We start from the raw sequence: 144,179 nt of genomic DNA, 5'->3' as shown, positions 1-144,179 counted from the left end.
TGTTTGCAGTCGTTTTATAGACTTATTACATTTCCCGAGTAGTCTGCCAATGGACTTGTGATAGACTCGCAGGCTCTCTTCTAGTCTACCAGTCCGTATCTTCACGCACACCTAACACACACATGCAGAGTCTTGCTGTCCACACCTGGACATTCCTAAGACAAGCTGAGGTGGGGCAAAGTACTGAAATCTACCCTATAGCACTGTCATTTATAGCTACAGCTGATATATGGTTTCAGTCTTTTCACTAGGAATTTTTTTATCGTAAGCTGTCATAACACAATCAAAAATTGTTATGAATAATATACCTTATATATAAGAGTATTCAAATGAACAGGCACGAAAAGTTATAACGACCAAACCGGTTGAAATCTGCATATGGCACTTTTGGATAACGTAGTGTCGTCACCTCCCCCAAAACAATTCAAAGCTGTGCCCTCCGCAAGCAACATTATGTTCACTCCCTTTTTCGATATCAGAGGTCCGACACTCATTGCATTCCTCAGGCACATCTGTAGTGAGGAGATCCCCCAGGATGTAGAATACGTCAGAAAAAGAATAATACATGACGAATATTTACAACTGAAACAAATAAGCTAATATACCTTCCACAGGTACCAAGTGCACTGATCATTACTTTTTTATGAACACTATATGAAAGAATCATTTTACAACACCCATTTACTAAAATCATATTAATTCACCGAGTTTAAAGTTAAAAAAATGTTTTTTTTTATTTATAAGGTAATGAACATATAACAGAACTACTACAATACTTATTTACAATGAACACATTACCGCACTAAAATGGTGCAGAAGTTAGATTGTATGTAAAATCAGTTGGTTCTACTGAGAAATTCATCAATGGAATAGAAGGAGTTGGCCACCAATAAATCCTTTGGCTTCTCTTAAACTGAATTTCATTGATTGTTAGGCTTTTTATGGCTGCTGGCAAGTCATTGAAAATATGTGTTCCTGGATAACGTACACCTTTTTGTACAAGAGTAAGTGACTTTAAATCCTTGTGAAGATTATTATTTCTAGTATTGATTCCATGAACCGAGCTGTTGGTTTGAAAAAGTGATATACTTTAATGACAAATTTCATTGAGGAATAAATACATCAGGAAGCAGTAGCTAATATCCCTAGTTCCCTAAACATGCCTCTGCAGGGTTTTCTTGAGTTCACACCACATATAACTCTTATTGCACGTTTTTATGCCTGGAAAACTTTAGCTTGGATTGGTGAATTACCTCAGAAAATAATTCCATATGACATTATGGAGTGAAAGTAAGCACAGTATGCCAGTTTTTCATTTTTATATCCCCTATGTCTGACAGAAGTCGCACTGTAAATAGAGATTTGCTTAGATGCTTCATCAGTTCTGTGGTGTGCTCCTCCCAGCTGAATTTATTACCAAGCTGTAATCTCAAGAATTTAACACTGTCCACTTCTTCTATCTGCTTGTCATCATATGTTAGGCATATACTCGTGGAACACCCCTTACAAGTTCTGAACTGCATGTGGTGAGTGTATTTTTTCAAAATTTCGTGACAAAGAATAGGCTAGGAACCAGTGATTAATGTCCACAAATATTTTATTAGTCGATCTTTCTAAGATTATGCTTGATTTGCTATTTATAACAATGTTTGTATCATTGGCAAACAAAACAAACTTGGCATCTGGTATTGTTACTGATGGAAAGTCATTGATATACACAAGAAAAATTAAGGGCCCTAAGGTGGAACTTTGTGGGACGCCATATGTAATTAGTTCCGAGTTGGATGATGCCTGATAGCTTAATACATGTCTCTTTTTCAATAACACCTTTTGTTTCCTGCCAGAGATATAAGATTTGAACCATTTTGGAGCATTTCCTGTTACATCATAATACACTAAATTACTTGAAAGGATATTGTGGTTTTCGCAGGTTTGAATCCTGCCTCGGGCATGGATGTGTGTGATGTCCTTAGGTTAGTTAGGTTTAAGTAGTTCTACGTTCTAGGAGACTGATGACCAGAGATGTTAAGTCCCATAGTTCTCAGAGCCATTTGAACCATTTTTTTCATATTGTGGTTTACACAGTCAAACACCTTTGACAGATCACAAAATATACCACTTACCCTCAGTTTTTTGTCTAATGAATTAAGTACACTTTCACTGTGAGTGTAGATAGCCTATCAATATCAGAACCCTTATAAATCCGAACTGTGAGTTTGAAAGTATGTTATTTGTGATAAGATGGTTATAAAGCCGATTGTACATTACTTTTTCTAAAAGTTTTGAGAATGCTGGCAAAAGTGAAACTGAATAGAAAATTGACTCTATGTGTTTATCTCCCTTTTTAAACAGTGGCTTAACTTCAGCATATTTCAACCATTCAGGAAATATTCCACTGATAAACGACTGGTACAAAGACAGCTTTATATGTTACTTAACTCAGAATCATATTCTTTAATTAACTTTGTTGATATTTCATCATACCCACTTTGAAGATTTCATGATGGACATTACTTCTGCTGGATTAGTGAGCGTCAAATTCATATTATGTAATTTACTTGAAATGTCTCATCTGCGGTATCATTAACAGTGATTTGTAATGTGAGGCAATTCTTAGCCTCTACAAGTTCATCAAGAGCAAACAATCAGTGCTCCTCACATGGATGGAGTGATTCTGTTGCTCGGTAATGCACTTCCATACGTCTTCAAGGCCAAGTGAACTGTAATAGCCAATATCTATTTTCTAAATAAAGGCCACCTTTTCTTGCTGCACTGTATTTTATTTCTCCCAGACGCGTTCCGCCATATTTATTTTAAGGCATCTTCAGTGGGATCTAGAATCAGACAGTTTTGTTTTGATATGTCTTATTGTAGACTATAAAACAGTTCACATCTTATTTTTTATGTACACAAGTGGTTTTGGCATCTGCATTTCCTGTCATCTAGTCACATGCTGGTGGTCTCCTATAACTTCATTCACAAAACATAAGCACATTCTTATGTGTCAAACGTTTTTCTTCAAACTTTTAATATTGTTTGCTCTTATTGTTGTAGTGCACTATTAGTCTTCTGTCACAAGTTCTGAATATTTGATCGAAAACTGTGATTTAAGGACATAACTAGTGAGATTTCACTATATTTTTTATCCTGTTTGGTTTGTTTATGTACATGTCGACAACCTAATGAAGTATACACTGAAAACTAACGTCTACTCATTTCTGTTATGTTTATATCTGTGCATGCGTGTGTGTGAGGGAGAGAGAGAGTGGAAAAGAGAGAGAGAGAAAGAGAGAGATAGAGAGAGTATGTCTATGTTTAGAATTGTGTGTGTGTGTGTGTGTGTGTGTGTGTGTGTGTGTGTGTGTGTGTGGAAAAAGAGTGTGTATACATATGGATTAGTATTTTGTGTATGTGTAAGAGAGAGAGAGAGAGTATATGCATGGTTTTCATATGGGGGAGGGGGAGGGTGGTGTTGTTGGTGTTCAGTGTGAGTTGCAGAATATGGAATATGAATGTCATGGCTAACAGAAAGTGGTTGAAAGTTTTAGTTTAAGTGGTTTGTGGAGGGGCTCATGGGCAACTGAATGGAAAGGGGTTGGCTGATATTTTTGTTATTATTATGATAATAATCCTCTGTTGGAGTGTTAATCTAAAATTTTATATATTAGCAGAAAGAATGAGTTGATTGGTATGTGTACTTGATGGTTTGACATGGTTTTATTTTCTGCTTTGCTTTTGTGCAAGTGCCAATTTTCTTGCATGGTTAGGAGTTGTTTTTTATTTTCATTCTAATTATTTTCATGTCTTCTTTTCTTGTGGTTAGTTTGTGATTGTGTTCTGTTAGGTGTTCTGCAAATGTAGAGGGGTTTGTCTCACACTTCCAGGTCCTCATGAGTTCTTAGTAACAGACATTAAGTGATCTGCTTGTTTGTCGTATGTATCTGCTATATATGTGCTTTCTGGCATATGCCTTTGCTTTTTCTTCAGTTGTGGGGTGTATTTTTGGATAGAATTGTCTGTTGTGTATGCTATGTTTATTCCCTGTCTTTTGAAAATGTGATTTTATGTGTAAGATTGTATTTGAATGTCATTATGTAGCATCTTGTGTTTTCTCTTACATTTTCCAGATTATTCTGTGTTGTTGTTTTTATGGTACTGAGTGTTAGTGATCATGATTGGTTCCATTGTGTTGTCTGCATTTTATGTCAAGTTCTTTTTGGTAGTTTTCTTTTCTGAGTGGCACTTAGTTGAGTCTATGGAGTATGGGTTGCGGTGCTGTGTGCTTTTGTGAATATCGGTGATTCGAAAACTGGGAATTATGTTGCTGTGGGTCTATGGCAAATTTGAAACATATGCTTATTGTTTCGTTTTTTGATCATTGTACCCACAAAGTTAATTTGGTTATCCTGTTCTCTTTCAGTTGTGAATTTTATATTTTCATGTAGCTTATTGATGTCAGCATGTAATTTTTCAATTTTGTTTGTGGTTTGTCTATTGAGCAGAGGATATCATCCATATACATGAACTAACTTAATGTGTTGTATTTAGATTTGTGAAAATGATTTGTTCAATGTGGTTTATAAAAATATTTCCTGAGCCTCCCGAAAGTGGAGCCCCCATTGATACTCCATCTTCTGGTAAATAAAATTCATTACTGAATCGTAAGTATTTTGGTTCTGTTATGAGGTTATTAATATATTTCATTAATCTGTTGACCAGGGAGTTGACTATGTCTTTTCAGATCCTTACCTATGATTTGTATTGTTTCTAGTACTGGTATATTGGAATACATGCTTTCTCTATCAATTGAGAGGAGTCTTGCTGCACCTAAGATTTTTATATCTATATTTTTATATTTTTTATTTGTTATATTACTTTTGTAGCGTTTTTAATGGTACAGTCTTCTTGTATTTTGAAATTTTCAGACAGTAATTTTAACATGTATCCTGCAAGCTTGTGTGTATTTTCTGAATTCCATTCTTGACCTCACAGGAAGAGTCGATTTGTGGATCTTTGGTTGGCTTAGAGGACAGGTGCTGTGGGATTAATCTGTGTCAGCATTCTTTTAACTGTGTTATCCAGTATGATGTCTATATTTTTCAATGAGCTTTTTACTTTTGTCTGGAATATGTCTGTTGGGGGTGATTTTAATTTTATAATGTTATTTTGTGGTATGAATTCTTGTGTTTTTTTTTCAATGTACTGTTATTTGTGTATATGTACTATTGTGTTCCCTTGTCTGCTTTTGAAATGACGATATTTTCATTTCAATGTTTTTCCCTAGGTTTTCTGAATGTTACAGATTCTGTGTTTGTGTTGTTGTGTTTTCATGTTGTTTACTATTTATAGATTTTTTCCTTTTTCACAAGTTCTCTACTTAATCCAATGCTAACACTACTGTTTTCTCTCCTAATTCCCCTTGTCAATACACAATCCTCTCCTATAATTAGATTTTCATATTACCTTCAACTATTTCTGCATTTACTTTGCATTTTAATCATTTCTGTAACAGCTGTCTTTCTTTACTGTTACATGTACGAAAACGAACAATATAGCATAAGCAATATAGTGAAATGTACGTCCTTAAATCACATTTTTCGCTCAAATATCTACAATTAGTGACAGAAGACTAATAGTCCACCATAACAATAAGGACAAACAATATGAAAAGCGCGAAGAAAAAAGTTTGGAACATAAAAACGTGCTTTGAGTCACGCAAGTGAATTTATAGTGCGACCTCTATCATGTGACTAGATAAGAGGAAACGCAGATGCCAAACCAAAACCGGGAAGAACAATAAGCAATCACTTATTTCCACAAAAACGAGAGTTGAACTGTTTTATTATCTACATATACTACATATCAAAACAGAACTGTATCATTCTAGATACTACGGAAGATGCCTTAAAGTAAAAAAGGCGAAAAGTGTCTAGGAGAAATAAAATACAGTGCAGGAAGACGAGGTGGTTTTCATTTACAAAACAAATATTTTTCTCCTTGCTGTAGAGGGTGTCCACGTAAGGAAATTTGCAGTGACCAAGTCGATGCATTCGCCATGCAACCCCGACATGCCCCCTGCGATTTGATTAGTTTGGTCCACTAAAAATTATCTCAAAGGGAAACACTACAAATCGGATGACGAACTGAAGATGGAGGGCTAGCACCTGTCGCAATCACGGGAATTCTGGGAACAGGGAATCGTCTGGTGATTACTTTTGAATAATGACTCCAATTCCGCTCACTGCGTTCCTTCGTACCTTTCCTTTCCAACAACCCTCATACCAACGAGATAAGCAGGTATCTACATTAGATCTGCAGCATTTAGTTATATGAACGTTAATAACGGTATGAGTTCCCATTTTCAGTAAATTACAAGTTTTTGGAAATTGTCTTCGTGAAATGAGACAATGATTATAAGCATATTTGTAATACTGCGAATGAACTTCTCTTATTTCTTTCTGCCTTCCTCTTAGGGAGATTTTATTATTAGAAATAACTGGATTTGGATGTGACCACCTCGTTATGAGGAAAGTACTGTACTATATTGTTTCTGTACCTCTGATCATGAATAATGCCCCACGTACAGGAACAGTACTATCCATGATATGGAAAGTAATAAAGCTAAGTGAATGTTCTCCTCGAAAGGGTAGGCTTGTTTATCGAAGACTGACACCGCGACGAAAGGGTTCTAGCTGGGAAAACATATATCTTAATGGGTTATCATATCCTTCGTTGGTTAGGTACCTATGCAAGTGTAACTTGGGTCTCCTTGTTACTCCTAGACCCTTTCAACACGAGAAATATCAGCTATGTTGTTATCTTACAAACACGTGCAGAGAATGTTCGCCCCATCGAAGCTAATGACAGCAAACAAAGGGCGTGGCGCATGCTTAGTGATACGACGCTTCGGTCTCCCGCGTCACAAGCGGCTCCACTTTGGAAGTTGGCGCATATGTGAGTGTCGTGAGGAGCATTCTCTCTGCAGGGATGGAGAAAGACAGCCACAACAGCGAAATGCAAACGCTAGAGGTACATATAAAATTCTTACCGCTCGTGTGAAAAGCGTACTTATCTACAGAATATAAAACAAATCTTTCATTTTATAGGCGCGTTTGCAATTTCTTCAAGAGTGACCACCTAAAGCGGACGCGCATTTGTTGCACTCTACATTACAAATCTTCTTTGCTGGGTATTCTGAAGCTTTGGCACGCTAGTATTTCGTTTGCCGTAATCACGTGCGTCACACAAATTCACTTCCAACACTCGGGTACAAAAGTTTTACGTAAAATTTAAACGTGTTTTTCGTGTTGATTATACCAAAACTAGTGCGGGTATCGTGATATATTCTATAGTAATTGTTCGTCAATTGTAAAATAAACCTGTGCTTTTCAGAAACGTGATATATTGTCTATTACGCCGCAAAATATGTTTACATTTTGCGGCGTGCACTGCAGCTGTAGCGGTTATAAGCTAAGTACTGGCAAACTTATTTGTGCTCTGTAATACAGTTAATAAATTTAATAGATTTCAGCGGTGTTGCGTGCCGTTTGTGGCGAAATAACGACTTAATAAACTTTTGTAATCGTTCGCTCGCTGTTTTTAATAGAGTTTTCAGTGTGCTGAAGTCGTTTAGTAAATTTCGTGCTTTAGTTTTCAACTGACGTTTATTATTCTTTCTAGTGAAATATTTCAGTAAAAATTTTTATTCAGTGTTTTAACTTCGCTTAGTGTTACAGTGGTCGTTTTAATTTTTTGGTTTTAGCTAATAATTTTGTGAAGTTTTGCTGGTATTGGTATCGGCTGTGTTGTAGTAGTATTAATACAAGTAGCTGCTTTCTTAGTAGGCAGAGAATTTCGAGACCATTATTGTTACTTCTTAAACAGTTCTACTGGTGTAACTGAACATTGGTAACATAGACGTATAGTTTTTTTCAGTAACTGTAAAATTTTACCATGAGTGAAAAGTGTGGGCTCTGTCGTAGGTTTGTGAGTAGTGGATTACGGTGTGGGATTTGTTCAAAGTATTTTCATTGGAGGGAATGCAGTGGGGAAGCCAGTGGTCATTTTAGGGAGATCCTCTCCTGGGAATGTAGAATCTGTAGTAGAAACAAGTTAATAGAGGAGCTGGAGCGTAAGATCTGTGCCCTTCAGGTGCAGTTACAATGCGCAAAGGAGGAACTAGATAGGTTGAGGACGGTGAAGGGTGGTGGGGAATGGGAACTGGCAGTTGGCAAGAAGGTAGCTAGGAAGAGGAGGTATTCAGACAGTTTTACTTTGCATATATGCAATAGATGCGACCAACTGTCAGAGTTGAGTGGAGACGAGCCTTGTGTAGCCGTAGATGTAGGTAACTTGCAGCAGTCCTCAGCAGTTAGGAGGCCTAGGTTAGTTGCAAAGTCTAGCAGAAAGAAGGCTCTGCTGCTAGGTAGTTCCCACGGTAGAGGTGTGGGCCAGCAGTTGCAGGAACTGTTGGGGAGTGAGTACCAGGTAACCAGCATTGTGAAGCCTAGTGCAGGGTTGACTCAGGTCACTGAAAGCATGGGGGAGTTATGTAAGAATTTTACGAAAGAGGATCAGGTAGTGATAGTGGGTGGAGCAGGGAACAGTCTCGATAGGTACAGGGAATATGATGTCACTGGGGACTTGGTTTAGATAGCTACTCAAACTGGTGGCACTATTGTGCATTTCGTGCAACTGTTTCAGCGTCGTGATCGGCCTCACCTTAATGCAGCTGTTAGGCGCGTTAATGTGGGGCTGGGGAGGGCACTGATGGCGGAGGGCATGGATCACATCTCAGTGGTGCCAGTTGGGTCTATCAGTAGATGGGGTTTCACTAGGCATGGTCTGCACCTCAATAGGTATGGGAAGGGGAGGCTGACTAAGCTTGTAAGTGAGAGTGTAGTAGGTGGTGGTGGGGGTGGTGGTAGTGGTATCACTCATGGAAAAATTCCTGTAGTAGTTGGTGCTAGAGCTGCACCTTTTTTAGACTGAAGTCAGCTGATAGGTATACCTGCTTAAAGGAAGTGCCTCTAACTAAGGGCTCACCTCTAGAGGATGTAATGTTTCCAAGTAGAGAAGGAATTAGCATATTTCATCAAAATTTAAGAGATATTAGAGATAAAGTTAATGAACTGCTAATAGATGTTAACTCTGAAATTATTGGTATATCAGAGCAGCACTTAAATAATTGGATAATTCAAAGGCTTCCTTTACCAGGCTACAGATTAGCTGGCTGTTTCTCAAGGAGTTCCTTGCAGGGTGGGGGAGTGGCTCTGTACGGAAAAAACAGTATTTCATTTGAGTCCATAGACGTATCACGACACTGCACTGAACAGATATTTGAAAGTTGTGCAGCATTAGTTGAATTTAGTGAAACTAAACTTCTAATTGCTGTTGTTTATAGGTCCCCTAACTCCGACTTCAGAGCATTTTTGCTTAAGCTGGAGAGGGTTCTTGATTCACTTTGTAGGAAGTACCAGAAAGTAGTTATATGTGGTGCCTTCAATATTAATTTTGTACATGATTGTGCAAGAAAAAGGATGTTGGTAGATCTCCTAAATTCATACGATCTGATGCAAATTGTGTTTTTTCCAACTAGGGTGCAGGGGAACAGTAGCACAGTCATAGACAATATTTTTATTCATTCTTCATTACTAGATGGGCATTCTGTTAGTAAAAGGGTGAATGGCCTTTCAGACTATGATGCACAAATTTTAACACTAAAAGGTTTTTTTATTCAAACCAATGTTGTATTTAATTACAAACTACGTAGGAAAGTTAATCCAACAGCAATAGAGAGTTTTTCAAAACTTGTCAAGGAACAAGAATGGCAAAATGCTTATAGTGCCAATAATATAGATGATAAATACAATGCTTTCCATAACACATTTCTCATTCTCTTTGAGAGTTGCTTTCCATTAGAACATTCTAAACGAGGTACTAGCAGTAACGGACAGCCCGGTTGGCTGAGTAGTGGGATAAGGATATCATGAAGAACAAAGCGGGAATTATATCAAAATGTTAGAAGTAGTCACAATAAAGCTACAGTAGCCCATTACAAACTGTATTGTAAGGTGCTTAAAAATGTTATTAGCAAGGCGAAAAGTATATGGTATGCAAATAGAATAGGTAATTCACAGAATAAAATCAAAGCCATATGGTCAGTTGTGAAGGAAGTGTCTGGTCAGCAGCACAAGGTTGATGATATAAAGTCAGTTTGCAGTAATAATATTTCTGTTACTGATAAATCAGATATATGTACAGTATTTAACAATCATTTTCTGAGCAGTGCTGGTGAATTAAATAAAAATTTAGTTTCTACAGTAAATCATATAAATTTCTTAGCAAATGCCTTTCCGAGATTGACGTCTGAAATACTCCTCTGTGATACAGAAAAGAGGGAGATTGAGTCAATAATTAAATTACTGAAGACCAAGGACTCTCATGGTTATGATGGGTGTCTAGTAGAATATTAAAGTACTGTGCTGCACATGATAGCCCTGTATTAAGCCATATTTGTAATTTTTCCTTTAGGAATGGTCAATTTCCTGAGAGATTAAAGTACTCAGTAGTAAAGCCGCTTTATAAAAAGGGAGAAAGGGATAATGTAGATAATTTTAGACCTATTTCTATGCCATCAGTGTTTGCAAAAGTTGTCGAAAGGCTGTGTATATAAGGTTAATTGATCATATTATATCACACGATTTGCTATCATATGTACATTTCGGCTTTAGAAGTCGTTTGACAACTGAAAATGCTATATTCTCTTTTCTCTGTGAGGTACTGGATGGGCTAAACAAAAAGTTTCGAACGCTTGGCGTATTTTTAGATTTACCAAAGGCATTTGACTGTGTTGATCTCACAATATTGCTCCAGAAGTTGGACCATTACAGAATAAGGGGAGTAGCTCACAATTGGTTCACCTGTTACTTTAGCAACAGGCAGCAAAATGTCATTATTAGCAATGTTGATAACGGCTGTGATGTGGGATCTGAGTGGGGTACTGTCAAGTGGGGGGGTGCCCCAGGGATCAGAGTTGGGGCCGCTCCTGTTCCTTATTTATATAAATGATATGCCCTCTAGTATTATGGGTAACTCTAAAATATTTCTGTTTGCTGATGACACTAGCTTGGTAGTAAAGGATGTTGTGTGCAACATTGACTCGGTTTCAAGTAGTGCAGTACATGACCTCAGTTCATGGCTTATAGAAAATAAACTAACGTTAAATCACAGTAAAACTCAGTTTTTACAGTTTCTAGCACACAATTCAACAAAACCTGACGTTTTAATCTCACAGAACGGGCATATGATTAGTGAAACTGAACAGTTCAAATTCCTAGGCGTTCAGACAGATAGTAAGCTGTCATGGAAAGCCCACGTTCAGGATCTTGTTCAAAGACTTAATACTGCCATTTTCACTATTCGAACAGTATCGAAAGTGAGTGATACTTCGACACGTAAATTAGTCTACTTTGCTTATTTTCATTCACTTATGTCATATGGTATTATGTTTTGGGGTAACTCTTCCCATTCTAGAAGGATATTTTTGGCTCAGAAACGGGCGGTTCGGGCAATAAGTGGTGTGAGTTCACGAACCTCTTGTCGACCTCTGTTCACTAGTCTGGGTATTTTGACATTGGCCTCTCAATATGTATATTCCTTATTGTCGTTTCTTGTTACCAATATTAGTTTATTTCCAACAATAAGCAGCTTTCACTCGGTTAATACTCGGCAGAAATCAAACCTCCATTTGGATCGGACTTCCGTAACTCTTGTGCAAATAGGTGTGCAGTATACTGCTGCATCCATTTTCAATAAGCTGCCACCCGAATTCAAAAAATCTTAGCAGTAATCCACGCGCTTTCAAATCGAAACTGAAGAGTTTCCTCATGGGTCATTCCTATTCTGTCGAGGAGTTCCTTGAAAAATTAAGCCGATTCTCATTGTATTGCTGATAGCGTTCGCTTAAAGTTATGGACTGATTTTTTTCAGGTTCATGAACATTTATTTTTATCTGTTATTACTTTTATGTTGTAAGTTCATGTACTGACACGTTCCATGACCTTGGAAATTTGCTCCTCAATTTGGTCCTACGGAACTTGACATACAAATAAAATAAATAAATAAATATTATATCGTCAACAGTAACCTTAACTGTGCTTTTCAGAGACTATTGCCACTGTATCCTCGTTCACAACTGACAGTTCCAAATTCCATCACATATTTACGTGAAAAAGGTAAATCTTTGAGAAGTTTCGGGACGTTTGCAAAGATTTTCGTAAATTACGAATGTCTTGATAACCTGTTTCGTAATAAATTGGTGTTTGTGATTTAGAGTTACTGCAAGTAAGTAGATAAATGACAAATCGTATCACATTAGTTCTCTTTTGTAAAAGAAGCGTATATTGTCTGCAATTATCGTAAAATCCTGCCGAATTTTCTTCGCGACAATAGCCTGAAAAACGTTTCAGAGAAACAATAAATGTTGTATCAGTTTTCCTGTTGTCGTAGTAGATATGTCGTTTTCGACTGTAAATCACTTTAGTTCAAAAAAGGCCACTGGTAAAACTTGTAGCGTATCAGACTCATTAAAAAAGTATCAGCAAGCTCAGTATAAAGTTATTTGTTTACTATTCTGTAAAACACTGCACTAGACATGTTCTTGTTTACTGTTCTGTAAAATATTGCAGTATGCATAATGCTGTCCCTCTATGTTTGCTGTTCTCGGGCAGGGGATGAGTTGGCAGCTGGAAATCGCCCCGACTGCTGTCAAGTGCTTAGAAGCTGCTGTGAATGTGATGTGAGAACTACTAAGGGTTGTGTACCAGAGACACCATATTGTCTCTTCTGCTGGAAATACAGGACACGTCATTTCTCTGCGCTGCGAATTGAGTATATATTCGTAAGCACTTGGCAGGCCTCAAACAATTCGGAGTTTCTCTCCCACTCTTCAGCCAGTTTCATGTTTTAGCCATTGAGATCACCTCGAAGTATACACTTCTCAAAAATTGGTATCTTGACTTACCGTACTATGCTACCCTGAAGAGCCAAAGAACTGGTACACCTGCCTGATATCGTGTAGGGGCCTCGCTAGGATGTAGAAGTGCCGCAACACGACGTCGCATGGACTCGACTCTGAAGTAGTGCTGGAGGAAACTGACACCGTGAATCCTGCAGGACTGTCCACAAATCGGTAACAGTACGAGGAGATGAAGATCTCTTCTAAACAGCGTGTTTCAAGGCATCCCAGATATACTCAATAATATTGATGTTCGGGGAGTTTGGTGGCCAGCGGAAGTTGGTGGAACCACCCTGTAGCAATTCTGGGCGTAGGGTGTCGCATTGTTCTGCTGGAATTGCCCAAGTCCGTCGTAATGCACAATTGACATGGATCGATGCACGTTGCCAGGCAGGACGTTTACGTACGTGTCACCTGTCAAAGTCGTATCTAGACGTATCAGGGATCGCATTTCACTCGAACTGCACACGCCCCACACCATTACAGAGCTTCCACTAGCTTGAACAGTCCCCTGCTGACATACAGGATCCGTGGATTCATGAGGTTGTCTCCATACCCACGTACATCCATCCGCTCGATACAATTTGAAACGAGACTCGTCCGACCAGGCAACATGTTTCCAGTCGTCAACAGTCCAGTATCGGTGATGATGGTCCCAGGTGAGGCATAAAGCTTTGTGTCGTGCAGTCAACATGGGTAAACGAGTGGTCCTTCGGCTCCGAAAGTCTATATCGATGATGTTTCGTTGAATGGTTCGCACACTGACACTTGCTGATAGTGCAGCATTCAAATCTGCAGCAATTTGCGGAAGGGTTGCACTTCTGTCACGCTGAACGATTCCCTTCAGTCGTCGTTGGTCCCGTTCCTGCAGGATCTTTCTCCGGCAGTGCGATGTCGGAGATCTGATGTTTTACCGGATTCCTGGTATGCACGGTACACTCGTGAAATGCTCGTGCGCCAAAATCTCCACTTCATCGTTACTGTGTACCATCGCTCGCGCCGACTATAACAACACGTTCAAACTCACTTAAATCTTGAAAACCCTGCCCATGTAGCAGCAGTAATCGATCTATCAACTGCGCCAGACACTTGTTGTTGGTGTTGCTGACCGCAGCGCCGTACTCCGCCTGTTTACATACCCCTGTATTTGAATATTTGATACAACGAAAGCCGAAAATACCTGGGAGTCACTTTGAACAGAACTTTAACATAGAAAAAACACCTTTCAGACTTGGCCAAGAAGATACAAACACGAGTGAACCTTGTGAGAAAGCTGGCAGGCAGTACATGTGGAGCAACCACATCAGTCCTCCGAGGAGCATCCCTTGCACTGGTATACTCTGCAGCAGAATACTGTGCACCAGTTTGGCTCCGAAGCGCTCACGTAGTGAAAGCAGACGTCCAACTGAACTCACTTATGAGAGTAATTAGTGGTACAGTCCGGCCTACACCTACTTGTGGCTACCAGTACTTTCAAACATCTGTCCACCAGACCTCCGTCCAAAGGCTGCTCTTTACAACCTCTGTCAACAAGTTTCTGAAAACAACTCGATCCCTCTTCATGACGATTTGCTATCACTGCCCAGGAAACGCCTCAAATCTAGAAGACCGGCATATGAAGTGGGAGTCCTAATGCTATCCACAGGATTCGACCAGGACGCAGAGTGGAAACATGAGTGGCGGGCTACGAGAACCCGAAACCGTGAACTTGTAGACAATCCAACAGTTCCAGTTCCACACTTCCACCTACCGAAGGAGGTGTGGGTGCAGTTAAACAGATATGGGACGGGAGAGGGTAGGTGCAAACACAACACGCACAAGTGGGGCTTTTCAAGTGACAGTCTGTGTGACTGTGGTGACACCCAAACAATGAGCCACATTGTGAATGACTGTCCTGTCAGACGCTTCCCTGATGGCACTGAGAAGCTCCATCAAGCATCCCACGAGGCACTCCGCTGGATCGAGTCTATCAACATCCGAGTGTAGTCTGAGCCGTTTTAAAACTTGTGTACTGTATATAATTTCACATGTTCATTTTTATATATATTTCTTTTGCAAAATGTGTATTACTGTAATTGATGCATACGATAATAATAATAATAATTTGAACAGGCATGTCTATACCAGAGTCTTTGGCGCTTCAGTGTATTTGTTTAGGTAAGGAACGTTTTAGGCCAGAGGTCATCCACCTCGCTTAAAGTGGCGGCAGAGAGGCGGCCCTATACTCTATAAAGAGAAAAGAACTTCCGTTCATAAAACAGGTCAGCCACTTCTCATGGAACTCTAAGATGTTTATCTATTGCTGACTTCCTGGCGTACGAGTTTTCGAAGCAAAACAAACTTTCTGTGAAGCCCTCTGAACCCGAAACCTCTGCTTGTAAAAATTACTACTCTCTCCAAGCACTGAAGTTCTTCACGCCATGTCAACTATTTCCTTGAAACTAGGTCTGGACCCACGTAGCGCATAGTGCCAAAGCATTATGTGAAACTGGCAGGAAGTCAGCTGGACACTGCCACCCCTGACAGTACCGGAGTTGTCACCTTACACCTGTTGCAGGTTATGCTGACCTCTGAAATGGGGGCCCGTAGTCCCAAAACGAGCTGTGCGGGCTCCGGAGTCCCGGAAGTGACGTCAAAGTGACGTGTACGTGGCCAACAGCCCATTTTGAGTCAGCTGAGCGTGACACAAATAGCACCTTATTGAGTGATCCTTCGGAAAGCGCAGAAACAGCAGCTAAATATTTCACTCGCAGCAATTTGGTCCAGTTAGGGACGTAAGAAATGCGATAAGTTACATTACACATGGTTTGCACCAGGCCGAAGAGGAGTAAATAAGCACAAGCTTTTATTGCAAAGAAAAAGCACAATAAACTTACGTGAAAGTAAACAAGTGTGAATATGTACTTATTATGCTGACTAAAGTGAAAAAAAATACGAAAGACGTGATCATATCTGTTGTGAACATTCATGTTTTCTACAATAACAAGGCTGACCTATCACTATAACGTCAGAGATTTTTGATGATAAATAAATGTAGTGCACCCAGGATGACACTATCTGGCCACTAACAAACCCTAAGCAGATTTTGCCAAATAATCTATGTGACAGGGCGTATGTCTATTCATTATTTCATTCATTTCATTAATCATATTTTACTGATGTTATCTTTCTGATATGTAAGTTACTTTCATAAAATCCGTGAACTGCTTCGCTTATGTCACTGCACACTACCTCATTTATAGCTGTTACTGTAATGCAGAACAGTGACTAACGTAAATGTCTCTGACTGCAAGTAACCAGAGTGTTAATGTTGTTCTTTCTTAAAGTTACGTTGATCGTCAGTAATTAGTGTTCTGCTTTCAAATTTCCTCCTCAGTTGTAAGAAGAAGCCAGCAAAAAGTGTCAACATACATGTGTTGAATGCTAAGCTCTAACTTCAGTTCAGTGCTCACTGCACTAGCTCCACACTTTTCACGTTTATGTACATTTTCTGACTTTTTAGCGGAGCAAACTGTACCGGTACTAAAAAATGCGCGTTTTGGAGACATCTTTAATGAGGTAGTACGCAAGTGTAAATACGGAAAACACCAAATACGTCATGTTAGCTTCACACAAGAGCGAATACGGTGTGATTGTTGGTTCCAAAAACTGTTACAATAGGAGCAAAAGGAAAAAAAAAATTACATTTATGTCGAAGCGTACCTGCGTCTTTCGGTGCACTAGTTCAATGTCTGTATCCACATGGCCACAGTGAGCACTTCGGGTAACCAACATTGTTATTGACCATACAATGTCCTGAAGCATTTTCCTGCCAATGCCTCATTAATTCACATTTGATTACGAGAATTCGATCGAAGGGTGACTGGTTTGGGCATGAATCATCAGTGCTCCATTCCCTTGAAACGGCGTATTGCAAGTTATAATACAACAGAGCAAAACGCCACGATACTAATGTGAGTGTCACACGTCGGTATGACGTCACTTCCCACAGCAGCTTCCAGAAAGGATGAGGTGTGGGGGGAGCCCCACAGGCTTCAATGTTTGTTGTAGTTCATAACATTGTGTCACTGCTCTAGCACATCCAGTTTGACTCATCATATACGAGACTGAGCTACAGAGAAAGTTAACGCAAAACTTCCTCCAGTAAAGAGAAGCAATTGGTATAGAGGAATACGGCTTACTTTTAGCAATCACTTAGGGGACATTGCACATGAAATTCCTTGAAATTTGGCATTTTCTGTTTTCTACTCCATACTGTATTTTGGACTTTCCTGAACACTTTGGTATATAATACATTAAAATCAGACAATTGTGAGACCTTCAAATAATATTTTGAATGTTAACGTGCGACAGTCAAATTTTGCGGCTACGCATATACTACCACAGTTGAGCAGTCATATCTTGGGAACAATACAGTCTGGAAGGCTGTGAATTACTTTGTTTTATGCCTACTGCTACGACTCAGAAGTTGGCAGCACGAATAAACAAATCAGTCCTTCGCTTCTGATACTCGTTTTCGTTGAAAGCAGAGTGGTTTTCGGCTATTTTTGTAGTAAGCTAACTTCTATTGCTTTTTATACGTAAATAAAATGACTAAGCGTAAAAGTAACTTCAAGAAACGCAAATTTGCGGCTAACAGATAAGTGAGATCTGCATTTTCTTCTGAAGTACTTGAAAAAACGTGTGCTAGCAGTGAAAGAAACCACGATAATGTTTCTGAAGTAATGCACTAGGGGGTGTGGTCACTTCTGAATTTTGTGGCACTCTGCACGAATTTACACATAAACACTCTCTTACTTTGGCAGTAATGGAGGCAATCAAACCTATTTCCAGAGATTTGGCAAATCCTGAGCTACTAAAGAAGTGTTTACATGGGTAGACCCAGAATGTGAATGAGCCCTTCAATAATGAAATGTATTTGTTGGCCTTATGACTCTAAAGTTAGCGGTGTCTGATGCTGTAATAACTTTTAATGGAGGGAACTATGAAAGACTTAAGGTTCTGGAGAAGTTAGGGGTAAGATTTGGACAGAACACAGCTAAAAGACTGCGAGTACTGGATGAAATTCATGTACATGAAGCAGAGTTAGCTCCTCAGCAAATGACAAAAGAAGCAAGAAAGAAAAGGAAGAGGCAAGCACTGGATTGTTGTGACACTGAAGTAGACACAGACTATGCAATTCTATTGCATAAAAGACGTAAAAATGTAAGTCTGTATAAGAATCTGTAACAAAAAAGTTTTCAACCTCAATGTCTTTGGACTACATTTTTTGCAATAAATGACCCATTTTCTAAAAAAAAGTACTGACTGTAGGGATATGAAATTTTCACATCATGCCAAACGTGAGATTCAACACATATGGAACTGGAACAATTAAAATATCCTGAGTTTTTTTGTTTTTATGTTCATTTATTTACAAAATTATGTCAAAAAATTGAGTGTTTGAAAAAAAAGATAACATGCCACACAATACAATTTTAGTAATAATTCTAGTTCAGTGTATATACAAATTACAATAATTATGGGATATTGTAAGTTGGTGTCTTAAAAAGTTTCCATGCTAATGGGTCACAAAATTCGATAATTTAACATTGGCGGCATATGACATACAAAGTCCCCTTAAGTTTTTCATTACATCGTTACCTGTTTTATAAAGCAATGGGAATGAAGCACGGACATTTATGACTATAAATTCGATTATGATTGGTACATGAGATGTCCCAGTAGCCGGCCAAAGTGGTCATGCGGTTCTAGGCGCTACAGTCTGGAACCGAGCGACCGCTACGGTCGCAGGTTCGAATCCTGCCTCGGGCGTGGATGTGTGTGATGTCCTTAGGTTAGCTAGGTTTAAGTAGTTCTAAGTTCTAGGGGACTGATGACCTCAGATGTTAAGTCCCATAGTGGTTAGAGCCATTTGAACCATTTTTTTTCGTCCCAGTAGGGCAATAGTCTGCCAGATATCTTCACTCCTACAGCTGGTGAAAAATTTGTGTAGACATTGTTGTACTGGTTTATAAATTATAGAGTGCAGCAATCAATCATCCATTTTTTTTTATTTTGCAGGTTTTATTTGGCAAATCCATATTTCGGCTAGTGCCTAGCCATTATCAATGCATTATTTTCTTGTCTCGATGCATGTCAGTTCTCTGTTGTTTCCTAATGGAAGGTGACCTGATGATAGTTACACTGGGACTCTTTATAGTGTGACTACAGGCAGAAAAATTTTTTCATAGTGATCTCCCGTTCTCAATGGAACTAGATGGTCGGGATGAGCGGAAAAGGATTATTTGTCAGGGGAACAGCTTAATACTCACAACATTCACTCATTCTGAAAACCACCATATTCATTCACTCCAAATGATGAAGTAAGGGGGCTGAAAACTTCATTTTAGGGAGAACCAGCTTACAAACTTCATTCATCCAATTTATGAAACTTTGCAACGGTTATAATCTAGACATTTCCCACATTTATTCTTAGATACTCTTACAAATGTGCACATCTTGCTGACTCTGACTCGTAATCCCTCTCCCACCAGTGATGGCGGCTTGAGTACTCACATTCACCTTTATTAGAGGAATTATTAACAAGTCACATTCACTCCTTAATTAGACAATTTACTCTCTCTACAAATATTCACGCACATCCCCGCTCCACATGACAGCACAAATAATGAGAACATCTATGGAAACACAGAGCTTTAAAAAATTCAGTTACAAATCAAGAATTGTCAATACACCACTTCGTCATAAGGATTTGGTAATTTAGTCTGAGTGTCATTTGCTCCACGAAACAGATGATAATTACAAAAGAATGAGTCATAGTCAACATCACGATTACACATAAAAAACTAACATAAAAAAGAAGAATTTTAAACATAAAGTTAATTAAGTGGCTTACCAAACTATCTTCATGAAATCAAAGCATTTAGGTATGCGTCTGGCGTGCCCAAAAAGTAATAGTACATATACGTAAATCAAATTAAGAATGGTAAGTAAAAACCTGTGACAACAAACATAAAACATTTTAAAGTTATGTAACATGATTTCCAGTCTCTCTACCAGAAGACCTGGCATTTCATAAAATACACAACAAAAATACACCAAACTTTACAGTCTAATGACATGGCTTATACCAGGATAAAATAACGACCTCTAAAGTCACATCACTGGCGATGTTGCCAAGAATGTCTACCAGACTGGTAGTCATACCAATGTCTACAATCGCAAAGTAAATCGTGTACGTATATTAATTATCAAGATGTAAAAGTATTCACACACATCCCCGCTCCACATGACAGCACAAATAACGAGAACATCTATGGAAACACAGAGCTTTAAAAATTCAGTTACAAATCAAGAATTGTCAATACACCACTTCGTCATACGGATCGGAACGTGGAATGTCAGATCCTTTAATCGCGCAGGTAGGTTAGAAAATTTAAAAAGGGAAATGGATAGGTTGAAATTAGATATAGTGGGAATTAGTGAAGTTCGGTGGCAGGAGGAACAAGACTTCTGGTCAGGTGACTACAGGGTTATAAACACAAAGTCAAATAGGGGTAATGCAGGAGTAGGTTTAATAATGAATAGGAAAATAGGAATGCGGGTAAGCCACTATAAACAGCATAGTGAACCCATTATTGTGGCTAAGATAGATACGAAGCCCACACCTACTACAGTAGTACAAGTTTATATGCGAACTAGCTCTGCAGATGACGAGGAAATTGAAGAAATGTATGATGAAATAAAAGAAATTATTCAGATAGTGAAGGGAGACGAAAATTTAATAGTCATGGGTGACTGGAATTCGAGTGTAGGAAAAGGGAGAGAAGGAAACATAGTAGGTGAATATGGTTTGGGACTAAGAAATGAAAGAGGAAGCCGCCTGGTAGAATTTTGCACAGAGCACAACATAATCATAACTAACACTTGGTTTAAGAATCATGAAAGAAGGTTGTATACATGGAAGAACCCTGGAGATACTAAAAGGTATCAGATAGATTATATAATGGTAAGACAGAGATTTAGGAACCAGGTTTTAAATTGTGAGACATTTCCAGGGGCAGATGTGGGCTCTGACCACAATCTATTGATTATGAACTGTAGATTAAAACTGAAGAAACTGCAAAAAGGTGGGAATTTAAGGAGATGGGACCTGGATAAACTGACTAACCCAGAGGTTGTACAGGGTTTCAGGGAGAGAATAAGAGAACAATTGACAGTAATGGGGGAAAGAAATACAGTAGAAGAAGAATGGGTAGTTTTGAGGGATGAAGTAGCGAAGGCAGCAGAGGATCAAGTAGGTAAAAAGACGAGGGCTAGTAGAAATCCTTGGGTTACAGAAGAAATATTGAATTTAATTGATGAAAGGAGAAAATATAATAATGCAGTAAATGAAGCAGGCAAAAAGGAATACAAACGTCTCAAATACGAGATCGACAGGAAGTGCAAAATGGCTAAGCAGGGATGGCTAGAGGACAAATGTAAGGATGTAGAGGCCTATCTCACTAGGGGTAAGATAGATACTGCCTACAGGAAAATTAAAGAGACCTTTCGAGATAAGAGAACGACTTGTATGAATATCAAGAGCGCAGATGGAAACCCAGTTCTAAGCAAAGAAGAGAAAGCAGAAAGGTGGAAGGAGTATATAGAGGATCTATACAAGGGCGACGTACTTGAGGACAATATTATGGAAATGGAAGAGGATGTAGATGAAGATGAAATGGGAGATATGATACTGCATGAAGAGTTTGACAGAGCACTGTAAGACCTGAGTCGAAACAAGGCCCCCAGAGTAGACAACATTCCATTGGAACTACTGACGGCCTTGGGAGAGCCAGTCCTGACAAAACTCTACCATCTGGTGAGCAAGATGTATGAAACAAGCGAAATACCCTCAGACTTCAAGAAGAATATAATAATTCCAATCCCAAAGAAAGCAGGTGTTGACAGATGTGAAAATTACCGAACTATCAGTTTAATAAGTCACAGCTGCAAAATACTAACACGAATTCTTTACAGACGAATGGAAAAACTAGTAGAAGCCAACCTCGGGGAAGATCAGTTTGGATTCCGTAGAAACACTGGAACACATAAGGCAATACTGACCCTACGACTTAGCTTAGAAGAAAGATTAAGGAAAGGCAAACCTACGTTTCTAGCATTTGTAGACTTTGAGAAAGCTTTTGACAATGTTGACTGGAATACTCTCTTTCAAATTCTGAAGGTGGCAGGGGTAAAATACAGGAAGCGAAAGGCTATTTACAATTTGTACAGAAACCAGATGGCAGTTATAAGAGTCGAGGGACATGAAAGGGAAGCAGTGGTTGGGAAGGGAGTAAGACAGGGTTGTAGCCTCTCCCCGATGTTGTTCAATCTGTATATTGAGCAAGCAGTAAAGGAAACAAAAGAAAAATTCGGAGTAGGTATTAAAATTCATGGAGAAGAAATAAAAACTTTGAGGTTCGCCGATGACATTGTAAGTCTGTCAGAGACAGCAAAGGACTTGGAAGAGCAGTTGAATGGAATGGACAGTGTCTTGAAAGGAGGATATAAGATGAACATCAACAAAAGCAAAACAAGGAAATGGAATGTAGTCTAATTAAGTCGGGTGATGCTGAGGGAATTAGATTCGGAAATGAGACACTTAAAGTAATAAAGGAGATTTGCTATTTGGGGAGCAAAATAACTGATGATGGTCGAAGTAGAGAGGATATAAAATGTAGACTGGCAATGGCAAGGAAAGTGTTTCTGAAGAAGAAAAATTTGTTAACATCGAGTATAGATTTAAGTGTCAGGAAGTCATTTCTGAAAGCATTTGCATGGAGTGTAGCCATGTATGGAAGTGAAACATGGACGATAAATAGTTTGGACAAGAAGAGAATAGAAGCTTTCGAAATGTGGTGCTTCAGAAGAATGCTGAAGATTAGATGGGTAGATCACATAACTAATGAGGAAGTATTGAATAGGATTGGGGAGAAGAGAAGTTTGTGGCACAACTTGACCAGAAGAAGGGATCGGTTGGTAGGACATGTTCTGAGGCATCAAGGGATCACCAATTTAGTATTGGAGGGCAGCGTGGAGGGTAAAAATCGTAGAGGGAGACCAAGAGATGAGTACACTAAGCAGATTCAGAAGGATGTAGGTTGCAGTAGGTACTGGGAGATGAAAAAGCTTGCACAGGATAGAGTAGCATGGAGAGCTGCATCAAACCAGTCTCAAGACTGAAGACCACAACAACAACAAAAGTCAGGCCTAGAAATATAAGACAACTACATACATTGTGAAACGTCAATTCGAGGTTGTGTTTTCATTTATATTCGATGTTTCTCTTAGTTTGTCACGCAAGTGCAGTTCACGACATTTGACTTTGTATGAGACAAAGACACACAGTTAGTGATCACTGTAGATGGGGAGAATGTCACTTTCAGTGTCTAACGGATGAATTTTGTTCAAAATGAGCTTGTAAGGACTCAGTTCAGTTCAAAGTTTGTCTAGCGTACTCCCACTGGAGAGCAACAGCAAGTCGTTCAGCACGTAGTCTTCTCTCTATATAGGGTTATTCAGAATGATTAAGATATATTTTGAGGTAAAGTATTATATTATGTATATGGTAACAGCAACTCTAGAGGTCTTCCATCAACACGACCACTAGACCAGTGGTCAAGGCATTTTGTGTGATGGACCTCTGCAAGAGCGAGTCCACCATTAGAGTCCATCGAAATTTCTGGACCTCATTTAACAAGGCCTCATCTACCAGACAATCCATTTACGAGTGGAAATTGAAGTTTAAGAGAACAGGAAAACTTTGTAAATAAAAAAGCAGAGGCCGGGGCAAGGAAACATTCCTCAGGAGTCCACAAAAGTCAATGTCTAGTGTAGGTCAGCTGTTTGGAGAGTGCTGGGAAAATGTTTGCAACTGAAACTGCATCATATTTATCTGCTCCAAGCCATTACACCTGGCGAGAAACATTTGCGGAAACGGTTTTGCATTCACAAGCAGTTGTGGACTCACTCTTACTGAACTTCAACACTCAAAATGCCTCCTTCGTTGGACTAGCAGCCTTGTTACTAGATATCACAGTAAAAAATAAATAAATAAATAAAAACGTGAAATGTCCTCTCAAGTAGTAGATCTCAACAGCTTGGTTTCCAAATGTCAGTGATCCCTATTCACAGATGCCTTCTCACTGGGTAACAATTGTCTTGTAATCCTCCTTTCCTTAGCCCATGAAGTGCATTATGTTTGTCCAGCATTACGTGTAGAGGAGGAAGATACATTCGGTTTACTGAGTCACATTGACAGATATAGATATATATATATATATATATATATATCACAAGATTAACATCAAACGACAAAATTAGGAACAACAAATTAGTTGTCCCAGTGTGTGTATTTTTTTGTGTGTGCGCTACTTTTTTCCTGTTTGTATATCGATTTTACAGTCGCCTCCTTTTTATCTGTTCTCTTTCGTACTGTTCCCCATTTTTTATATCCAACTAGACCATATTTTCTCCATTCTGTTATTTTAAATGTCTTCTTTGTATAATTACTGTCTTTCGTCTGAAGAGCAGCGCATATGCTGCTGCAAGCCGCCAAAGACGGGGCGCTGAAACACAATAAAGGAAAAAAAATGCTTGTCCAGGCCAAAAAATTACGTGCAAGACATAATCTTCTTGAAAACGGAACCAAGAACTGCAAGAAATGAAGATGCCCAAATAAGTGTTTTAGTTGAAGTTGAAGCTAGTCCGCACATCAATAGCAGAAAAATTGCGGGGGAATCGGGAATTTAAAAAATGTCGGTTTTTAGAATTTTACGTCATCATACATTTCACCCTTACCATATTTCTATGCACCAGGAATTTCATGGCGATGATTTTGAACGTTGCGCAAATTTTTACCACTGGTCACAAAATAAATTACGAGACGATAACATTTTTTTTTCAAGAGTCCTATTTAGTGACAATGCGTCATTCAGAAACAGAGGTATCGTAAACCGGTGTAATATGCACTACTGGGCAACGGAGAATCCACGATGGCTGCGACAAGTGGAATATCAGCGACCCTGGCGGGTTAATGTATGGTGTGTAATTATGGGCGGACCTCTAATTAGCCCTTATTTTATCGATGGCAATCAAAATGGTGCAATGTATGCCGATTTCTCAATTAATGTATTACCGACTCTACTACAAGATGTTTCACTTCATGAGAGTATGGCGATGTATTTTCAACATGATGGGTGCCCGGCACATAGCTCGCATGCAGTTGAAGTGGTATTAAATAGAATATTTAATGACAGGTGGATTGGTCGTAGAAGCGCCATACCATGGCCTGTACGTTCACCGGACCATACATCTCTGGACTTCTTTTTTTGTGTAAAATTGAAGGATATTTGCTACCGTGATCCATCGAAACGCATGTAAACATGCGTCAGCGTATTGTCAATGCATGTGCGACAATTACTGAAGGCGATTTACTCGCTGTTGAGAGGAATTTCGTTACGCGTATTGTCAAATGCATTTAAGTTGAAGGACATAATTTTGAGCATTTATTACGTTAGTGAGGTTATTACAGTTGCTCATGCAGAAACAGCATGCGTTCCCATAATTTATGATAAGATCACAAAAGTAAACGTATCATATTGGAACAACAGAAATAAAATCCAAACGTAACTACGTTTTGTATTTTAATTAAAAAAAAAAAAAAAAAAACAGTGTTACCAACTGTTCATCTGAGTGGGTGAGGCACATTGTATGTGTTGGAGTTCTACAACGCAATCCATCACAAAGCGAAACACATGTTCCAAATCAAACATTCCTATTTATTTGCGTACTACACGAATTCGTAAAAAAAGGGGGGACCTATTTCTAAAAAAGTAGTTTCTCTAAGTCTGATCTAGTTCGCCATCCATAGCGCCATCTGTTTTCCCCCGCCACGCTCGAACAGATTTGTTGTTCTTGTTTGCTTTTTTTTGTTTGATGTAATTTCGTGAGATGTTTGGCCCAGTCACTACCAGTGGACGCTTTTTTCTCGGAAGCCTCAGTGATGCCCACGAGAAAGACAGGCCGGGCGTAGGTCACATTTCAAAATTTTGCTTTCAAAATGGCTCTGAGCACTATGGCACTTAACTTCTGAGGTCATCAGTCCCCTAGAACTTAGAACTACTTAAACCTAACCAACCTAAGGACATCACACATATCCATGCCCGAGGCAGGATTCGAACCTGCGACAGCGCACAGTACGTGACACTCCAGGTCATACGAGCTGCAGCGACAGTCTCCGGCAGGAAACGAGTTACTATCTGAAACCACTGTAATACTTCGTAGTTGCGCGTTTAAACACATTCATGCTCTCGATCATAGGTGACAAAGCCGTCGACACACAAACCATCCATCCGAACGTGGAGCTCTGAATGTACCGAGTTTCTGTGGCCACAGAGTGTAATACCACGCTTTCCGATCGGGCAGTGCGACATCTAGCATGTCAGATATCCTGAACGTGAGTTTGAGCGTTGACTAATGAGGTGGCAGAACTGCACCTTCCTTACATGACACGCCATTTCTCTTCAGTAATGAGTTGTGAGGCGCAGTATTGACTTTCAGTTGAAACCCATATGCATATCAGCCGTTTCTGAGCACCAGCAAATTGAGGATCTATCGAAAACCTGTCATTAGTTGTATGATATGTTGTAATAAAATGACGAGAAACGTCATGTTTGTGGTTAGGGAATTATTGTTACTTGCATATTATGAGAGTATGTCGTTGAGGAACCATCAAAATCGCATTGTTATTGGTAAAATTTGTTATAGTTAAATTTCAGTTAGTAATGTAGCTACGATGAATACTTTCGGGAGATGATAAGGTAGTAAGTATGATCATCAAACACTGGTGGTTGTTTTAGCGAAATGAGTTGCGTTACTGATTCGTAACAAAAAGTGTGATGTGTTGGAGGTTTGCTTTCCACTACACCCAAATACTGTTTTTTACTAAACTTCGCGTTTTTAATAGGTTCTAATACTTGCTTTCGATGTTATGTTATTATAATTGCGCTCCTTTTGTGGAGTGAGTCTGTTTGATTGGTTTTATCTACAGGACAGCTTGAATTATGTGGGGCGGCGGGATTATGACAATAATAAATCATAGGAAATATTAGAATATTGTTCGCCGTCTTTTATGAGAGGCTGGAAACTATTTCTGTGGTCAGCCAGAAAGAGATGGAGAACTTACTGACCATAGTTCCCAGTCTGCAAGGCCACATTCTTGTCCAGCCCACTGAAAGAAATGTTTCTATTCTCTGTTTCCTCCAGCGGGATCAGAACTATGATTATAAATGAAGATTTTGAGTTCTAATTGATAGATATATTTGGTAAATTTTCGCACGCACGACATCGTAATATTCATTGTGTTAATACTAATAATAAATCTCTCTATCCTAGACAGCACTATGAGCAGTTCAGAGGCGACCTCTACGGTAAGTTCACATTAAATGATCTTTCGCCCTGACTTCTGATAATCAAAATAGTCGCATGCCGCAAAAGCGGAGAATAATTATCACCACTTGCCACACGCATTTGTTAACATTACAAATTTTTTAAGGTTACAGTTGCTTCCGCGAAATCTAAGCGATGCAGGATGGCGTACAGTCCTCGCGATTCCACTTCCAATTTGTACCGAAAACATGAGTTTATTTGCGGTCGGGCTGTGACGTCTTCAGAGGCATCGTATGGTAGCTGGGTGCGAAGTGAAATCAAGTTCTGCCTCTCAGGCCGTATTTATACACGTACGCAGCGGACGGTCAAGGGAACATCTGCTGTTATGCAATCCATGCCCAGGGTAGCATCCTCTAAACGGCTCTAAAGTTAAGTTGGTTAAAATCACAGAAAAACTTTTAACTCGCCTGCATTAAAACTTTGCCGTCTAGAATTCTTATAACGGAACTGACAGTAGAACACGACCTCTGAACTACAACTTTAAGAAACCTTGTATTGGTTGTCATTAACATCAAGGTCTTGAAAGTTGTTATAGCTCTATTATTTAATAGGTCTCATCACGATAAGAACTTTGTAGATTAATAAAACAGATATCAACATGGGTTCGGTGTGGGGTGGCGGAAGGGTGTGTGGACTGCTGTGGCCTATTTTGGGGTTGTGAACCACTGGGGAATACGGTGGGACGATGCCTATCCATCGTTTCTAGGTCCCCAGTTCAATACACAGTATAACAGATACTTATACAACTACAAATCAGGTCATTTTTGGTCCAAATTTAGTTTTCAGTAAATTACTCGGAAACTACTAGAGATAGATTAGTGGGGCCACGTAGTTACTATTTTTATGTTGAACTGAACCTCATACAGATTTTCATATTTCTAAATCTAATATTTAGTGCCTTAAATTTTTCTTAAAAACTTGGATTCTGACCAAAATTTTGCTCTAATCAAACCGAAATTTGTAACAGCTAATTTTGACACACATTTGCATGCTCTCACCAATTTTTGGGCTCCTAGCTTTATTATCTAGCGCCACTTATTTTTGTCTTAAAATGATGTATTTAGGGAAAGATGTTCGTCTGATCAGTCAGATTTGACACTAAACATTAATGCACTATAACACATGCTGACAAAATTAGGAAAAGCAACTTTAATTTGTGATGCAATACTTGTAAGCCACTCACAGACGCGTTAAGGTGACGTGGCGCTGCTAGCAGTGAACTGGGGTGAGTCCCAGCATATTGGCTCACCTCTGTATCTCTCAAACGATACGGCGCTTGTTTCATCACAACTACTGGCAGTAACATATTTAGCACATCTTTCTTTAAAGTTTTGTATTTCATATGTTGTAAGGATTCTGCTACTGAATAGGAACAGTGATAAAGTAAGAATGACCTCTCAGTTTTACTAAAAGACGAGAATGATGAAATAATTTTTATCTTCTGTGAAGAACTACAGTCAGTTTGTATCCCACTATTTGAAATGCCTCTCTAGTTCCTTTTCTGGATCTGAAATCAAATTGGTCTTCTCCTAGGTCTGCCTCAATTTTCTTTTTTATTCGATTTTTTATTGTGTTTAACATTATTTTGGAAGTGTGGGATAGTAAGGAGATAGTTCTACAGTTCTCACAATGCAGAGCATTTCCTTTTTTTGAGGATTATTACTATTTTGCTGTTAAGCAAATCTGTAGGTCGTTCTTTTCCATCTTCATAGTACTCTTTAATAAGTTTATATAAGTACTCTTTTGTTGAGTCTCCAATTTCCTTCAGTATTTCTGCTGGGATGTTATCTGTGCCTGTCGCTTTGCCATTACTTAGATCATTCAAAGCACTGTTGAATTCCTCTTTCGATGTAGGTGGCCCTATCATGTCGATATTCACACTGCTCTCTTCTTCCAGAATTTCCCCCTCATTAGCAATATCTTCTCCTTCATATAGTTCCTCAATATACTCTTTCCATCTTTCGCATACATCCTCTAATTCGAAAAGTAGCTCACCGTTTTTATTCTTGACCATGTTTGTTATTGTTCTTGACTTTATCTGCATTGATTCCATTTTAGAGTGGGCTCTATCAATTTGACCTCCACTTAGATCTTGTTATATTTCCTTAAGTTTGTTGTGCATCCACTTTTCTTTTTCAAATCTACATTTCTGTGTAATTGCTCTGAGGATGGTATTAGAAAGACGAATTGAGTTAATAGGAAAACCTATTTGACCTTTATAGATTTACAAAAAGCATTTGACTTGGTTAATTGGAAATTGTTATTCCGAACAATGAAGGAAATAAATCTTGATTGGAGGGACAGAATATTAATTTGGAACCTTTATAAAAGGCAGGAAGCAGAGATAGAAGTGAATGGTGTGAAAAAGAAAGCAAAAATAAGGAGGGGAGTAAGGTAAGGATGCCCATTATCACCATATTTGTTCAAATTATTTATTGAAAAAAACCATAGAAAAATTGGAAAGAATAACCAAAGGAATTAAAATTAACAGGGAATGAATACATTGTATCCGTTTTGCAGATGATAGAGTAGTACTTGCTGACTCAGTAAAGGAAATGGAGTTTATAATGCTAAAATTTGCCAAAATCCTAAGAGAATTTAATCTAAAAATAAATAAGAAATCAAAAAATATGGTAGTGGGGAAGACAAATGAGAATAGTAAAGTTAATATTAAACTAGAAGATGATGTTCTAGAGCAGGTTGCGAACTTCTGTTATTGGAGCACAATCACTGATGACAATAAATGTATTACATATATAAAGAGAAGAATATCCTTGGCAAAGCAAGCTTTCCAAAATAAAAGGAATTTACTAACTGACAATCATATAAGCCTAGAAAGTAGGAAAAAGTTTGCCAAAACTTTTGTCTGGAGCGTCTTAACATACGGATGTGAAGCGTGGACTCTGGGTAGGCAGAGAAAAAGAGGATGGAAACAATGTAAATGTGGATACACAGAAGAATGACGAAAACAAGCTGGGTAGATAGAAAAAGTAATGAACAGGTCTTAAGAGAAGTGAATGAGAACAGAACGCTGCTAAATTATATAGGAAGAAGAAAATCAAAAATGCTAGGGCACATAATGAGACACAACCAGTTTCTGAACAATGTATTTCAAGGAAAAGTTTTAGGGAAAAAACCAAGAAGCAGGGCTAGAGCAACGCATTTTAATAACATCAAAGAAGATATGGGGATAAAATCCTATGAAGAATTGCAGAGGATGACAATGGAGAGAGGGACGTGGCTAAATCGACGAGACATAACCTTTAGTTTATGACGATGATGATATTTGAAATGGAATTCTTTTAAGCCAAAGTCCTTATTATTTGGACACCATACTTTCCTTTTTGCTTTAAAACATATCCATGGATATTGACTTTTTTATTTATGTATACTAAAGACAATAGTTGTTTCTAACATGCACTGTAATCAGTAACACCTGCTGTATATACATGAATTTAAAGTACATTCCTATCACTTTTAGTTTGGGAGCTACAACCCTTCAAAGTTTCAGGGGCAGACACCACACGCTGTATATAACACATGGCTGTGTGGTGGGTGATGGATATTCTGGCGGTGGGAAGTTGATTTAAATGAGATGTTCAAATGTGTGTCCATGTTCCTGAATGCACAATGCAGTACGCCTTCTAAAGGATCTGCAGACGAGATGTAACATCGCCGGTGTCACAAAGCAACATGCGTCCTCGATGCGCCGTATTAGACCATCTGGGGATGTGGGCTCAGTGATATAAACAGGATCCTTTAGATATCCCCACAAAAAGAAATGTAATGGTGCTAAATCGGGCAATCTTGCGAGCCATGAATGAGGACAATGGCGCCCCAGCCACCTTCCTGCAAACCTGTTGTTTAGTTCTTCCACAACAGTACACGCAGAATGGGCTGGGTGACCATCGTGCTGCATCCACATATGGACTCCCGTGTGTAAACACACATTTTCAAGGAGACCATCCAAACTAAATGGTTCAAATGGCTCTGAGCACTATGGGACTTAACATCTATGGTCATCAGTCCCCTAGGACTTAGAACTACTTAAACCTAACTAACCTAAGGACACCACACAACACCCAGTCATCACGAGGCAGAGAAAATCCCTGACCCCGCCGGGAATCGAACCTGGGAACCCTGGCGCGGGAAGCGAGAACGCTACTGCACGACCACGAGCTGCGGACCCACCCAAACTGTCGACTATAAATGCGTGATATAACTCACCTGTCAGCCTGCCTGGGAAATAGTGTGGACCGATGATTTCATCCCCAAGGATTCAACACCACACATTAATAGACCACCTACGTAGACAGTCAACAGGTCGCACCCACCGAGGATTGTCTGCGGCCCAGTAGTACACGCTATGGCGATTCACTGCACCATAATTTGTAAACATAGACTCATCAGAGAACATAACTCCTTGTAAAGACTCCAGCGCAAAATTACGCATGGCCCATTCACAGAATGTAACTCTCGCACGGAAACTGTTCCCATGCAGCTCCCGGGTCAGTGACAGGCGGTACGGGTGTAACCTGTGACTGTGTACAATGCGCCACACAAATGTGAGACTGACACCAGCGACTGCAGCAACGGCTCGTAAGCTGACATGAGGATCTTTAGTGTACTGCAGCTAAAACAAACACTTCTGTCTCCTCACTTCTTGCAGTTCTTCCAGTTCTTCGTCTGTTACTGCGGCGCATTACCAAGCTGCCTGTTTCCCGAAGTCGTCGTTCGGCACGTAAGAACATAATGACTGCCAGTGCTCATCACCCAGGATATCTTACAGCGTACGCCATGGCTGGTTCAGTGGCATCGCGTTGGCTCTCGCCGAAGATCAGCAACATGTCAACGTACTCGTTCTTTGTGTGTGCCATCTTCACCCCATGTCAGTAACTGTGGTGTGTTGAGCCCCGTTTGTTTGTGTGGCTCGAACTGTCGGTTATACAGCCGTGTGCGGTGGCAGTTGGCAGTCTAACAGCGCATCGAGGAAGCTTCTTGCCCTGTGTCACCGGCGACGTTACAACTCGGCCGCACCACATTTAGAAGGTGCATTGCATTATGTGCAGCGTGTATGGTATCTGCCCCTGAAACTTTGAAGGGTTGCAGTTCCCGGACTAAAAGTAATAGGAATGTAATTTAAACTGATGTATACACAGCATGATAGAAACAACTTTTGTTCCACTTAAAAAATTGTATCTTTTTGCTGTAACTCTTTGGATAATAGCACAGTAAACTATGTTCATAGCTCCGCAGACAGTGTAACGTTTCTTATGGTGACGTACTGCAATAAATATTTCCGTCGTCTATTACTTCGTAACTTACGAGTACAGAGGCAAACACATTTAGTGAAACGTCCTGTATGTAAGTACAATCTAACTTCTGCATCATTTCAGTGCAGTAATGTGTTCATTGTAAATACGTATTGTAGCAGTTCTATTATATGTTTCTTACCTTATAAATAAAAAAACATTTTTTTAATTTTAAATTCAGTGCATTAATATGATCTTAGTAAATGAGTGCTTATAAAATGATTCTTTCATGTAGTATTTGTAGTGTTGGCAGAAGAGCCAACACTGTGTTTCTAGAGGAGGCCGAAATGCACGCGTTTAATTACACGCTGACTGGCGTGAGGTCTGGAACAGGACAATATCTTGAGAATTGCAAATAAAGTACGTAGTTGATATAATACTTAGCTTTAATCCACAATTGTAGAACATCTCTCGTTACGGTACATGCTTCATAATATTAATTATCAATTGAATATGGCGCCTTGCTAGGTCGTAGCAAATGTAGCTGAAGGCTATGCTAACTATCGTCTCGGCAAATGAGAGCGTATCGGTCAGTGTAGCTTCGCTAGCAAAGTCGGCTGTACAACTGGGGCGAGTGCTAGTACGTCTCTCTAGACCTGCCGTGTGGTGGCGCTCGGTCTGCTATCACTGACAGTGGCGACACGCGGGTCCGCCGTATACTAACGGACCGCGGCCGATTTTAAGGCTACCACCTAGCAAGTGTGGTGTCTGGCGGTGACACCACAGTATTCATTAAAAAAAATGACGATCATTCCGCTTGGAATCTGTGGAAGGTACATTAGCTTATTTGTTTCAGTTGTAAATTTTGTCATGTATTATTGTTTTTCTGACATGTTCTACATCCTGCAGGACCTCTTCACTATGGATCAGTTGAAATGAAAATAAATCTAATCTAATCTATCCATGATTTGGAAATTAATAAATCTAAGTGAATTTTCTACTCGAAGGGGTTGTCTTGGTTGTCGAAGACTGACATTATGTGAACAAGGTTCTGTTTGGACAAACATGTCTTCATAGGTTATCGTGCCATTCACTTGCCAGATAGCTAGACAAGCGCCTCCTTCGTTTGCTTGTTACTCCAAGACTCAATAAAATGAGAATTATGTTACAGTGCCGTCTTACAAACACCAGTGCGGAATGTTTGTCCCATTTCATGTGGCGTCAACAGACACAAGACTGACGATTAGTTAGTGATACGAGGCTTCAGTCTCCTGTGCCACAGGCCTCTCCATTTCGGAAGTGAGCAGTTGTGTGAGTGTTGACTATAGCATTCTCTCTGTAGGGATGGAGAAAGACTGTCACAACAGCGAAATGCAAACACTAAAGGTACATACAATGTTCTTATCGCTTATTGTGAGTGGCGTGGGTGCTATTCTGTCATTCTGCACAACGTATTAATCTGAGATGTACCTTTTACCCTGTGGCTCCTGCAAGATGCAATTTCCACCCCCACACTACTACAGAAGTCAGACAGACGCTCCTAACGTTCTAAAGAGAAATGCCTGAAAAACTTTCAGCAATAAATATCTTCTGGAGTCGTCCGCTGTAAGGAAATTACACAAAAATTCACAAAATTTCTTATGTAACTAGTGAGATACTTGGGTACTGGAGTAGTGCTAGTTAGTGTAAGAAAAACATTAAACTAACGAAAATTATTATTTATTTTGCAAAAATTCTGAGAAATCACAATGGCACTTTTAGTTATGAACTGAACAAATTATTTCCGGGTTCTTTTCGGAACGTGAAGTTACCTCTTAAGGATAGGATTCGCTAATGAAATTTCTATACAAAGTTTAAGATTGTTATTGACTTGGCAGAATAGCTAGGAGCCGCACCTACTCAACTTGAATTATTATCCGTTAGAATGTTGCTAGGTACGATCGAGGCTGTTGCGTGTGAAATGCAGTGAAGTGTACTGTTGTGGAGGAAATATGGGGCTCACAAGAGCTGTAGCGCACAATACTGTAAGCTGCGATGATTGCTGTCTGCGCCGCTCGCTACTGACAAATAAGATAACTCTCGTTCTATCTGGATTGACCTTCGCCAATCAAACTCTCCCTACGCCTTGATGAAGTCAAGGACTCCTGTTCGCCCCTAGTCTAACTATTGGCGTGGTACACCAGCCAGATAACCACTCCACCGCGATGCCACTCAAAAATTCGCTCACAGGCGTTTAGCTATAACTCTGTCCGGTCACACCACGCAATAAGTGTGGTGGCCAACACAGTGAACAATGCTTAATTGCAAGGACTCAATATAGAGTCGCACTCTGATTCGGTCTCAACAGAGGTGCTCTCCCAGTTAAGTACTGAGGAGAGACTTGTTCCTCGCTCTTTGAGTACACGTACAAGCGCGCACGCTCTTGTTACATGTTCTCACTGCAAGAGCGACAACGGAACGGCCCCTCTCCACGCGAGATGTGAAGGGGTATATCTTTCAGTCTCTTCCATTACTCCTTCAGCTGAAGGCGTCAGAAATATGTCTGACAATCAGCATTGCTCTTCTAAAATGGGAGAATGACATTTAGTTTAAGGCGACCAATCCGGAAATCTGTATCATCGGCATTTGGTGTTTGCTGTCTCCCTGTGAAAATCTCTGAAACTGTGTGCTATGTTGTAAAGAATGCGTAGGCTGGGTGCTCCCACACAGTGTAGCGGAATTTGCTTTTAAGCCGAACACGGGATCGTTCTTCCTTTCACTTGGGCAAACGCTGTCTGCTCTATGGGCGGTCACTGGCCGACATAGATAGGCTAAGTCGTCCTCTGAAGGGACCAGCCCCCCGGCATGCAGTTTGCGTCTCCCGAACTAAAAGTCCCTGCGACCATCGTTTCTTGAATGTGTGTGTACGCCAGCCTCAAGTATTTCAAACAAAAAACCCCTGTGACCGTCTTGTCTTGAATGTGTGTGTGTATGCCAGCCTCGAGTATTTCAATTTCGGAGCGCATTTGCGATTTATTAGTTATTTGCATATCGTTTTCATGAGTTCATACATTGACTTTATCTTATCGAGTTTGGGTTCGAATGAAGCATCTTGATGTGCGGAATATGATTGTGAGGGCGGAATATGTAAGCAATGAAGGTCAGGAGACCACGACGTCTTACATTATGTCTAAAAGCGCACTTCCATTTTACAAGTGCTTTTGCAAATTCTGCACGTGTGACGAGTTAGCCACCTGAAGCGGATGTGCATTAGTTGTACTCTACGTTTCACATCGTTTTCGTGAGATATTCTGAAGCTGCAGTGCTCATCTTTGGCACGTTCGTGGAAAAAGGAACGAAAAACCAGCTAAGTAGCAAAATCTGTGGAATTCGCATGGCTGTTTAAATGTACTTACCTTTATACGCTGACTCCGGGAATTTCCTTTCCCTTAATCACTTGCGTCACATAAATTGATTTCGAAAACTTGGGCACAAAAACTTGATGTAAAATTTAAACGTGTTTTCCGTGTTGATTATAGCAAAACTCGTGTGGGTATCGTGATATGACGAGTAGTATTTGTACGTCGATTGTGAACTTAACCTGTTCTTTTCAGGAACGTGATATATTGTGTAGTACTATATCGCCCACTGTAACTTCAGCTGTTCTCTTCATGCACTCTGGCCACAGTATCCTCGTTCACAATTAACAGTTTCCAAATTCCATCACATATTTACGTGAAAAAGACATATTTTTGAGAAGTTCTGGGATGCTTGCAAAGATTTTCCTAATTTACGAGTGTGCTGCTTAACCTGTTCCACAATGAATCGGTGTCTGTGATTTAGAGTTACTGTAAATAAGTAACAAATGGTCTCACATTGTTCTCTATTTTAATAGGAGTGTATATTGCCCGCATTTATCGTACATTGCTGCCGTATTATCTCAGCGTCCATAACGCGAAAAACGTTGAAGAGAAACAATAAAACCTGTACCAATTTTTCAGTTGTTGAAGAGAAACAATAAAACTTGTACCCATTTCAGTTGTGGAAGATATCTCGTTTTTGGCTATAAATCACTTTAGTTCCAAAACGCCACTGGGAAAACTTGTAGCATATCAGACGCACAAATTAAGAGAGAATCGGCAATCCTAGTATAAAGTTATTTGTTTATTATTCTGCAAAACACTGCACCAGGCATAAGTTATTTGTTTACTGTTCCTTAAGATATTGCAGCAGGTATAATACAGCCCCACTGTGTTTGCTGAGTTGACGGCTGGAAATCGCCCTGACTAACTGCCAGGTGTTCACAGGCTACTTTGGATGGGTGTGTTGGGAGGGCTGCCAAGGGTTGTGTATCAGGAACACCAAAGGTATCTGAAGTACCTCTGGTGTGCATAGTCTCTCCTGGTGTAAATACAGCACGCATCGCTAAGCGGCTCTGCGAATTGAGTCTTATGATATACTTATAAGCAGTTGGTAGTCCTTAAACAATTCCGAATTTCTCTCCCACTCTTCACCCAGTTTGATGTTTTAGCCGTTGCGTCTTCAATTACTTGACTCTGTTACTTGCTTATATTAGGAACGTTCTAGGCCAGAGGTCCTCCACCTCGCTGAAGGTTGTGACAAAAGAGGCGGCCCTGTACTCTAAAAATATAAAAGAATTTCTTTTCAGAAAAGAGGTCAGCCACTTCTCACGAAACTCTAAGTTGTTTATATATTGCTGACTTCTTGGAGTGCGAGGTTTCGGCCCAAAACAAACTTCCTGTGAAGCCTGCTTGAACCCGATACCACGATACCTCTTCTTGTAAGAATTACTACGCTCTCCAAGCGATCTTTCCGACACGAACTTCAAGCCTGTACAGCTTCGGTGACTCTGTAAGTGTCCAGCAGCGCAATTCCAGTAACCTGAGAGTGACAGTGATACGACGCTGTTGACTGATACCTCAGAAATCGCAGAAACAACAGCTGAACACTTCACTAGCAGCAATTTGATCCAATCAGGGACGTAAGAAATGCCATAAATTTCATTATAGAGGCTTGCATCAGGCAGAAACGGAGTAAATAAGCACAAGCTGTTATTAAAAAGGAAAAGCACAATAAATTTCCGTGAAAGTAAACAAGTGCGTATATGTATTTATTATGCTGATTAAAATTAAAAATATACGAAAATCTGATCATCCTCATTGCATACATTCGTGCTGTCTGCAAATACAAGGCCTGATGTATCACTGTTATGTTAGAGATTTTTGATGATAAATAAAAATCGTTTACACAGGATCACGCTATCTGGCCCCTAACAAACCATATAGCAGGTTATATCAAATAAATTATGTGACAGGTCGCATGTCTATTTCACAATTTATTAGTCATTTTTTGTTTGTATTATCTCGTTGATAAGCAAGTTACTTTAATAAAATCTTTAAACTGCTTCGCATACGTCACTGCGGACTTTAAAAACTACTTCATTTGAAGCAGGTACTGAAATGCAAAACAATGACTATCGTAAATGTCTGCTGTTGCTAATAACCAGAGTATTAATGCTAGTCGTTTTAAGGTTATGTCACTCGCCAGTAATTACTGTTCTGCTTTTAAATTTCCTTCTCAGTTGTAATTAGAACCCAGCAAAAAGTGTCAACATACTTGTGTTGAATGCTAAGCTCTAACTTCAGTTCAGTGCTCAGTGTGTTACCTCCACATTTTTCACCTTTAGTACATTTCCCGACGTTTTAGCAGAACAAACCGTACCGATACTACAGAATGAAGCGTTTTCCAGTGATCTTTAATGAGGTGTATCACTAAAACGGCGTATTTTGGTAATTCGTAAGCGTAAATACGGAAACCTCCAAATATGGCACATTAGCTTCGCACAAGTACGAATACATTGTGAATGTTAGTCCAGTTTCAGAGGCAGAATTCTTGGAACCCAAAATATCTTGGTGTCAGCATGGAGCGTACACTATGCTTCAAACAACACCTTCTTAAGTTAGCTCAAAAGTTGAGGACTCGAAACAACATCATCCATAAGCTATGACGAACTACCTGGGCATCTTCAGCAACCACACTGCGATTTTCAGCTCTGGGTTTGGTGCACTCAAGTGCTGAGTATTTTGCACCTGTTTGGACGAACAGTCATCATACAAGGCTTGTTGACACCCAGCTGAAAACGACAATGCGCATAATATCTGGCGCAATCAGATCTACTCCAGTTTATTGGCAACTGTACTGTCCTTACGAGGGAACTCCACATGATCTCCATGAATTCTAACCTACCCGTGCATAGCGATCTGCCAGTTTTAAATCGTAAGAGACTGAAATCACGCCATCCAACTCTGTGCGATGCTGCTGACATGGTTGCTAAGGATTTCAAACTCCTTAAAGAATGGAAAGTTTGATGGGAAGCAGTGACAGATGCTAAACTTCCAAGCGGATTCGACCTACCACGCAAGACCTGGACTACTCTCAACAGAATCCGTACCGGCCATGGCTGATGCAGGGATGCTCTCTTTAAGTGGAAGAAGTTGCCTGATCCAGCCTGTGACTGCGGGGCTCCATACCAGACTGTCCACCACATTGTCAGTGAATGTAGGATTCGATCTACCACGGAGCCGAAGACGACTTCCTGCTAGCAACTCCAGATGCAATGCGCTGGATTGAAGGACTGGATATTCAGTTGCAAAGCCAACCTTAAGTTTCTTGTGTGTAAATCTGTACATATGTATACGTAATCTAATTTTATGATATGTCTGTTTTAGCCATACGCTAAATAAGAAAGTCCCAGGATCTGTTATAAAAGGTGAAGATGAAAAAAAAAAAATTACATACAGACTGTTCGGAAATTCCCGTGGCAAACTTCTAGGACTTGCAGAGGGGAGTTAGTACATAATATTTTGAATAAGAACCCATGTCCGGAAAAGTCATCCAACGACGCTGCAGAGCATCAAAGTTACAGCCGCCGGCGCCTGTAAATGAATATGTTTACAGGGTGATTGCGTCATGATGTTACAGACTCATAAAGATGATGGAGACGGATAAATGTATTAATTTGTTGTAAGGGTTCCTGATGTGGAAACGAACGAGTAGGAAGTTACAAGCGAAAATCATCTTGTTACCTCTGTCAGCGGAATACATGTACCGGTACTATTGTTGCTAATAATGTATGGTAGGCAACTTTCAGATGTGGTGGTACGGAACGAAACAAGAAAAAATGTCCAGCAAACATGGGATCTAAAATGCATCCTTTAGGACCTATGAGAACTTGCTCATCTCCAATAGTGTGAAACACCATCTCCTCGATTGAACAGGCGCTCATAGCTCGAAAAGCATTACCATTCGTGGAAGCTGCCAACCGTACAATCTTAGCAGCAACAGTACTGGTACATGTATTCCACTATCAGAGGTAGCAGAACGGTTTTCGCTCGCAACTTTCGACTCATTCGTTTCTGGTACAAGGAATCTTATCACAAATTCATCAATTTATTCTTCTGCATCAGCTCTGAAAGTTTGTAGCGTCATGACGGAATCACCCTCTACATACATTTACAGGCGCTAACGCCTGTAACTTCATCTACATCTATATGATCACTCTGCAATTCACATTTAAGTGCTTGGCAGAGGGTTCATCGAACCACAATCATACTATCTCTTTACCATTCCACTCCCGAACAGCGCGCAGGAAAAACGAACACCTAAACCTTTCTGTTCGAGCTCTGATTTCTCTTATTTTACTTTGATGATCATTCCTACCTATGTAGGTTGGGCTCAATAAAATATTTTCGCATTCGGAAGAGAAAGTTGGTGACTGAAATTTCGTAAACTTCGAGGTTTTGTAGCTCGTTGGATGACGTTCCCACACATGGGATCATATTCAAACTATCATGTATTCTCTCTCCTCTATAAGTCCTAGAAGTTTGTAACGGGAATTACCGAGCATACAGTATAGCTGGACGCGTAGCTACGTCTTTCGATACAATATCTCAACGTCCTTAGTCTCATGGCCACTGTGAGCACTTTGGATATCCAACATTATTGTTTATCTTAAGATGTCCTGAAGCCTTTTACTGCCAATGCGTCATTAATTGACATTTTATTACGAGAAGTTGGTTCATGGGTGATGGGCCTGAGTATAAATCTTCAATGGGCTATTCCCCTGAAACGGCATACTGCAAGTTATAATACAAAACAGCAAAACGCCGTGAAACTAGTATGGCGAATGTCGCATCGAGTATCACGCTGGTATGACGTCACTTTCCATAGCAGCGTGGCGTACGATAAATACAGGCCTAAACGTACGTGTGTGTGGCGTCAGTAATGTAGTGTTAACAGCTGACCGATACAAATGCACGCTTTGTCAAAGATTTCGTGAAACTTCTTTGATAGAACTAATTCAGTGGAGCTATTACACGATCGTAAAATATTTCGTCATAGTTGTTCTGGAACGGATGCCAAACATTTAACAACGCCATAATCTGATGGCGAGCACGTTGCTGGAAAAGAGAGAAATGGAAACGATTGTGGGCGAAGCCGTGGATAGGGAGTGTAGGAACTCGAAGTGTTCAGAAGAATTTGCTTCGTGAGCTACAGTGTGAGGACGTAAGCAATAGCGAAACTTATTTGACAATGGGCGAACATACATTTCAATTTGCCTTCATGAAAGTGGTCCCTCATGTTTCTGTACACGATATTAGTTTAAGAAATGCCATTCCTCAATTTCATTCTTCATAATCGATGTTTTTGGATAGCCTGGAACAGTGTCATTCACAGTTTAAATAACGAAACACAGCACTAGTTCCGCATTTTCTCATGCTTCATATCATTTTTTATCATATGCTTTTCGAGAATTTATTCTCGTTATCAAAAGGAAATTTTCACTCAGGCATTTTATCTGGCGTTCGTATGTGTGATGTTCTGCCTTTCTGGCAGTGCAGTTATTTGATTATGATCAACAGCAATCGGACCGATTTGTTTTCAACGAGTTTCCGAAATATAGCATAAAATACCTATGCAAATATTCGTATTTTATCGTGAGAACGAACTCTCGCAAACCATAATGCAAATTGTGAAAAACTATATATATGATGTTGTGTTTCATTCTTTAACACATTGACTGCCATGGTGAAATTCGGATCATGCATTGCTATACCACATTGAAATCTCGAATATTACTTCTGAAGCCAAATTGATTTTTTGCATCAGATGTCTTCTTTAGAACATGTAGGATTAAGTTACTTGATAAAATGTCAATTTATGACTGATCTGGACTGATAACAGATGTGAGCCATATATGGCTCACGTGGCCCAACAACTACATTTTAACACAATTATAACCTAAGTCCTTTGTTTGACAAGTTGTACAGCGCTAGAGTATTTACAACAGATGTTCCAAAAACGATTTCAGAAACGATCTTTGTGTACCATTAACCATACGCCCCAGTTAGGCATCACCATGGCTACCAATTGTAAAAATATTGAGTGCTACGAACATGAGAGTGTTCAGTGGAGCCACAACTTTTAAACCCATAGTTGAAACGCATTATATGTGAGCCCTATGAGGCTCACGAAGCCTCTAACACAACTCTGCATGAGAGCCAGTTATGGATCACGCAGCCCACAGTACAATGTATACGTAAACAAATATGGCTCACGTGGAGTCACAACCTGTGTAACTGGGGCCAACATTGGCTCACGTGGCAGTCGGTGTGTTAAACCATGAATGCTATTACTGCTAATGAATGTCCCATGGCTAATTTAAGATTTTTAGCTATATGTGAAAGCTATTCCAGCTTTCAACATAGTACTCGAATCGCACAAATACACCCTTTCTTTTTATATGTAAGCTTAACGTCACTGGCAGTACACCAAATTCGAATGCAGCTGATTGCTGCAACTATTTCTTCGTAAGACCGCAACAGCTTATTACGGTTTTTGTAGTCAGCGTCCTTTGTGGTATGAAGACTTTCGTATTTTTCATACTTCGCAACGATCACCGTGGTGGTCGCCATGCACCAAATATACTTCGTCATTTTATAGATTAAATGCACCAATGCAGGCGAAGTGACATATAAACAATGGCCTCACTTTAACTTTTATCAAAGATCTTTGCTAAAAGCTTCTCTACTACATTGTCAAAAGATTTGATCAAAGGGCTTTGACACAGACATACATATGTCTGTGGACTTTGAATGAGTGTTTATCATGGGCTACGAACACAACATTGCTGACGTGACACAGGCCTGTATTTATCGTTGGCCACACCAAAGCAGCTGTTGGAAGGTGTGAGGAGTGGGGAGAGCCGCACAGGCTTCAGTGTTTGCTGTCGTTTCTCACATTGTGTCACTGGCGTAGCACATCCAGCTTGACTCAGTATACACTCAGCTGAGCTGCAGAGAAAGCTGCATGCGGAACCTCCTATAGTAAAGAGAAGGAATCGGTATAGAGGAAGACCTCTTACTTCTGGCAATCACTGACTATTCGTTACCCATTTTATAAAGCGATGGGAACTATGCACGGACAGTTATGACTATGAATCCAATTATGATAAGTCTATGAGACGTGGCAGTCGGGAAACAGACTCCCATGTACCTTCACAGCTATCTCTAGTGAAAAATTTGTGTAGACGTAGTTGCAATGGGACTAATCATTGTGACTACATCCAGGAAATTTTTGTCACACAGATCTCCTATTCTCAAGGAAACAGCTTAACACTCATAGCATCCACTCTTTATGAAAGCCACCACATCCATTCACTCCAAATGTTGATGTAAGGGGGCTGAAAACTTGATTTTAGGGAGAACCAGCTTACAAACTTCATTCATCCCATTTACGAAACTTTACAACGTTTATAATATAGACATCTCCCACACTCATTCTTAGATACTCTTACTAATGTGCGTATCTTACTGTGTCTGACTCGTTCCCCCTCTCACTCCAGTGACAGATACTTGACTATTCCCATTCACTCTTTATTAGAGCAATTATTAACAAATCACTTTCACTCCTTACTTAAAAAGTTTACTCTCTCTACGAAGATTCACGCACATTCCCACTGCACAAGATAAGGCAAATAACATAAACAGCTATTGGAACTGAGACCTTTAAAAATTCAATTACAGATCATGAATTGTCAATACATAGTTTCGTCACAAGAAACTGGAAATACAGTCTGAGCTTCATTTTCTCGATGAAACAGAAAACAATTACAAAAGAATGAAACATACTCAACATCAGGATTACATATTGAAAAAATCGTAAAAAATAGATAATTTTAAACATAATGTCAATTAAGTGGCATATCAAACCATCTACATGAAATAAAGGCATTTAGCTAATTGTTTGGTGTGCCCAAAAAGTAAAAATACATAGTTGTAAATCAAATTACGAATGGGAAGTAAAAACATGTGAGAATGAACATAAAAGATTTTAAAGTTATGGAACATGAATTACATTCTCACCATCGGAAGACTTGACATAAAATACACAACAAAGATACCAGACTATACAGTCATTACACGGCTTACACAGGAATAAAATCATGACTAAAATCACACCACAGCGATGTTGGCAAGAATGTCTTACCAGACTGGTAGTCATAATAGTGTCTACAATCACAAAGTAAATCATATACATATACATGTGTCAATGTTAATTACCAAGATGTAGATGTCAGCTCTAGAAATATAAGCAACACACATTATGAATCACCTATTCTAGGTGGCGTTTTCATTATATTCAAGGCCACTCTTAGTTTGTCACACAAGAGTAGTTCATCGTATTTCACTTTGCGTGAGATGACAACACGCAGTTAGTGATCACTTAGTTGGGAAGAATTTCACTTTCAGTGTCTAACAGATGAAATTTAGTTCAAATTGATTTTCCCAAGGCTCAGTTCCGTTCAATGTTTGTCTAGCTTACTCCCACTGGAGAACAACACCAAGTCATTCAGCACATAGTCTTCACTCTGTATATGGTTATTCAGAATGATCAAGATACATTTAAGCGCCCGTAAAAAATTTTGGTGTGGAGGTAAGGTATTATCAGATTATGTGTGCGGGAACAGCAACTCAACACGTCTTCCTACGTTACAGTGACTTCCATCAACGTGACTCCTAGACCATTGGCGAAGGCATTTAACAAGGTTCCATCTACCAGACAATCCATTTACGAATGGGAAAGACGAAAGCAGAGGGCGGATAGAGGTTCCTCAGAAGTCCACAAAAGTCCAAATCAATGTCTCGTGCCAGTCGCAAACTAGGAATACCATAGTCAGCTGTTTGGAGAGTGCTGAGAAAATTCCTGCAAACGAAACCGTGTCAGATTCAGTTCCAAGCCACTACAAGTCGCGAGACACATTTACAGAAACAGTTTTGCATTTTTATACTGTTATTGGCTCACTCTTACAGAACTTGATGGCACAAAATGCCTTCTTCATTGGCCTAGCAACCCTGTTGCTGGATATTACAGCAACAAAAAAATTTTTAATTTCTGTTTGAATTTTTTAATTTCTGTTTCCATAGATATAATCATCCAGTACCCTACCTAAATGGAAACTGTTTTTTCAATAACTTGTATATGTCTAGATCATTTTGAATAACCTTGAAGAATACCACAACACCATATGAATGTTATGAAGTTACAGACAATTTCTGGTATCACTCATCTTTAATACATATACAAACGTGTGTACATGTGAACAGCACCACAAGGTTTATGAACAGCTCAAGCGAGACATAGTCTTTACACTTTCTCGAGTAGTACAGCTCAAATTACTACCTCATCTTGAAATGCCTAGCATTGTGTACATGAAATGTTCTCTTAAGTGACAGACCTCAATAGCTTGGTTTCTTAATGTCACTAATACTATTCACAGATGCCTTCTTATTGGGTAACAACTGCCTTAAAATGCTCCCCTCGTTATCCCACGAAGTGCACTAGCTTTATCCAGGATTTCCTGTGCAGGAGCAAGATACATTCAATTTACTGAGTCACTGAACAACAACAAAAATGTCACTTGTCCAGATGCAAGCTGGCATGTAGACATCATAGTTCGAATGAACGTGTCTGGCATTGTCCGTTGTTACTTTCACGTTAGTGCACAGGTGAGTGCGCGGAATGTGATACTCTGTGGTCAACTTCTCCTGACGGTTTTTCCCTTGGGAGTCGCCCATCGCTGGCGACGTGCAGTCTGCTAGTGCTGCCTCAGTGATGCCCAAGAGAAAGACACGCTGTGGCACGTACGTCACAGCACGTAATACTCCAGGTCTTATGAGCTGCAGGGGCAGTCTCCAACAGCAAACGAGTTGCTATTTGAGACCATTGTAATACTTCGTATTTGGGCGTTTAAACAGACTCACGTTCTCGATCGTATATGACAAATTTAAACCCGTCGACAAGCGGACCGTGCATCTGAACGTTGAGCGCATTGAGTTTCTGCAGTCACAGCGTGGAATACCACGTAGGGGAGTCTTTCAGAACGGCGCATCCATACCACAGCATATCACCGGCAAAGTAACGGGCTAGTTGAGCGCTGGCACCGCACTTTCACGGCGGCTCTTCGATGCCACGACTCTCTTTGGACGGAGGCCCTCCCCCTTGTGCTACTCGGCACTCGTGCGATCTATAAGGAAGACCTCAAAGGCACAATAGCCGAGTTCATATATGGCCAGAACATTGTTCTCCCTGGCGAACTTGTGAGCCCTTCCGCTTCTCTCCCTCAGTCTGACTTACCATCCTTCGTGGACTGCGTCAGGCGCCACTTCATCAACCTCCAGTCCCTCGGCCCGCCAGCCACTTCCGCCCTAAGGTTCACGTCCCGAAATCTCTGAACAATTGCGAGTTCGTCATGCTCCGAGATGACAATGTCCTTGCTCCCCTGCAACCCCCATATACCAGCCCGTACCGTGTTCTCCGGCGCTCAGCCATCACCCATGACATCCAGATAAAAGATTCAGCTGTTACAGTCTCTCTCAATAGACTTTAGCCTGCTCATGTCGAGCCCGGTTCTACCCCACTTCACACTCCGACCACTCCTTCCACGTCGGGCTTACACACTCGATGGAGTGACTTCCAGCTCCAACCGTCGAACTCTTCTCCGACCTCACCCTCTACTCCGGTCTCACGCACTCCGTCGAGTGAGCACATGCTCCCCACGTCGAGCTTACCTAGTTCTGTGTGCGTGAAGAAATGGTAATGTTATTTATTTGACTTCTAAATGCTATGGTATTCTCCAACAATGCATGAGAGTTGCAAGTCATTGTAATTTGAATTGTACAATATTTGGATGCAGTTCAGAGTGGCATGATTCAATAAACAAAAAGTATTACACATGTATCATTTATTGATACTAGTACAGTTGAGATAATGAGAAGTTTGCTGATCACAGATTGCATACATTTTATCAGAATGACTTATATTAGCACCTAACACTATTGCTTGGCAAATATCTGATTTTTTAAACCATGTATCTTACTTTTAACCATTTTTTGATTATTCTCTCTGGCAGTATCAGCTGTGCGAAATGTACTGCTTCTGACACATATACAACTGACTGTTTTGGAGAAGAGTTAACACACCCTGAAGAGAGAGGAGTCTGGAGATTCTGTCTGCTCGATTGCTGCTCATATCTCATTGCTGTGGCGTGGAAGACAAGGTCTACCTACGCTGATTCATCGGGCTAGCCCACTATCGATATCTGCCAACTGTGAGCTTCTGTCATAGTTCTACGGCTTAATGTTTTACATTTTACCATCACACATTTATTATTATTATTACTATTATTATTGTAAATAAACAAATACACTCTTGCTATAAAGTGCAATTGGGTGACATTAAAATTTATTTTCGTCCATTAGTACACATACTGGTGCGTTGAGGAATGCTATGCAACAAGAAAAATCGCGCCAACCCTACCCCTGGTCCTAGGGTACCCACGTCATGGCATACAGTCAGACAAAATCGTGTAACTGTAATACAATTAAATCTGCACTTAGAGGATATGACTGAAAATGCTGCCATCTTGTGCCTGTACTCACAGTTTTTACTACCCATACAAATAATTGACTAAATTGTGGTTACTGGTGGTGGCCTAATGCAACATATTATCTATCTACTTATAATTTTAACTATTTAATTTGAAACGTATGGTGTTGGTGTACTTGTATAAAATACCATAGAATGATTTATAAACACTCCTTGCAGAATGCTGTTAGTAAAAAAACATTCAAGTTTTTATCATGTTCTTAACACATGCCAGAGGCTAGTGATGTCTTGATAACAGCTGAGCGCCTCTACCTCCAGACAGCGAGCCAGGCAAGTGCACTACTGGATGCTGCACAGTTCTAAGGTGTCATCTTGCTGACAGTGTGAAAAATTGTTCTGGCTACCTTTTGTTACTACTATTGCAGACTCGGTGCACAATGTGATAGGTACTGGACTCTGGGCGTCACAAGATGCTTAAAAATGATACTGGTGGCTTCTGAGCTAGTAATCACCTGCAACAGGCGCGTTTTTAAAATACGTTTGGCATTCTTTGAACAGAGCCAAGGTGGTGTGTGGATAGTAATCTGCAGATAATTGTCATTGTGTGCTGCAATTCTCAAAGCATCAGAAAATTGTTCTTCTATTTTGTAACTGAGTATGTTGCATTCCACCACTATCCATATGATGTGCTAGCACATGCTACTGCACTGAAATTAATGTATTGTAACTCCGGGTCAACTGTGGTAAAATAGTACTGTCTACACACAGCTGGGAGCCTGTGCTATCTAGTCTAATACCATGTGAGTAGAGATAAGCGTATTCTTATTGGTTTAAGTAGAAAAAGTAATGTACTTTTCAGCCATAAATATGAGTCATTTCAACAAGAAAAGTCATTCTGGTCTAAGATCTGCCAGCAGCAACTTCAACAGTGTCGACAGAATCAGGAGAAATGAAGTATCATAATGGAAATTTTATGATTATGGTTCATCAAAGCTAATAAACGACACCAATTTGACTCTAGTGACACTACAGGTATTATTAAGGTGGGGTTTTTCGATATTTGTATGTGTGTGTTCACTGCAGCTCTGATCTGATGACTAAATTCTTCTTCCTCTGTTGCAGACAGCCTGGTTTGTCAATGATGTATTTGCTGTACCTGTTAGCATCATCAAAGTGGTAAATGCTGATGACACCAGCCCATCTGTTAATGCAGTCATGCTTTCTATCACCTGGATCATTTCACAACCATCATGGATGTTCACAGCATCAGGCATCGTTTCAACATCACTATGTACCTAGCAGCGTCAGCCCCACAGCCCACTCTATTAGGGATCTTCTGGTAAATCACACAGCTGCACTGGACTACCGTGTGTTTGCTGGCGTTTTGGGGACAGGACCTCAAAGGGCTGTGTTAACGACATGAATGTGGACAACCGAGATCCTGCAACTTTTCTCAATGCATGCCCAGGCATTTTGGAAAGGATATGCCCTGAAGCAGTCAACGACCAGCAGTATCCCACCATTAAGTGTAAATCAGTTCTGTATTGTGGGTTGGCACATCCTCTTATGGTGGGCAGTGATGCCACTTCTCTCTCAAATTTAGATGATGTACTTCTGCTGTTTAGCAAAGGGACACTGTCCAAATTTGAGGGAGAAATGGCGTGATATACAGAGCAAGTCAATTGCACAGTGGTATGGAAATTGTGGCAAGAATATCATAATGGGCAATTTTTCTGAAACGAAGGAAACAGGGCCAGTGAAATCGCTGGTTAGCACACTAAACTTGTAAATTTGTTGCTATTCACTGTGAGTGAGAAGCAACCTATATGTGTATGAAAAGCCTACTTTCCTCCCAATCAAGCACAAAAAATGAGCAAGATAGTTGTTCCATAAATGCCTCAACCCTTTTACAAGGAGGGAGGTTCTAGAAAAGCACCTCATTGAATACTAAAGCTAGGAATTGGTACCTGTGGAAATGCCACCAACGATACAAAACTCTTAAAGTTTAAGAACGGTCATGAACAGCAGTGATGTCCCTTTATTGTATATGCAGACTTCGAGTACCACCTGGTTCCTGAGGTGCATTGTGAAAGTGGCCCCAATGCCTCTTGTACTACCTTCACAGAATGGCAAGTACCATACCCAGCATCGTATCATAACCTATGTTCGTATGATTCCGATTGTAACAGAATCGAATCATATGTTGGAGGCAATCATATGGGAGAAGTTGATGAGGTTTATTGCAACAATGTTCCTATGAATGAGTCGCAGGAGAATGCTGCATCATACAAGTGGGCAGCTGATGGTTATATCTGTGGACTGCCACTGGACAGAAAAGTGGAAACTCCACAAAGAGACCACTCTAATCTAAGAAGGAGGTTCTGCACGCAGCCCACAATGCATGCAAGTTGAAGTTCCAACTGCCAGGACACATAGCCGTCTACTTTCACAATCGGAGCATGTTCGACGGTTACTTCCTTGTTGAGCACTTGGGTGGTTCCGGCTTGAAAGATGACAGCATCAGCGTCATTTGTAACACCTCCGTATTTGTCCCGACCTGATCTGATCGAATAGCAGCCCAATATTTATTATTAACATGACCGTGAACCTAATAGGGCTGGTAATTGGAATTGACTGCTACAGAAGTTGTTACTTTCCAGTTCGTTCTGTTCAATACCATCATACTGAATGTATGGTAATTAGGAACACCAACACAGTTTTACTCATCACGAACTTATATTCTTCTCAAAACAACAAAAAGGAGATAGCCACTGCCTTCGTCATACATATCTAACTACGGCTAATCTCAGCACAGGCTTTCTTCATTTTCCATTATCGTCACACGCTAATCCATCACTGCATCCAACACTGAAATCCAAGGTTAGGCTGGCGCGGTAGACGCGAAACCAAATATCGGCACTAGTAACGTCACTGATCACTTTCATAATGATACTTCATCACTTCCCGTTATTAATTTATCATTTAGGGGTCTAACCACGGCGATGGTGACACCCTTTTTGGTTAAAGACCCAGTATTTCAATAATGTCCTCCACACACACACCACTCCCGCCAACCACTCTGGCGCATCTCCACACTCGCTCTCGCAACATGTCACAATCGATTGTTCGCCCTATCGACCTGTGCCGAGTGCAAAGTTATAGTAAGGGCCTACAGACCCCTTACACATTCCATAACATCTTAAAAAGTACATTTTATTTTCCGAGTTGATCCATGCCAAAATTAAATCTCCACTTCTGCTTCAAGAATGTGTTTCTTCAGAAACTCACTGAGACAGTGCATCATGAGGATGTGCATATCACCAGAGCTGCATATGCCAATGATGCAAATTTTCAGCTTGTGAATTTGTGGTCTTTCTGTATGACTACCTGGCAACAGCCTTACTGGACTGGATTCACATATTAAAGATGAATCTGTTTGTGAATCATAGTTTATTTATTGAGAGCTTCTTTTTTTTTGTTATGTCTTTTCCTTTAACTTATGAGAAATACATTCTCATGGTTTGTTTACCAAACTACTGTATTTGGCTCCAAATGTCACTTCACTTTATTAAGATGCGCGCTTGCAGTAATTATGACTTTGAACTAAATTTAGTAGTGTGATTAAAACCGAATTTCAATTAACTGTCACCATACTTACTGCATGCTCATTTACTCATGATTTTAGAATTGCATGATACATCTGAAATAAAGTACTGTGCTTACATTTAAAAATTTATGTATTCTGACAGAAGAGTACAAATTACAGAAGACACACAACAAACAATCTGCATTTGAAGAATCTCTAATTTCACAGTGATTGTTACTGAATAAAACAAAATAATTATGTCTTATGATTTGACTGCCATATGCTGCACTGCCATAGTTATAGAACTCGCTAGACAACCGGCTAGATATTACTACAAGGATGCATGTTGTTATTTAACTCAGAATTCAAATAAACCAAATAATTATTTTTATGTAACCACAGTGACACCCATACTGTAAGGCCATGAACCCTTAGGAAACTGTGATGGAGACTTTGAAAACCCCTGCAGTAGACAATGCTACTGCTATGTAAGTCAATAGGTGCAGAAAATAAGTGTACACATTTTTTGAGCTCACTATTTTTTCCCTTAGGGTAACTTGCCTTAACAGCAATTTGCATGATTCAGTTGCAGGAAAACAACTCTAAGGTGAAGGGTGCTCTGGCATTTGAGGAAGTTCTGGACTCAATTGGTTCCAGAGGGAAATTCCAGATGAGACTGAACATTTTCGTTTGTTTTGCATCATGTTTCAACCTGATGAGCGTCAATATGTTCTACATTGCTATGCAGACTCCTGATCACTGGTGCCATGTACCTGGTCGAGAACACACCAACCTGTCACTCGAGGAGTGGAAGAACTTCACTGTTCCCAGGTTTGCAGTAGGGACTATGTTTAATTTTTAACTTTCCTCTGTTACAAGTTGTCCTACTGGTTTACAAAAGATGAAACATGCCATAAATATCAAACAAATCCTAAATTGGATCCTAGAGTCTACATACCAGAAAAGGAAAGAAAATAATCAGAGATGTACCTGCATTTAGTAGTACCACTAAGAGAAGTTTTTGAAAACAACTATTATTATGTTCTCATTATCAACGAGAATTTAGAGCAACTGCGGAAATGGTAAATCATACATCAATAATACGGCCTGTTTGTGTAGCCTACGAAAATTCAGCCAGATCTTGAAAAAAATCTATCACAAGGCCCTGGTAATTCGTAAAGTCAATGGACAAACCTAACTGCTCAGTTCAAGCTTTATATCAATCTAGTGTTGAAACAGAAGACAATGGATAGAAGTCCAGTACATTAAACTCCATACTTAAAAATACACCCACACTTGTGAATATTATAATATTACGATGTTGCAGTGCCTGTGTTATTCCAAATTATGATGCAAAATTCCCTTGTACATGCTTGCATATTTATTAAAGTATCCTTCATTTCACTAAAATTCTTCAGTTTGCTTAAGTGATCAAGAATGTTTAGAAAATTATTATTTCAACAGTCAACTTGGAACTATAGCACCCAAATTTATTTATAAAACAAAACTGAACACACAAATACTATCAACTACAGTTTTGGGGATTTAACATTGGTTCACACATTAATTTCAATTACTCTTCTAAAGCATGTAATGTCATAAATGATTTTGTAATTGTCCATCGTGATATGACTATACAGACTTTGATGTTAATAAACTCCTCTGTGATGTTCGACATACATTGTCATTCACATGATGTTTATTTACAAATACGTTAGAGTTGTACACTTGGACTCACTGTCCCAAGGTTATTACAAATAAGACATTTCACAGTAGAACATCGTTGTTGTAGTAAAACTTGAAGACATGATATATAGTCATTCTACAAGTGAGCCATCTTTGTGTACAGATCCGAGTGCACAGTAAAAAATGGCGATTGCTAGCTCCCTTCCAATATACGGTTTTTATTGCTGGGATCTGGGAATCTCCAAAAGGATGTTCGACTCACCTTCAATGCAGCTCTTTTTGTTTAAGTGGAGAGACTGCATCTATAAAGTAACTGTAATCTCTCAGAAAGAAAGGAATTGGCTGTGTTCCTATATTAATGGACCAAACATGACATCTGCCTAAATCGGAAATGAGAAACCATAGAACATCATTTTAAAGGTTGCTAACAGATGGATCAAACCACCTCACCTCCCAAAGTAAGTCTGTGGAAAATTTGGAAAAACTTGTCGTAAATTATTTTGAAATAAAACAGAATGCATCAGAAAAAAATGGAACACAGATATTGCATGTTTTTCCTTTGATTGTGCATGATTCTTCATTTGATAGTGTATAAATTCTATCGCTATTTGAGCGAAGATTTTGTTGATCAACACAATTTTTGGGCGACACAGGCAAATCGAAGTCTATTTTTATGCCCCGACTTTAATTTAGTATGATTTGTAATAATTCTGAAGGAAAGACCAATGACAGCTGCAATCAGAAATTGAAATAGTTTGATGGTAAAAGGCGATTATTTCTGCCAAACCAGTACACAAGTGCGGATCTCACACTTCACACGAGCAGTTGAATTAACTGCCTTGGCCATCCAGACATGCTTCCTGGGTGACCGATACTCTCAACTTGTCACATGCTAGTAGCATCCACTGTGCATTCGCCTACTTGCTCGCACTGAGTCCTGTATCCCTGCAAGACGCTCAGACCCTGTTGTGCATCTGTACTGAAATTATCAAGGCAGTCACACCTACAAATATGCTATACACTATTCAGTCAGAACATTATGACTACTGTCCTCCTATCAATATAAGCCTGTCCAGGCCATAGGGCAGCTCTGGTGAGGAATGAATGCTAGTCAGACACACATATGGTGCGTTAGTATAAGTGAGCATACTGTCTATATGTAGGAAGAGGAAGACACACAGTCTATCTGAGTTTGACTGTGGGCATATTGTGATGGTCCAGAGGCTCAGTTCTAGCATTTTGGAAACTGCACGATTGGTCAGGAATTTGAGGAGTGCTGTGGTAAGTGTCTTCAAGATGTGGTAAGGTCAAGGTGACACCACATCCAGACATCGTGGGGTTGGGTAACCGTGCCTCATTAAAGATCTCGGACAACGTAGGTTGGGCAGTCTGGTAACACTAGACAGGTGATGAACTGTGGCAGAACAAACATCAGACTTTAATGATAGGCGGAGTACAAGTGTGTCTAAACACACAGTGCTCCATACGCTCCTAATGACACGCCCCACAGCTGATGACTCCTGTATGTGCTTATGTTAATGCCACAACATCGGCAACTACATCTGAAATGGACACATGACCATAGGCACTGGATGTTGGCATCATGGCATGACGTATGGTCTGAAGAATGCTCTGCATCATGCCGATGAGAGGGTGCAAATCTGTTGTCTCCCAAGTGAACAGCTCGTTGACACCTGTACTGTTCTCTTTTTTTCTATGTTCTTGTCATACATTGTTTTGTACTATGTATTGACGTAAATAAATTGATTCACATTTGCACCATAATTTTCAATATGTTACTATACATGTCAACATATTATCTTTGTTCTCTTATCTTTGCATGTTCATATTCCATATATGCACCGTATTCTTTAAGTGTTGTATGACATGATTGATGATAGAAGCAGCGGTGTAACCTAAAATCCAAATGGCGACATCTTGCTTCCTGCGGGTTATGGTATTTTTTGTGGCCTGGTTAATTCCATGACGTTGACGTTGTGCGGAACTGTGCAGTCAGTTATCGAAAGTCTACTTCGCATACGATCAGTCCAGCTGTACCACAGGTGAAGCTGTGAATTAAGGTGTCCATGTGGCTGCATACTGTACAGGCAGGAATGGCGCTCAGGTGTTGGTTGGAACTTTGTCGTTGGTTATTAAATACCATGTAGACCGGATGCTTGAGGGCAGTACAAAGTTACGGATATTTCGCTAGATGGTATTCCACTTAGTTTGTGAATATTTTTGAATGAGTCTGTTTTCTCTATCATCTGTTCTGAGAAAACTTTAGATTTTCGCATCGGTATTAGGTGGATTTTGTCAGTTTGTCGTATGTAACTGAGCTCGCTGTAGTAGAGTCTAACATAGCGAAAGGTTATTGGTATCACAGCTTCATTAATTAGGAGCATTACACTGCATGGTCTTAAATTTAGTGTGAAGTTTTTAATTAATCTCGGTGTGTCATTGGTGATAGTTTCATGCACGCGGCTGATCAGAAAGATCCGAGACATGTCTGGCACTGATGAGTAGCTTCCGCCTCGTGAGGCTGGTAAGGCCAACATTCCAAAGCTTGCTTTCAAACTGTGACCTCTGAGGACATACCAACAGAAGGCTTTCTGTATGCTGTCTGCTAGCTGATTTCAGAGTGGTATGATTTGGCCCAGATAGTACATTCTGCTCGCTGCAGATATTCTGACTGTGTGTAATCTTTGCAGGAGATCTAATTCCCTGTGTGACGAAATGCATGTTGTGGCTCTGATCTTGTGCAGCGTGTCTGTCCAGTTTTTTTGTCACCATAATGTCTCTGTCTCGTATTGCACCCCAGTATACTCCGAGAGATTTGTGCTGTGCCCTTATTTCACACCAGTTGAGATGGATAGCATCACCAATGCTTCTTCCTACATAAACCAAAGTTGTCTTTCTCTTGTTCAGTTTTGCACCAATGACCGCGATGAAGTCGCTGACGAGGCTCCCCATTTCCGTCAAATTTATTAAGATTGTATCCCTAACCACACATCGTCAGCATAAGCAATGCAAGCCACTTTCTCCGTTCTGATGGTGATTCCAAGTGACTGCTGGGTTAAGCGTACAAGTAAGGGTTCTACCACGATGGCATACAACGCCACTGATAGAAGGCAACCTTGCCTGCTAGACCTCCTAATTAAAATTTTGTCAGAAGGGTGGCCATTAATCAAAATACGTGATATGGCATTGGAAATGAAGTGCTGCATAGTTTGACAAAACGTTGGTAGAAACCCTTATTCGTCAGTACCTCAATCATAAATTCATGGTTCATGTGGTCATATGCTTTTTCAAAGTCTAAAAATAGTAGTGCATCGGGGTCGTTATTGTCTGCCAGAGTACAGATGACATCCCATAGGTTGCAGGAAGCTGATACTACACTCTGTTCAGGTACAGCACCATGTTGGTACTTTTCTAGTATTTTATGTAACAACTTATGCATTCGCTGTTTCGCAGTCGGTGATACGATTTTAAAGTCTGAATTAAGTAAGGTAATAGGTCGCATTTCATGTATCCTTTTGATGTTTCCTTTTCTGGGTAAAGGCACAACGAAGCCTTCTTTGAGTTCCTCTGGTACCGATTCAAGCTGCCACAATTCATTAGCAAGTTGAGTTAATGTTAGGGCCAAGATATTCCAGTAATGTTGATAAAATTCCCCGCCAAGACCGTCGGGTTCAGGAGATTTTCGTTTCGTGGAGCTGAACACAGCCTATTTAATATCGTCTTCACTGGATCGGACCTCAAGCGCATCATTTTCGTGAAACTATTTAATTGAGTACTTCAGTGCAAAGCGCGTCATTGATCTCCTGCCTGCCGTAAAGTTCTCTGTAGTGTTATACACATGTGATGAGATATCGCGTTGTCTTGTAACTACAGTCCCTGTCCCATCAACTACCTCTTCAATTAGCTTCACTTTCTGTCGCCGCATTGTTCGTAAAGTGTGGTACAGTGAGGCTGTTTCCTCTGATTCGAAGTCCTTTGATTCAGATTTCTTTGCTATACAGGTTCATAATTTTCACCTTGTACTTCTTTATGCAGTGATAAGCGCCATCAGCTTTGATGTTGGTGGTTTGGTATGGTTCACAGAGGCATGAGAAGTAAAATTCTCTCTTTTGTTTGAACCAACAGCGTAACTTTTTACTGTTGATCTAAGTTTCAGTTCAGCTCTGTGTGGCCACCATTCAATAGTCGATCTGTATTGGGTTTTGGAGTGCTTTACTTGATCACACACCCATTGGATGTCCACATCCAGCTGCTTGCCTTGCAACAGGCTGACGTTCGTTCTCCAGTGACCTCTCCTACGGAACATTTCTGGGCGTTCGAGGTTACGTAGCATTGATGAGCACTATGGTCAGAAAAGCTGATGGGAGCAATATCGCTGTTCATTACATTACGGTAAAGAGCGGCAGAGACATATGCGTTCTATCCGACTGGCTGAATTGCAGGCTATATGTGTGAAAGCGACGTGGTCCCCATGTATTTTTTCCCAAGTGTCAAGTAGTGTCAATCCAGAGACAAGGTGGTAGAGTTCCATCCATTTATTAAAGTTCGATGTTTGGTCTTATAATGAGATAACACAGTTAAAATCTTCCCCTACAATAAAATTCACAGCATATCCATTAATTAAACAAGGCAAATCATTTTCATAAAAGTAAGAATGTTTCTGTCAGCAGTTACTGCCGGATGGTGCATATAAGTTAACAATCTGAATGCCATTGATTAAACAGGATATGCCTGTCCATTTGTCAGTCGTATTATGTTCAAGTGATGGAAACCATCTCATAGCAGGATTGCAGTTCCTTTGTGATCCTCTTTTCTGATGTTCATTATGGCTACAAATCCCGCTGCGTTTGGTTCTACACACAAACTTTTTCTAACAGCCCGATGCTTACATTAGTGATGTATGGGAAATCTGTGACTGCTCTGAATTTTCTATCACTCTGAATTCCGTTAATATTAATCGTTGTTCTGTTGTACGTCAAAGTATTGGTCCTTAAGAAGGAGATATAGCCGACCTGCTAAATGCCGCTCTGTCCATACACACACATTCACACTAAGATTTCAGTATAAAGCTACCGTTGGCCCTCATTTCTGTCCCTTTCATCGTCCATCCATCAAGGACCAACCGGTGGTATGTTTAGATTGTTGCCGGAGTCCATGGGTTCTAATAAGGCAGTTCACAAAGTTGTCGTTGTTTCAGGTTGACTGTTTTTCGGTTTTGCTGCCTAATTGGACTACTGGCCTCAATTTTTGTGCTGCCTCAATAGCTTCTCCGTGAGCAATGCAAAGTTTCTTTTTGTCAGGTAGCCTTTGAAATCTTTCTGGGACTCCCATACGAACTTTTTAGATTTTTTTAAAGTAGGAATTGCTTGTACAGTGGTGTCCGAATGTTCATCACGCGTCTCAGTGTATCTGTGACGTTGTCTGTAAGGTGTAACGTCACTTGTCGGTCGTTGTCGTTAGTGCTATTACATTTATTCAAAGAGTCAGTTGCCAGAATGTTGCATATGACAGTAGTGTTGTCCAACTGTGAACAAGATGTGCCTTCTTCCCCTGCGACAGATTCTTTCAGAACTGAATCATACACGAAGCTGCGTGAGGACAGAGTAAGTTCAGGAGCAACATTAGATTGCGCTGTCATTGCAACGTCTGTTTGAGAGTGGGAGATTTCCTCGTCAGTGCTCAAAGTGGGTGCACTAGTTGGCGACACTTCAGTTGTTGCTGCTGTGGCAGTGAGTGCTACGTCATTGGCAGGGTACACAACACTGTCGCTGCACGTAAACAAACAGCTGGCGACTGCGGCATACTGCGCCCGCGGCCTACCTTCCACATCTACCTCGGCAGAGAGCTGTATCGGTCGTCTTCGCAGACACTCCTCCCTAAGGTGACCAGGTATGGTACAGGCAGAACAAGTACTTGGTTGCCCCTCGTAAACTACGAGAGCTTCGAAGTCATTGATAAAAGTCAATATGTGACATTGTAAATCAATTTTAGCGGTTTTCACGCCATTATTATCGACTTTCTAGCGCATGTTACCGCAGCCCCCCCCCGCGATTGCCATTAACTGTGTACACGGGACCATATTTACCAAAGGGCCCGACCGAAACCAGCATAGGTCATAGTAACACGGCTCAACCTCTCCTGTGCTTGTCTTGTACTCCGCACCGCCGTTTGTCATGTACATAATCCTTTGGCAGATTTCCTCGTTCCTCAATTTAACAGTGTATACGTTATTCAGGAAGTCATATGCCATTCCAAAAAGTCTTTTTCTGGTTCTTCAAACGTTCCACAGAACCAATCATCAAATTCGTAAATTTTTGGATGCTCAATACCAAAAATGAAACTGAACTTCAATTTATACTTTCGCTCTTGACACTCCATTTCAAATTAGACAGCAAATATCAAGGTTAAATCTATCGATGGTCTAGTTGACTATTGATATGACATTTCCCCTTCCCGTCATATGACTGGAAATCAAAATATAGGAGGGGATGAAAAATTTTCTGTTTGATTGCCATACAGTCCAGACTCGATATGCCACTCAGGAAAAACTACCAACGCCACTGAGGCAATCATTCGATCGCCGCACTAGGCTGAAGGTACTCGTTTGCTAAAACAATGGCTCCTGCTGCATGAAGAAATCTATAACTGCTTGCCACACATACACATCCCACAAAAATTGTCGACCCTTCAAGGGCTTTTTTAACGGACAGAAGCATGATAATTGCATGGGAAGAGATTAGGACAATAGCGTGGGTGCTCATGTGTCTCTCATCTTAGTCGGCTTAATTTCTGAGTTACATTCGCGATATGGCGACATGTGCTATCATGAAGCAACAGCACTCCTTGTCGCACCATTCACCAACGGTGCTTTTTGACAGATATACTGCCCCATACACATACATGGAAGAACCCTGGAGATACTGGAAGGTCTCAGATAGATTATATAATGGTAAGACAGAGATTCAGGAACCAAGACATTTATTTGTAAGACATTTCCAGGGGCAGATGTGGACTCTGACCACAATCTATTGGTTATGAACTGTGGTTAAAACTAAAGAAACTGCAAAAAGGTGGGAATTTGAGCAGATGGGACCTGGATAAACTGAAAGAACCAGAGGTTATAGAGATTCAGGGAGAGTATTAGGGAACAATTGACAAGAATGGGGAAAAGAAATACAGTAGAAGAAGAATGGATAGCTTTGAGAGATGAAATAGTAAAGGCAGCAGAAGATCAAGTAGGTAAAAAGATGGGGGCTAATAGAAATCCTTGGGCAACAGAAGAAATATTTAATTTAATTGATGAAAAGAAGAAAATACAAAAATGCAGTAAATGAAGCATGCAAAAAGGAATACAAACGTCTCAAAAATGATATCGACAGGAAGTACAAAGTGGCTAAGCAGGGATGGCTAGAGGACAAATGTAAGGATGTAGGGTCACATATCACTAGGGGTAAGATAGATACTGCCTACAGGAAAATTAGAGAGACCTTTGGAGAAAAGAAAACCTCTTGCAGGAATATCAAGAGCTCAGATGGAAACCCAGTTCTAAGCAAAGAAGGGAAAGCAGAAAGGTGGAAGGAATATATAGAGGGTCTGAATGTAGATGAAGATGAAATAGGAGATATGATACTGCGTGAAGAGTTTGACAGAGCACTGAAAGACCTAAGTCGAAACAAAGCCCCAGGAGTAGACAACATTCCATTAGAACTACTGCCAGCCTTGGGAGAGCCAGGCCTAACATAACTCTACCATCTAGTGAGCAACATGTATGAGACAGGTGAAATACCCTCAGACTTCAAGAAGAATATAACAATTCCAATCCCAATAAAAGCAGATGTTGACAGATGTGAAAATTACCAAACTATCAGTTTAATAAGCCACGGCTGCAAAATACTGACACGAGTTCTTTACAGATGAATGGAAAAACTGGTAGAAGCTGACCTCGGGGAAGATGAGCTTGGATTCCGTAGAAATGTTGGAACACGTGAGGCAATACTGACCCTACGACTTATCTTAGAAAATAGATTAAGGAAAGGCAAACCTACATTTCTAGCATTTGTAGACTTAGAAAAGCTTTTGACGATGTTGAGCGGAATACTCTTTCAAATTCTAAAGGTGGCAGGGGAAAACAACAGGGAGCAAAAGGCTATTTATAATTTGTACAGAAACCAAATGGCAGTTATAAGAGTCGAGGGGCATGAAAGGGAAGCAGTGGTTGGGAAGGGAGTGAGACAGGGCTATAACCTCTGATGTTATTCAATCTGCATATTGAGCAAGCAGGAAACGAAACAAAAGAAAAATTCGGAGTAGGAATTAAAATCCATGGAGAAGAAATAAAAATTTTCAAGTTCGCCAATGACATTGTAATTCTGTCAGAGACAGCAAAGGACCTGGAAGAGCAGCTGAACGGAATGGACAGTGTCTTGAAAGGAGGATATAAGATAAACATCAACAAAAGCAAAACGAGGATAATGGAATGTAGTCGAATTAAATAGGGTCATGCTGAGGGAATTAGACTAGGAAATGAGACGCTTAAACTAGTAAATGAGTTTTGCTATTTGGGGAGCAAAATAACTGATGCTCAAAGTAGAGAGGATACAAAATGTAGGGTGGCAATGGCAAGGAAAGCGTTTCTGAAGAAGAGAAATTTGTTAACATCAGGTACAGATTTAAGTGTCAGGAAGTCATTTCTGAAAGTATTTGTATGGAGTGTAGCCATGTATGGAAGTGAAACATGGACGATAAATAATTTAGACAAGAAAAGAATAGAAGCTTTCAAAATGTGGTGCTACAGAAAGATGCTGAAGATTAGATAGGTAGATCACATAACTAATGAGGAGGTACTGAACAGAACTGGAGAAAAGAGAAATTCGTGGCACAACTTGAGTAGAAGAAGGGATGGGTTGGAAGGGCATATTCTGTGGCATCAAGGGATCAACAATTTAGTATTGGAGGGCAGCGTGCAAGGTAAAAATTGTAGAGGGAGACCAAGAGATGAATACACTAAGCAGATTCAGAAGGATATCAGCTGCAGTAGGTATTAGGAGATGAGGAAGCTTGCACAGGATAGAGTAGCAAGGAGAGCTGCATCAAACCAGTCTCTGGACTGAAGACCACAACAACAAACAACACATTCTCCATTCTCCAATGAATGTATCCTGATGTTTGCCTTTTGGCAGCCAAGAAAAATATAACCCCACATTGATCCTGTTTTGACGCATTTGGTAATGCCATTGCCACAGTTCACACTTCCGCATTTGCCACACGCTCATCGGAAAGACATGAGTGTCATACTAACCCCTGTCATATGTCGATTCTTATAGTTCTGCAATGTAACCGCGCTGCATTGTATTTCCATTGCAGCAACACGCTTAAACGGAAACTTTTTGATTGTCCCTTATATCTTTCAATTTCACTAAAAGGCATCCAGTTCATGCGTAATTTTATTTAGGTTATTGGTGGTTGTCAGAGCACTGAAAGACCTGAGTTGAAACAAGGCCCCCGGAGTAGACAACATTCCATTGGAACTACTGACGGCCTTGGGAGAGCCAGTCCTGACAAAACTCTACCATCTGGTGAGCAAGATGTATGAAACAGGCGAAATACCCTCAGACTTCAAGAAGAATATAATAATTCCAATCCCAAAGAAAGCAGGTGTTGACAGATGTGAAAATTACTGAACAATCAGTTTAATAAGCCACAGTGCAAAATACTAACACAAATTCTTTACAGACAAATGGAAAAACTAGGAGACGGCGACCTCGGGGAAGATCAGTTTGGATTCTGTAGAAACACTGGAACACGTGAGGCAATACTGACCTTACGACTTATCTTAGAAGAAAGATTAAGGAAAGGCAAACCTACGTTTCTAGCATTTGTAGACTTAGAGAAAGCTTTTGACAATGTTGACTGGAATACTCTCTTTCAAATTCTAAAGGTGGCAGGGGTAAAATACAGGGAGCGAAAGGCTATTTACAATTTGTACAGAAACCAGATGGCAGTTATAAGAGTCAAGGGGCATGAAAGGGAAGCAGTGGTTGGGAAGGGAGTAAGACAGGGCTATAAGCCCTCCCTGATGTTATTCAATCTGTATATTGAGCAAGCAGTAAAGGAAACAAAAGAAAAATTCGGAGTAGGTATTAAAATCCATGGAGAAGAAATAAAAACTTTGGGGTTCGCCGATGACATTGTAATTCTGTCAGAGACAGCAAAGGACTTGGAAGAGCAGTTGAATGGAATGGACAGTGTCTTAAAAGGAGGATATAAGATGAACATCAACAAAAGCAAAACAAGGATGATGGAATGTAATCGAATTAAGTCGGGTGATGCTGAGGGAATTAGATTAGGAAATGAGACACTTAAAGTAGTAAAGGAGTTTTGCTATTTGGGGAGCAAAATAACTGATGATGGTTGAAGTAGAGAGGATATAAAATGTAGACTTGCAATGGCAAGGAAAGCGTTTCTGAAGAAGAGAAATTTGTTAACATCGAGTATAGATTTAAGTGTCAGGAAGTCATTTCTGAAAGTATTTGTATGGAGTGTAGCCATGTATGAAAGTGAAACATGGACGATAAATAGTTTGGACGAGAAGAGAATAGAAGCTTTCGAAATGTGGTGCTACAGAAGAATGCTGAAGATTAGATGGGTAGATCACATAACTAATGAGGAAGTATTGAATAGGATTGGGGAGAAGAGAAGTTTGTGGCACAACTTGACCAGAAGAAGGGATCAGTTGGTAGGACATGTTCTGAGGCATCAAGGGATCACCAATTTAGTATTGGAGGGCAGCGTGGAGGGTAAAAATCATAGAGGGAGACCAAGAGATGAATACATTAAGCAGATTCAGAAGGATGTAGGTTGCAGTAGGTACTGGGAGATGAAGAAACTTGCACAGGATAGAGTAGCATGGAGAGCTGCATCAAACCAGTCTCAGGACTGAAGACCACAACAACAACAATTGGTGGTGGGGGGGGAGCAGTGTCCGGACCCCCTGAACAGCCCCTTTGGCTACGTACTTGATCCATCGCAATGAAATATCAGTAAGTTTGTTAATATTTTCTTAGAACCCAGTCTCACTAAATGCAGTCATGCCACTCTTATGAAATTCTCTCTTTCTTCAGTAGGCCAGTCTGAAGATGCCTAAATAAAGATTAAATGTGTCATCGGGAAATAATAAAAAAAAAAGGTTCTAACACTGGAAACAAGACTGCTTGTTTCTTCATATCATGCATACTTATTGCTGTACCACCCCCATTGTGAACTAGAAAGAGTTTTACTTTTAGTGTCTCATGTCCTAATCTAAATTCCTCGATATCACCTGATTTAATTCGACTACATCCCATTATTCCAGTTTTTCTACTGTTCATATTATATATGGATAATTTTTTGGCGATATGTACCAATAAAATTCTCTCAAGCTTCCAACTGCATCAAGTGGTTTCAAATATATGGATTTTAAACCACTTGATGCGGCTGAAAGCTCGAGAGAATTTTATTGTTGATATTACTTTTTTTCAAAAAAATGGCATCCATTCTGTCCAACTGCTCTTTGAAGTCCTTTGTAGTCTCAGACAGAATTACAATATCATCAGTCAACCTCAAAGTTTCGTACTTCTTCTCCTTAAACATTTATTCCCTCTTGAAATTTTCCCTTGGTTTCTTTTACTGGTTGCCCAATGTACAGATTGAACAACACCGGTGATAGGCTACAACCATGTCTCACCCCATTCGGAACCGTGCTTCCTTTCATATCCTTCATCTCCTGTAACTACAGTCTAGTTTCAGTACAAGTTTCAAAGATCCTATTCCTCCCTGTATTTTATCACTGCCTCTTTTCAGTACTTTGCGAGAATGTACTCCAGTCAACATTGTCAAAAGCTTTGATTAAATGCTATAAACAAAGGTTTGTTTGCTATTACTTAACCTATCTTCAATGAGAAGTCGTAGGATCAGTGTTGTCTCACGTGATACTACATATCTCCAGGAACCATACAGATGTCCGCCAAGGTCGGTTAAAATCAGTTATTTTATTCGTGTGTAAACAATTTGTGTAAGCATTTTGTAACCATGAATTATTAAACTGATAGTCCAGTACTATTCCACTTGTCAGCAGTTGGCTTCTTTGGAACTGTAATTATTATATTCTTCTTGAACTCTGTGGATATTTTGCCTGTCTTGTGTATCTTGCACCTAGGGGCTTTTTATGGCTGACTCTCCCAAAGATCTCAGTAAATCTGAGGGAATGTCATCTACAACAGGGTTATTATTATTGTTTATTTTCACTTTTGTCTTTCAGTTTTCTGCAAATTCTCATCTCTGAATAGTATCACTCAAACCTCATCTACATCATCTTTCCTTTCTGTAATACTGCCTTCGCATATGTTTTCCATGTATAAACTTGCTCTAAATTCCTTCCATCTTTTTGTGTTCCCTTCTTTGCTTAGTACACTGAAGTGACAAGTCATACGATGCCTTCTAATATTGTGTCGGAACTCCTTTTGTTCAGCGTAGCGCAACAACTTGACTGCCATGAACTCAACACATTGTTGGTAGTTCCCTACAGAAATCTTGAGCCGTGCCACCTTTATAGCAATCAATAGTTGCAAAGGTGTTACCAGTGCAAGATTTTGTGTGTAAACTGACCTCTCAGTTACGTTCCATAAATGTTAGGTGGGATTCATGTCAGGTTATTTGGGGGGCCAAATCACTCACTTCAGTTGCCAAGAATGTTCTTGAAACCAACTGCAAACAATTGTGACTCAGTGACATGACATAGGTGTGAACATGAGTTCTATAAATGGCTGTAAATGGTTTCCAAGTAGCCAAATACAGCCATTTCCAGCCAACGACCAGTTCATTTGGACCAGAGGAACAAGTCCATTCCATGTAAATACAACTCACACCATTATGGAGCCACCACCAGCTTACACAGTGCATTGTTCAACATAAGTCCACGGCTTCGTGGGGTCTGTGACACACTCAAATCCTACCATCAGTTCTTACTAACTGAAACTGGGACTCTTCTGACCAAGCTATGGTTTTCCAATCGTCTAGGACCCAACAGATATGGTCACAAGCCCAGAAAAGTCACTGCAGGTGCTGTCACGCTTTTATCAAAGGCACTCGCGTTGGGTGTCTGCTGCTATAGCTCATTAGCATCGAATTTTGCCACACTATCCTAACACATACATTCATCATACGTCCCGTGTTGATTTCTGCACTATTTCACATAGTCCTTGTGGTCTGTTACCACTGACAATTTTTACACATACGCAGCTGCTCTCGATCGTTAAGCAAAAGCTGTCAGCCACTGGGTTGTCTGTAGTGAGAGACAATGCCTGAAATGTGCTATTCTTGGCACACTTTTAACACTGCGGATCTTGGAATACTGAATTCCCTAACGATTTCCAAAATGGATTGTCCCATTCATCTAGCTCTGACAACCACCCCACGTTGAAAGTGTGTTAATTCCCATCATGCAGTGATACTCACGTTGGAAACCTTTTCACGAGTCATTTGAGTATCTGCTTGCCAATTAAGCTGGTGACATTCATACAGCTGTTTCTCTGTTCCCAAAGGCTTTGTTTAAAATACATAGGCAGCACCTGTCTTTCTACATCTACACCTTCACACATACTCTGGAAGCCACCCTACAGTGCTTCGGGTAAGGTAGCCTGTACCACTATCTGTCATTTCCTTTCCTGTCCCACTCGCAAACGAGCAAGGGAAAAATGACTATATGTATGCCTCTGTACGAGTCCTAATTTCTCTTATTTTATCTTCGTACTATTTAAGCAAAATTGATGTTGGCAGTAGTAGAATCGTTCAGCAGTCAGCTTCAAATCACTGTTCTCTAAATTTTCCCAATAATGTTGCTTTAATAGAATATCGCCTCCCCTCCTGGGATTCCCATTAGAGGTTCCACAACATCTCCGTAATATTTGTGTGTTATTTGAACCTGCCAGTAAAAAGTCTGTAAGCCCACCTCTGAACTGCTTGTCTTCCTTTAATCGAACATGGTGCAGATCCCAAACACTCATGCAGTACTCGAGAATCAGTTGCCCTAGTGACCTATATGCTTTCACTTCCACAGATGAATCACATTTTCTAAAATTCTCTCAATAAACAGAAGTTGACCATTCATCAACCCCACTACAATCCTTATATGTTCATTCCATTTCATATCGCTTTGCAGCGTTATGCCTAGATATTTAATAAATGTGACTGTGTCAGGTAGGACACTAGTAGTACTATATTTGAACCTTGCAGGTTTGTTCTTTCCTAATCATCTGCATTAACTTACCTTTTTCTACATGTAGAGCTAGCTTCACTTCATCACACCAACTAGAAAATTTGTCTAAGTTATCCTGAATCCTCCTACAGTCATTCAATGATGACACCTTCCTGCACATCACAGCTACGTCAGCAAACAGCCGCAGATTGCTGCCCATCCTGTCCTCATGAACATTTATGCGTATAGAAGATAACAGTGGTACTAACGCACTTTCCTTTGGCATTCCCGACAATGCCTATTTCCCCTGGTTAAGTTAGTTTGTACAGTTGCATTATTTCCAAGCCTTTCGTTTTTCCATATTGTATAAACACCATTGTTTTGGAATCAAAATGTTATTTTTTATGTAGTTGGGTTAGACCTATTTATCCATCTAGTTTCCTCATCTAGGCTCTGCACACATGATCATCGCACACACTCTCAGGGGCTGTAAATTCAATTCAGTATTCAGTAAAGAAGAAAAGGAAAGAAGTAATAACAGACTATTGTGAAGATTCAGATAAATGTAATTCTATATATATGTAACATTCCTTTGTTGTCATCAGGAAAATGGGTTATGATAAATAAATAAATGCAGACTTTTTGTGAATCGTGTTTTCTTTGTCTTACAATGTACATAACCTAAGTCATTTGATTGAGATACAGGAGACATCTCAAATTGTGGTAAAATTTCACCATAAACAAAAAATAGCTGATGTTAACAGACAACTTCATAATAATCTTATAATACAATTTTGTTATCCATACATACAATAGAATCTAACACTTAACTACCCCTTTCGCAAATGATCATTTCACTCCATGAATCCTTCTACTAAATAGTAGCATTTCTCCCACAGAATTTGCTGCAGCCTCATTTTTAAAATTTCTGACTTCATATTAAATATGTGTTTCCTTGTTGAATATCGTCGTCCCCATATACTGTGGAATCCATGCACATAATTTCAACTGGTGTGTGGGTAGCATAAAATTACTTTTATTTCTTGTGTTACATGTGTGGTTAAAATAATTCTCCTCAAATAAGTTTTGCCTGCTGTATAGGAAGATTACAATTTCATAAATGTAACAGTTAGGACTTGGAGTTTCCAAAATAATGGGCAACAAGACTCTGTTTGTTGTGCAGTACACATGTACTGGACAATTTTCTTTTGCAATTTCAGTATTCGAGATACACTACTTAAACTTTCCAAAAAATTATTCCATACCTAATGACAGATTCAAAATAACTATGATCAGAAATTTCTCGTGTTCTCAAGTCAATCAAATTTGCTAGTATTTGCTTTTGAAAGTCCCAATTGCTTAGTTTATTTTTATAGGAAGTCAATATGTGTATTCCAGCTTAGGTTCTTGTCCACGTTTAGTCCCAGGAAATTGACCACGTCAACTTCTTTCATAAGTTGATTCTTATGTTGTATTTAAGTTCCACACATTTCGAATGTTTGGTTTTGAAATGTACCATATGTATTTTTGCAATGTTCAGTTTCAATCCACTTAACTAAACCAGTTTTCTAAGGTATCCAGTGTGCTTACGATGGAGCTCAGAATTTTTTCTGCATCTTCATCTTCAATTAAAACAAAATAATCATCTATAAACAGAACTGAGGGAGAACTTATATTTATGGGTAAGTCATTTACGTAGAATAAAAACAGGGCTTGCCCCAAACAGAGCCTTGAGGCACACCTTGTGATATTATACTCCATTTACAACAATAATTCACTGTATCTGAGGTGAGAGTTACCCTTTGTTTTCTGTTGTTACCCATTGTTTTCTGATGTTAGCCCTTGTCCTTAATCCTGTATTTGTCTAATTTGTATAACTGCAAGTCATAGTTCATGGGGTCAAATGCTTTTATGAGATCACAGAAGATACCTGCAACCTTACTCCTCTGATCCAATGATTTGCCTATCTTTTCAATAATGTTATTCACTGCATCCAGAGTGTTTTTGCCTGGTTGAAATCCAAATTGGTTACTTATAATAATATCATTTTTAATATAAAGTTTTTCATCTGATTTCGAGTTACCTCCTATAACACTTTTGACAAGACTGGAAGAATAGAAATAGGCTGATAGTTTCCTATGTCTTCCCTCAACCCGTTCTTGAACAGAGGTCTGCCTTCAGCATACTTCAAAACATCGTGAAAGCATCCCTGTTCAAAACACAGGTTGAATATTTTAGTTAGGGGAGGTGCTATTATGCCACAAGCTGTTTTAATCACTTTAATGGGTAACCCATCCCACCCAGCAGAGTTTTTATTTTTTAATGATAACATTTTCCATGGTAAGACAGAGATTTAGGAACCAGGTTTTAAATTGTAAGACATTTCCATGGGCAGATGTGGACTCTGACCACAATCTATTGGTTATGAACTGTAGATAAAAACTGAAGAAACTGCACAAAGGTGGGAATTTAAGGAGATGGGATCTGGATAAACTGACCAAACCAGAGGTTGTACAGAGTTTCTGGGAGAGCATAAGGGAACAATTGACAAGAATGGGGGAAAGGAATACAGTAGAAGAAGAATGGGTAGCTCAGAGCGATGAAATAGTGAAGGCAGCACAGAATCAAGTAGGTAAAAAGACGAGAGCTAATATAAATCCTTGGGTAACAGAAGAAATATTGAATTTAATTGATGAACGGAGAAAATATAAAAATGCAGTAAATGAAGCAGGCAAAAAGGAATACAAACGTCTCAAAAATGATATCGACAGAAAGTACAAAATGGCTAAGCAGGGATGGCTAGAGGACAAATGTAAGGATGTAGAGGTGCATATCACTAGGGGTAAGATAGATAATGCCTACAGGAAAATTAAAGAGACCTTTGGAGAAAAGAGAACCACTTGTATGAATATCAAGAGCTCAGGTGGAAACCCAGTTCTAAGCAAAGAAGGGAAAGCAGAAAGGTGGAAGGAGTATATAGAGGGTCTATACAAGGGCAATGTACTTGAGGACAATATTATGGAAATGGAAGAGGATGTAGATGAAGGTGAAATGGGAGGTATGATACTGCGTGAAGAGTTTGACAGAGCACTGAAGGACCTGAGTCGAAACAAGGCCCCGGGAGTAGACAACATTCCATTGGAACTACTGACGGCCTTGGAAGAGCCAGTCCTGACAAAACTCTACCATCTGGTGAGCAAGATGTATGAGACAGGCGAAATACCCTCAGACTTCTAGAATAATATAATAATTCCAATCCCAAAGAAACCAAGTGTTGACAGATGTGAAAATTACCAAACTATCATCCCCCAGGCTGTGGCTAAGTCATGTCTCCGCAATATCCTTTCTTTCAGGAGTGCTAGTTCTGCAAGGTTCGCAGGAGAGCTTCTGTAAAGTTTGGAAGGTAGGAGACGAGGTACTGGCAGAAGTAAAGCTGTGAGGACGGGGCGTGAGTCATGCTTGGGTAGCTCAGTTGGTAGAGCACTTGCCCGCGAAAGGCAAAGGTCCCGAGTTCGAGTCTCGGTCCGGCACACAGTTTTAATCTGCCAGGAAGTTTCATATCAGCGCACACTGCACTGCAGAGTGAAAATCTCATTCTGGAAATATCCCCCAGGCTATGGCTAAGCCATGTCTCCACAATATCCTTTCTTTCAGGAGTGCTAGTTATGCAAGGTTCGCAGGAGAGCTTCTGTAAAGTTTGGGAGGTAGGAGACGAGGTACTGGCCGAAGTAAAGCTGTGAGGACGGGGCGTGAGTCGTGCTTGGGTAGCTCAGTTGGTAGATCACTTGCCCGTGAAAGGCAAAGGTCCCGAGTTTGAGTCTCGGTCCGGAACACAGTTTTAATCTGCCAGGAAGTTTCATATCAGTTTAATAAGTCATGGCTGCAAAATACTAACACGAATTCTTTACAGATGAATGGAAGAACTGGTAGAAGCCGACCTTGGGGAACATCAGTTTGGATTCCATAGAATTGTTGGAACACGTGAGGCAATACTGACCATACGACTTATTTTAGAAGCTAGATTAAGAAAAGGCAAACCTACATTTCTAGCATTTGTAGACTTAGAGAAAGCTTTTGACAATGTTGACTGGAATACTCTCTTTCAAATTCTGAAGGTGGCAGGGGTAAAATACAGAGAGAGAAAGGCTATTTACAATTTGTACAGAAACCAGATGGCAGTTATAAGAGTCGAGGGACATGAAAGGGAAGCAGTGGTTGGGAAGGGAGTGAGACAGGGTTGTAGCCTCTCCCCGATGTTATTCGTTCTGTATATTGAGCAAGCAGTAAAGGAAACAACAGAAAAATTCAGAGTAGGTATTAAAATAAAAACTTTAAGGTTTGCCAATGACATTGTAATTCTGTCAGAGACAGCAAAGGAATTGGAAGAGCAGTTGAATGGAATGGACAGTGTCTTGAAATGAGGATATAAGATGAACATCAACAAAAGCAAAACGAGGATAATGGAATGTAGTCGAATTAAGTCGGTTGATGCTGAGGGAATTAGATTAGGAAATGAGACACTTAAAGCAGTAAAGGAGTTTTGCTATTTGGGGAGCAAAATAACTGATGATGGTCAAAGAAGAGAGGATATAAAATGTGGACTGGCAATGGCAAGGAAAGCGTTTCTGAAGAAGAGAAATTCGTTAACATCAAGTATAGATTTAAGTGTCATTTCTGAAAGTATTTGTATGGAGTGTAGCTATGTATGGAAGTGAAACATGGATGATAAATAGTTTGGACAAGAAGAGAACAGAAGCTTTCGAAATGTGGTGCTACAGAAAAATGCTGAAGATTAGATGGGTAGATCACATAACTAATGAGGAGGTATTGAATAGAATTGGGGAGAAGAGGAGTTTGTGGCACAACTTGACTAGAAGAAGGGACCGGTTGGTACGACATGTTCTGAGGCATCAGGGGATCATAAATTTAGCATTGCAGAGCAGCGTGGAGGGCAAAAATCGTAGAGGGAGACCAAGAGGTGAATACACTAAGCAGATTCAGAAGTATGTAGGCTGCAGAAAGTACTGGGAGATGAAGAAGCTTGCACAGGATAGAGTAGCATGGCGAGCTGCATTAAACCAGTGTCTGGACTGAAGACCACAACAACAACAACAACATTTTCCATGTCCTTTCTTGTGCTTTTTCTTAAATCCATAAGATACTCAGCTTCTTGGAGGATTCCAAAGGGATTTACTTTACTCTGATACTCTGCTATATCAACATCTGACTTTGCCACATTTATGAGGAATTCATTTAAACACACTGATATTTGAGCCAGGTTTACAATAAAGCTATCATCTATTTTAATCCTAGATACTTCATTACTACTAACTATAACAGCTAACTTTGACTTGACAACAGACCACACTGCTTTTGTTTTACTTTTATGTTGTACCATGAACAGTAGCATGTTAATGTAACACGAGAAATAGTTCTTAGTAATGTGGACAGTTCCCTTTTTTGGATAGAGTCAAGTATTTCAGGTATTTCCTTTTCCACTGCTTTCTCATTCCTTGAGTATGAAGTGAGCACCTCACTGATGCCTCATGCTCATCCACAAATTTCTGCCTTGTTGCAGGGAAGGAGCCGCATTCAGCAAGTGCTTGATGTATAACCAGAGTGATGTGAGGGACTTCAGCAACAGGAGGGAACCTGTGAAGTGCCAGCATAGCTGGGAGTATGACAACACCTGGTTCTCATTGACAGCGACATCACAGATGAATTGGGTCTGTGACAACCAGCAGACTGTTAATACCATCTTGTTCTACTCGCAGAATATTGGAGTGGCATTAGGCTTACTCTTTGGCTATGTAGGTGACATGTACGTAACTATTTTTCTCTTTCTCATTCCACTCATCATAAATAAACACTACTCCATTTGACAATAGTAACATGTATATACGCTAACCCAACAAGAAATGCAGGGTATCCACAAATGTCTACCCTGAAAACAAAACAATATAAATATTTCTTCATTGAATACAATAAATGAAACATGTGTTATACCACATATGCCTCTATTTATTAAGTTTTAAACCTTAGTTAAACATTTAACCTATATCATACACTTCAACAATTAAGTCACTTCATGTGCACCCCTGGTAACATGCAAAATATCAAGCCAGTATTTAATCTCTTGCCCCACATTCTGCAACATGACTCGTGTGATTGTGCACATGGCATAACTGACATCAGGAACTGCTGTTTTGAACAGAATATCTTTCACATTTCCTCGAAGAAAGAAATCTCAGTGGGTAATGCCAGGTGATGTCGGGTGCCACAGAAATGGGCCATCACTGCCAATCCACCTGTTAGAGAAGATCACATTAAGAAAAACGCAGACTTCTAGAGCCTGATGAATGGGAGTTCCATCTTGCTGAAAGATGATAGTATCTTCCATATCCTATAGCCGGGAATGGTGTAATTCACCAACATGCCTAGGTAAACATATCAACTTACATTGCTTTCAAGGAAGAAAAATGGACCAGTCAGAGATATACCCGCACCACACATTAACCTTTGGACTGTCCCAAATATATGATAAGAGTATTTTTCTGATACCCAGTTCTGGACATCATGGCAGTTAACTGAGTCACAAACATGAAATGTGAGCTCATTGGAGAAACACACCAGCTTCGAGAAATCATTGTCATTATTCAAACGGTTCAGCATGTCCACCGCAAATTGTTCATGTTTTGAGCGATCACCTGGTGGTAATGCCTGATCAGTTTGGATCTTGTACACATACAATTTAGGACGTTTACAAAACACTTTATGCACTGTACTCTTTGGCACTTGAAGCTCCCAGGATAGCTTGTCTAATCGAATTCTGTGGCAACCTCATGAATGCGGTTTGAACCGCCTGCACTGTCTCCTCTGAAACAGGTTGTCTGCAGCTGCTTGTCTGTATCTGAATCAACCCCATTGCTAAAAAAGTATCCATCCATGTTCAGATTAACTTGACATCAGGTGCTTTCTTTCCATAATGAGACACAAACTTTTGCTGCACAATACTCAGTGATCTGGTTTCTGCCAGCCACACAATAGAATAAGTTTTCTCCTGAGGAGGAAGCTATTTTTATAATATAGCACACACAGCACTCATTGGGGCAAAAGTCTTGAATGAGACACAGCTGTGCAACTTCATGGTGTCTCTAGTAGACATGTAACAAAAACAACCTCTACCATCACAAATATAACTAACATTTAATCTAGAAATCAGTGTGAACATTTATGGACACCCTGTACTATGCTAAAATATAATAGTGTGCCTAATTATAAATTAATACAATAGCTGAATTAATTTAAACTTTCAGTTAGCTATCACATAATGTCCACTGTCATGATATCTATTTGTGTATAGCTGTTTACTATTTATTTTGTCCCCTTTCTATACCACAGTATTTACATAATATCTATTTCAGCAACATTATGTAACAAACAATCTTCTTTATTTGTTTGTTTTAATTGTAGCCAGTGCTCATTCAGTGTAAACTGCAGCTAATGAAATGTGTATAATTGTAAAAAAATACCCCCTAAGGTAAGTCTTTCCGCTCCCGGGATTGGAATGACTCCTTACCCTCTCCCTTCAAACCCACATCTTTCCCTCTCCTTCCCTCTTTCCTGATGAAGCAACCTTGGGTTGCGAAAGCTTGAAATTTGTGTGTGTGTTTATGTGTTTATTGTCTCCATCAACATACCGCTTTCTTGAGTTCTGGAAACGAACTGAGTCTCACAGGTTAGTGTTAGGACTGTAGGGTTGATGTGGAAGACTTTTCCTCAACATGCAGAATGTGGACTTCAACTGTGAAAATGTCAGTTGTCTTAGGAAAATCATTGACTATGAAACATTTTCAAGAAAGTCCATGTAGTATTGGCCTCCTACAATTGTTACCTGGGGTATTCTGTCTGTTGCTATTAGTTCATTCTTGCCATAACCTATAATCAGTATTAGGTTGCCTTGGAACTGTTGGCATAGGCATTATCTGGCCAACGAGAGAGCCAGGATGTTTCTATTTAGAGCATTGATATTTCAATTCTGCCTCAAAATCTTGAATACTTGTTTCACCTATGGCAAAAATCTTATTTAAAACTAATCTTCCTCTGTCTCACAACACTGAAGCAATTTTTGTACAATTTTCTTGAGATTTGCTTTTTTGCTCTTTACTCAGATGATGAGGAGCCCATTTTGCAGCGACTTCTCAGTAGTTTCTTAGTTATAATTCTGAACAATAAAGAGTCAGACATGTTTGCTTCTTTTGCAATTTTGCTTCTGATATGTCATGATATGTGAAGCATGCTACTAATGAATAGATGCATGCAGGCAGTCAAAGAGCAGTGGAATTTTATTTATTATTATGAACACTTACAGTAACAGCCACCTCCGTGTATACTAGCATAGTCACTAAGCAGTGCTTAGTTGGTTGTAATAGGATGCCTCTGATGTAGTCGAAAATGTTCATATATGAAAATAGTCCGTGACTGATGCACTCACAATCACTCGGCAATTTGGACACGGTCGTGAGGCAGTGCGCTTTAACTGGCAGGTCACAGGCAAGGCTGCACTAAAGCCCAGTGTGTACTGTGCAATTGGAACATAGAACTCTGAGGAACTGTTTGGTGGTCAGAGTTAAGCTGAGAGAAACCATGAGCAGTGATGTCATGTCAATGGATACTTAGCAGGTGGCATCCTAAAAAGCCATCCCATAGAAAAATGCCAGGAAAATGTGGTGGTGGTGGCATGCGACTGATGGAGGCAAGATGGTGCCAGCAGTAGCTGTGCTGTGTATGATAAGCATAATGCCCCCTGGTACCATGGTGGCTGCTGGGGCGTGGCCTCCATTATTGTGTTGCTGGCACATTGGTAGCGTGGCAACCAGCAATACATTGCTGTTTTGTGTTTGGTGGCTGGGTCATAGGCGACAAACAAGATGCGGTATCTCTCTTTCGTAAGGAGGAGCTGGTAGAGGCATCTCACTGTATGGATGCTGGCAACAGCTGAGGGTGCAGCATCCCATCTTCCTCAAAGGAGAGATGGTAGAACCATCCTGGAGAACAAGTATGTCCTGAAGGGAGGAGGCATCACGTGGGCAGGATGACAAATCGAGGAACGGGTGCCAGCACCGGAGACCTAGACATGGAAATGGGGCCGAGGCATGGTGGCACCGAGGGAGCCACATAAAAACCCTAGGTCTGCTGAGAACTGAGAACAGGGATGAGTGAATGGACCAAATAGACATGCATGGTTGTCATCAAGAAAGGGCAACCAGGCCAGTGAAGATGACAAGACTTGGTGTGTCCAGGCATTTCAGTGCATGGTTTTCCCCACAGCGTTCAATTTTTATGTAAGACTGCTAGTCACTACCTGTTTCATTTTCTCCCTCTATTTCATCTACATCTATATCTACATGGATACTCAGCAAATCACATTTAAGTACCTGGCAGAGGGTTCATCGAACCACCTTCACAATTCTCTATTATTCCTATCTAGTATAGTGCGCAGAAAGAATGAACATCTATATCTTTCCGCACAAGCTCTGATTTCCCTTATTTTATCATGGTCATCGTTCCTCCCTATGTAGGTCAGTGTCAACAAAATATTTTCTCATTCGGAGGAGAATGTTGGTGATTGGAATTTCGTGAGAAGATTCCATCGCAACGAAAAACGCCTTTCTTCTAATGATTTCCAGCCCAAATCCTGCATCATTTCTGTGACACTCTCTCCCATATTTCGCGATAATACATGCTGCCTTTCTTTGAACTTTTTCGATGTACTCCATCAGTCCGATCTGGTAAGGATCCCACACCGCGCAGCAGTATTCTAAAAGAGGATGGACAAACGTCGTGTAGGCAGTCTCCTTAGTAGGTCTGTTACATTTTCTCAGTGTCCTGCCAATAACATGCAGTCTTTGGTTAGCCTTTCCCACAACATTTTCTATGTGTTCTTTCCAATTTAAGTTGTTCGTAATTGTAATACTTAGGTATTTAGTTGAATTTACAGCATTTAGATTAGACTGATTTATCGTGTAACCGATTCAAATCATAATATCTCATCAAAACACAAATTATGAAAACACGTGACGTTAGTTGAAAGCCTGGCTCACAACTTTTTCTTCACGCGTGGGAGCAATTCTGTTACAGACGCACATGCACTGTGGGCAGAAGTTGTGAAATGGCTCTTGTATACATCAAAATAATGTTTTATGTACCTTTTACTATTTTGTGATCACAATCAGTCAACAGTGCAACATAATAATGCAGTAATTCCAATGTAAGTAACCTTCAACTAATCCAGTTTTATCTCTAAGATAGGTTTACATTGTTTTCATTTGTTATTGGCTACAATTACAGTTAAATAGATCATTCCTCACATCGGTTTTTGCTATAGGGCACCACCACCCCAAGGAACTTTCGCCACAAGGGGGGAAAAACAGCCAACACCTTGCGTAAACAACAACAAATGTAGTCAAAACAGGAACAGCCGACTGAAGGTAAACCAGTCGATCAAAATCGATAGCGGCACTATTTCTGTAAATCAAAATCATTATTAACAGTGAGTGGTTGCTGTTTCTTGTGAGAAGCAACTTGTATTCATAGATATGTAGCTTAAGGTTCCACTGAACAGACTACCTGCAGGAAACTGAGTCTTGGAACACTACATGAAGTAAATACATAGGTGTGATACTAGTTCAGTGCCTGTAAAAAGAACGTTCGGTACCATGGTGTCATGTAGTTCTGTTACCTATCAATCATCAAGAATTGAAAAGCATTCATAATATATTGTAACAACGTAAATTATCTGAACTTTGCAAAGTTCTGTACATAATTCACCACTTAACGAGAATAATCAACTATTCCGAATACAAATATTTTACTGTACACTGTGGAGGACAAAAACCTAATAATAAGTTCAGACCAGGGTAGAGCTGTCTAACCCACTGACATATTTCAAATAACCCTAAGTTGGAAATGTCTGCCTGCATATCTGAGTGGTGAGCACTGCTGAGGAATTGGGTTCGATTCCTAGTACTGACAGGGATTTTTCGTTGGTGGGAGGACTGGTACAGGATGCACTCAACCTCTTGAGGCCTACTGTAGAGCTACTCAACTGGTTAGTAGCAGTTCCAAGGTCTAGCAACCCGACAGCAACCAGAAGAGAGATGTGCTGGCCACATGCTCCTCCATATAGCATCCAATTACACCAATGGCAGAGGATGACACGGCGGTCACTTGAGCCTAATTGTCCTGTCCAGAGCCAGAACACGGAATTTTACCTTTTTATAGGTCAGAAAAGCACTATTGTGGGACTACAGCTATAAAATGACAGCCGCCCAGTGAATGGAGTACGGAAGTGTTTCCGTCAAGTGAACGTGTTCGGTTATGTCTAGCCATGTGGTTTTGTCTGCCTCACATGCTGCTGTAGTTTGCTTACTAGCTTCAGAAATCAGTTTCAATATAGGACTTTTAGCCTACTTTAATAGTGTAGTTTTACACTGTAAGCACCACAGAAAATTTTGCATTTCACATAATCAGCCATGTACAGGAATTTAAATGTTGTCTGTTCTGCTGAAATCATACAGTTAGTATCAGACGTTTTAGCGCGACTGGTATTAACTGGAGCAAGTGAGTTAAAGCTATTGTTTTATGGCTGCATCCCCACAACACTGCACTTCTGACCTGTGGTCATCTGGAAAATTTTGATTCATTCGACTTTTTCTACCCTGACTTTACTGTCAGGTTCTTATTCTCCATACTATATCATTACCAACATGTTCCAGAAAACTGTGTGCAAAAGTGCAATTTTTCAGAGGGTCATATCTCAGGTTCTATTGATCACAGAAATAATAGGTCAGGTGTTTTCATAGCCCTTGGCCTAGCGGTCATTTGTATGACTATTGGAACAGTGGCTATAGTGCAGCTATCCTATAGCACAAGATCAATGTTAAAACATTTCACACTTCCTCCAGCCAAGGTACTTTTGCAAATCAATTGCCCTTTAGAATTACGTGTGGCATAGGGTGGTCCTTAGGCGGCTTATAATAATTTCTATTCGTGGCAGGTCATCAAAATTTTTACCATATATTCTTAAGATAGTATTCTCAAGGAATATCAAAACTTTTTTTTATATCATTATCCCTTACCGAGGAGAAGAGGTTCAAAGTTACTGTACTTATGTAATATCCAGTTTGGAGCATAAATGTCATTTTCACTGACGCAATGAATACGTGGCAAGAGTTTAAGGGTCATCGCAAGGGTGCAGATGCCACCAAACATGATGTTTTTGATCAGCATTTCTTCACTAATAAAACTTCATGATGTGCAGTCCCTGTATAATGGGCACTTCTCACCTCTACAGATATGCCCCGAGTGGTACAGTAGATTCAAAAAATAGGCTAAAGAAGGTCTTAACATGCCTAAAAAGAACTTAAAATGACTGCCAAAATTATTTAAAACTGGAAAGACAGAAAATTCATTAAAATATTTCTAATAACTTTTTTACTCTTTTACAATGCAAATCAAAAGCTGGGCATTTTCAATGAATTGCGATCAATGAGCAAATTATTAAGAAAAAATGTAAAGCAAACAATTTTGGGTTAACCTTATATTCTGCATACTTAATTACTTTTAATATGCGTCAAAGTATGTAAATGTGTGGAACTGTATAAATAAACTGTCAGAACATCACTGACCTACAGAATTCATTTTATGTAAGTAGCATACACTGCTGTAGCAGGGAAAGATGGAAACCAACAGAAAAATTTCCTGCCTGAGCACAAAAATGGTGAATACTTTCCTCTTAAAAAGACTCTGACAGAAAACTGGGAAACCAACTGCCTCAGACATTTCTCACTAAAAATTTTGGCATACGAACATATTCGCGCTTTTTGTGCTGAATGACAATAGCAGAGAGAGATGGGGACACTGAAAGAGAGAAGAGACAATGCCAGTTGGAGAGAAAGAGGGATGAGACATTGATGGTGGGAGAGAAAATGTGGCAAGGAAAGAGAAAGAGAGACTGATAAAGACAGTAACAGTGGGTGTTAAAGAGAGGAGATAATACTGGTCAGTAAGAGACAGTGGCAGTAAGAGAGAAAGAGAGATGGGTTGAGATAGATGTAGTTGGAGAAAAAGAGAGATGAGACAGTGGAAATGAAAAATATAGTTAAGTGAGGTCTGTCCATACATAGGCTTGGGGGGGGGGGGGGGGTGTCTACACCCTCTCAGACTGGTGACCTTTAACAAGCAGGTGTAGGGGAAGGTACATACTGTACCAAAATTTTAAGCATGTGGTTGCATGGGGAAAAGTAAGTTGAAGCCCTCTCTCTCTCTTCTCCCTCTCTGTCTGTCTGTCCCCCCCCCCCCCCCCCCCCCCCAGAACTTTTGAGCTGTCGAGATATGGTGGAGACAGAAGTAGTTGGGAAGAAAGACAAAAAGAGGCAGTGAAAGAGAGAGAGGAGACATTGGCAATGGGATATGTTGTAAATTAGTGGGAGAACAAGGAGACAATTGGAGAGAGACATGTTTATATAGACAGTGTCAGTGAGAGCGAGATGGGACTACAAAGGCTTATCTTAAATACAAAGAGAGATGGGGTAAAAGGACTCAGAATGTTCCATGTCAAAGAGGCGCAAAATGTTTGCATGCCAAAATTTTTTGTGAGGAAGGCAGAATGAGGATTGTGGCAGCTGGTTCCCAACTTTGCTGTGAGAGTTTTTTTAAAGAGGAATATACTTGTCTCTTTTGTTATAACAAGAGCATTTTTCTGCTGGTACAGAGGTAAGTCCAAATCCTCCAATGGCCAGTCTAAACCCGCTTTCCAACATACTCTTTCTGAATAAAATTATCTGGACACCTCCACATAATACAAAATTGATGACTAGATGTCACGAGGGTGGGCTTCCAGTATAAAGTACGGCTAGCTGTATCGTGTTGTCAGTAGACGGTCCAGTCAGTGAATGACATCTGTAACAAATCCAAGAGGGACATTTCAGTCCTTCTAAGCTACCAAAGTCAACTGTGAAGTGGAAATGCGAAGGAACATACACAGCTAAACCAACACCAGGCAGACCTGTACTGAGGGACAAGGACCAATGAGCACTACGAAAGGTGGTTGTAAAAAAATTGCATGAAATCAGCAGAAGGAATAATTCACGAGTTCCGAAGTGTACCAGCTGTCCGGCTAGCACAATGACTGTGCATAGGGAGTTAAAAAGAATGGGGTACAATGGTCAGGCAGGTCCTAATAATCCATACATTCCTGTAGTCAATATTAAGCGAAACTTGAGGTGGTGTAAAGAGGTGTGTCACTGAGCAGTGGATGACCGGAAGCAAGTGATTTGGAGTGATGAATCATACTATATACTGTGGCATTCTGATGCAAATGTCTGGATATGGCGAATGTATGAAGAACATTAACTGCCAACCATAATGCACGAAGCAGGTGGTGTTACAGTCAGGTGATGCCTTTTATGGAAAGAGTGTGGTCTCCTTGTTGTGCTTAAGAAACCAGTAGATTCAGATGGATATGAACATATTTTACACCATTGTGCATTTCCTACAGTTAAGGAACAGTTTACAGTTGATGGACCCTGTCATAAAACATCATCTGTAAGGCAATGGTTATGCACAATAACATTCCTGAAATAGACCGGTCTACACAGTGTCCTGATTTGAACCCAGTGGAAAACCTTTGTGATGAGTTTTCAAGCTGATTAAGAGCCTTGATTTGACAATGGGCTGTGTGACAATTAATAATAAAGCAGTGAAAGTGACTGAACAAACCTCCCTCCATTCTGATCTTCATGTATTTGTTGGTTGGTAAGTTCTCTTTCAGTGGATGTCATACAGGTCCAATTGGACATAGCAATGCTTGGATTACTTTTGCTGTGATGTGATGTATATCTGCATTTGTGGCTTGTCTTGAGTGTTTTAGGCTCTAGACCCCAGCATTCAACATTACTTCCTTCTCTGGTTTTGGCTCTTGAGGACGAATGGCATGCCATTCCTCCACAGATGTTCAGACACCTCACAGAATGTGTACACAACAGAGTTAAGTCGTTATAAAGGCAAAGCATTGACACAAGACAAATAACGTACATTACTAATAGTCATCAGTCTCAAACACCATACTGCCTGGTGTGTCTTCATATATAATCATATCCATTCTAGTAACCCTTTAGTACTACTGAGTTACTTACACATTAACTCTAAAAAAAACATAACTGACAAGATTGACAAATTCTGCGTTGCATATTTCACAGCAGTAGCAGTTTGTTAACTTTAAAATCATGACTACTTTAACAACATATTTTTGCATTCTGTAGCACCTTTCAGCTGGCCGGAGTGGCCGAGCAGTTCTAGGCGCTACAGTCTGGAACCGCGCGACCGCTGTGGTCGCAGGTTCGAATCCTGCCTCGGGCATGGATGCTTGTGACGTCCTTAGGTTAGTTAGGTTTAAGCAGTTCTAAGTTCTAGGGGACTGATGACCTCAGAAGTTAAATCCCATAGTGCTCAGAGCCATTTTTTTTTTTAGCACCTTTCCTGCCAATGATCTGCGGTTCCCTTTGATATCTGGCTATCTGATAGATCACTTCCCGTGTTGCTACTTGTGGTGCACCCTTTTCATCCTCACCTCCTCCTCTTAATCACCGGTGCCTAGGAAGGCTTTGGCAACAATGTGCGGGCAACGTTCGCCACGTAGGTGCATTGCCAGCTGTAGTTCTTGAGAAAATTAATGAAAATTCTGCAAGTATTGTGACCAGTGCAGATGGGCACACCGCTACCTACTCTGCCGTGACAAAATAAAAGTGTAAACGTAGGTTTGATTAAGTGGGCTGTGGATTATGGTTGGTTTCAGTTCTTCTTCAGCCTTCTTAAAAAGGTTTTGCCAAATGGATGATAACTACACAACTGTGTTCACTAAGACTCTCATTCTCTGTTCAGCATCATGAGTAAACCTTATACAACTATTTTTATCCCACACTGTTTGGTCAATCAACATATAAGTAGGATATTTTCTTTATAAATTATAATCATATGATTAATGATTGTATCTACCAGTTGTACACTGCGGAAAAAAAATATTGCACTACCAAGTAGTTTTGTGACATAAACAAAAAGTAGTAGGCGTGTTTCACACGTCTGTTAAAATTTTATGATAGTTGCATAAGAATGGCACTAGTAGTATGAGGACGCAAATTCAAGTTCACTTTAAATATGTGCTGTAATCGTAGTGATCATTATTTACCTTTGAGACTCTGAGATTGAACGTGGTGAGTCGATGTTTGACAATAATGCCTTCAAGACAATGAAGACGCCATTATCAACAGTCCACTGAGTTTGAACAAGGTCGTGTAATACGGTTACAAGAAGCTGTGGTATTGGAGAAAGACTTGGCAGGAATGTAGCTACTGTACATTACTGCTTGCAGCATTGGTCACGAGAACGTACACTTGTAAGAAGACTGGGCTCCAGATGACGACGTGACACTACCGAGAAGGGAGACCAGTGTTTTCAGTGTATGGCTCTGGCACACCGTACTACATCTGCAGCAGCAGCTGGCACCACAGTGATACAATTAACTGTTACAAATTGGACTCAGATGCTATGCAGCATGCATTGCGTTGATCCCAAACCACTGCCATCTGCAACTTCAGTGGTGTCAAGTGAGAGCTCGTTGAAAAGAAGGGTGGAGGTCTGTTGTGTTTTTTGATGACAGCTGGTTCTGCCTTCGTGCCAGTGGGGCCAGTGTGTTGGACACAAGGAGACCAGTAGAGGCCTGCAACCCACCTGCCTGCATGAAAGACACACTGGACCTACAGCTGATGTTAGTCTAGAGGGCGATTTTGTATGACAGCGGGAGCACTCTCGTGGTTATCCCACACACCCTGACTTCTAATTTGTATGTCCATCTGGTGATTTATTGTGCTCCCATTCACGAACAGCATTCCACGGAGTGTTTTCCAACAGGATAATGCTCGCCCACAAACCACTGCTGTAACCCAACATGCTCTACAGAGTGTTGACATGTTGCCTTTCCCTACTTGATCACCAGATCTGTCTCCAGTCGAGCACATGTGAGACATCATGCGTCAACCACAAACAGTAGTAACCATCCCTGCACAGACCAACTGAATGTAACAGGCCTGGAACTCCATCCCACAAACTTACATCTGGCACCTGTACAACACAATTCGTGCACATTTGCATGCTTGCATTCAAGAGTCTGTTGATTACACCACTGATTAATGTATCAGCATTTCACATCTGGAATGGCTTATCTCGCACTTACATTAACTTGTGATCCTGCAGTGTTAATCAGTTAAATGTGTTATGTACACAAATATATTTCCAAAATTTCATTACTCCTCATTAATTACATTTTTGGTGTTGTGGTTTTTTCTGTCTTTGTGTTGTCTAACGCTTACACAGGTGGTTCAGATGACTCTTGCTGCTGACAGGTACGGCCGACGCCCCCAGCAGCTGCTGTGCCTGTCAGCCCACGTGGTCAGCAGGCTGCTGGTCATGCTCGCTCCGCACGTGCTGCCGCTCTTCATCCTGGCAGAGTCACTCGTCTCTGGTGCGGCCGGGCCAATGGAGGAGTCTTTATTGGCTGTCGGTGAGTGCCAAAGCATCACACATTTGTTAATGGTGCACTTCCAGGCATTCAGATGAGTTACTGTTTCCCAAATATTGCTCTAAAATGGAAAAAACTACTCTGATGATCATCTGGATGCACACCATTGATAAATCTCAGAAAATCTGAGATATCACATCACACATTTAACTTCACAGGAATTTCAGCAATGTCGTTATTGTTATGATCCGAAGACTGGTTTGATGCAGCTCTCCACGCGAGTCCATCCTATGCAGGCATCCTTATGTCTGCACAACTTCTGCTTCCTACACCCATTTGAACCTGTTTACTGTAATATGTCCTTTCTCTCTCTCTCTTCAATTTTGTTCTGCACTTTCTTCCATTACCAAATTAATGATTCCTTGATGTCTCATGATCTGTCCTATAACCTGGTCCCTTTTTTTAATCAAATTGTGCCATAAAATACTTTCTACCTATTTTGATTCAGTACAACTTCATCAGGTGTTATATCTATCCATGTAATCTTCAATATGCCTTTGTATCCCCACATTTCACAAGCTTTCATTTTCTTCCCCTTCAAACTACTCCTCGTCCACTGTTTGCATCATCATAGGATACTTTCCAGGCAAAGATCTTCAGAAAAAATCCCCAAAATTTAAATTTATATTCGACAACAGATCAGTACCCTGGTACGTATTTATTTCATTTCTATTAGTACACTCATCCATCCTCCTCTTTCTATCCGCCTCCACTATCCCTTCCCCTGTCCATTCCCTCCTTCCCCTTCTCTCTGTCCACCTCCTTCATCCACCACTCTCCATCCAACTCCTGCCTCTCTCTCTGTCCATCTCTTCCTCCTCTCCCTCTCTCTGTCCATCTCATCCCCATCCATTCATATGTCCATTTCCTCTCCCCCTCCCCCCTGCCTTCTCCTCCTCTTTCTTTCTACGTTCAGCGCCTCCTCCCCAACTCCGTCCATCTACTCCACCCCTCGTATCTTCTGAATTATGGGTCTTACAATGATACAATTTTGTATATACTTTCAGAGACACATGTTGATACTGTCTGCTAAATGTGTTGTGAATAGAGTTAGTAGTAAAGAAGTAATAAATATAAATTTATTGAGATGTGGTAATTACTGGTATGGCGAGTGTTATATTTATAACACAGAAAACACCATTTACTTTCACAACGTAACATTTTATTGGCACACGATAAATCAAAACACAAAGAAATAGTTTTCGACAATCATGGTAACAGTCATAACGAATGTCTCACACCAACTGGTCAACAACCAAAGTAAAGTAAAACGAAGTACAAAAAAGGCAAAGATCTTAATATTTTCTGGCAGTTCTGCCACAGAGCCCCCCCCCCCCCCCCCCCCCCCCAGGAAGCACGGAGCGCATATGACGAGGAGTGATGAGGAGTAAGTGATAAAGGGAAGGTAAACATTTAAGGCATGACGTAATCTTGAAGTCTGAGAGGTGGCCGTACGGTGCAGCCAGCACGGGTGATAGCAATAGGGGTAGGAGGATTCAGGGAAGATGAAGGCAAAGGGGTGGTTACTCTTATAAATAAAACATTATTGGAGTCTACATAGGCTGAAATGTCATTTTGTGAAGTACCAGGAGCCACATTGAAGCACTGTAATAGCTCAACGTCTTTCTGGTCAGATGGCACAGAATTGTTTTGAATTTCAAATAAAAAAAGAAAAGTGTCCACAAGTTGTATTTTTATAGAGTCCACATCATAGTCACTCAAGTTTACTTGAAACACCAGTTCATTACTGCTGGCACTCGGAGGCGTGAAGTACAGAAGAGGGGGGCCTTGACTTGCAGAGAGTGTTTGATTAGCTTGTGGAGAAGGGTTAGGACAGGCCTCTGAAGTTTCTTGCAAAACAGATTCATTATCGTGTATGTCGGTGTCGTTAAGGATCCGTGCTGGTTTCAATCGCTCAATGGACACGACAGATGGTTTGTTCTTAAAGAGGATCGTATAAGTATTTTCAGAGCGTGACAGGACCCGGTACGGGCGAGTGTAGGGTGGAGCAAGGGGTGGACGCACGGTGTCTTCTCTAAGCATCACATAGTTACAAGAACTGAGGTGTGGGTGAATGAAAATCGGAGGGGTAGCATGCGATCGAGGTTGCAGAAAACGTAACTTGGCGATATGCTTTCGAACCTGTCGTACCAACTCGGGAAGTAGAGGAGGATCATCGAGAAAATCCGCCGGAAGTGCGAGGTTTTCTCCGTATACCATCTAAGCAACTGACGCTTTAAGGTCTTCTTTGAAAACCGTCCTCAACCCTAAAAGGACCCAGGGGAGTGCCTCAGTCCAAGAGGAAGAATGACACATGAGAGCGACCTTCAGGGTACGGTGCCATCGTTCTATTAGGCCGTTAGATTGCGGGTGATAGGCTGTAGTTCTGAATTTGTTGATACCACACAGTTGACAGAGGCGACTAAACAGATTAGATTCAAATTGTCTCCCCTGGTCTGTGGTAAGTGAAGTAGGGCAACCAAAACGAGAAAGCCAATGGTGGACAAAAGCGTTAGCTACAGTGTCGGCCGTAATGTCCGCAATGGAGATAGCGTCGGCCCAACATGTGGTACGATCTATCATGGTCAGTAAGTAACGGAAATTGTTATCGGTAACGGACCGACAATGTCCAAGTGGACATGACTGAATCTACCTGAGGGCACAGTAAATCTGCCTAATGGGGGCTTAGTATGTTTGTGTGTTTTGGCTCTCTGGCAAGGTATGCATGCTCTCGCCCACTGATTACAATCTCTTTTTACATTAGGCCTAACGTATCTCTCCATAATGAGGCATGTAGTCGCGCAAATGCTCGGGTGAGCGAGATTGTGGATTGTGTCGAAAACGTCTTTCCTAAGAGCGGACTATAGGACGAGGCTGACCTGTTTTAATGTCACAATACAAAGGCCAATAATCATTAGGGAAGGGAAGTAGAGCAATTTGTAAGGAAGTATCAGAGTCAGAGAGAAGGTGCTGAATCTCTGGGTCGGATAGCTGGAGCTCGTGTAAGCAGTGAGGATCAATAGCTGTCTTCAGGGAGGACAGGTGTGACAGGTAGTCTGCTGCAACATTGTCATTACCCCTGATATATTGAAAGTCTGAAACATATTGTAATACTAAATCCATATGGCAGAACCTTCTGGGTAGTACATCTAATGCTGGTTTGCGGAGAGCCTCGACAAGGGGCTTGTGATCTGTGTAAACTGTCACAAGTTGGGCTCAATATCTGTGCGAAAGTACTTTACGGCCTCACGAATGTCTCACACCAACTGGTCAACAACCAAAGTAAAGTAAAACGAAGTACAAAAAAGGCAAAGATATTAATATTTTCTGGCAGTCCTGCCACACTAGTATTAAGGAAAATGCGGAAGGGAGGACCTACCACTGTAACTTTATTTTCATGCAACCTGTTTGTTTAACAATATATAATCATAATTTATTTTTTTTTTTTACAAATTAACACATTTGTGAAACAATAATTACAGGGGCCCAGACCTGCAACCCCTATGAAGGCTGTGGCTCAGAAAGTTAGTATTAAAATCTCCACACATTATCACTGTTTTCCCAGTTGTCTTGAGTTTGCCTAAAGCAAGGTCCAGTTTTTTGAAAAAAATACCTGTGTTGTTAACAGATCTATAGACACACAAAATAATAAGTTTTTTTAGACATTAACTCAACAGCTCAGATTTCAAAGACTGTTTCACACCCTAGTTTGCAAAAAGAGACTCTACTCTTATAATCTACATTTTCTTTTACATATATACAAGTTCCCCCATGTTTCGATTCCACTTTACAAAGCAGTTTGCAAGATTAAAATGCAATATTAACTATTTAACAATTCAAAATTTTAGGGAATGGTTGCAACACTTAGACTTGGTTGAAGTGTACAGGGAACATGATGCTAATTTAAAATTTAACCTGTTTCAGGATATCTTTGCGAATATATTTGAAAACAGTTCCCCTAAGAAAACAGTTAAATATGCTAATTTAAAATTTAACCTATCTCATGTTGTCGTTATTGTTGTTGTTGTCTTTAGTTCTGAGACTGCTTTGATGCAGCTCTCCATGCTACTCTATCCTGTGCAAGCTTCTTCATCTCCCAGTACTTACTGCAACTTACATCCCTCTGAATCTGCTTAGTGTATTCTTCTCTTGGTCTCCCTCTACGACTTTTACCCTCCACGCTGCCCTCCAATGCTAAATTTGTGATCCCTTCATGCCTCAGAACATGCCCTACCAACCGGTCCCTTCTTCTTGTCAAGTTGTGCCACAAACTCCTCTTTTCCGCAATTCTATTCAAAACGTCCTCATTAATTATGTGATCTACCCATCTAATCTTCAGCATTCTTCTGTAGCACCACATTTCAAAAGCTTCTATTCTCTTCTTGTCAAAACTATTTATCATCCTTGTTTCACTTCCATACTTAGCTACACCCCATACAAATACTTTCAGAAATGACACTTAAATCTATACTCGATGTTAACGAATTTCTCTTCTTCAGAAACACTTTCCTTGCCATTGCCAGTCTACATTTTATATCCTCTCTACTTCGACCATCATCAGTTATTTTGCTCCCCAAATAGCAAAACTCCTTTACTACTTTAAGTGTCTCATTTCCTAATCCAATTCCCTCAGCATCGCCCAACTTAATTCGACTACATTCATTATCCTCATTTTGCTTTTGTTGATATTCATCTTATATCCTCCTTTCAAGACACTGTCCATTCCGTTCAGCTGCTCTTCCAGGTCTATTGCTGTCTCTGACAGCGTTACAATGTCATCGGCGAACCTCAAAGTTTTTATTTCTTTTCCACGGCTGTTAATTCCTACTCCAAATTTTTCTTTTGTTTCCTTTACTGCTTGCTCGATATACAGATTGAATAACATCAAGGATAGGCTACAACCCTGTCTCACTCCCTTCCCAACCGCTGCTTCCCTTTCATGTCCCTCGACTCTCATAACTGCCATCCGGTTTCTGTACAAATTGTAAACAGCCTTTCGCTTCCTGTATTTTACCCCTGCCACCTTCAAAATTTGAAAGAGAGTATTCCAGTCAACATTGTCAAAAGCTTTATCTAAGTCTACAAATGCTAGAAATGTGGTTTGCTTTTACTTAATCTATTTTCTAAGATAAGTCGTAGGGTCAGTATTGCCTCACGTGTTCCATCATATCGTCGGAATCCATACTGATCTTCACCGAGGTCGGCTCCTACCAGTTTTTCCAGTCGTCTGTAAAGAATTCGCGTTACTATTTTGCAGCTGTGACTTATTAAACTGATAGTTCGGTAATTTTCAGATCTGTCAACACCTCCATTCTTTTGGATTGGAATTATTATATTCTTCTTGAAGTCTGAGGGTATTTCGCCTGTCTCATACATCTTGCTCACCAGATGGTAGAGTTTTGTCAGAACTGGCTCTCCCAAGGCCGTCAAAAGTTCTAATGGAATGTTGTCTACTCCCGGGGCCTTGTTTCGACTCAGGTCTTTCAGTGCTCTGTCAAACTCTTCACACAGTATCATATCTCCCATTTCATCTTCATCTAAATCCTCTTCCATTTCCATAGTATTGTCCTCAAGTACATCACCCTTGTATAGACCCTCTATATACTCCCTCCACCTTTCTGCTTTCCCTTCTTTGCTTAGAACTGGGTTTCCATCTGAGCTCTTGATATTCATACAAGTGGTTCTCTTTTCTTCAAAGGTCTCCTTAATTTTCCTGTAGGCAGTATCTATCTTACTCCTAGTGAGATAAGCCTCTACATCCTTACATTTGTCCTCTAGCCATCCCTGCTTAGCCATTTTGCACTTCCTATCGATCTCATTTTTGAGACATTTGTATTCCTTTTTGCCTGGTTCATTTACTGGATTTTTATATTGTCTCCTTTCATCTATTAAATTAAATATTTCTTCTGTTGCCCTACGATTTCTACTAGCCCTTGTCTTTTTACCTACTTGATCTTCTGCTGCCTTCACCACTTCGTCCCTCAGAGCTACCCATTCTTCTTCTACTGTATTCCTTTGCCCCATTCCTGTCAATTGTTCCCTTATGCTCTCCCTGAAACTCTGCACAACCTCTGGTTCTTTCAGTTAATCCAGGTCCCATCTCCTTAAATTCCCACCTTTTTGCAGTTTCTTCAGTTCTAATCTACAGTTCATAACCAATAGATTGTGGTCAGAGTCCACATCTGCCCCTGGAAATGTCTTACAATTTAAAACCTGGTTCCTAAATCTCTAGCTTACCATTATATAATCTATCTAATACCTTCTAGTATCTCCAAGATTCTTCCATGTATGCAACCTTCTTTCATGATTCTTGACACAAGTGTTAGCTATGATTAAGTTATGCTCTGTGCAAAATTCTGCCAGACGGTATCCTCTTTCATTTCTCTCCCCCAATCCATATTCACCCACTATGTTTCCTTCTCTCCCTTTTCTTACTCTCGAATTCCAGTCACCCATGACTATTAAATTTTCGTCACCCTTCACTAACTGAATAATTTCTTTTATCTCCTCATACATTTCATCAATTTCTTCATCACTTGCAGAGCCAGTTGGCTTGCCCCCATTCTAACAGCGGTGTACCGCAAGTCTCTAGAGGAACAGAAGGTTCCAAATGATTGGAAAAGAGCACAGGTAGTCCCAGTCTCCAAGAAGGGTCGTCGAGCAGATGCACAAAACTATAGACCTATATCTCTGACGTCGATCTGTTGTAGAATTTTTTGCTCGCATATCATGTCGTTTTTGGAATCCCAGAATCTACTCTGTAGGAAACAACATGGATTCCGGAAGCAGCGATCGTGTGAGACCCAACTCGCTTTATTTGTTCATGAGACCCAGAAAATACTAGATAGAGGCTCCCAGGTAGATGCTATTTTCCTTGACTTCCGGAAGGCGTTCGATACAGTTCCGCACTCTCACTGATAAACAAAGTAAGAGCCCACGAAATATCAGACCAGCTGTGTGGCTGGATTGAAGAGTTTTTAGCAAACAGAACACAGCATGTTGTTATCAATGGAGAGACGTCTACAGACGTTAAAGTAACCTCTGGCGTGCCACAGGGGAGTGTTATGGCGCCATTGCTTTTCACAGTATATATAAATGACCTAGTAGATAGTGTCAGAAGTTCCATGCGGCTTTTCGCGGATGATGCTGCAGTATACAGAGAAGTTGCAGCATTAGAAAATTGTAGCGAAATGCAGGAATATCTGCACTTGGTGCAGGGAGTGGCAACTGACCTTTAACATAGACAAATGTAATGTATTGCGAATACATAGAATGAAGGATTCTTTATTGTATGATTATATGATAGCGGAGCAAACACTTGTAGCAGTTACTTCTGTAAAATATCTGGGAATATGTGTGCGGTACGATTTGAAGTGGAATGATCATATAAAATTAATTGTTGGTAAGGCTGGTACCAGGTTGAGATTCATTGGGAGAGTCCTTAGAAAATGTAGTCCCCATCAACAAAGGAGGTGGCTTACGAAACACTCGTTCGACCTATACTTGAGTATTGCTCATCAGTGTGGGATCCGTACCAGATCGGGTTGACGGAGGAGATAGAGAAGATCCAAAGAAGAGCGGCACGTTTCGTCACAGGGTTATTTGGTAACTGTGATAGCGTTACGGAGATGTTTAGCAAACTCAAGTGGCAGACTCTGCAAGAGAGGCGCTCTGCATCGCGCTGTAGCTTGCTCGCCAGGTTTCGAGAGGGTGCATTTCTGGATGAGGTATCGAATATATTGCTTCCCCCTACTTATACCTCCCGAGGAGATTACGAATGTAAAATTAGAGAGATTCGAGCGCGCACGGAGGCTTTCAGACAGTCGTTCTTCCCGCGAACCGTACGCGACTGGAACAGAAAAGGGAGGTAATGACAGTGGCACGTAAAGTGCCCTCCGCCACACACCGTTGGGTGGCTTGCAGAGTATAAATGTAGATGTAGATGTAGATAAACTTGAACTACCGTAGTAGGCATGGGCTTCGTGTCTATCTTGGCCACAATAATGCGTTCACTATGCTGTTTGTAGTAGCTTACCCGCACTCCTATTTTTTTTATTCATTATTAAACCTACTCCTGCGTTACCCCTATTTGCTTTTGTATTTATAACCCTGTATTCACCTGACCAAAAGTCTTGTTCCTCCTGCCACCGAACTTCACTAATTCCCACTATATCTAACTTTAACGTATCCATTTCCCTTTTTAAATGTTCTAACCTACCTGCCCGATTAAGGGATCTGACATTCCACGCTCCGATCCGTAGAACGCCAGTTTTCTTTCTCCTGCTAATGATGTCCTCTTGAGTAGTCCGCACCCGAAGATCCAAATGGGGGACTATTTTACCTCCGGAATATTTTACCCAAGAGGACGCCATCATCATTTATCCATACAGTAAAGCTGCATGCCCTCGGGAAAAATTACGGCTGTAGTTTCCCCTTGCTTTCAGCCGTTTGCAGTACCAGCACAACAAGGCCGTTTTGGTTAGTGTTACAGGACCAGATTGGTCAATCTTCCAGACTGTTGCCCCTGCAACTACTGAAAAGGCTGCTGCCCCTCTTCAGGAACCACACGTTTGTCTGGCCTCTCAACAGATACCCCTCCGTTGTGGTTGCACCTACAGTACGACCATCTGTATCATTGAGGCACGCAAGCCTACCCACCAATGGCAAGGTCCATGGTTCATGGGGGTAGGTATTTCATGATACCTTTGTGAATATATTTGAAAACAGTTCCCCTAAGAAAACAGTGAAATATAATCGTAAGAAACTATATAAAAAGCCATGGCTTACTAAAGGGATAAAAATATCTTGTAAACAGAAAACGGAAATGTATCTTACAGCTAGGAGTAGTAGTGATCCCAAAACAGTGAAACATTATAAAAACTACTACATTGTATTAACAAAAGTTATTAAAAAGTCCAGAAGTATGTGCATTATGTCTGAGATTAGCACATCTGATAGTAAAATTAAAACAATTTGGAATATTTTGAAAAGGGGAACAGGGCAACTGAGAGTACAGGAAGACAGACTGTATTTCCATCAAACACAACAAGAAGTCATAAGCGGAAAACATTTTTAATAATCATTTTCAGTGTTGTAGAGAAAATAGGATCCAGCTATTCATTAGAAAATGCAAGGCAGTATATGGAAGAGGCAGTACCTATGCAATTTGATAAAATTGAAATTCAACCCACCTCTCCTACTGAAATTAGGAAAATAATAAATTCACTCAAAAGTAAAAGCTCACATGGAATTGATGGCATTTGCTACAGAGTACTTAAAGCTTGTTCCCAGCAAATCAGTAGGATTCTCAGCCACATATGTAGTAGCTCACTGAAACAGGGCATTTTTCCAGATAGCGTATTTCAATATGCTATTTTTAAACCATTGCATAAAAAAGGGGATAGATCTGATGCTAACAACTACCGCCAATCTCACTTCTGACAGCTTTATCCAAAATTCTTGAAAAAAATAATGTATTCAAGAGTAGCATCACATACTTGTAGAAATGAAGTACTAACAAAATGTCAGTTTGGTTTTCAGAAAGTCTTTTCAACAGAAAATGCTATATATGCTTTCACTGATCAAATATTAAATGCATTGAATAACCGAACATCACCCATTGGGATATTTTGTGATCCCTCAAAGGCTTTTGATTGAGTGAAACATGAAATTCTTCTAGATAAGCTTAAGTATTGTGGTATGAGTGTGACAGTGCACAAATGGTTTGATTCACACTCAACTGGAAAAATGCAAAAGATTGAAATTAACAAAACAGATAAGTCTGCAAAAATCAGCAAAGCCCTCCAATTGGGGAGGTACCAAGAATGGTGTCTCACAGGGTTCAGTCTTGGGTCCCTTATTGTTCTTAATACATATTAACGGCTGGCCACTCTATATTCATGAAGATGCAAAGCTAGTTCTTTTTGCTGATGATACAAGTATAGTAATCACACCCAAGAAGCAAGAATCAGCTGAGGAAATTGCAAATAATGTCTCTCAGAAAATTATTAAGTGGTTCTCTGCAAATGGACTCTCACTAAATTTTGAGAAAACACAGTTTATAAAATTCTGTACAGTAAATGGCATAACACCATTGATAAATATAGACTATGAATGGTAGGCTGTTGCTAAGGCAGAATACTCAAAATTTCTGGGTGTGTGTACTGATGAAAAATTGAATTTGAAGAAACACATTTACGATCTGCTGAAACGGTTAGGTTCAGCTACTTATGCTATTAGGATTATTGCAAACTTTGGTGATAAGCATATCAGTAAATTAGCCTACTATGCCTATTTTCATTCACTGCTTTCATATGGCATCATATTTTGGGGCAATTCGTCATTAAGAGAGAAAGTATTCATTGCACAAAAGTGTGTAATCAGATAATAGCTGGAGCCCACCCAAGATCACCTTGCAGACACTTATGTAAGGAACTTGGGATACTCACAGTACCTTCGCAATACATATATTCTGTTATGAAATTTGTCATTAATAACCCACTGCAATTCAAAAATAGCAGCGACGTGCGTAGCTACAACACTAGAAGAAAGGATGATATTCACTGCTCTGGATTAAATCTCACTTTGGCACAGAAAGGGATAAATTAAACTGCCACAAAAATCTTTGGTCATTTGCCAAATAATATCAAAAGTCTGACAGATAGCCAACCAACATTTAAAAGCAAATTAAAAGAATTTCTGAATGACAACTCCTTCTACTCAATAGATGAATTCTTAGATATGAAGTAGTAACTGTAAAAAATTATTAATTATTTTGTGTAAAGAAAATTATTGTTAAAGTTACACATTCCACATCATTACTAAATGTCGTATTCGTGATCTATATGACCCATTTGTCCAAAGTACTTTGGACTGCTTCCATACTATGCCTGTTGTGACTCAAATTTGCTAAACGACAGATTTCTTCAACCAAAAATTGTTTCCCACTGTGATTTAAATGAAGGCCATGGCTGGTATGCATGGATCTAACATACTTACATTTATCAAGTTCACATACAGAAATTTTGTACTCCTTTTTGCCTGCTTTATTTACAAACAAACGTCTCAAAAAAGAGATCGACAGGAAGTGCAAAATGGCTACGCAGGGATGACTATAGAACAAATGTGAGGATGTAGAGGCATATCTCACTAGGGATAAGATAGATACTGCCTACAGGAAAATTAGAGAGACCTTTGGAGAAAAGAGAACCACTTGTATGAATATCAAGAGCTCAGATGGAAACCCATTTCTAAGCAAAGAAGGGAAAGCAGAAAGGTGGAAGGAGTATATAGAGGGTCTATACAAACTCCTCCATTGCCAGTCCCACGCCCGGGGTCCCATCTTGCAATTCATGGGGAAGGAGGAGGGGGAGGAGTAACAGCTTTGTAAAATAACCTGGGTACATCTGGCTCCGGATGGTAGCACCCAGTTAGGGCCCCTACGTAGGGTTACAGGTGAATCCCGGCCAATGGTCTCGAAGGTGGAAGAGGAACGTCACTTCCCAACGGCAGAGAGAGCAGAATGGCCACTGAAACATATCAGGTAGCGGCTGTACTCCATGTTAGGGGTGGCTACCAAAGGTGTCTGTATCCCCACACATCTTCTGGGTCTAACAACTTCAGTTGCATAACTGGATGGACACGAGCCATCCCATCAAAAAAAAATTTTTTAGCTCATGGAATGGATCGCACTATGGAATTGAGCTGCGCCCTCCAACCAGGGATGAAGTCGCTCATGCCATAAGTGATCTAAAGAATAATAAGGCAACTGGAGAAGATGGTATAGCAGCCGAGATGATAAAGTTGGGAGGCAACAAAGCAATAGACAACATGACCAACACAATCCACCAAGTCCGGAGAACAAAGAAGTTGGCAGAAGGATGGAAGAATGCAATTGTAGTACCAATACATAAGAAGGGGGACAAGAGAGATGCAAACTACAGAGGAATATCGCTACTAGAGGTCGGATACAAAATGGTTCGTTGGTTGGTTGGTTTGGGGAAGGAGACCAGACAGCGTGGTCATCGGTCTCATCGGATTAGGGAAGGATGGGGAAGGAAGTCGGCCGTGCCCTTTCAAAGGAACCATCCCGGCATTTGCCTGGAGTGATTTAGGGAAATCACGGAAAACCTAAATCAGGATGGCCGGACGCGGGATTGAACCGTCGTCCTCCCGAATGCGAGTCCAGTGCCTAACCACTGCGTCACCTGGCTCAAGAGAGTAGAACAACAGGTAGAAAGTACAGTTGGTGACTACCAAGTGGGATTCAGGAAGGGAAGAGGTTATATACAACAAATATTTATCCTGAAGCAACTGATCGAACGTAGGGCCTTAAAAAAAACAAAAAGACAGTAATAACCTTTGTGGACTTCACAAAGGCATATGACTCTATCGACAGGCAGACTCTTGTTAGGATCCTGAAGAACAGAGGACTTGATGGAACTACACAAGATCTCATAAAAGAAATTCTGACAGACAAAAAAGCAAGGGTGAGATTCAGAGGAGCACTGTCAGAAGAATTTGAGATCAAGGCTGTTGTTAAACAGGGAGATGGCTTGTCACCATTGTTGTTCAATATAGCACTGGACAAAGTGATCAGGCAGTGGAGAGCAATACACGACGACATGGGAATACCAAAGACCCATGTGGGGGACAGAAAGGACAGCAGGGCTCATGCGGACTGCCTAGCCTTTGCAGACAACATAGCAATAGTAAGTGAGACGGAAGAAGACACAAAGACACAACTCGACAACTTAAGTAAGGTAGCCAGAAAGATGGGACTGAGAATAGCCTATAACAAGACAAAGACATTAAACACCACTGCAGACTGGGACCCCCCCATGAACCATGGACCTTGCCGTTGGTGGGGAGGCTTGCGTGCCTCAGCGATACAGATAGCCGTACCGTAGGTGCAACCACAACGGAGGGGTATCTGTTGAGAGGTCAGACAAACATATGGTTCCTGAAGAGGGGCAGCAGCCTTTTCAGTAGTTGCAAGGGCAACAGTCTGGATGATTGACTGATCTGGCCTTGTAACAATAACCAAAACGGCCTTGCTGTGCTGGTACTGCGAACGGCTGAAAGCAAGGGGAAACTAAAGCCGTAATTTTTCCCGAGGGCATGCAGCTTTACTGTATGATTACATGATGATGGCGTCCTCTTGGGTAAAATATTCCGGAGGTAAAATAGTCCCCCATTCGGATCTCCGGGCGGGGACTACTCAAGAGGATGTCATTATCAGGAGAAAGAAAACTGGCGTTCTATGGATCGGAGCGTGGAATGTCAGATCCCTTAATCGGGCAGGTAGGTTAGAAAATTTAAAAAGGGAAATGGATAGGTTGAAGTTAGATATAGTGGGAATTAGTGAAGTTCGGTGGCAGGAGGAACAAGACTTCTGGTCAGGTGACTACAGGGTTATAAACACAAAATCAAATAGGGTAATGCAGGAGTAGGTTTAATAATGAATAGGAAAACAGGAATGCGGGTAAGCTACTACAAACAGCATAGTGAACGCATTATTGTGGCCAAGATAGATACGAAGCCCACGCCTACTACAGTAGTACAAGTTTATATGCCAACTAGCTCAGCAGATGACGAAAAAATTGAAGAAATGTATGATGAAATAAAAGAAATTATTCAGATTGTGAAGGGAGACGAAAATTTAATAGTCATGGGTGACTGGAATTCGAGTGTAGGAAAAGGGACAGAAGGAAACATAGTAGGTGAATATGGATTGGGGGACAGAAATGAAAGAGGAAGCCGCCTGGTAGAATTTTGCACAGAGCACAACATAATCATAACTAACACTTGGTTTAAGAATCATGAAAGAAGGTTGTATACATGGAAGAACCCAGGAGATACTAAAAGGTATCAGATAGATTATATAATGGTAAGACAGAGATTCAGGAACCAGGTTTTAAATTGTAAGACATTTCCAGGGGCAGATGTGGACTCTGACCACAATCTATTGGTTATGACCTGTAGATTAAAACTGAAGAAACTGCAAAAAGGTGGGAATTTAAGGAGATGGGACCTGGATAAACTAAAAGAACCAGAGGTTGTACAGAGATTCAGGGAGAGCATAAGGGAGCAATTGACAGGAATGGGGGAAATAAATACAGTAGAAGAAGAATGGGTAGCTTTGAGGGATGAAGTAGTGAAGGCAGCAGAGGATCAAGTAGGTAAAAAGACGAGGGCTAGTAGAAATCCTTGGGTAACAGAAGAAATATTGAATTTAATTGATGAAAGGAGAAAATATAAAAATGCAGTAAGTGAAACAGGCAAAAAGGAATACAAACGTCTCAAAAATGAGATCGACAGGAAGTGCAAAATGGCTAAGCAGGGATGGCTAGAGGACAAATGTAAGGATGTAGAGGCCTATCTCACTAGGGGTAAGATAGATACCGCCTACAGGAAAATTAAAGAGACCTTTGGAGATAAGAGAACGACTTGTATCAATATCAAGAGCTCAGATGGAAACCCAGTTCTAAGCAAAGAAGGGAAAGCAGAAAGGTGGAAGGAGTATATAGAGGGTCTATACAAGGGCGATGTACTTGAGGACAATATTATGGAAATTGAAGAGGATGTAGATGAAGATGAAATGGGAGATATGATACTGTGTGAAGAGTTTGACAGAGCACTGAAAGACCTGAGTCGAAACAAGGCCCCCGGAGTAGACAATATTCCATTGGAACTACTGACGGCCGTGGGAGAGCCAGTCCTGACAAAACTCTACCATCTGGTGAGCAAGATGTATGAAACAGGCGAAATACCCTCAGACTTCAAGAAGAATATAATAATTCCAATCCCAAAGAAAGCAGGTGTTGACAGATGTGAAAATTACCGAACTATCAGCTTAATAAGTCACAGCTGCAAAATACTAACACGAATTCTTTACAGACGAATGGAAAAACTAGTAGAAGCCAACCTCGGGGAAGATCAGTTTGGATTCCGTAGAAACACTGGAACACGTGAGGCAATACTGACCTTACGACTTATCTTAGAAGAAAGATTAAGGAAAGGCAAACCTACGTTTCTAGCATTTGTAGACTTAGAGAAAGCTTTTGACAATGTTGACTGGAATACTCTCTTTCAAATTCTAAAGGTGGCAGGGGTAAAATACAGGGAGCGAAAGGCTATTTACAATTTGTACAGAAACCAGATGGCAGTTATAAGAGTCGAGGGACATGAAAGGGAAGCAGTGGTTGGGAAGGGAGTAAGACAGGGTTGTAGCCTCTCCCCGATGTTGTTCAATCTGTATATTGAGCAAGCAGTAAAGGAAACAAAAGAAAAATTCGGAGTAGGTATTAAAATTCATGGAGAAGAAATAAAAACTTTGAGGTTCGCCGATGACATTGTAATTCTGTCAGAGACAGCAAAGGTCTTGGAAGAGCAGTTGAATGGAATGGACAGTGTCTTGAAAGGAGGATATAAGATGAACATCAACAAAAGCAAAACAAGGATAATGGAATGTAGTCTAATTAAGTCAGGTGATGCTGAAGGAATTAGATTAGGAAATGAGGCACTTAAAGTAGTAAAGGAGTTTTGCTATTTGGGGAGCAAAATAACTGATGATGGTTGAAGTAGAGAGGATATAAAATGTAGGCTGGCAATGGCAAGGAAAGCGTTTCTGAAGAAGAGAAATTTGTTAACATCCAGTATTGATTTAAGTGTCAGGAAGTCATTTCTGAAAGTATTTGTATGGAGTGTAGCCATGTATGGAAGTGAAACATGGACGATAAATAGTTTGGACAAGAAGAGAATAGAAGCTTTCGAAATGTGGTGCTACAGAAGAATGCTGAAGATTAGATGGGTGAATCACATAACAAATGAGGAAGTATTGAATAGGATTGGGGAGAAGAGAAGTTTGTGGCACAACTTGACCAGAAGAAGGGATCGGTTGGTAGGACATGTTCTGAGGCATCAAGGGATCACCAATTTAGTATTGGAGGGCAGCATGGAGGGTAAAAATCGTAGAGGGAGACCAAGAGATGAATACACTAAGCAGATTCAGAAGGATGTAGGTTGCAGTAGGTACTGGGAGATGAAAAAGCTTGCACAGGATAGAGTAGCATGGAGAGCTGCATCAAACCAGTCTCAGGACTGAAGACCACAACAACAACAGCAGACTGGGAAACACCGGAAGGCACTGTTCAAATGGTGGAAAAATTTAAATACCTAGGAGAATTTTTAACAGGAAGGAACAGGAGCATGTAGGGAATAACAGAGAGGATAAAGAAGATGAGGTCAGCCTCCTGTATGACAAGAGAGTGTTACAATAAAAAGAATATATTCACAGAAGCAAAGATAAGCCACTACAAGGCAGAAGTGTGGAATGCAGTATTATATGCTGCTGAGACAATGACACTAGGAAGAAATGGGGAAGAAAAACTAGAGAAAGAACAGGGAAAAATACTGAGAAAAATACTAGGTTGGTTGGTTGGTTGTTTGGGGAGAAGAGACCAAACTGCGAGGTCAACAGTCTCATCAGATTAGGGAAGGATGGGGAAGGAAGTCGGCCGTGCCCTTTCAAAGGAACCATCCCGGCATTTGCCTGGAGCGATTTAAAAAATACTAGGTCCCAAAAGGGGTGGAGAGAGGTGAATTCAAAGACCTAGGGAAGAATTGTACCGGAAGTTGAGAACAATATCTGGGGAAATCAGACTCAAAAGGGCAAGGTTTGCTGGACATGTAGTTGGGATGAGTACGGACAGAATGACAAAGAGAGTGTGGGAAACAACAGGGAGGACAAGGGGAAAGACAGAACAAAGTGGGTTGTTAAACTTCAGAAGGACTGGTTGGAATTGGGGATCAAGGTCAAAGGAAAGGAAAATTGGAGGAACAAATATAAACCGACCAATATGCTGGAGATCAGTGACAGAGAAGAATACAGGAAAAGATTAGAGTGTCACCACTGGAGCCGATAGGAGAAAAGGACACTGAGGATCTCGGAAGAAGAGCGGGAGAGAAGAAGAGAAAGAATGAAGAGGTTCTGGGAGAAGAAGAGGAAAATGCAGTCCATGAAGGGGCTACCCGTGGTCCTACAGAGGCCGTAATGCAAGAAGAAGAAGAAAAGGGTCCAAGAAGAAGAAGAAGAAGAAGAAGAACAGGGTCTATACAAGGGTGATGTATTTGAGGACAAAATTATGGAAATGGAAGAGGATGAAGATGAAGATGAAATGGGAGATACGATACTGCGTGAAGAGTTTGACAGAGCACTGAAAGACCTGAGTCGAAACCAGGCCCCCGGAGCAGACAACATTCCATTGGAACTACTGATGGCCTTGGGAGAGCCAGTCCTGACAAAACTCTACCATCTGGTGAGCAAGATGTATGAAACAGGCGAAATACCCTCAGACTTCAAGAAGAATATAATAATTCCAATCCCAAAGAAAGCAGGTGTTGACAGATGTGAAAATTACCGAACAGTCAGTTTAATAAGCCACAGCTGCAAAATACTAACACGAATTCTTTACAGACAAATGGAAAAACTTGTACAAGCTGACCTCAGGGATGATCAGTTTGGATTCATTAGAAATACTGGAACACGTGAGGCAATACTGACCTTACGACTTATCTTAGAAGAAAGATTAAGGAAAGGCAAACCTACGTTTCTAGCATTTGTAGACTTAGAGAAAGCTTTTGACAATATTGACTGGAATACTCTCTTTCAAATTCTGAAGGTGGCAGGGGTAAAATACAGGAAGCGAAAGGCTATTTACAATTTGTACAGAAAGCAGATGGCAGTTATACGAGTTGGGGGACATGAAAGGGAAGCAGTTGTTGGGAAGGGAGTAAGACAGGGTTGTAGCCTCTCCCCGATGTTATTCAATCTGTATATTGAGCAAGCAGTAAAGGAAACAAAAGAAAAACTCAGAGTAGGTATTAAAATCCATGGAGAAGAAATAAAAACTTTGAGGTTCGCCGATGACATTGTAATTCTGTCAGAGACAGCAAAGGACTTGGAAGAGCAGTTGAACGGAATGGATAGCGTCTTGAAAGGAGGATATAAGATGAACATCAACAAAAGCAAATCGAGGATAATGGAATGTAGTCGAATTAAGTCGGGTGATGCTGAGAGAATTAGATTAGGAAATGAGACACTTAAAGTAGTAAAGAAGTTTTGCTATTTGGGGAGCAAAATAACTGATGATAGTCGAAGTAGAGAGGATATAAAATGTAGACTGGCAATGGCAAGGAAAGCGTTTCTGAAGAAGAGAAATTTGTTAACATTGAGTATAGATTTAAGTGTCAGGAAGTCATTTCTGAAAGTATTTGTATGGAGTGTAGCCATGTATGGAAGTGAAACATGGACGATAAATAGTTTTATACAAGACGAGAATAGAAGCTTTCGAAATGTGGTGCTACAGAAGAATGCTGAAGATTAGATGGGTAGATCACATAACTAATGAGGAAGTACTGAATAGGATTGGGGACAAGAGAAGTTTGTGGCACAACTTGACCAGAAGAAGGGATCGGTTGGTAGGACATGTTCTGAGGCATCAAGGGATCACCAATTTAGTATTGGAGGGCAGTGTGGAGGGTAAAAATCGTAGAGGGAGACCAAGAGATGAATACACTAAGCAGATTCAGAAGGATGTAGGTTGCAGTAGGTACTGGGAGATGAAGAAGCTTGCACAGGATAGAGCAGCATGGAGAACTGCATCAAACCAGTCTCAGGACTGAACACCACCACAACAACAACAACAACAACAACAACAGTAATAATAATATTGGGAACTAAATTAACGACCCATAAACAATGTAGGCCACACAGTTGCGATTTGTTTAGAATAATGTTTATTCAGAAAGCAAACTCATAGCAAAAGTGGTCGTATTTAGAGTTACTGTTAGACTTGAGCGCATATCCATTTGACACAGTTCGATCATTCACGACCTCATCGCAAAACAAGTCCAAAACTCCATCTCAATATTTACACAAAAAGTTAGATTTCACCCAGGTGTGCAGCCGTTCACCACTCAAAGACTATGTCCCACAATACGACACAATGCGAAATTTTCTAAGTTATTTCATTTCCTAGCTGCATAAAGACCAACTGTCCGCTTTCATGTCTCAATCCGAACTGTACCCTTTGATGTCTCGACCAGAACTGTCCGCTTTCACGTCTGCACCAGCACTGTCCCTCCGCCTGTCGCTGGCCGCACTTCCCACGTGCCAAACATACTCATTCAACTGACTAGGGCAGTTCCCTTTCCTGAAGCCGTCCATCTAATTGGCTACAGCTTATTCCACGTTATACATTTACATTTTAACATACCACATTTAAATAATCAACGCTTGACCACTTTCACATTGTAAATAAAGTAACAATAATATCAATTACATAATAAACATTTAATTCTTTTACATAAAACCAATACAATTTCCTTCTTAACTTTGAATGGCATGGCCAGTAGCCTTGCACCAATGTGCTTTCTGATAAATAAATACTGAACAAAAGTAACTATTATGCACTAAGCTTTACAGCAGATATTCTGTTATCTAATGGTTCAGTACGATGTCATGCTGTCATTGTTCAATGTGTTTTGTGTGGAGGAAATGATGATCTGATGCTTAACTGTAAATACTGATAATTTAAATTTACTATATCTGTTAAACAAATAAAGTTACACGGTTGATATTTACACCATTTGTCATTTTAATGATGTGCTTCTTTATGAAATGTCGATCATTAAGATTGTGCAAAGCATTCAGATTTTAGCATTCAGGTCTTTGTTACAAAACTTGTTGATTTCACTTTAACAGTAAATCCTAAACTATTATAGATACAATCAAAATTCGAGTTTTATTGGGATCACCATGAAATTTTATGGAGGATGGCAGATTAAAATTACTGTGGCTTGATTCCCTGACTTTACTACAGAATCTTCAGTAGATAATTTGCCAGTTTACATTACTTACATTATCCACTAAATTTTCAGAACATTATTAACAATCTTCTCTGGCTAATACTGTAGCAAACTGCTCATAAAGAGTGAATTAAACTTCATTTTCCACAACTACATCCATATTGCCGTGAATTCAATGCCAGTTCTGAGTCAGTTCCTCAATATACATTTTAAATGGGATTGGATCGGAACACAGCCTTGCCTTAGTCCTTTTGTTATGAGAAATTTCAAAGAAACTTTGACACAAAATCTGTAAAGTTTGCTAGCTCGTACCTGAAATAATTTAATATTGTTCTCACTTGTTTCAGGCCTGGAACTTACAGACATCAAGCACCGCTCTGTTATCAACCGCTACGCATCCTGTAGCATGGCCCTTGGAATGATGCTTGCTGGTCTGGTGTCTTGGGCACTGCCCAACTGGAACTATTTCATGTCATTTGCAGCCATCAGTTGTTTTACCCTGTTCTTCTTCTTCAGGTGATGCATATAAAATGAAAGGTGTGAAGGAGTCCTTTTTTTTAATACAATGACGATAAAAATGTGTGCAGTTTATGTGTGTGTCAGCGAATATTGTTTGGAAGCGGCAGTTCATCAGGAGACTGATTTTCAAGAGCAAAGAGTGCATAACAATCTGACACAAAGCACAAAACCACATGAATGGCCAGTTGGCTCACTTCAGAGACCTTTATCGTTGCTGTTCACAACACACTGGAATAGTACAATGGTTAAAAAGCAGCTGCATTATCGTGAACTTGGTATTACTGTTGCACTGTGATCAGAAACAATCTGAACAGCTGGTCAGGTTATTGCAGGTTAGGTCGTGCCAAGAAATAACTGTTACAAATAAATAAATAAATAAAATAAACGGATAAGTTGTGCAATTTCTGAGTTAATTGTCATTGAAGTTAGACAATCAGACCATTAAGTGCACAAATTCAAGTGGCCTGGCAGAGACAGAGCCACCAAATGTGTGCCTCATTTGGTTTCCTAAAACCGAACAAGGCAGCAGTACAAAAATTGGAAATGGGATGGTAGTAAGGACTGAACCTGAGCCAAAGGCTGTGCAATCTCATGCACTGTTATCTAAGCTATGAGAATAATGACACTAATCGTGTCTGGTAGGCCACATGAATTTACGTGCACAATTGCCTAATTGGCTAACTTCAATGCTAATTTATTCAGAAACAATGCGACATATTGAATTTTTTTCTTAACAACTATTACTCAGCACAGCCCACACTGCAAAACTCTCACAAGCTTTTCAGACTTTCTTGCCACCACTAACTTGCTTAATACAATTCAAATGTCAGCAAGAGTGCAGTTGAGTTCTGGAGTTGAATGAGAATATAAGAAACGGAGCAGGATTCAAACTCACCCATTAGTTCCATGAATCAGACGTCATGTAACAGCAGGCTGAGCAACACAGCACAGTAGACAAAACTTGTATGACACATAGATAAACTCTTGATGTACGTTAATAAAAAACATCAACAAAACATGCAATTATAAAATCCATAAGCAACATGCTAAAAACCCTCATAGGCTGCAAAATGCAAACTCTTAGTTTCAATAAAGGTGGGGGGGACTCTGTTTATAATGAGGTTTAAATTAATTAATTAAACTTTAAAACTACATTTTGGTAATCTGATTGCATAAATCTGTGGGAAACAAAATCTTACGAAAAACCTGAAAATAATCACTAAACTCGCTCTCTCTCTCTCTCTCTCTCTCTCTCTCTCTCTCTCTCACACACACACACACACACACACACACACACACACACACACACACACATTTATAGTAAATCAGTGTTTGTGATTTAGTTACTGCAGCAGATATTCTAACTAACATACTATGTTACATCTAGCTGTTTCCTGAAAGAGGAGTAGCAGTATTTATTATCTGCATTTGTTGTAAAAGGAAGGAAGGAAGATTGGATTAACGGCACTTCGACATTGAGGTCATTTGAGACAAGCTCAGATTGTATCAAGGATGGAAGATCAGCGCAAATCATCCAGACATTTGCCTTAAGCAGTTAAGGGAAATCAGGGAAAACCTAAAACTAAACGGCCAGATGCTGGTTTGCATTTATTGTGAATTAACTCTGTTTTCAAGTTTGCTAACAACTGTAGGCAACCTCAAAACGTTTTAGATACTAGTAATTTTTAACACAGGTTTTTGTGTTGCCTTAAAAGAAATTTTGTTTTGGGTATTTGCTTCAATTCTTACAGGAAATTCGCACAAGTTTTTAGCTCAACAGATTAAAAGATAATCAGCAGACTTAATTTAAAGTTGTTTGTTCACTGCCAAAATGCAGCCCCACTGTGAATGCTGCTCTCAAACATGGGATGTCTTGGCTGACATTCATAAACAGCTGGAAACAGCGCTGACTACTGTCAAATGATTGGCGGCTGCTGTGAATCACTGTGATGGAAGAGCTCCCGAGATTTGTGTACCTGTGCTACCGGTAGCAGAGCTACCTCAACTACTATCCTTTCCTGTGGATCCTGTCTCCTCTGCAGAAAGCACAGGATCTGTGATTACTCATCCATTTGACTGAGAGTGGCCTGTCAACAGTAGATCTAGGCATCCTGTGGAGGGTGGACGGGAACCATGGAGGACTCAGGGTGTTGTACTGGTCCCTCTAACCAATAAGTTTGAGGTGCTGTCTTTCACTGAAGCTGAGTCAGTGGTACTCGCTTCACCTGTCTGGTGTCAAGAGCAGGCAAACATGAAAGGGTAGGGGTCTATTAATCACTGGCAATTCAAATGTATGATGGATGATGGTGCTCCTTATGGGAATGGTAGCAAGAGATAGGAAAGGACACCAAGTGCCTCAGTGTGTATGCCTGGGGGCCTCATTGAACATTTTGAAGAGGCTATTTCAACAGCCACTGAGGGAACAGGGTGCAACCAACTGCAGACTGTGACACACATTGCAACAAATAATGCCTGTCGTCTGGACTCTGAGTTCATTCTTGGGTCATTCCAGCGACTGACTGAGAAGATTGGGGAGACCAGCCTTGCACATGGTGTTTCAATGAAGCTCACAATTTGCAGCATTGTCGCCCGAACTGATCGTTGCCCTTTGGTTCTGAGCTGAGTCAAAGAACAGAAGCCGAGACTTCAGAGGTTCTGTGGCAAGCTAGGCTGCAACATGGGATTGAGAATTGTAGGGTCCCCCTGGGTCAGGTGTGCACTACACATCAGAGGTTGCTACTCAGGTACCTGACTGTGTTTGGGCTGAACACAAGGGTTTTCTAGATTAGGCAACTCTCCATTCAATACAGATGATGATAGTAGCAGGATTCATGGAAGTATCAGTGTAAGATCGAAAGAAATGCCTCCCACAGCTGAGAGTATTAAAATCCTAATGGTACACTGCCAAAGCATTCACAACAAAGTGCCTGTGTTTGAAGTGCTCTTGAAGAGCCGTAAAGCTCACATAACACTAGATACAGAAAGCTAGTTGAAATCTGAAATTGATAACAGTGAGATTTTTGGGGAATACTTAAGTGTATATTGAAAGAATAGGCAAATGGAAATTGAAGTGCTCTACTTGTCGCAATAGACAAGAAACTGCAGTCCAGCAAGGTAGAAACTGAAACTGCATCCAAGATTGTTTCGGCAAGGCTCAGTATTAGGGCTGGGCATAATATGATAACTCCATCCTTCTATCACCCAGTATCAGGGCTGGGCATAATATGATAACTGCATCCTTCTATCACCCACGAAACTCGTTTCCTGATGTACTGAAAAGTTAGAGAAAACCTCAGTTCACTTCTACAGAAGTTCCCCAATCATACTATAATCATCGATGGAGACTTTAATCATATAACAATTAACTGGGTGAATTATAGTTTTGTTAGTGGTGGTTGTGATGAGACATCCTGCGAAACATTACTAAATGCCTTCTCTGAAGACTTCCTAGAAAAGACAGTTAGGAACCCCACTCATGGGGAAATGTATTGGATCTACTGGCAACAAACAGACCTGACCTCCTTAAGGCTGTCCACATCAAAATTGGTATCAGTGACCATGACACAGTTGTGGCAACAATGATTACCAAAGTACGAAGGACAACTAAAACAAGCAGAAATATTTATACGGTCAGTAAACATTATATTCCAATGAAGAACTTGGAAGTTTCAGCACAGGACAGGAGCACATAGAGAAACTATGGCTCAAGTTTAAAAGAATTGTTTACTGTGCTCTGGATAGGTATGTAGCCAGTGGAACAGTTCGTAATGGGTGGGACACTCCATGGTATACAGTCACTGTAAAGACACTTCTAAAGAAACAGAGATTACTGCAAAATATGTGTAAAACAAAGTGTAGGGCTATAGATAGAGAGATGCTGAAAGGAACATGTCTGGCTATCAACATGGTAAAGTGTGATGCCTTCAATGACTACCATAGCAGAATATTGTCAAATGATATTTCATAAAACTCAAAGAAATTCTGGTCATATGTGAAGGTTGTTAGTAGCATCAAAGTTAGTGTCCATTTATGAGACAGGAACTGGAATTGGGGGTAGCAAAGCAAAGGATGAAATGCTTCACTCCATTTTCAAAAGTTCCTTTAGAAAGGAAAACCCAGGAGAATTGCCCCAATTTCATCCACCACTGAAAATATCAATGAAATAAGTGTGTTAGTGTCAGTGGTGTTGATAAAAATCTGAAATTATTAAAACTGAACAAAGCTCCAGGCCCCAATGGAATCCCTGTCAGACTGTATACTGAGTTATCCCCTCTTCTAACTACAATCTGTCATAGACCTCTTGAAGAGAAAACTGTGCCCAGTTTTTGGAAAAAAGGACAGGTCACACCCGTCTACAAGAAGGGTAGTAGAAGTGATCCACAAAACTACCATCCAATATCTTTGATTAGATTAGAATAGATTAGATTCAGTTTTTGTTCAGTGTTTGTTCCATAGACCCAAAAAATGAGATGATGCTTGTGGGTGTGGAACATGTCAGAAAGTATAATATGAAAAACATAAAACATTTGAATTTAATATTACCCTGATCATTTGTCAGGAGATTGCCACAATAGGCGAACAGTGAACGGGAACTGGTAATATGTACAGAATTAATACACAGTCTGAATGAAACATTGTTATGCACTTTTAATAAATTTATCACACACAAAATACCTAATCTTCACTGTTGTGACCAAATGCTGTCAAAACTGAAATCTAACTGACATTTTGGTCACTGGAAGTGTCCGATTCCAGCCATCTGCTTTGACATGTGACATAAGGGTGTTGTGATATGTTACGTCATTACGGCGCGGAGTTTATGATTTTGTTGTGTTTGTAGATGTCGTCTTGTAGTGTTTGCTGGTGCCCTCTGGTGGTGTGTGTGTATGTGCTGAGTGTAATGTATTGTATTGGGTTCATTTAAGCTTTGGTTTCGTTGTGTGAGCTTGTTAGCAGTGTTTGTAGTTCAGGGTGTAAGGTTTGAAAGTTTTTTCTGTGAGTTATCAATAATTCTTTTTATTATGTGTTTGGTGTTTTCATTAGATGTTATTGGTTTGCTGTTTGTGGTGTGGTGAGACAATTTATTTATTGTGTGGTTTCTGTTGTTAGGTATGGATACGATTAAATATAACAATGCCATGTTGCGGTCAGAGATAGGGGAGGACAAGTTGTCTGTTATTAAACTCCTGCAGTTATTTGGACTAATTGTTGAGATTGTGAAGTGTAGTATTTGTCTCAAGAACATTAGGTTGCCCAGAATTCTGGCATCTTGGACCAGGGACAGGTACATGTGGCAGTTTGTGTGTGTGTGTGTGTGTGTGTGTGTGTGTGTGTGTGTGTGTGTGTGTGTGTGTGTATGTGTGTGTGTGTGTGTGTGTGTGAGGGGCTGGGGGTGGGGTGGGCTGACCTAGTTTGCAGTGCCAGAATTTGTTGGTAGTAACTATTTTTTTGTGTCTAGGTATTCTACTCGAGTTGTGATGTTTTGTGTATTTACAGTGTATTGATTGTGTTTTAATTTATGTAGGAATGTTTAATTCTTGGGTTTTTGAGGTGCTGTGGTTTCCATTTTATTTTTTGTAGTTGTAGGTGTTGGTTTTCTAGTATTAATAGTTTTTGTTGACCTATGTAGGTCAGGGGAAATGACCAAGTCCAATTTTTGAAGTTGTAGCCTTTGGTGTTTTGGTATTGTCAGCTATGGTTGACCTAAAAAGGTCATGGGAAATGTCTGATTCCAATTTTCGTAGCTGTAGGTATCGAGAGTTGCGGTTGAGCTATATAGGTCAAGGGAAATGTCCAATTCCAGTAGATTTTATTGGTGTAGCGGAATGTTGTAATTCTTTTTCCACCATTTTGTGTGTTTTGGGATCGTAGTGTGCTTTTTTACTGTTATATTTCGCTTGTCCCCACCCTAAAACCCCCCATTTCCCGCAGTTGTCCCGATAGTTTGGTTTTATTTTTGAAGGGAGATGTTATTGTCTTGTTTACATGTATTTTCGTATTTGTTGCCGTGTTTACGTAATGACATCATAAGTGCCACATTGGAGACTCTTGGAATGGCCATTTCCACCATATTGGTGACGTCATGGGTCAAAGCAGACGGGTGGAATCGGACACTTCTGTAATCCCCACAACAACCAATATGAAATATTCACAAGTCAGTAAAACATATCAGTCCTGATGCAGGAAGGATGGGTACTCAGCTCTCCAAAAATAATTATCTTTACTAACAACAAGCATGGTGTCATAGTTCAAATTGACCAGTTGAAAAACTGACATGTTAAAAGTGCATTTACCTACAATGAAAAGAGCAAAACAAGAAAACAAGAAAAGTTAAAAGCCCCAACTAGCAACAGTGACAGCCCATGGTTAAGAAAACACTTCAGACTACTTCAGCTGCAGTTGCCCTCAACAGAAAACTATTTGTAAGAAATAAATGTCCAGTAAACAAAGGCTACAAAGTACATATATCTCAAGAGATATGAACACTTTTCCATTTTCGATACTATGAAACACATCTCTTCTACTGCCAGCAGTTCTTTGCTTTTCACACCTTGGCAGCAGCTAGTATGGACTAAAACAAGGAAAAATGTCAAATAAATATAAACTACAATGTATACCTTAAGAGCTATGAGTATTTGTTCAGTAGAAGCAATGTGTTGCACACTAGTGAAGATGAACAAACACTCATACCTCTCACAGCGTGCACACTCTGTATAACTGGCTGTAAATAATGGTAGGCAACATTTTGGTTGTTTGGGGAAATCACACAGAAAAGAGTCAAGATTTTCCCACAAGTAGGTACAAGTGTAATATTTTTTTTCAGATATGTCATTGTTTCACATATATCTACCATAACAACATATTTTTAAAATGATTAATTCTACCTACACATCCATTCTTAAAATTTCGCCAATGGGTACTTAAAAGCGTTTACTTGCAAATCGAATGCACTTTACATCAGTTGTCATTAACTTACCACTATTTATACACCAGCCAAGTTAACGAAACATTACAGTTAAATCTCTCCAAAATACAAACTTAAAATATCACTTTTCAGAGAACACTTTTTGACTGTAAACTATCTTGGAGGTATCCAATTTGCGTATCATAACAATCCAGCTGCCAGAAATTCCTGACTTGCCATCTTCATTTCCACATTTGAAACACTTTCTAGAGCATTAGTATGGAGATCCTATATATTTTCACACAAGAACATCTGTCTGTCCCTGTATATTCTACGGGGTGGTTGTAATTAAACTCCCGCTACTTAAGTCAGTGTAAACAGAACCTATTTAAGATTGATGTTCAGACTGTGCGCTGCAGAATTTGTGTTGTTAGTAGTGTTCATGTTACACAACTTGCCATTAGGCACCAGTACTGATACGACAATATAGTGTTGAAACACAGGTACTGTGCATTACAGTTGAAGGTAGTCAACATGGGTCTGGACAAGATGTGCAGGGCTTTACTCGCAAAGCAGTTTTATCAAAAGCAATAGGCTGCTGCTGTTCATGAGTATGGAAACGTTACAGGAATACAGAGAGATCCTCTTTTCACACCAGTGTTGAAAAACAGGATTTGGAATTTTGAATTAACTGGCAATTTGGGAATTGCTCCTTGTCCTAGGCCAACAGCTAATTGTCCCACAAATTGTTGAAAAAGTTATTGTTGCATGAGAGAATACTGGATGCAGTGTACAGTCTTCATGAAATGCATGAGCTGTGTCATGACAACTAAACATGCCATTGTCCACTGTTCAAAAAGTGCTGTGAATAGTTGTGAAATGGCATCTCTAGTATGATTACAGGCTGACGTGGATGCAAATGGTCATCACATTGAGCAACATTTGAACCTGGAGAAAAAAAAACTGGAGAAAAATGAAATAATGCCTGGCCATTTAAAATAAAGTTTACTTAAAATAAAGAAACAATTGAAATAGAATACTACTTTTGTTTTAAAAAGTCAAAAATAATTTCACCTTTCATCTCAGTTAAATTAAATTTCACTCATTGTTCATTTTTTAAATTTATACTGGAAATCATATAAACAAGATCTGTGTTCTCTTCCTCACCTCAATGTATCATTCAACACTGAGGGAGACTCACTCAGTTCTTCAGAGGGACAGAGAGAAAATTAGCTCATATATAATGGGATGCATCATAGCTCCAATGCTTAAGGTCTGTGTGTGTGTGTGTGTGTGTGTGTGTGTGTGTGTGTGTGTGTGTGCATGCACTTTGGCCAATGATGAGATATGAACAAATAGTGTGACATTAGTTTTGTTACGATAAACTCATTTGGTTTACATTGATACAAAACAGCCACATTGCAAATATTTTCCTTGAGTGTGACATTTTAGTGCAAGTAATTATGGTACCTGACAAAAGAATTGGAGTACCCAGAAGACATGGATGGATGTCAATGTTATTTCGGAGATGCACAAACCATCTGCTGGTATTCAAATTATTAGACTTTCAATTCTGTGTGAGATGTAGAACGGCCACAATAGTGCACTAGTGTTCGTGTTTTGCATCATTACCATGCCTGGTAGGGTTATAAGGCATGTGAACAATGTCAGATGTTCAGTGATCACTGTGAAAGACACAGAGATGTGACATACTAGAGTTAGACAGCGTTATCAGTATCTGAGAAGAGTTAGAAACTGCTGCATTGTGGGGCTCCATTCGGGCAGCTGGACAAATCATTGTAATTTTCAGATTTGTGGGGCATTCAGATGTGACTGTGGCTTGATACTGGATTGCATGGAAATGTGAGGGCAAGCACACTTGTCATCAAGGCTCCTCTTGACCACATCTGACCACTCCAAGGGAGGATCACCATGTTGTGCTCCAAGCACACTGTAAATACTTCACAACTGCACATCCCATCCAAGAGCAATATTCTGTGTCATTTTGCACCACTGTTTGGAGACTACCAGCAGCCAGAATAGGAAATTACTGTCCTATAGACAGGCTGCCATTAACACAACAACACAGATGGCTGCCTTTGAAGTGTTGCTGTGATCAGTAATCACGGTCAACTGATGAGTAGTGTAATGTTGCATTGAGTGATGAAGTGCAGTTCTGCACTGTCCTAGATGACCATCATTGGTGAGTAATGCAGTGACATGGGGAGAGGTACCATCCTTTTAGTGTTTTGAAGATGCATAGCAGTGTTCCCACTGGTGCCATGTCGTGGAGATCCACAGTGCATGACTTCAGGTCACAGTTGGTACTGACTGAAGGAACTCTGATGATACATCCATATGTCATGGACATCCTGTACCCCTATGTTTTACCTCACATGTGGCAGCATTGTGCTGCCATGTTTCAACAGGACAGTCCTCTACAACACATGGCTCATGTCTCTATGAACTGTCTGTGTGGTGTAGAAGTACTCCTGCAGACAGCAAGACCCCAGATATGTCGCTAATAAAATGTATGTGGGACCAGCTATCATCTCCCTCCTAGTGTCAGTATCGATGATATCAAGAATGTGTTGCAACAGTTGTGTTTCAGCCTACATGAAAAGAGGATAAAACAGTTTTATGACACACTTTCCAACTGAATAATTGCATGCATCCAGGCCAGCGGGGATGTCACATCAGACTGTAAGTTGGCTCTTACTGCCAAGTTCTTTGTAAATGTGACTTGATTCGGTAATCACTAAAATAACATCACATACTCTTTCAATTTGTAAAGTAACATTTTGTTTCCTCATTCCCTTTTGTGTGCCACACATTTTTTGTCAAGCAGTCAGTGTACATGCCCAAATGTATGGATTATGTAACTTTTCATTCTGTCTCCTCTTTATACTTATCTGGCACCTACAGCATTGTAGTAAGACTGGTTTAAGAATAAACAAATTACTAACAGTACTTACAGGAGACTTACTTTCTTTCCGGTGCAGATGGTTTCCGCAGTCTCCGCGCTGGCTGGCATGCAGGGGTCGCGAGCAGGAGGCACTGGCAGTGCTGCGTGACATCGCGACCACCAACGGCTCCACTGTGCCTGCATTTGCCTTGCAGGTTATCCAGACTGTGGGCAACAGCAAGGCAGACAGGACAGGCTTCCTGAGTATATTCTCCAGCTGGAATGTCTTTAAGAACACCGTGATCCTCATCATCGCCAGGTGACTTACTCGAGAACGGGCTGCCTCTTGTTTGTTCTGCTAGAAGCAAACATGTCACTCTCAGTATTCCTTGTAAATCTCTTCAAGTTGGTGCTACAAGGGAGAGTCTGGTTGTCATGAAAACCATAAAATCTTTTTTTTTTTCAGTATATTCTGCATAAAAATGATTGTGAAATGCAGTGCTATAAAATTTTTATCAAATCCTGCTAAACCATTTAACCTCGATGATGTCATATTTTTTCTCTGATTTCTTACCCTCTCTTTATTGTTTATTCAAATCATCTCATCTGCACTGTTGGACTGCAGAAAGGAATTCTAGGTGAATGTCAAATTTTTAAAGCCTTTTCCGTGGCAAGCGCAGGGCTGATCCAAGACAGGACGTGCAGTGTCACAATCAGAATATAACCACGAAGGAAACCCATTGTAGCAAACACTGAGGAACATAACTGGGTCATAGCCACACCACATATGAGCAGAGAGTGAAGCATGCGACCACAGCAAAATGATCACTTCATAATGTCATTCTGCATGAATCACACACAAGAACGACTTTCAGCCAGCTAAAATGGCAGAAAGTGTGAAGCTAAAGAGTTGAAAGCCATAGATGGGACACCACACAACAGTTAAAAGTGCTGACAAGCTTACAAAACAGGGTCAAATTCACTAATTGGCATAGCTCAATAACATCACTGGCATGAGCCAACCAGCATACATTCTGGGTCTTATGAAGTGCACATTCTATTCTATTCTCTTCAGTTGCCAGTAGCCAATTGTCACTTGGTGTGAAAGTATTGTGAATTAAAGCAAATACATGTTGAGGCTGTTCCATGACTAATATTTTAGGTGACTTCAGCCACGACATACATGACACCCTGACAAACTCCACTGCTATGGAATGCTGCTTCTGCCACTGATGAGAAGACCTGAGCATTTTCAATCAGCACCCTGCTAGGGATGAGTCGAGGTTGACCTGCTAGCTGCTGGCACACACACACGCTGTCTGGGAGAGATGCATTCATGCTGCCCCCATGGCCCATGGCAGCATCTGTGAGCAGCTACTGGAGTCTTGGCCATCTCTTGTTGGGAGGCCAGGGCATACAATTGTTGCATGGCTACCATTAGCCTTTGTTTAGTTATTTATTGTTCCATGGGACCAAATTAAGGAGAAGTCTCCATGGTCATGGAACGAGTCAATACATGAAATTATAACACGATGATAGAAACAGATAAAATGAAATACAAGACACTTATTCAGGCGACAATTCGTAAGTTCAAATAAAGAAAATCAAACAATGTAACACTGGAATTTGCTTAATTTTTCAGCTCTTCCAGGAGCTCCTTGACAGAATAGAAGGAGTGAGCCATGAGGAAACTCTTCAGTTTAGACTTAAAAGTGTTTGGGCTACTGCTAAGATTTTTGAGTTCTTGTGGTGGCTTATTGAAAATGGATGCAGCAGAATAGTGCACTCCTTTCTGCACAAGAGTCAAGGAAGGGCATTTCACATGAAGATTTGATTTCTGCCTAGTATTAACTGAGTGAAAGCTGATAACTCTTGGGAATAAGCTAATATTGCTAACAAAAAACGACATTAAAGAAAATATATACTGTGAGGGCAATGTCAGAATCCCCGGACTATTGAATAGGGGTCGACAAGAGGTTCTCGAACTTACACCACATATAGCTTGAACAGCCCGTTTTTGAGCCAAAAATACCCTTTTTGAATCAGAAGAATTACCCCAAAAACTAATACCATATGACATAAGTTTATGAAAATATGCAAAGTAGACTACTTTTCATGTTGAACTGTCACTTATTTCAGATACTGTTCTAATGGTAAATAAAGCAGCATTTAGTAGTTTCTGAACAAGATCCTGAACATGGGCTTTCCACAACAGCTTACTATCTATCCGAATGCCTAGGAACTTGAACTGTTCTGTCTCGCTTATAATATGCCCATTCTGTCTCATCAGAATATCAGTTCTTGTTGAATTGTGGGTTAGAAACTGTAAAGACTGAGTCTTACTGTGATTTAGCATCAAATTATTTTCCACAAGCCATGAACTTATTTCATGAACTACATTATTTGATAATGTTTCAATATTACACACAAGATCCTTCACTACCAAGCTGGTGTCATCAGCAAACAGAAATATTTTTGAATCACCTGTAATACTAGAGGCCATCTCATTTATATAAATAAGAAAGAGCAATGGCCCCAGCACCAACCCTTGGGGAACGCCCCACTTAACAGTGCCCCATTGGGACTGAACATCACTACCACTCTCAATATTGCGGAGAATTACCTTCTGCTTTCTGTTCTTAAAGTAAGAGGCGAACCAATTGTAAGCTACCCCCCTTACTCCATAATGGTCCAACTTCTGCAGTAATATCTTGTGGTCAACACAGTCAAAAGCCTTCATTAAATCAAAGAAAACACCTAGCGTTCGGCAACCTTTTATTGAATCAGCCCAAAACCTCACAGAGAAAAGAGAATATAGCATTTTCAGTTGTTGAACCATTTCTAAAACCAAACTGTACATTTGACAGCAAATTATGTGAATTTAAATGCTGCCGTAACCTTGTATATACAACCTTCTCGATAACTTTAGCAAACACCGATGGCATAGAAATAGGTCTATAATTGTCAACATTATCCCTGTCTCCCTTTTTATAAAGTGACTTCACTACCGAGTACTTTAATCGGTCCGGATACCGACCACTCCTAAAGGAAAAGTTACAGATATGGCTAAGTACTGGGCTAACATACATAGAACAATACTTCAGTATTCTGCTAGATACCCCGTCATATCCATGAGAGTTCTTGGTCATATTAACTCAATCTCCCTCTTGTCAGTATCACAAAGGAGCATTTCAGGCAACATTCTCAGAACACTTTTTTCTATTAGCGCTATAAGATTCCCTGCTTGGACTAGGTTTCTATTTAGTTCACCTGCTATATTCAGAAAATGATTATTAAATACTGTACATATATGCGACTTATCAGTAACACGGACATTCCCACTATGCACTGATTCTATATCCTCGACCTGTTTCTGCAGACCAGCCACTTCCTTTACGACTGACCATATGGTTTTAATTTTATCCTGAGACTTAGCTATTCTATCTGCATACCACATACTTTTTGCCTTCCTAATAACTTTTTTAAGCACCTTACAATACTGTTTGTAATGGGCTGCTGCATTTAGATTTTGACAGTTTCTAACATTTTGATATAATTGCCACTTTGTTCTACAGGATATTCTTATCCCTCTAGTCAGCCACCCAGGCTGCTTATTTGTGCTAGTACCCTGTTTTGAACGTTCTAATGGAAAGCAACTTTCAAAGAGCACAAGAAAAGTCTTGAGGAAAGCATTATATTTATCGTCTGCTGTATCAGCACTATAAACATCTTCCCACTCTTGTTCCTTGATAAGGTTTACAAAGGTCTCTACAGCAAATGGACCAACTTTCCTAAAAAGTTGATAACTATATTTAACATGTGTTGCAGCACAAAGATCTTTTAGAGTTAAAACTTGTGCATCATGATCTGAAAGGCCATTCACTTTTTGCTAACAGAATGCCCTTCTAGTAACGAGGAATGAACAAAAATGTTGTCTATGGTTATTATACTGTTCCCTTGCACTCTCGTTAGAAAGGATACGGTTTGCATAAGATTATATGAATTAAGGAAGTCTACCAGCATCCTTTTCCTTGCACAATCACTTATACAATTAATACTGAAGTCACCAAATATAATTAACCTTTTGTATTTCCTATAAAGTGAACCAAGAACTTCCTCTAGCTTTAGGAAAAATGTTGTGAAATCGGAGTCTGGGGATTTATAAATAACAAAAGTTAGAAGTTTAACTCCACTAAATTTAACAACACCTGCACAACATTCAAACACCTTTTCAGTGCAGTACTTTGAAACATCAACTGACTCAAATGGGATACCGTTTTTCACATACATGGCTGCTCCCCCACACCGCAAAGAGCTCCTAGAAAAGCTGCCAGCCAACCTGTATCCTGGTAAAGGAAGCCTCTGAATTATCTCCTTATTTAAGAAGTGTTCAGATATACCAATAATTTCAGAGTCAACATTATAAGCGGTTCACTAACTTTATCTCTAATACCTTGTATATTTTGATGAAATATACTAATTCCCTCATTACTCGGATACCTAAGCTTTGTCGAAAGTGGTTCCTTTGTTAGAGAGACTTCCCTTAAGCAGTAATACCTATAAGCTGACTTCAACATAAAAAAGGTACAGCTCTAACACCCAGTAGTACTGGAATTTTCCCATGAGTGATCCCACCACCCCCACCTTTGCTGTCACCTATAAGCTTTGCCAACCTCCCCTTTCCATACCTGGTGAGGTGCAGGCCATGTCTAGTGAAACCAGTCCTGCTGATAGAATCCACCGACACCACTGAAATGTGACTCATGCCTTCTGTCATCAGCGCACCCCCAAGTCTCATGTTATTACGCTTGACGGCTGTATTAAGATGAGGCCGATCGTGATGCTGGAACAGTTCCATGAAATGCACATTCGTGTTGCCAGTCTGAGTGGCTATCTTTTCCGGGTCAACATCTATGTCATACTCCCCATCCCCATCAATACTATTACCAGCCCCACCCACAATCACCACCTGATCCTCTTTAGTAAAATCCCTACATAACCCCCCTATGTTAACAGTCACCTGAGCCAATCCTGCATTAGGCTTCACAATGCTGGTTACCCGGTACTCAGTCCCCCCAACACTTCCTGCAACTGCTGGCCTACACCTCTACCATGGGAACTACCTAACAGCAGAACCTTCTTCTTTCTCTTAGACTTTGCAACTGTCCTAGCCACCGTAACTGCTGAGGTCTGCTGCATACTTCCTACATCTACAGCTACTAGCTACTGGTGACCACTGACCTGGTTGTGAAATCTGATGCCTTCAAGGGTACCCCAGTAAAGTAGTGCGCCACAGCACTGGCAACCCAACTGGCTGGGAAATACCTGCAGAGCTGTGGGTTGGCATCCTGCATAACACCGCCCCTGCTGAAGAAGTGGTTTCTGACCTCTGACATGCAATGCAGATGCTGTTGAGTTGGATGAGTCAGTCACTCCTGACTGCGTACGCTTCTGTGTTGTAGTGCGTTTGATCAATGGGACAAAGAAGCTATGTTCATTGAATGAATCCTAAAAATAAATATATTTACAGAGAATGCTGTATCACAGATGCCCTAAAGCATTTCTCCAGGTCACACTCCCTCATGTTGAGTCTAGCTCACAGCACCCACTGAGACCACAGTACATAGCCTGCATAACAGTCAGATTAGTATAGTCTTTTTACATTCCAAGTCTGATAATACTAAACCAGAGAACACTACACACATATGCTCACACTATGTTTCATAAGTTCTAATACCTGAAATGTTCCTTTCATTGTGTCACATGAAATCACACTCATAGGTATGGCCAGAATCCACCCTCTCACATCAATGTGTGGCATGTGATACAAACTACACGACATTAATCAAAAACGTCTATTTGCCAATTGGAATTAAATCCCTTCTCTGCTACTCAATTGGGTAACTATAAATAAGGGTCACCATTCTTGTTTTGACCTGTGGGACAGAGTTAAGCTTCTAGTTACTTCAATGTCAAAAATCAAAGCCCTACAACAATCCCACTGCTTTAGAAAGAATTCAAGGCCCAAGCACTGAAATGGAATTCTACACCATCTCCATCTGGTTCTTAGCAAATTCTGCAGTAATCCCCACATAACAAAACCAGAAATGCATTTGACTGTCAAGAACAGAAAAAAATCTCACTAAATGACAATGCTCAAATTTCCACAGAAACAAATGGAATTTATCTGCTTAAATTAAAACCTCAACAAATTAATTGCCTTCAGTGAAACACCAACATCAAGCTAGCTACTGGCTCCATTACCTGATGTAAGGGCTCTGCCCACTGGGCATGTGCATGCGCACTTGAAGGCAACACTCTCCTAAAAAACCCGAAAATGTCTGAGGAGAAATCCACATTGGCTTACAGGATCACACTTCCAATTCTTGTAGACTTTCCATACTGGAAAAATAGCTCAGCTGATCACCAGTTACTGACATCAGAAACATACTTTAGAATACCACCTCCACTCCAGAGGACACACATTTCTTACAGCCCACAAGGGTACCTGGTCAACTTCTGGAAATTGCAAGTTCCAAGTCACTCCATGAAATTATTTAACACTAGGCTTTCCAGACAATCAGACTTCAGCTCTTCATTGGCCACTTCCTGTTTCCGCTAATAGAGCTTCTACAAGGTGCTGTTTCCTAAGAGAACTTAAAGAAATATTAGAAAACACTGGCCATTTTGGGAAAAAATATTTGCCCTTGAAATCGGCCTATCTGGCTCTGACCTGTGAGTTTACAAACTTGGTTTGGTCTTAGCTGGAATACGAGCAAGTCACATGGCAGAGTCTAGAGTATTGCACATCGGGATTAGGTGACATAGGTGACAGGAAACGGAAGAGAAATTCCAGTTATGGAGGAGACATGCATGCCTGTCAGTGAGTGACACTACCAGGTACTGAATATAACTGGAAGTACATAAAAAATACTAAAATTGAATATAATGGGCTCTCAAAGAATACAAGGATATGTAATTTTACATCCTGATGTCATGAGTTCATAGCAACAGCGCACTTAATTTTATGACCACTAGTACACTAGTAACAAAGCTACTTGTAAACTATAATTTATATGACCACTAGTACACTAGTAACAAAGCTACTTGTAAACTATAATTTAACAGACATTTAAAATTATACTGCTGGAAAACCAAGGCAACTATACCCTTCATTGTTATGTAAATGTGAAGCTTATCTGCAGGGTGTTAAAAAACGTGTTGAATATTTTGAGGTGTGGTACTACCCACCAAAACAAGAAAAAAAAAAACAAAAAAAAAGCCATCAAGTAGACATGGACCCTAAAATGCATAACTTAATAGTTAAGAGCCCATGATCAACAAAAGAGATGTATTTCACAGAAGCCAGGATGAACAAATGCTCATAGCTCTTAAGGTATGCATTTTATAGCCTTTGTTTACTACACTTTTTTCCCTTTTTTGGGTAGTACCACCTTTCAAAATATTTGACACTTTTTTCTACACTCTGTATACAGTAACCACATAATAAACTAGTTACCTGAAACTCTTGTGTTACTAGAATAATGATGACTTTAATTAACATGTTTCAGTCACGTGAATTAAAGCCAGCTACAATCCACAGAATACATAGCATGATGTCAGCATGTGTCCCGTCTTACCTTTAACCTTTCCTAAAATATGTTCAATATTTGTGGCATTTATCTGCCAAATTATTTATTATGTTCATAGTTTAAATCATATCATTATATGTAAATCATTCACAATCTAAATCTGGTGTGTCTTAAGTCTCAACTGAATGTATCATATGGAAGGGCAGAAGTGTGTTTATATTTTTCGTGTGACATAGTCATTTGAATATTTATGTTTCTTTACATTTCATTCATCTTAACATAGTGCATGATGCCACCACTCAGTGTTTTTTATTGATAACTGCTATAATAGTCATGATAGAATGATTTGAAAGGTGGAAGAGTAATCAGCATGAGAAAATGCTTATATTTTATATGTTGTATCTTAATGAAACACATATGTTTATTGATGACACTCATTTTAACAATTTTACCAGCATAGCCCGGTTTCTGAGGTTTGAAGTAGGTGATGTTGGAGCACCTCGTTATCTTTTGCTGGTGTCTCTTGCTTGAGGGAGGGCCCTGGGAGTCAGCGGTGTATGGAGACAAAAGTTGGAAAAGAGGGGAGGGGGGAGGGGGGGAGGAAAGTGGGGAAGACTTTGGCATGCCCAATGTCAGAGCACATTTATCCACTGGCTGTCCTCTGTGGAGCATACATGTTGGGAATTCTCCAGGCTGCCTGTGTGATGGGACAGACAATGGGAGCAGCTCTGCAGATGCAACCAAACAGCTGAAACTGTATGATGCGTGTGATATTAATGTGTTTGTTTCTTGAAACAAGTACATGGAAACCTTCATGAAATGTTCATATGGCATTGTTGGCCGGGAGGCCCCATCGAGAGAAGTTCAGCCTCCGAGTGCAAGTCTTACTTCAGTGACACCACATTGGGTGACTTGTGTGCCACTGATGAGGATGAAATGATGATGAGGACAACATAACACCCGATCTATGAGCAGAGAAACTCTCCAACCCGGCCAGGGATCGAACACAGGCCTGCCGCATGGGAGGCAAGCATGTTACCGATCAGTTAAGCATGCGGACTGTTTAACGATGCCAATGCCAAACTTGTTATAATGTCTAAATAAATACAGCCTGCAATAAGCATATACAACACATACGGGAGTCCTTGAGCAATTTGATATGTTAATACACTAAACTATTCCTTGTCTGTGGTTAACAACTGCAATGTAATAAACACGACCATAATTGTTTTAAGAAGTAAACTATAATGGGATAAGTGGGCTGCTTCATTTTTACTTTGCACAATTGGGCTATTTTTAATTTCGAGTCATTTTTACTTAGTAAAAGTATGCTAGTTGCCTCCTCCATTTTCTATCATGCAACAATAATGAAACGGTATCAGGTACAGAAGGCAACGGCCTTGCCGCAGTGGATACACCGATTCCCGTGAGATAACCGAAGTTAAGCGCTGTCAGGCGTGGTCGGCACTTCGATGGGTGACCATCCAGGCCACCATGCGCTGTTGCCATTTTTTGGGGTGCACTCAGCCTCATGATTCCAATTGAGGAGCTACTCGAGCAAATAGTAGCAGCTTCGGTCAAGAATACCATCATAACGACTGGGAGAGTGGTGTGCTGACACCACGCCCCTCCTATCTGCATCCTCCTCTGAGGATGACACAGCAGTCGGATGGTCTTGATGGGCCACTTGTGGCCTGTAGATGGAGTGGATATCAGGTACAGAAGCTGATTCCTCTTTGGGTGAGGGTGAGGGGATGGGAACTTATAAGGGCAAGTTAAGTCATACAGAGCACCATCTTCTGATCAGCCACCGTCTTGAAAACATTTCGACATAGTTGCTGCATTATGATGTAATAGTTTCACCATCTTGGAAAAATCAGTCAATTGTGCAGGCTGTGCCCACATCCCCAACCACTAGCACAATGACCCATCACCCATCTTTTAATTGCTGTGATTTATATGGAGGGCAATAGGTTTCGAGCAGTGGATGAAGAGGAGGGGAAAAGTACTGTATCTTGTGAAAGAAAAGGGAAATGTATCTGTTCGTAAAGACAAGTAAGAGATCCTGTAGTAGTAGCACACTACAAAAGCAACTCAAAATGACTAACAAAAGTTATTAAAAAATCAAGGAACATATAGATCATATCAGAAATTAGTAATTCTGACAACAGATTTAGGGCAATATGGAACACAGTGAAATGAGAGACAGGACAACCAGCCACAGAACAGGATAACATCACCACTGAACTGCATGTAAGGGCTATAAATGATGAGTCACAGGTAGAAAATATATTTCACAGTCATTTCTTAAATGTTGTAGAAAGTACAAGGACAAACAGTTCAAGAGAAAAATGACAGCAGTATGTCGACAAAGTGGTCTCATAAAATTCATTCGCATCAATTAATTCCAAATTCTTCTTCTGAAATTAAGAAAATTATGTATTCTCTCAAGAACAGACGTTCATCTGGTTTGGAGTGTGCTTCCAATAGATTACTAAATATGTTGTTGTTGTGGTCTTCAGTCCTGAGACTGGTTTGATGCAGCTCTCCATGCTACTCCATCCTGTGCAAGCTTCATCATCTCCCAGTAGCTACTGCAACCTACATCCTTCTGAATCTGCTTAGAGTATTCATCTCTTGGTCTCACTCTATGATTTTTAACCTCCACGCTGCTCTCCAATACTAAATTGGTGATCCCTTTATGCCTCAGAACATGTCCTACCAACTGATCCCTTTCTTCTAGTCAAGTTGTGCCACAAATTCCTCTTCTCCCCAATTCTGTTCAGTACCTCCTCATTAGTTATGTGATCTACCCATCTAATTTTCAGAATTCTTCATTTTTAAAGCTTCTATTCTCTTCTTGTCTAAACTATTTATTGTCCATGTTTCACTTCTATACATGGCTACACTCAATACAAATACTTTCAGAGAAGACTTCCTGAACTTAAATCTATACTCAATGTTAACAAATTTATATGTTCCCATATAATAAGCCCTGCCTTATTTGAAATCTATTACACGTCACTAACTCAGGGCATTTTCCCACAGAGACTGAAATATGACATTGTTCAAAATGTTCAAATGTGTGTGAAATCTTATGGGACTTAACTGCTAAGGTCATCAGTCCCTAAGCTTACACACTACTTAACCTAAATTATCCTAAGGACAAACACACACACCCATGCCCGAGGGAGGACTCGAACCTCCGCCGGGACCAGCTGCACAGTCATGAGGTGTCAGTTACTACTGACCTATTTAACTACTGACATCATTTCCCAAAGGTTTTGAGAAGGTGGTGTATTCTATAATAGTATCTCACCTAAACAACAACAATATCCCAGCAAATCATAGATCACAGGATTTCAGTAGAATTGCTGCTCTGAGAATGCCATTTACCTGTTTGCTCCCTGAATTTTATAAGTCTTAAATAACAAAACAACATTGGTTGATACTTTCTGTGACCTTTAGAAGGCATTTCACTGTGTGACTCGCAATATTCTCCTAGAAAACAAAAGTTTTAGGGGATTGACAGTGCACACAACCAATGTATAATGTCATATGTAACCAAAAGAATGTAGAAAGTTGTTCTTAGTAAATCAACCAATGTAGTTTGGGAACTTTATTGTGACTGTGGAGAAATCATATATGGAGTTCCCTAAGGCATAATTTTAGGTCCACTATTGTTCCATGTATATGTAATGGCCTTCCATCTAATACAAAACTACGAGAATTAGTTCATTTTGTTGATGGATCTAGTATTTTAATCAGTCAAGGCATACATAGTGTAACAGAAGAAACAGTAAACAATTTTCTTCAGTGTCATTGACTGGTTTTCTGCGAATGGTCTCACCATCAATTTTAAGAAAATACAACATGTTCCGTTCTGCGCACCCAGGGGTACAAAACCAATGATAAGTGTAACGGGTGGATAAGAAATAATTTACTGGATGGAAACTTCAAAATTATTTGCTGTCCCTATTAATGAGAATTTAAATCGGAAAAAGCACATTTTGGAACTCCCAAAATGAGTTCATCCACATTTGCACTTAGGATCATTGCAAATTTTGATTAGAGACAAATAAGTAAGATGACATATTTTGGTATTTTCATTCAACAATGTTATGTGAAATTATAGTATAGGGTAACTTTTCTTTAAGAAAGGAAGTCTCCATTGTTCAAAAATGTACTTTAAGAATAATATGTGCTGATCACCCACAATCATCTTTGAACATCTGTTTAAAGAGATGGGCACTCTGACTACAGCACTGCTTCACAGTATATTTATTCCTTTGTGAAGTATGTTGTAAATAATCCACTACAGCTCAAAAAGGACAATGCTGTACATAATTACAACACCAGAAGGAAACAGAACACTCATTACTCCACATTAAGGTTGTCTTAAACACAAAAAGGGGTGTAGAATGCCGCTATTTAAAATTCTAATAATCTACCCAGTGATGTTAAGTGCCTGACAGACAGCAAAGTAAAATTTGTCCTTGACTACTCCTCCAACTCCATAAAAGAATCTGTATTATTGTAATGTGCAAAAGGTATTGGATAGGAATTACTAACTCACATCTGTGGAGTTAACATTTAAAAAAAAGATTTACAAGTGTTCAGTATGTAGCCACATTTACAATTTAATTTGCAGTGTAAATGTAAAATGACTTATTCCACAACATTAAAATTTATCATGCAAATGATCCATGGAACATGGGACTAACTAACAAACAACTAACAATACTTGAATGGCCTCTCTGCTCATTATTCTTTTTGTTACAATTACTCAAGATTTTCCATTTTTAAATTCCCTTTCAAACATTGTCTTCTTTTATACAGGTTTCTGCTTTGTCTTTATTAGTTCCACGTATAGCAAATCTGTTATTATATGCACCTAGTAAAACAATATTCCCATGAGATTATAAAATGTAAGCTATGTGTACAATTCTGTGATATCAAAATGTATGTATGAAGTCATCATTAATGTAAGGTTGCAGTATCTCTTTCGATCTGAAGATGCAAATCACACATCAGCTCAAGCTAAGATGTGGATCACACATAATCCGAATTCACACCTATGCTAGCACAACATGTAAACTTTGACTGACACATTTTTCACAGTACTCCTCACAGACTATCATTGTAGCAACACTTATTTACAGTGTAATCTCCCTTTTTGGAAACAGTAGCACTGCATTCGCATGTGATGGCTCATTTCTTCTGCCTTCTTTTAGTCCCAGTCCTATTCACAGAATAAATTATCTAAATTATCTGAGTTTGCTTGCTAGCCCTCAATCCTAATTCTGAATGACAAAAGTGGTCAAGTTTTTGCACAAATGATATTTGTATTGTGAATAATAGTGAAGTAATTGCCGCCTAATGACACATTCATGCATATAGTCATTTGGATAACTATTGTGTGCACTTTGCTTCTGGATGCTTGGATCCCACTCTGCTGAGCAATGAGTGTCTACTGCTGTACGTTAACTTGCATGCTATCAACTTTCAAGGATGGTTTGATAAACCCGGTAAAAAAAAAAGTGATCCTCCAGCTTTTTCATCCCACTGGAAGAAAAGGCCCTGTCAAACACTGTACAATACCCATTGATTCTTCCCAGAAAACCAAAGTTTTAAGTAAAGGAGCATGAAGACATCACTTAGGGCAGTGTCTGGTGAACAGCGTGGATGAGGAACCAATTCAAAGCCCAATTTGTGCACTTTCATTATAGTTATCACTGAAGTGTGAGATGGTGCACTATCCTGGTGAAAGAGCACTGTTTTGTGTTCTAAGCTTGGTCTTCTTTTCAGCCAATGATACAGTAATGAAGCATAATAGGGTCTAGGTATGGTCTGCCTTTTTCCAAGTAATCTATCAGGATTATTCCTTGTAAATCCAAAAAACAGTGGCCATCACCTTACCAGCTGACAAAGTTGTCTTTGCCTTCTTCATTGCACTTTCACCCACCTTTGGCCGGTGTTTTGACTGTAGTTTTGACTCTTGTGTGTAATGATAGATACAGGTTTCATCAACGGTCAATAATCAGTGCAAAAAGTATTGTAGATTGCGATTATACATCACCAGACATTGTACTGAAATGTTGTGCCGGATGCACTCTTGGTCAACTGTAAGTAATTGCAACACCCACCTCGCGCACAGCTTCTTCATAACCAATTCTCCATGCTGGATATTATGCACTAACACAGTTGAAATACCTAGAGTCTCAACAATCTCATGAATTTTCATTCGGGATTCTTGGCCTACCATATTGTGGATTTTGTCAATGGTTTCCTTTGTAGTGACCTCAACTGGATGGCAGGAGGGTACTTCATCTTCTGTGCTTGTCTGGCCACGTTTAAAATCATTACCGAGTATTCAATGATGGTTCAGAGTCCATGTCAACTTCATCCAATTCTGTTTTGATTTGTGCGGCAGTCCAATCCTTCAAATGAAGATGTTAAAGCAGCACGAAACTTAAGTTTTCTCCTCCTTCAATTGTAGTCGATACACTGACCAATTCAGACAGCTGTCAACAATGAACTGTGTGCAGTACATTGTTGAAATTCTTTATACAGTCCTTGGAATAATCAAGCTTACCACCCCGAAGGTGCAACAAAAATATTCCATTCTTTTACAGAAATTTAGATGGTATATCAAACCACCCTTGTACTCAACATTTTGCTTGCACATCTCATTACATTTTCCATCATCACTGTTATTTCTTTCTCCTTCCCATTGTTAGTAAATTTAATGACATTACTAACAAGTCATCACAGCTGCTCACAAAGGAATATTCTGTGATCAACTTTCAGTGCTGGAAATGTGATGCAAGAATGTGCACTACATGCGGCTGGAATCATTATACCTACTTAGGTGACTTTGTTAGTTCCCAGTACAGCTGTGTCCACAGCTCGCTTTGTGGGGCGGAAAGGTCACTGTAGAAGTTCCATCTTTAAAATAATGCTAAAACAGTGCATTATGTTTACTGTTGCTAGAAATTTAGCCTTATAATAAATTGTAATTCCCGTTTCTAATAAAGTAAATATTCAAAATGTGTTGAAAAGAGTGTCATCGTTTCGAAATTTGTTGAATGAGACCAAATAATGTTTTGGTTGTTACTAGGTCGGTGCAGCTGCTGACCACATACTCACCAGTGATAGCAGTGAGCCAGCTGAGTGTGAACCCTTTCCTGGGAATAGTCGTGCAGGGTGCAGCCCAGTTCCCCGCTTACTACATAGTGAACTACTGTGCAGCAAGGTTTGGCCGCCGTTGGTGTGGCGTGGCCAGTGCACTGTTGGCTGCAGCGACCAGTGCCATCATATCCTGTCTGCTAACCGGTGAGCTGTACCTGATTTGTCTCTGTAGTCTTAATCTACATCATACTACACTGTTTTCTATGAACTAAGACAAGGAACTAACTGCCCTATAAAGAGTCATCAGAAAAATGCCTGTTTAACAAACAACTATCTGTTCTAGGTAGTTTTCAGAGAAGGCATTTAGGACTGTTTCACAGGAAGTCTTATCACAATCACAACTAAGAAAGGGTCATTCCATGTCAAGTCACCCAGGCCTTGACACCAACCATGTCAGATTTTGGTGAAACTTGGTACAATTACTTCTTTTATCATCCTGAAAGCACTTGTAAATTTTTTTTGCTTTATCTCTTATAGTTTTTTTTATATAAATTTTTAAAGTTTTTAGATTTGGCGCTGTTTCAGCAGTCGGAAATCGTAACTTAAACGTGTCCTCACAACTAAAAAACATTTGTATATTAAAGAATACTCAAGATATCAGTATGAAATTTCAGGATAAGTTTGCGTATTATATCTAAATGTCAAAAAAATTACCATAAAAATATATTAAAATCTTCCAAATGAAAAAAATTTACAAGTTTTTTAATATTGTTTTTTTTTTAGCTAATGGATGTTTCATTTTACAAAAACTGCAATATCTAGAGTCTCAGACCTGATAGAAAGCTCAAATTTGTTTTAAAATACTCTTAATTGTATAGGCTATTAGATAAAAGAAAAATTATGTTGGCTTTTTAACCTGTTTAATAGTTATCTATTTTTAAAATAATATTAATTATATTTTAAAAATAAAAAGTACCAAGTGACTTAGGCACCGAAAATAAGTTTTTGTCTTCTTGGAGTAACAATGTACACTTGGATTTTGTTTTGTTACTCCTGTGTTTCGAAGTAAAAAATTATTAGTGTTAAATAGTGCTTGGATTGTATTTTATTAAGTTTATTCGAACTTTCAGTAAGTACTGTTACTTAGTTTACAGAGATTCTTTTCCAATATCCTATAAAAGTAACCAGAACAGTAATCAGACCAAAAGTGAAATCAGTATGTCAGATATTCAAACCTGTAGCGTAGGGTTATTTAAAAAATCTGACTGTTTCCAAACAACTTACACACCTTCAAAAAAGTTACAACCGGTATCTGAATTGAGTGAGGAAGAAAAAGATTTGATCCACTTACGATCTGGAATTAATCTGTGTGAATTTAAGAATATATGTTCACACCACAGCCTCTACTTTTTAAATGTTTTTGAAAAGTATCAAACAACATGTGTAGACCCACTAAAAAAAACAGAAAAAGCCCATCAAAAAATCATTGAGAAGTGTAGGCTTGGATCTTTCTAAACAATTACTGACAAAAAATATTAGCATAAAACCTGGACAAAAGCTTTGCTCAACATGCCGTAACTTTTGTGAGGAAAAATTAAGAGTTGAAGTCAATGAAAGTGAAACAGATGATGAAGTCATGGTTGAATTAGAATCACCGGAATCCAGAAATGACTCCCTCGTACAAACAAGCATTGCTCTTGATAATTTAGGTTTAACACCGATAAAGCTTCATGGCTTGTCAGAACAAAGTAAAGGGTCTTATTTTAAAAGGAACGTTAGCAGTATTGAAAAGACTGCAAAAAAGGCGGTTTCAAAAGCATTAAAATATGATGCACCAAGTTCTGATGATGACAAAGAAGATACAAGTGTGGTTGAGAAAGCAAAGGATTTTGATGTAATGATTTCTCTTATGAAAGAGAGCATTTCATGTGTTGGGAGGTCTAGAAAAATCCAGATTCTGACCTTGGCTCCAGATTCTTGGAGTCGAAATAAAGTGATGAAAGAATTTAATGTAAGTGAGTACATGGTGCGATAAGCTAGAAAGCTAAAATCTGAAAAGGGTATTTTGGAAACTCCTGGTCCAAAAAAGGTAAAACTCTTTCTGAAAATACAATAAGACTTGTAACAGATTTTTATGAAAAGTATGAAAGTTCCGGAGTGCTACCTGGAACAAAAGACAAAGTAAGTGTTCAAAAAAATGTGTACATGCAAATAAGACTCATTTTGTGTAACTTGAGAGAACTCTATTATTCTTTCAAATGGGAGAAGCCCGAGGTAGAAGTAGGATTTTCAACATTTTGTTTCTTGAGACCTAAATGGTGTATCCTTGCTGGTGCTGCAGGCACACACACTGTATGTGTATGCAGTATCCACCAGAATGTTTGAACTATTACTGGATGCTGTGAAAATTGAAGAATCTTATAAAGACCTAATTGAGATGCTTGTGTGCAACACGGAAAACCAAAACTGCATGCTACATCATTGCCACAGCTGTCCTGCAAATACTGCACTAACTGAGCACTTAACTGAAAAACTAAGTGAAGATTATGATTTAGAAGAAGAAATTGTAATCAGTCAGTGGGTTAACACAGACAGGGCAGAAATGATCAAACAGTCTATTAGTGTTGAAGACTACATTTCTTTATTGGCTAGGTCATTGGAAAAGCTCACCCCGCACTCGTTTATAGCAAAATCTCAATCAGCAGCCTTTAAAAGATTGAAACAAGACCCACCACCCAAAACAGCAATTATTGTGATGGATTTCAGTGAAAATTATTCCTTTGTTATACAAAATGAGATCCATAGTTACCACTGGAATAGAGGTGGTTGTACTCTACACCCAGTTGGAGTTTTTCTAAGAAATGAGGAAAACAATGTTTTTGTTTCCAACCACTGTTTTATTAGTGATGACCAAGAACATGACACTAGTTTTGTTAACTTTGTACCAAAAGAAATTACAAAGTGGCTCTCATTACATCATACTGACATTGACTCAGTTCACTACTTTACAGATGGTTGTGCTGGGCAGTACAAAAATAGAAACAGTTTTAAAAATTTGACTGAACACTTGAGAGACTTTAATTTGAAGGCCCAACACTCTTTTTTTTGCAATAAGTCATGGGAAGTCAATTTGTGATGGCCTAGGAGGAACTATTAAAAGAATTTTATGGAAAGCCAGTCTACAGCTTTCAGATGAAGAACAAATAATGACAGCAATCGATGTGCACAAGTTTTGTAAAAAAAATATTGAAAACATTCATTTCCACTTTATTGACAAAAAGGAAGCTGATTTGTTACGGTTAAAACTAGAAAAACGTTTTTCAGCAACCCGAACCATTCCTGGAACAAGAAGTTTTCATAACTTCAAACCACTTCCAACAAACAACCTTGAAATTAGAAGGACTACAGATAGTGTAAAACCCTCCTTAGTCTTTTCTTTCCATTCTTCTAATTGGGTTCGTGTTGAACCATCCATAAATAGCTATGTGGCTGCAAATTATGATGGTAACTGGTACTTTGGACTGGTAAAAACAATATTCAATGATGAAGAAGATGCAGAAATTCTATTTCTACATCCTTCAGGACCAGCTGCATCATTTTATTGGCCTGAAAGAGAAGATTCTTGCATAGTGCCTTTGGAGCACATAGTCTGTGTAGTAGACGCACCTCAATCAAGCGGTACTGGAAGAATGTATTGCTTCAAAAAAGACTATCAAAAGAACTGAAAGCTCTTGGATGAAGTGGAAAAACAGTTTGAATCAGCATTAATGTTTATTAAAAAGATAAAATTACTCAAAAAATTCAATGTTTCAAGCAGTCAGTTAGATTATACACGTATTCACGTACCGAAGAAGAACACTGCAGCGTGAGTTTACCTCAATCAAAATCGCTAAAATGTCAGCACCAACAAAGCGTTAATTGTTACGTTCACTGCGTCTTTTGTTTAGCTTATCGTCTGCGATCCCACTATTTTTAATCGTCATCTTCATCATCCTAACAGGGTAGTTGTGAAACGTATCTTTCGCGTCACAAGTATTTGCCTGTTTCTTTAGAATATGTTGCAATTTTTTTTATCATAACACATGGCGAATTTCGCTTCTAAATTGACGTGAGAATGTTACATCTTTTGCTACAAAAGTATATCGTCAACCCGCCGCCATCTCATTACCTGCGAATAAACAGTATCTGATGCCGCCCCAGATTTTGCTTCATACGTCAGTGTGAGCGTCAATACCATTGCTGCACGAAACTCGTAAGCACGTCACTGGCCCCAGTTAAGATTTTTAGCATCTCCTGCAGAAATGTATGCTATTGTTGAGTATTTGTCCAATTTTAAAGTCAAATCGATTGCGAGTACAAATGGATTCAGGTAAACTGCAGTTTAAACATAGTAGATGTTCCTAATAAGCAGAAGTACGCAATGTCGATTTCCATGGTTGGCAGCAAGACGAAATTAGCTGCCGCTCAAACTCCTAATCCCACCCTCATTAAGGCCCGTCCACACGCAACGATCTGTCTGCACAAATGTCTGCGCACATCACATCTGCGCAGACAGATCGTTGCGTGTGGACAGAAGATTTGCACCAACCTGAGGTGTGTGCAAACCTGGAAGTTGGAGTTGGAGGTTTGAGCGAAACCTCTCAAATCTGTGGGTTCAAACCACATCTGCGCAGACAAGTTGGAGCGTGTGGACAGGAGATCGCCGCAAATCTGGCGCGAAACAGCTGTTTGCTCAGTCTAGTGTTTGTATTTGTGCGCACAGGGCATTAAAGTGGCTGATACTTGTCAGTGTTCTCGAGAGTTTGTAAGTGAATTCATTGAAATATATAGAAACCACCCATGTTTGTGGAAGATTAAAAGTAAAGAATATAGTGACCGAGACAAAAAGACAGCACGATACAATGCTCTAATTGAAAAATTGCGGGCAGTTCACGCCTCGGCAAACAGAGAAACAGTAATAAAAAAAAATATTTAAAAAAATTCGTTGCAAACTGTTTACCGAAAAGAGTTATCCAAAGTTCAGAAATCTAGAAGATCTGGTGTAGGAGTAGATCAAGTATACCAGCCAACGTAATGGTATTTTGATCTGCTTGGCTTTCTTAAGGTTCGCCCTGCAAATCTCGCAGTAAATTTACGCGAGAAAACTGCTTTCGCTTTAGCAGCCACTGTCTACACCATTTTGACCGCTTTGTCTGTTTCCTGCGGTTGGTCTGAATGTTTTTTGCAAAACAAGTTGCGAACACAGTCTACAACAGAACTTCCTCCATTTCTATATTTCAAAATAAATGAATTAAATTTTTGACGTTTACGGGGAGCGTAGTCGCTTGCCACTGATATTTCTTTTCTACACCGACAGATGGTGGGCGAGTAGTAGATTGGGGTTTGTGTCGTGTGAACACACTACATTTGCAGCGATCTTTTGCATGTACAGACATCTGCGCCGATGTCTGCGCAGACAGATCGTTGCGTGTGGACCGGGCTTTACAGCTCTCAGCTAAGTTCGTGGCATCCACATCTCAGGAGAAACAGTTATTAAATGTAGAAATTATAGTGATAGCAACATAAACAACTTTGCACTTAGCTTAGAGAAAGAAGACTGGCAAAGTGTATTTACTTCCTCAACAACAAATGAAAAATATGATAATTTTCTGCAGATATTTGAATATTACTTTAATTGCCATTTCCCAGAGAAAACAAAGACTATGACTAACAAAAAACAGAATGCTTGGGTCACAAAAGGTATTAAAACTTCATCAGAAAAGATGAGGCTGCTGCACAGACTTAGCAAACTGGACAGTGGCAAATCCAGAGAGTTCAAGGTGTACTATAAAAATTACAAAAACACATACAGGAGAGTTATCAAATGGGATAAAAAAGCTCATAATGATAAAACAATTACGTGCTCTTCCAACAAATGTAAGACCATCTGGGGTATAGTAAATGAACAGATTGGTAGAAAGTTAAGGATAGAGGATAAAATCACACTAAATATAGAAGGACAAAAGGTTGAAAATGCACATAAAATTGCCAATAAATTCAACAGCTATTTTTCAGAAATTTCCACAAATCTCCTAACCAACTCTTCAAATACTGTTCACTCTCCTCCCACAAACCTCCTGACTAACTCTCCAAACACTGCGCACTCTTGTCCCAAAAATAATACTCCTCTGAACTCCTTTTTCTTATCTCCTACAACACCGTATGAAACTGAAGATACGATTTAAAAAAAAGCGTCAAAAAGATTTATTCTGCAGGGCATGATCTGATACCCTGCTTCTTACTTCATAAGTGTTCAAATTACATCAGTGGACCCCTGTCAAATATCATAAATACCTCATTTCTAGAGGGAACATTTCCAAACCAGCTAAAACTTGCTAAAATTATACCTCTCTACAAGAAGGGAGAGAAAACGGACATGACAAACTATAGGCAAATTTCTATACTATCTGCCTTCTCAAAAATATTCGAATATTGTATGTTAACTAGATTAGAATTGTGTTTAAATTCTAACAACATAATCACATCTTCCCAATATGGATTTCGGAAAAATAGGTCCACCACACATGCTCTGTATGCATTTCTAGAAAAGTGCTCTAGTTTTGTTGACCATAAACAACCTGCTGTCGGTATATTTCTTGATCAGTCCAAGGCCTTTGACATGTTCGACCACAAGCTGCTGCTTATGAAACTCCATAAGTATGGATTAGAGGTGTAGCTCATGATTGGTTCCATAGCTACCTTAGTCAAAGAAAGCAATATGTAGAAATAAGAAAATCAGAGACATTCAGGCACTGCAGGTCAGATATACTACATACAACAAATGGCGTCCCTCAGGGATCTGTCCTTGGCCCTGTTTTTTTCATATTGTTCATAAATAATCTCCCAGAACACATACCAATTGCCAGCTCCTTTCTGTATGCAGACGACATAAATATCCTGATAACCAGTAGAGGTGACACATTGCAAGATGCAGTTAATGAAACTACTTGTCATTTACAATCGTGGTTTGAAGCAAATAGACTACTCATAAATACTCAAAAAACTGTGAGTATGAACTTCCATACTAGACAAAATCTAACCCCCTTCAATGCAGTTATAGTTACCACAAAGATGACATTATGTACAGGCAGGACACCAAATTTCTTGGACTTACCATCAGTAACACACCAAATTGGAAACCACATATTGAGGCATTGTCACAAGAGCTTAGTAAAACCTGCTATCTGTTACGATCATTAAAAGACACATCAGGTGTAGATACCTTGAAGCTGGTGTACCATGCCCTGTTTGAATCTGTCTTGAGCTATGGCCTAATCTTCTGGGGAAAGAGCTCTGATTCTCTCACAATTTTCAAGTCACAAAAACAAGTAGTAAGAATAATGAAATGTAAAAAAAGAACTGAACACTGTAAACCACTATTTCAAAAGCTAAAAATCCTGCCACTGCCTTGCCTCTATATATTGTAACTAGCTTGTTTTACAGTACAGCACTTGAACGCCATCGACAGAAATGCAGACTGCCACACACATGGCACCAGAAACAAAACACAGTTACAAATTATAGCCCACAACACAAAATTATAAGCGAATGGGGTTAGATGTATGGGCATTAAAATATACAACCACCTCCCAACAGGCATAAAAACAAGCAAAAACCCAAAAATAATGAGAAGTAAATTAAAGGAATTGCCACTAAATCACTGTTTCTATCCCGTACATGAATTTCATGTAACAAAATTTTAATTACTAGCAATACGCTGTTTATTCAGTTGTAGATGTTTCTACTTAGTAAGATAACTTAATTATTCTATCTTATCTATATTCTGTCTATCTCATATAGGTCTATCCATTCTGCTATGTGAACTATGTACCACAATATTTTAATTACTTGTAATAAGTGTATATTCACTTGTAGATATTTCTACTTTGTAAGATAATTTAATTATTGTTTGTTACTCATATTCTCCCCCCCCCCCCCCATCAACCATGGACCTAGCCGTTGGTGGGGAGGCTTGCGTGCCTCAGTGATACATATAGCTGTACCATAGGTGCAACCACAATGGAGGGGTATTTGTTGAGAGGCCAGACAAACGTGTGGTTCCTGAAGAGGGGCAGCAGCCTTTTCAGTAGTTGCAGGGGCAACAGTCTGGATGATTGACTGATCTGGCCTTGTAACACTAACCAAATCAACCCGTGCTGGTAATGCGAACGGTTGAAAGCAAGGGGAAACTATAGCCGTAATTTTTCCCAAGAGCATGCAGCTCTACTGTACGGTTAATGATGATGGTGTCCTCTTGGGTAAAATATTCCGAAGGTAAAATAGTCCTCCATTCGGATCTCCGGGCGGGGACTACTCAAGAGGACGTTGTTATCAGGAGAAAGAAAACTGGCGTTCTACGGATCGGAGCATGGACTGCCAGATCCCTTAATCAGGCAGGTAGGTTAGAAAATTTAAAAAGGGAACTGGATAGGTTAAAGTTAGATATAGTGGGAATTAGTGAAGTTCGGTGGCAGGAGGAACAAGACTTTTGGTCAGGCGAATACAGGGTTATAAATACAAAGTCAAATAGTGGTAATGCAGGAGTAGGTTTAATAATGAACAAAAAATAGGAATGCGGGTAAGCTACTACAAACAGCATAGCGAACGCATTATTGTGGCCAAGATAGACACGAATCCCACGCCTACTACAGTAGTACAAGTTTATATGCCAACTAGCTGTGCAGTTGTTGTGGTATTCAGTCCTGAGACTGGTTTGATGCAGCTCTCCATGCTATGTTGAGTGTTAATTAAGTAAATAAATTAGTGAAATCAAAGTGAACTAAGAAATTAGAATATAAATGGAAAACTTGGTTTAGTTTAGAGAGTTACATACTGGCATTCAGCGGGCAGAACAGAAGAAACAATGACCGTGGAGTCAGCGAGTTCCACATAAGCGGGCGCTGTCGATTCAGCCGTCAGGGCATCGCCCGACCGGCTCACGTGTTTCTAAGTTGTCGCATGAGCAAAGGCCCTCGCCTACATTCCAAGAGCCAATGACCGACGTTAAGAAGATTCTTCGAGAAGCCTTTCAACGTGACGGAAGAAGCAATGACCGGCTCACGTGTTTCTCAGTCGTCACATGCGATCAGAGGCCCCTGCCTACATTCCAAGAGCCAATGACCGAGGTCAAGAAGATTCTTCGAGAAGCTTTTCAACGTGACAGAAGAGGCAATGGCCGTGAAGTCGTTCACCCCCAGTGAACTGAAGTGAATAAATGCGCGAGACGCGGTGGGCCCGGGAGATGAAGACAGATGAAGACAGACGGAGACGAAGACGAGAGACGAAGGAAGAAAAGAAGAGTAGCAGTAGTTTTCAGTCAGTTTCGGTGCTGAAGACCGTCATGCAAGAAGAGACTGCATCATGCACAGACGCACCAAGTCCGCCGCTGTAATGGAATAGCAAGCAGCAGCCGCGGCGCCAGAAGACAGAAGTTAAAAGGTATTGGAAGTCTGGTTTTACATACCCGGGTGACTCGTGAGGACGGGAAGGAGACGGCCTCACATCAGTAGTTACCTGTGAGCTGGGATGAAGACCTGACAGCCGAAGACTGGCAAGCGGGAGTCCGTGGTTCGAGTTCGGGACACTGGCCTTCCACCGCCGCGCCGCTCCGCTGGTCGACGCACAACACACGCGGCCGCTTAGAGAAGAGAAACACTGGGACGCCACATTCAAGGTATCACCATCCGATGCACGACGTCGCTCGCAATAATTAAACGGGCCACCTCGCGCTGCGCGTCTCCGGTCAGCTGGGCGAGACGGCGACACGAGATACACACCGCTACGCGTAATCAGACGCCGCCGCCGCCGCCGCCGCCGCCGCCGCCGCTGTCGCAGCAGAAGACTTCACAAACGACACAGCTGCCGCTCTCCGAACCAGAACATCCCGTAAGATACAGTTGTACGAAACTTTCAATAAAAGTTATCTTATGTAAAAATGCTGTTTCATTCGACCTCATACCCGAGCCAAGGGAGAACCCACCCTGCCCACATGTTGTTAAGAGAGAAAAGTTAATTTATTTAATATTTTCACCCTGACATAATGCTTTAGAATGCTCATCCTGACAATTGACAGCATCAAAAGAGAAAACACAGTTACATTGAGTGACAGAAGTGTCACATTTAGTAACACAATTGTTACATTTAGTGTCCAGAAGCCGTTCTAGTTGTTACAATTGGTGTCAGAGAAAAAACCCTTGGCTCAATATGAGGTGTGAATGACAGTCACTAAAGGTCCACAGTTAGTTTTTTTTAATGTGTGAAGGGATAGAGGTTTGCATAGCAGTCCTAATATTTTCTTTATTTAGAAGTGTATTTTCTCTCATGATTTTAAGAGTTTGTCGGAAATATTTAAACATCTTTTAAATTCAGTATAGTAAGATTGTGTAACTAACAGTTTGTAAAATGATGACACGAAATCGTACAAAGTCAGAGTCAGCACCACAAGCGGTTTCTACTGAGGAAGCTATTCAGAGCTTAGTTAATCAAATAGCACAGCTTAAAAATGATAATAATACATTATTTAAACAGTTGAGTGAGGTTAGGCAAACCAATTCAATCCCTCCCACCCTAGATTCCTCAGCAGCAGCCTTAGTAAATCCTTTTTCAGGTAAACCTGGCGAGGACATAACAGCCTTTTTTGATGATTTAGTAGCAGCTGCAAAGTTAGGATCATGGTCAGATGAACAGCTCTTACAAATGACAAAGTTAAGATTGACAGGAGAGGCTAAAAGCACACGTCTTATACCATGAAGAATTACGGAATGCTCCAACATTTGAGGAATTGAAGAAAGGATTACTTAAACGTTTTCAAAAACAGAACAGCTGTAGATTTTATAGAAATCAGTTAAACTCAAACGGGAATGTCGGAGCCGCCGCCAGGCGTTCCCAATAAAATTTCATGCCATTAAGGCGAATGTGAAGGCGGAATGCTGGTTATCTGCTACCATACAGGATAAAGAGGCAAAGATACTGGTGGATACAGGCGCAAACGTATCAATAGTAAGTAATGAATGTATGGGAGAAAAGAAATATGACCCTCCAAGGTATAGATTGAGTGGAGTAGGAGGAGGTACAGTGAAGTCATTAGGATGTACATCATTGATTTTCTATATTCACGGTGTACAATTTCAGGAAGATGTAGAAGTGGTAACAAAGGTAACTGACGGGTACGACGCGATCCTAGGGTTGGATTTCCTGAATAAACATCACGCTAAAATCGACCTCAGACAGCAAACTGTAGAACTTAGCGGAATAGTGTTTCAGCTAGGTGACACCGCTGCAAAGGGCCCTCTGCCGCAAGATTTCCCTAACCGGAAGGCGAAATCAACTATACTGCGTGCAACGTCCTTGAAGGTTGATTCGCGGGATCAGATACCATCTGGCTCAGGAAAACTTCTCTGGATGACCGTTGACCACGAAGTACCTACAGATACAGTGTGTCTAATAGAGCCTTTAGAGGAAAATGAGGAATTAGATGTATCACATTGTTTTGTACGTAGGAGTGTTGTACGGGTTCAAGACGTTGAGGGAGAAAGAAAAGTACCGGTACATATTGACAATTTCGGAGTGGAGGACAAAGAGTTGCACAAGGGAATATTAGTGGCTACAGTCAGTACTTTTGAAGAAGAAGATTTCATTTGGTCAGATATTAATGATGGTCAGAAACCAGACGCCTATAAAACCGCATTGCGCCAGAAGATTGAGCATTTGAAAGGAAATGATAGAGACACGATAGAAGCAGTTTTAGTTGAGTTCCAGGATTTATTTAATGCAGAAGGTCCATTGCCAGCAACAGACATCACACAGCATAGGATCCCAACAGGAAATAGCCCCCCAGTTTATAGGAAGCCTTATAGAGTTCCGCATCACTTACAGCCAGTACTGGATGAATTTATAGAACAGCATCTAAAAGATGGAATTATAGAATATTCTGATTCGCCTTATAATTCAAATATCGTAATTATTCCAAAGAAGTCTCCCGACGGTACGAAACGATATAGATTTTGTTGTGACTACAGACACCTTAACAAACAAACTATCTCAGATGTTTATCCTCTTCCAAACATTACAGATATCATTGACAGTTTGGGTAACAGTAAATACTTTTCAACAATCGATCTACGTAGCGGATATCATCAATTGGAAGTTGCACCTGAAGATAGGCATAAAACAGCATTTTCTACCCCTGGAGGCCACTGGCAATTTAAAAGAATGCCTTTCGGTTTGAAAAATGCACCAGCAACTTTTCAAAGACTACTCGATGGAGTATTGCGAGGACTCAAAACTCAGCAATGTTGTGTATATCTAGACGATATTATTGTATTCTCCAGAGACATTAATGAACATGCTGTGCGTCTGCGTAATATTTTTCAGAGACTTAGAAAAGCTAAATTAACATTAAATATGGAAAAATGTACTTTTGCATTGACAGAGGTTACATACCTAGGGCATGTCATTAGTGAAAAAGGAATTAAAACAGATCCCCGATTAATTTCGGCAGTTAAGGACTTCCCAACACCACGACGCGTTAAGGAGGTACAAAGTTTCATTGGTCTCGCATCGTATTACCGAAAATATGTTCAAAATTTTGCTGAAATTGCCCGACCCTTAACCCAATTATTGAAAAAGGGTGCAAAATTTCATTGGTCTGAAGACTGTGACTCAGCATTTCAAACCCTTAAAGATAAGTTAACACACAGTCCAGTATTAGCCTACCCAGATTACAATAAAGAATTTATTTTATCCTGTGACGCAAGTGGTCATTCAGTAGGAGTTGTTTTGAGTCAGAATATTAATGGCACGGAACACCCCATAGCCTATGCTTCGAGACAACTAACAACGGCAGAAAGAAATTATTCCACAACGGAGAAAGAATTGTTAAGTGTTATTTATGGTATCAAATACTTTAAATGCTACTTGTATGGTAGAAAATTCAAGGTTATTACAGACCACGCAGCTTTAAAATGGTTGCTTGGATTAAAGGATCCATCTAGTCGTCTTACCCGTTGGGCCCTATGTCTTTCCGAAATGGATTTCGAAGTTATCCATAAACCAGGCAAAAAACACACGAATGCAGATTGCCTAAGTCGGAAAATAGCACTTTTGGAAGCAACAGGCCGAGATACTGAGGACTGGAGAAAGGCACAAGATGAGGATACAGAATGTAAAAAATACGCAACTCAAAAACAATTTTGCTTTGAAGATGGTGTATTATGCCGTAAAACAAAACTTGGACCGCGAATTGTTGTTCCCCAACACCTTAGACAAGAAATAATGGCAGAGGCCCACGATCATATCCTTGCAGGACACGGTGGACAGCGGACAACCGAAAGACGAGTAGCAGAACGATTTTGGTGGCAAACCAGAAAGCAGGATGTTGCGCAGTACGTTCGTAATTGCATTGCGTGCGCACAACGAGCTGAACTTTCTCGTTCAAAAATACCCTTACAGAGGCTCCCCGAGGCTTCATGTCCATTTCAAATCTGCGGAGTCGATCTCTACGGGCCATTTCATAAAACACCTGCTGGTAATAAGTATGTCCTTACAATTATAGATCACTTTTCACGCTATCTAGCTATGGTGAGTCTCCCAGATCAGCAAGCAAATACAGTTGCCCAAGCTTTAGTTAACAACTGGATATTTAAATTTGGAGTACCTGAAGCTATTATCACAGATCAGGGATCTAATTTTACGTCTGAATTAATGAAACAGCTATGCCACTTATTAAAAATACGCAAATTACGCACAACTCCGTTACACCCTCAGTGCAACGGGTGCACAGAAAGAGTTCATCGGACAATTGGCAAGATGCTTAGTTATTATATTAACGAACAACATTCTAATTGGGATACGTATTTACCAATAATCGTGTCGGTATACAACGCCAAAACGCATGAAGCAACTGGCATGTCACCTTATGAAGTGGTCTATGGGAAAAAAATGCCGTCCCCTTTTGATGTAATCAGGCAGAAAAACGGAAAAGTCGGAGAAACAGTAAGAGATTTCAGTCGAATGATGAAGGAGGTATGGAAAAAGGTTCAAAAATCTAATACAAAGGCTTTGGAACGACAGGAAAGATTAGGTAATACCCAAGCTAAATATCCAAATTACAAAATCGGTCAGTGGGTTATGCTTTCAACTCCTTACATAGCTAAAGGAAAAACGAAGAAATTTGTAACAAACTACAGAGGTCCTTATCAAATTATTGAGATCACGTTACCAGTCAACGTTAAATTGCAACTGCCCACCTGAACTACCATTGTCCATGCAAGTCGTTTAAAACCTTTTAAGGGCGCTCCAGATGTAATTCCTTCAACAATAGTGTCTGCTTTTCCGAAGGGTGGAGGAAGTTCCC

The 144,179-nt window shown here is 40.0% G+C and overlaps 1 protein-coding gene across 1 annotated transcript; it reads left to right on the top strand.

Moving 5' to 3' along the window:
* The first annotated feature begins 52,012 nt into the window (after positions 1-52,012).
* LOC124789241 (solute carrier family 22 member 1-like) lies at positions 52,013-115,630 on the top strand. Its single transcript, XM_047256536.1, has 6 exons — positions 52,013-52,126; positions 72,811-73,042; positions 84,663-84,849; positions 105,084-105,252; positions 115,162-115,383; positions 115,531-115,630. The coding sequence occupies exons 1-6, from the start codon at positions 52,023-52,025 to the stop codon at positions 115,628-115,630; spliced, it is 1,014 nt and encodes a 337-aa protein (XP_047112492.1). The 5' UTR covers positions 52,013-52,022.
* Positions 115,631-144,179: the final 28,549 nt, after the last annotated feature.

The sequence above is a fragment of the Schistocerca piceifrons genome, chromosome 3 (assembly GCF_021461385.2).
Source record: "Schistocerca piceifrons isolate TAMUIC-IGC-003096 chromosome 3, iqSchPice1.1, whole genome shotgun sequence".
Lineage (NCBI taxonomy): Eukaryota > Metazoa > Arthropoda > Insecta > Orthoptera > Acrididae > Schistocerca > Schistocerca piceifrons.
This window is presented reverse-complemented; position numbering and strand designations above follow the sequence as displayed.

Bases quoted from the DNA above. Each gene is read 5' to 3' on its own strand.
- LOC124789241 (XM_047256536.1), top strand. From the start codon at position 52,023: ATGTTCTACATTGCTATGCAGACTCCTGATCACTGGTGCCATGTACCT. The intron at 52,127-72,810 runs GTTTGCAGTAGG...GCCTTGTTGCAG, and splicing joins AAGAACTTCACTGTTCCCAG to GGAAGGAGCCGCATTCAGCA. The intron at 84,850-105,083 runs GTGAGTGCCAAA...CACTTGTTTCAG, and splicing joins GGAGTCTTTATTGGCTGTCG to GCCTGGAACTTACAGACATC.